This window comes from Theobroma cacao, chromosome 6 (assembly GCF_053813885.1).
Source record: "Theobroma cacao isolate CCN51 chromosome 6, ASM5381388v1, whole genome shotgun sequence".
Taxonomy (NCBI): Eukaryota; Viridiplantae; Streptophyta; class Magnoliopsida; order Malvales; family Malvaceae; genus Theobroma; species Theobroma cacao.
Window position 1 is genome coordinate 24881645 of NC_142644.1, and position 143731 is coordinate 25025375.

General features: G+C 33.0%; 12 protein-coding genes and 1 pseudogene across 21 annotated transcripts in view; 7 read left to right on the forward strand and 6 right to left on the reverse strand.

Moving 5' to 3' along the window:
* Positions 1–26749: 26749 nt before the first annotated feature.
* LOC18596141 (putative acetyltransferase At3g50280) lies at positions 26750–28254 on the reverse strand. Of its 2 annotated transcripts, XM_088807571.1 has the most exons (2): positions 27112–28254; positions 26895–27050 (listed from the first exon to the last, which is right to left on the reverse strand). In XM_088807571.1, exons 1-2 carry the CDS (start codon positions 28210–28212, stop codon positions 27027–27029), a joined length of 1125 nt encoding a protein of 374 aa, XP_088663697.1. In that variant the 5' UTR covers positions 28213–28254; the 3' UTR covers positions 26895–27026. The 2 variants fall into 2 exon arrangements, with proteins under 2 accessions (XP_007024494.2, XP_088663697.1); XM_007024432.3 differs by having other exon boundaries at positions 26750–28252.
* An 8823-nt stretch (positions 28255–37077) lies between these two features.
* Positions 37078–42075, forward strand: LOC18596142 (Metallo-hydrolase/oxidoreductase superfamily protein). Of its 4 annotated transcripts, none has more exons than XM_088807779.1 (12): positions 37078–37406; positions 37951–38108; positions 38228–38340; positions 38721–38762; positions 39843–39898; positions 40046–40122; positions 40590–40709; positions 41002–41078; positions 41196–41259; positions 41367–41417; positions 41509–41557; positions 41775–42075. In XM_088807779.1, exons 1-12 carry the CDS (start codon positions 37238–37240, stop codon positions 41891–41893), a joined length of 1095 nt encoding a protein of 364 aa, XP_088663905.1. In that variant the 5' UTR covers positions 37078–37237; the 3' UTR covers positions 41894–42075. The 4 variants fall into 4 exon arrangements, with proteins under 4 accessions (XP_088663905.1, XP_007024495.2, XP_017979503.1 ...); XM_007024433.3 differs by having other exon boundaries at positions 37079–37406; positions 37981–38108; XM_018124014.2 differs by having other exon boundaries at positions 37285–37406; positions 37967–38108.
* Positions 42076–48718: 6643 nt separating this feature from the next.
* Positions 48719–51977, forward strand: IDD11 (indeterminate(ID)-domain 11). Of its 2 annotated transcripts, XM_018123952.2 has the most exons (4): positions 48719–49688; positions 49825–50221; positions 50742–51496; positions 51607–51770. In XM_018123952.2, the coding sequence occupies exons 1-4, from the start codon at positions 49484–49486 to the stop codon at positions 51630–51632; spliced, it is 1383 nt and encodes a 460-aa protein (XP_017979441.1). In that variant the 5' UTR covers positions 48719–49483; the 3' UTR covers positions 51633–51770. The 2 variants fall into 2 exon arrangements, with proteins under 2 accessions (XP_017979441.1, XP_017979440.1); XM_018123951.2 differs by having other exon boundaries at positions 48726–49688; positions 50742–51977.
* A 5485-nt stretch (positions 51978–57462) lies between these two features.
* BGAL17 (beta-galactosidase 17) lies at positions 57463–66342 on the forward strand. Of its 2 annotated transcripts, none has more exons than XR_001928526.2 (19): positions 57463–57772; positions 58233–58337; positions 58605–58800; positions 59308–59396; positions 59594–59674; positions 60422–60516; positions 61086–61156; positions 61667–61757; positions 61829–61946; positions 62028–62123; positions 62208–62256; positions 63266–63453; positions 63561–63632; positions 63793–63942; positions 64380–64430; positions 64893–65058; positions 65245–65399; positions 65525–65590; positions 65852–65912. XR_001928526.2 is itself a non-coding variant. In XM_018123404.2 (19 exons), exons 1-19 carry the CDS (start codon positions 57545–57547, stop codon positions 65954–65956), a joined length of 2163 nt encoding a protein of 720 aa, XP_017978893.1. In that variant the 5' UTR covers positions 57467–57544; the 3' UTR covers positions 65957–66342. The 2 variants fall into 2 exon arrangements, 1 of the variants encoding a protein (XP_017978893.1); XM_018123404.2 differs by having other exon boundaries at positions 57467–57772; positions 65245–65390; positions 65852–66342.
* A 152-nt stretch (positions 66343–66494) lies between these two features.
* LOC18596144 (uncharacterized) lies at positions 66495–68551 on the reverse strand. Its single transcript, XM_007024437.3, has 2 exons — positions 68393–68551; positions 66495–66878 (listed from the first exon to the last, which is right to left on the reverse strand). The coding sequence occupies exon 2, from the start codon at positions 66864–66866 to the stop codon at positions 66666–66668; it is 201 nt and encodes a 66-aa protein (XP_007024499.1). The 5' UTR covers positions 66867–66878; positions 68393–68551; the 3' UTR covers positions 66495–66665.
* Positions 68552–68681: 130 nt separating this feature from the next.
* Positions 68682–71147, forward strand: LOC18596145 (mediator of RNA polymerase II transcription subunit 9-like). The gene is made up of 6 exons (XM_007024438.3): positions 68682–68980; positions 69079–69141; positions 69244–69324; positions 69650–69708; positions 69778–69861; positions 70833–71147. The coding sequence occupies exons 1-5, from the start codon at positions 68753–68755 to the stop codon at positions 69833–69835; spliced, it is 489 nt and encodes a 162-aa protein (XP_007024500.1). The 5' UTR covers positions 68682–68752; the 3' UTR covers positions 69836–69861; positions 70833–71147.
* An 851-nt stretch (positions 71148–71998) lies between these two features.
* On the forward strand, positions 71999–72810 carry LOC18596146 (LOB domain-containing protein 22 pseudogene; annotated as a pseudogene).
* A 5466-nt stretch (positions 72811–78276) lies between these two features.
* On the forward strand, positions 78277–79009 carry LOC18596148 (LOB domain-containing protein 22-like). Its single transcript, XM_007024441.3, is given in 3 exon segments — positions 78277–78919; positions 78922–78981; positions 78984–79009. Coding segments are annotated over 3 exon segments (729 nt in total).
* A 20059-nt stretch (positions 79010–99068) lies between these two features.
* Positions 99069–105190, reverse strand: HSP60-3A (heat shock protein 60-3A). The gene is made up of 18 exons (XM_018124016.2): positions 104934–105190; positions 104790–104811; positions 104275–104406; positions 103472–103631; positions 102727–102902; positions 102548–102643; positions 102323–102427; positions 101776–101862; positions 101599–101688; positions 101404–101484; positions 101259–101327; positions 101113–101190; positions 100389–100484; positions 100211–100310; positions 100033–100136; positions 99842–99947; positions 99505–99583; positions 99069–99421 (listed from the first exon to the last, which is right to left on the reverse strand). The coding sequence occupies exons 1-18, from the start codon at positions 104969–104971 to the stop codon at positions 99322–99324; spliced, it is 1719 nt and encodes a 572-aa protein (XP_017979505.1). The 5' UTR covers positions 104972–105190; the 3' UTR covers positions 99069–99321.
* Positions 105191–108090: 2900 nt separating this feature from the next.
* LOC18596151 (Late embryogenesis abundant (LEA) hydroxyproline-rich glycoprotein family) lies at positions 108091–109150 on the reverse strand. Its single transcript, XM_007024446.3, has one exon. The coding sequence runs from the start codon at positions 109051–109053 to the stop codon at positions 108283–108285; it is 771 nt and encodes a 256-aa protein (XP_007024508.2). The 5' UTR covers positions 109054–109150; the 3' UTR covers positions 108091–108282.
* A 7077-nt stretch (positions 109151–116227) lies between these two features.
* On the forward strand, positions 116228–123295 carry LOC18596152 (receptor-like serine/threonine-protein kinase ALE2). Of its 3 annotated transcripts, none has more exons than XM_018123669.2 (11): positions 116228–116818; positions 118698–118787; positions 119106–119231; positions 119335–119544; positions 119692–119784; positions 119887–119994; positions 120106–120477; positions 120865–121158; positions 121405–121794; positions 121931–122174; positions 122393–123295. In XM_018123669.2, exons 1-11 carry the CDS (start codon positions 116743–116745, stop codon positions 123081–123083), a joined length of 2694 nt encoding a protein of 897 aa, XP_017979158.2. In that variant the 5' UTR covers positions 116228–116742; the 3' UTR covers positions 123084–123295. The 3 variants fall into 3 exon arrangements, with proteins under 3 accessions (XP_017979158.2, XP_007024511.3, XP_007024510.3); XM_007024449.3 differs by having other exon boundaries at positions 120238–120477; XM_007024448.3 differs by having other exon boundaries at positions 116231–116818; positions 119140–119231.
* A 2420-nt stretch (positions 123296–125715) lies between these two features.
* On the reverse strand, positions 125716–130754 carry HTH (Glucose-methanol-choline (GMC) oxidoreductase family protein). The gene is made up of 6 exons (XM_007024451.3): positions 130519–130754; positions 129356–129734; positions 127444–127754; positions 126905–127290; positions 126136–126704; positions 125716–126024 (listed from the first exon to the last, which is right to left on the reverse strand). The coding sequence occupies exons 1-6, from the start codon at positions 130592–130594 to the stop codon at positions 125970–125972; spliced, it is 1776 nt and encodes a 591-aa protein (XP_007024513.2). The 5' UTR covers positions 130595–130754; the 3' UTR covers positions 125716–125969.
* A 5949-nt stretch (positions 130755–136703) lies between these two features.
* LOC18596154 (protein ROOT HAIR DEFECTIVE 3-like) overlaps positions 136704–143731 on the reverse strand; it is a 9602-nt gene continuing 2574 nt past the window's right edge. For both annotated transcript variants that reach the window (XM_088807491.1, XM_007024453.3), the window contains exons 5-23: positions 143701–143731; positions 143529–143592; positions 143382–143447; positions 143155–143202; positions 143007–143069; positions 142848–142904; positions 142316–142474; positions 142161–142229; positions 141949–142040; positions 141325–141403; positions 141073–141238; positions 140638–140762; positions 139565–139827; positions 139379–139475; positions 139131–139295; positions 138665–138769; positions 138164–138258; positions 137967–138063; positions 136704–137367 (exon numbers count right to left, since the gene is read on the reverse strand). The exon at positions 143701–143731 is cut by the window's right edge and continues 40 nt beyond it. In XM_088807491.1, the coding sequence (XP_088663617.1) occupies positions 137131–137367; positions 137967–138063; positions 138164–138258; positions 138665–138769; positions 139131–139295; positions 139379–139475; positions 139565–139827; positions 140638–140762; positions 141073–141238; positions 141325–141403; positions 141949–142040; positions 142161–142229; positions 142316–142474; positions 142848–142904; positions 143007–143069; positions 143155–143202; positions 143382–143447; positions 143529–143592; positions 143701–143731 (2078 nt within the window). In that variant the 3' untranslated portion in view covers positions 136704–137130. The remainder of the gene's footprint in view (positions 137368–137966; positions 138064–138163; positions 138259–138664; positions 138770–139130; positions 139296–139378; positions 139476–139564; positions 139828–140637; positions 140763–141072; positions 141239–141324; positions 141404–141948; positions 142041–142160; positions 142230–142315; positions 142475–142847; positions 142905–143006; positions 143070–143154; positions 143203–143381; positions 143448–143528; positions 143593–143700) is intronic.

The window sequence follows — 143731 nt, forward strand, 5'->3', positions numbered from 1 at the left end:
ATTTTTTATATATTACATATATTTTAAATGAGCCCAAAATAAATTTTTTTATTAAATTATTAATACAATATATTTTATATATTTTTTAATGGGCCCCTAAAATAATTTTTATTAAATTATTAAGATAAATAAAAAATAATAAAATAATCTTATAAATCCATTTAACTTTACCCTAAATCTTAAATTTTTTTCTTTTAAGTTTCTTCACACCTCTTTCCATTTCTTTCTTTTTCTTTCTCTTCTCTTTTGTCTTTTAATTGTGAAATTACGATGAAATAAAAGTTTTTTATCTTTCTTTTTTTATTTATATTATTATTATTAGTATTATTTATATTTGTTTATTTTTTCAATTCTATTCTATTTGATCATATGTTTTAAGTTTCTATAAGTTTTCTTCTTCAAATTTCTACAAATCATCAACTATATTTTTTTTTGTAGTTTTATCTTTTACTTGTCATATTTTTCTTTTTTTTTTGGTTATGTATTTTCAATAATTGTAGTCTTTAAAAGTTAAAAAATTATTATGTAACTCTCAAATATGTATTGTAACGTTACATTATTGATTATTGCTTAAAATTTTACCAACATGTCATTTTTTATTAATCTTGATTATATAAGATATTTTTTTATGAGCTTTATGTTTTATATTTAGTTGAAAGGAAATTATTTTTGAGTATTTAGTCTTTAAACAATATTGATTATATAAGAAGAAATTATTAATATTATATATTATATTTAATTATTTATATTTTATGCATTATTCTTCTTCATCTTTGACCCTCAAATAAAAATTAGTTAGCTCTGTCCTTACCTGTCGCTCATTTTGAGTTACTTTCACTTTTTCATATAACATGATTATTCTGTTCCCTATAGATGTATTTTTTGGTGTTCTGTAGGTCTGTTTTGTTGGTGGCTGGAGATTTACTTTCTCCAATAACTTTTTTTTTGTTCTATCATGACATGAAATGAATTCTGCTCTTAAAAAAAAATGATTGTTCCACTCTTATTTTTATTCTATAAAATAATATTTAAACAAATAATAATTAACTAAAATTAGACATCTACAGCCTGTAACCACCCTTGTCTTTAAAGCTAGAACATTGAATTTGGTAACTATGAATGAGAGGATTATCGGTTGTGTTTGTTTGTAAAAGAGGAAGACTGTTTATATTAATATTTTTAATATTGTTGTGAAGCAAAAAGTAGAACCACCAAGAAGTTATGAATCATGCTTGAAAAGTTGTGACTAAGAATGTTAGGAAACACTTTTTATTAAAGCCCACCATTGGAAACTTTGGGGAGTATGGAATAGCCCCATGCTTAATTATGTTTTATGCGGTAATTAGGACCAGCTTATTTCCACCGAAGTTTTCTTTGCACACGCAAAAAGTTTTCAAAGCAGCGCGGAAGACGAAAATCCCCGCATGGAAACTGGAAATAGAGCTGGTCCCAGTAATTAATAGGAGAAAGATCTCTGCACTTTGAGTGTTGAACATTTAATCGAGGAGTATGAAGTCCCATGCTTATGCTCCATACGCATATTAATACGTCCAAGTTTGAGTATTTGACAGTAAATTTGATCCGTATGTAGTCCCATGCTTCTTCATCTTCATGAATTTTTCCAAGGAGAGAAACCCACAACTCTAGATGAACAAGATAATGGAATAATAAAGATCTTCAATATCTGACTCAATTGCCGACCCCATCAAAAACCAGACTCTTAAAGTTGCGAAAGAAGTACATAGATATATAGCATATCATTATCAGAAAAGATATCAAGATAAATAAGACCGCAGGCTGTAGCTAAGACCTGCAGAAAAAAATTCAACGGCTCAACTGGCTTTCCTCTGACATGACTACTTTCTAGCTGTCACAGGCCAGCAGTGATCAAAGTGCATGCACACCTACTCTGCTTTGACTTTCCAGAAAAAAAAATCTTAACTGCCACTTTGCCTTTCAAAAAAAAAAAATCCTAGCATCCACCAACATAAATATTTGCTTGGTTTACTGGCCTCCGGGCTCCATGCATCTTCTTCTTAGTTTTCTTTGTCGTGTTAGCTAGGCTTGAAGTCCAAGGATCTCTATGCTTTTAATTGGCAGAAACAAAGCGAGGCACAAAATCGGGATAAAAATTTTTTATTTTAAAAGAATGAATGTACTGATATATATTCAATTTCAATCACGACATTGGTACATATTGTTTAATCTATTTTAATTACATTAAAATATCTTTTAATTTTACATACATATACAAGTTGATGTACATGATTAGTTAACCTTTATTTGCTTATTACTTTTACTAGGTTTTCACGTATTTGTTTTCAAATAAAATGGAAAAGGTAATGTCTTGCTGAAACACCATCTTTTTTCTTTTGGAAAACCAAAAATTTGAGTATGAGCAATATAATCCAGATTGGTTTTGCACACACATATATTGATCCACATACATTGATTAGTAAAATATAGTTATTAAATGTTATACCCTTTCATATATTTAATTAATTTAACAATTTTTATTCATATAGTTTCAAGTTAAATAAAAATAAATAACTGCCTTTGACATTATGTAAAATTATAACCATCGAATATATATTACTAGAGGATTGCCCATGCTCTGTTCTCGGGTTATTGAATTTATGACAAACTTTAAATAGTACAAGTAAAAATATAAAATTCATTTGAAAGTATATTTAAACATGTAAAAAATGATTTATTACATTGTAGCCATTAATCGGATTTTATTGTCTGAAACCAGTATCTGTTCAAGATAGCTATATTATCATCGATAATATGTTTATTTTTGTATTGCATCTGTTAAATTTAAAACTTCATTTGAGTCTAAGTTTTAATTTGACAAACAAGTGATCAAAATTGTTTTTTAGATGTTCAAACAAGTCTAAACAGTCTTTTAAAAAAGTTTAATAAAAGAGCTAAGCAGTTTAACTATAAAACAAGCAAAAAGTCTCTTCAAATTTGAAAAATGCTATCAATCTATCAATAGATGTTCTTCATCTATCAATTTATCAATCTATCAATAGATGTCTTGTAAAATCATAGAGATGTCATCCCTATTTGATTTTTTGTCCGTATTTACCATAGAGATTGTAATACAATGGAGCTGCAAAAAACATGTTCAAACTATAACAAAAATTACCTGCTCCCTTTTCATAAAGCTTTAATTTGGTTCCTACACTTGTGCTAGTTTCTACAAAACTATTGTTAACATAGAATGATAATATGTGTTTAGAATATTGATTGTTATTACATTAGAAGGTCAATAAAAGGTATGTTAACTAACATAATTTACATTCTTGGTTTTAATTTTCTTTGCTGGTGAGTCATTTGGGAAGCCTTTTCTTTGTCTTTGAAAGCAATAACAAACTACAATTGCAATTAATCAACTCTTATAAAATTACCACACAAAACTTAACACTCAAAGATTGTATAACCTGTTCACGTGTTAATTGTTTTTTAATAATTACATTAAATATTTATTTTTTTTGACAATTTTGTTTCACATTGTATTTATATAACACATTCTATAAATAACTTAACATGAAAAAGAATATAAGCTAATTTGATTGACAATATTTGGCTCATCATCATTAACATTGGAAGTAAGTTAAGTTTTAGTAAGCATAGCAATTGACTAATTTGATGTAAAGATACCCTAATGCTTTTGTTTCTCTCTAAGCTCAAAACCAATAACCAAAGGAATAAAAAATTACATCTCTAGTTTATTAATTCCTATATAACAACCATACAAAATTGAACATTCAAAGATAAAATAAACTATTCATGTGATGACTCTTCTTTTGGGAGTTGCATTTAACCTTCAAATATGAAACCTAAATTGAGAGTTACCAAATTATAAATTTATTGTCTTTATGTGAACATATCCTAATAGCTCTATTTGTATGGAAGACCAAAGTTGCTTACGAAACCAAAAATGAACTACAACTTTATCAAATGGTCTGGTATGGAACTAATATTGTAATATTAAAACAAAATTGATTGTTAATATCTTTGTTTAATATTATTTTTTTTTCATTTTTCAATGTTTAATGCGTAACTCTATCTTGACTGGTATCGAACTAACTATATTATCTTGTCTAATTCTTTTTTTCATTTTTATTAACCATATTATCAAAATTAAATTAACCTAGATAGAACTAACCTTGTATAGCACTAACATCGTTTAATGTTGTCTTGTGTAATTCTCTTTTTTTCTTCTTTTTTATTTAAGGTTATTTTTTTATTTAATGTTATCCAAATATCTTTGTTTGTGTGGAAAACCAAAATTACTGATAAAGTAAACAATCAACTACAATTCTACCAAAAGGATTGGTATAGATGTGACAAAACGATAATTGAATAAAAACAACAAATTAAACCATTCAAACATAACAATATGTCTAAAGTGCATAAGAAGAACAAAAAATTTTTGTAAACTTACTCCTCAAAGAATATATTCAACTGTAAATGCTTGAATAATTGACAAACACAACTCAACAACCCTGAACAGTAACTAGAACCAAATGAAAACAACAAATAATTTAAAATTAATCGTAACAAAAAATAGTAATAAAAAAAGAATTAGACCGGATACATTAAAGGAAATATCTTATTTATCATTAATGCAAAAGCAAAAGAATAAAAATATAAGTGTAATAGTATCATGCTATCTAATAATGATATTACTAACAAACTAAAGAAGGAAAAGATTTTAGTTCCTTTACTTGAACTAAGACAAATTTTCTTCTTGCAACTAAACAAACAAAATAAATACAATTAACCCAAATTTCATATCATACAAATTTGAGAGCAAAAGCCAACCCAACTAACAAAAAAAAAAACATATAGTAAATTAAAATCATAAAATGTAAAAAAATTAAACCTTCAAATCATAAAGGAAATCATTTTCAAAATTAGAGGATTATTGTAAGGAAAGGAAAATATCTGTAAAATATTAAAAAGAAATAGAGAAGAACTTGTACAATGAAAAAGAAAATCAACAAAGAAAAAAAATACTAAATTGTAGTCTGTAACCGGAACCAAACAAAAATAACAAATAATTAAAAATTAATCATGACAAAAAATAATTATAATAAAAAAAAGAATTACATAGCATAATATTAAATAAAAGAATCTTTTTTTTATCAATAATGCAAAATCAAAAGGATAAAAATCAATGTGTCATATTCAGCGGCGGAGCGTCCCTTTGTAATGGGGGGCCATGGCCCCCCCAAACTTTTTGAAATTTTTTTATATTATATATTTTTTAATATTTTTTGAAATAATTTGTTATTAAATAATCAATATAATTAAAAAATAATCAAACGACCTTACAAGCTCATTCAATTTTACTTAAATTCTTAATTTTTTTAAATTTTTTGAGTTTCTCCACTTATCTTTTTCTCTTTTCTTTTTTGTCCTTGTATTGTGAAATTATAAAAAGGTAAAGTTTTTATTTAATTTTTTATTTATATTATTATTATTTATATTTATTTATTTTTTCAATTATATTCTATTTGCTCATATATTTTAAGTTTCTATAGATTTTCTTTGTTAAATTTCTATGAATCATCAACCACATCCTTTTTTTTTTTGTTATATAGGTTATATCTCCTACTTGTCATGGTTTCTTTTTTCTGTTATGTGGATTTTATTTTTAATAATTTTAATTTTTAAAAATTAAAAAATTATTGTATATGTAATTCTCAAATATAAGTTCTAGTATTGCATTATTGGTTATTGTTCAAAATTTCACTAATATGTTATTTTTTATTAATCCTAATTATATAAGAAAAAAATTATCTTGAGTATATGTTTTTAATGTGCTTTATTTTTTATATTTAGTTGAAAGAAAATTATCTTGAGTATAAGAAGAAATTATTAATTCTGTATATTGTATTTAACTATTTATAGTTTATGCATTATAGTTTAATATTTAATATTACAAACTTAAATATAATAAAATAAGAATATTAGATGTTGACAACATTAATTTTTTAGAAGTTTTTATTGAGAAAGACAAGAGTTCAAAATAAAATGGATGATAAGTTTCTTACAAATAATTTAGTTATTTATATTAAAAAAGATATTACCATCGTCGAACAAAATTTTCCTATAACATTATTATAAGTTTTTTTTCTTTTTATTTCTTTTGATTTACATGTTATATAAAATTATTATCTATTATAAATCTTTTTATTATTAATGGTTAAGTTCAATATATTAGTTTTAAAAATGTTTAACTTTTATTCTTCTTAGCCTTTGGCCCCCTCAATAAAAATTAGCTAACTTTGCCCCTAGCCATATTATCACGTCATCCAAAAACCATATTATGATTATAACATACATTATCAAAGCCATTTCTAACAAACTAAAGAATGAAAACACTTTAGTACCTTTACTTGAACTTAAACAAATTTTGTTGCTACAACCAAACAAACAAAATAAAAACAACTTACCTAGATTTCATATCATACAAATTTAATATTTGGTTATAAGGTATTTAAATCTTATAAATTGAAATTTCAGGAAAATATTGAGTCAGAAAGAAAAAGAAGAAGGAAAGAGAAGACAACCCTATGAATAGATTAACTATTCTAAGTTGGAGAATAGGTATAGCCCACAAGAAGCTACTTAGTCAGTCTTTAAAATGTATTTCTAGGATGAAATTACATTTGGGAATAAGAAAAAGAATGTATGCTCAAAAACTATTTGTTCACCATGCCTAATTTGATTTAGATTAAAATTTAAAGAAACATAAACTTTTCTTCACGAACTCTAAGTAAACGGCAACTTTAGCTAATCCAAGTTCTTAGTTTGATATGAAAAAAGACATTTGATTTCAAATTAATTAAACCTTCACCATGAATCTACTTAAAGATATCCCTCAAAAATGTCCAAATATTCATTTCACTATCTTTTTCGATTTTTTTAATCAATTTCAATTTACTGGAGAATTGATACTAATAATTATCTTATACGCAAGTAAACAAAGGAATTGGAAATAAAAAGCAGGTATAATCATATACCAATCTTCACTGGCACCAAACATGGCAACCACCACCCTCACTTTGGAATAAGGAAACAACCTACAAAATAAAACTCATTTATCTCAAAACTAAAAATAATTATGGGAAATTAAATTCTAAAAATAAAATGGATTTTGAAATATAAACCTGAAAGCTTGAATTGGGGTTGAGACGTTGTAAATTAGTCCATACTCTTGCTTGCGTCAAACTAAGAATATATATACAAAGTTTATTATGACCTTAGATGAGCTTGAAACTGTTAGGACGAGCCTTGTAGCCAATTAGGATTGGTTAAAGATTGATTCCAATCATGCAACAGTATCATTCATATTGAATGATTAGAGGTTTTCTTTCATCAACAAGACATAAATTATAATGAGTTATAAGTCTAATTGGATGAAGTCCATGAGATTAATATGCTTTACAAAGGAACTGTAATGGGTTGCAGTTATGAAATCCTTATACATCAAAGCATAATCTCAAAATGTTCCTGGTTAATGTATCATTGAGATTGAACATGTCACGACCCGGAACATGCCTCAGGCCCATGACAATCGCCGCGACGTCTCAATTGACACTCATTATTCGGAGTGCCAACTGGAACCCCGCAAGGCTTACATATCAGTTTCTTTCCTTTTCTGTGAGCAATCATTGTTAAATATCGAGTTTTTAGAGAATATATACTATTTTAGATAAAAAACAATCAAAATAAAATTTTTACCACACAGGAGTATTTTGGTCATTTTTTTCTCAAAAATTTCGAAACTGGCTAAAACGTAATATACAAGTACAAAACACATAATTCATATTCAAAATGAGTTTAAAAGTCTAAAATCTTCATTTAAAACGAAATTACGGTTATTTGAATATAATAAGAAAATAAAAGAAATATTAAGAAAAATATTCTATTTTCTTATAAAACAATATTTATAGTGTTATACGTGAATAATTTTTATAGCGTAAAAGCTAAATAAATTTATACATACTGAAATACAGTAAGCCAAAATATTTAATTTAATTTACAATAACAAGAGGGCCCCCGAATAAATAAAAGTAAAGAGGACTGTGAACCTACGGTTTGGAAAATGCAGATCCAATGGTAGTCCTCGATGAAATCAGCTATCTACAGTCTATACTGAACCTGAAATGGGTAGAAAGGAGGGTGGTGAGATTATAAAATCCCAATGAGTAAACAGACATTATCATAAATATCTAAAGGCGAGTAAAATGGAGGTAAGTTTAAACAACAAATTTCAACCCATTTCATAATGTTTTCAATTTGTTTCTTAAACCATAAAATATTTGTAATTTACCAAAACTGTTGTTAAGGCTTATGTCTTTTATTAAAACAAGGCTCAAGCCAAAACTAATCCTCGGGGATACCTTGATCGAGGCATCTAACCGAGTCCGTCAAGGGTGTTAAAATATTCACACGTGAAACACATTTTTATTTTTAAAACCAGCCGTTCCTTGGCGTTGGCCGAGTTACACATTCACGTGGGGGTTCGACGTGAAGTGAGCTCTAATACTACCCCGGGAGTTACCCTCCTTGCCTCTACACCCGGAGTAACTATATAACTGGGTTTACCGTGCCCCTCTAATAGACAGTCCACGAAAACCCGTCACTGCAGTGACGAACCCACCAATTTTAATAAAATTTCGACAGTATAACGTAGTTTTTATTTATTTATCAAGCCTGCATAGTAAAACAACTTACATAAATTTCCCAATGTATTCACAAAATATAGCCACACATACTCATTTCTCATAAGCCATTCCTAGGAAAATATATATTTTTCAAGTCAATTTGTAGCCTCCAATTACTCAATTTCATAATCAATACAATATATTTTTATTTGTCACATTTATTCCTAAAACATCAAAAATCCCGTTTTAATCTCGTTCTCATTTCATAAAGTACATAAAGGGCATTTAAAATAAACTCTAGATAATTTACAATAATAATAAGTTTACTCACCGTTTGTACAAACTAAAAGCTTTCTAAGCGCCCCGATCACTACTCGTCGGGTACGACTTCTTTGCCTTTTCCGGAAGGCTCTCCTCCTAGACACATTACAAAAATTTACACAATTCATCACATTGATGCTAAATCACTATATAATTAACTTAAATCCTATACTAATGCATGGTATGAAATGCAATAGCCTAAAACGGCTTAAACGCGGTATTAACCTATTTTTGGCGCTTTGCCCGATAAATTGCTAACGCGCTCCATTTTAGCTCTAAATGATCCCATTCTCTCTCCAACATTTCTAACCATTAAATATCAGCCAATAACCTTCTAAAAACAACAAAATCAGCTCACTCCCTTCCTTGAAAAATTCGGCCAAAAATGGGACATTAACTCGGTTAATTTTCTACTTTGTTTTTCTATCACGTTTAATCGTTTTTCATCATTTTCTCTTCATTTCCCTTAGAATAAAATCAATTCATCATCATTGTACAGCATTGAGCATCCAGCCAAGAGTGGGTATTGTGAAAATTTAATGATTTCTTGCCCAATTTAATTTCTAAACACATTTAACTAACTAAAACTATCAATTTAACTAAAAATCAAAACCTAAAAATTTCAATTTCTCTCCCCTAGAATTTTGTCCAGACCTTGATATCACTTTTTGATCTCTCTCCTCAAGCATGCTAAATGGAAATAAAGGCATAGGAAAGGTAGAAATCAAGCTAAAATCGAAAAATCTTATCGTTAGACGAGTAAACGGTCGAAAACCGTGAATTTCCCTTTGAATTTTCTTGTTTCTCTTTGGTTTTTCTTTTTTTCTTCCTTTCCTCTCTATTTCCTCTCTTGTTCTTCCTTATGGCCGGTCAGTACTTAAAATTTGGGTTTAAATGGGCTGATTATTCATTAAAATAATATTATATCATTAAAAAAATGCCACATGTCACTTTCCCATTGGCCCATTTTTAAAATTTCATCCTTTTGTTTTCAAATTTTCACCATACACTTGTCTCATATATGCATAGCTTAGATAAAATTCTCAGACTCATCCAAAGTCTCGGTGGAGTAATTTTTGAAATTTACACTTTTACCCCCGTAATAGTCAAAAATTACATTTTTGCTCCAAAAATTGAAAAATTGCCCATAGACATATTTTTCATCCCTTATACTCATACCATTCTCCAATTTGTCAAATTTGATCTAAATTCTCTCAAAATCTCAAATTTTGTCCGTGGGTGGTAAAATTACGATTTTACCCCTACACTCCAAAAATCACCAAAATTAAACTTTTTCACTTCCTATCATTAAATTATACTCCAAATAGTTAATCTTGGTCAAAAATTTCACTCCATGATCAAATTATTATCTTAGGTGGCAAAATGACGATTTTGCCCTTGAATATCAAAATTTCTAATATTACCCCAAATGAACCCTCGAACTCCGAACAATCATTTTTAGTCATTCCTGGACTATAAAATATTAAATTTCATCCTACAATTCCTATTTGAACTAGTTCGAGGTTAAATCAATTTAAGTGTACCGTTAGGTACAATATCAGGTTTCGTCTATTCTTAGGTGTTTTTCTAGCGTAATAACATGCTACTCAATGCATGTATGTCATGACATGTATTTATAGGGTCGGGTTTTACAATTCTACCCCCCTTAAAATAAAATTTTGACCTCAAAATTTCACTTACCAGATTCGACAAATAGATGCGGGTATTAGTTCCTCATCTGATGCTCTACTTCCCATGTCATTTCCTCCATTCGAGCACTTTTCTACAACACTTTGACCATTGAAATACTCTTGTTTCTCAGTACTCGATCCTTTCGATCCAAGATACTCACAAGTTGTACCTCGAACTTCAAATCGTCATGCAACTCGATCGGAGGTGCTTCGAGGACGTGAGAGGGATCTGGTACATATTTCTTAAGCATGGAGACATGGAAAACGTTGTGGATCCGATCTAACTCCGGAGGTAATTCTAACCGATAAGCCACTGGTCCAATCCTTTCAATGATTCGGAATGGTCCAATATATCTCGGGTTGAGCTTTCCCCTCTTCGCAAATCGAATCACACCTTTCATTATCCAATAAAACACCATAATTTATCATGATAGTATAATCAATAAGATTTAATACTTCAAAGTATTCAAATTATTACCTTTCCAAGGAGAAACCTTAAGAAAAACTTTATCATCGATCTCAAACTCCAAGTCTTTTCTCCGTTTATCTGCATAGCTCTTCTGCCTATCCTGGGCTACCTTTAGCCTTTCTCGTATAACCTTGATCTTGTCATTAGTTAGCTCGATCAATTCCACACTCACTAACTTTCTTTCACCCACTTCATCCCAACAAAGTGGAGTACGACATTTCCTTCCATATAAAGCTTCGTATGGTGCCATACCAATGCTAGACTGAAAGCTATTGTTGTAAGCAAATTCCACCAATGGCAAATGTCTGTCCCAACTCCCAATAAAGTCAATGACACAAGCCCGTAACATATCCTCCAAGGTCTGGATAGTCCTCTCTGACTGACCATCCGTCTGTGGGTGAAAAGCAGTTCTAAATTTCAATTTGGTTCCGAGAGCTTCTTGAAATTTTAGCCAGAATCGAGAAGTGAATCGAGGATCTCGGTCTGACACTATAGAAACGGGAACTCCATGTAGCCTTACAATCTCATCTATATAGAGCTGAGCCAGCTTCTCAATAGAGTATGTACTATGGACAGCTAAAAAGTGAGCGGACTTAGTCAACCGATCTACGATCACCCAGATCGCATCCTTTCCCCTTTGTGTCCGCGACAATCCCAAAACAAAATCCATAGTTACATGCTCCCATTTCCACTCGGGAACAGGTAAAGACTAAAGTGTACCTGCTGACCTCTGATGCTCCGCCTTAACTTGCTGACATACGAGACACTTTGCTACGAATTCTGCTACGTCTCGCTTCATACCCGGCCACCAATAATTCTCCCTGATAGTCCTATACATCTTGGTGCTTCCGGGATGTAATGCATAAGCAGATGAATGGGCTTATTCCATGATCGCCTGTCTCAACTGGTTTCCCTCAGGAACACAAACTCGATCTTTAAACATCAAGACGTTATCCTCTCCAAATCTGAACTCACTAACTCCCCCATCGATCAGTTTTTGAATTTCTTTTCTTAACTCATCATCAGACCTCTAAATGTCCTTGATCTGATTAAGTAACGAAGGTCGCACAATGAAGTTTGCCAATAAGGATCCATCCTCACCATTTCTCAACTGGACCCCAAGAGATTTCATCTCTATTAATGCTGGAAAATAACAACTTTGAAGTGCTGCTAAAGACGATGAAGACTTACGACTTAAGGCATCAGCTACAACGTTCGCCTTTCCCGGATGATAGTCTATCACCAAGTCATAATCTTTTATCAACTCCAACCATCGCCTCTGCCTTAAATTAAGCTGCTTTTGGGTGAGCAAATATTTTAAACTCTTGTGATCCGTAAATATCCAACAATGCTCACCATACAAGTAATGCCTCCAGATTTTTAAAGCAAACACCACTGCTGCTAACTCTAAATCATGGGTAGGGTAATTTGCTTCATGCCTCTTTAGCTGTCTAGAAGCATAAGCCACAACTTTTTCATCCTGCATCAATACGCACCCCAACCCCAACTTTGAGGCATCACTATATACTACAAATCCCTTACCATTAACAGGAAGTGTTAAAACGGGAGCGGAGGTTAACCGGTTCTTTAGCTCCTGAAATCGATTCTCACAAACATCATCCCACACAAACTTAACTCCCTTACGAGTTAGACGGGTCAAAGGAGCTGCTATTAAGGAAAACCCCTGAACAAACCTCTGATAATAACCGGCTAATCCGAGGAAACTACGAATCTCCGTCACTGTCTTAGGTTGCTCCCATTGTAAAATTGCCTCTATCTTCTTGGGGTCAACATATATTCCAGTTCTCGATACTACGTGTCCCAAGAATACCACTTCCTGTAACCAAAACTCACACTTTGAAAACTTTGCATACAACTGTCTTTCCCGCAAAGTTTGTAATACTATACGCAAGTGGGCAGCGTGCTCATCCTTATCTCTCGAGTAAATCAGTATGTCATCAATGAACACAATAACAAACTTGTCCAGGTAAGGGTGGAACACTCTATTCATGAGATCCATAAAAGCTGCCGGTGCGTTAGTTAACCCGAAAGGCATGACCAAGAACTCATAATGACCGTACCGAGTCCTGAACGCTGTCTTGGGTACATCCTGTTCTTTAATCCTCAACTGATGATACCCAGACCTTAGATCAACCTTGGAAAATACTGTAGCTCCCTGTAATTGATCGAAAAGATCATCAATCCTCGGTAACGGATACTTGTTCTTAATGGTCATTCTGTTAAGCTGTCGGTAATCGATACATAACCGAAGTGTACCGTCTTTCTTTTTCACAAATAAAATCGGTGCTCCCCACGGAGATATACTAGGGCGTATAAAACTCTTGTCCACCAACTCTTGCAATTGTACTTTCAACTCCTTCAACTCTGTCGGAGCCATTCTATATGGAGGGATAGAAATAGGTGCAGTACCCTGAAGTAAATCAATAGGGAACTCAAGCTCTCGATCAGGAGGCAATCCCGGTAAATCATCAGGAAATACATCAGGAAACTCACTTACTATCGGGACATCCTCTAACTTAGGTTCCCCCTTTGAAGTATCAATTACGTATGCCAAATAAGTCGGATACCCTTTCTGCACTAATTTCGAAGCTTTGATGGCCGAGATTACACAGGACGGTAATACTCGGCGTTTCCCTACAAATACAATCTCTGCTCCCTCCGAATTTCGGAGAATAACTTCCTTTCGAAAACAATCCACGTTCGTCCGATGTACAGTTAACCAGTCCATACCCAATATTAGATCAAAATCCAGGATCTCTAGAGGAATTAAGTCACCTCTAAATTCTTCATCGCCTACCCTTACCCCACAGTCTCTATAACAACTATTTCTAACTAGCTTTTCTCCTAAAGGGGTGTGAATTACAATTTCTTCCTCTAATGGTGACAGGTTTCTATCAGCAATTGATGCAAATGTGGTGCTCACATAAGACCTATCTGAGCCAGAATCTATCAAAACATAAGCATCTTTCTCAAATAAAGACATAATACATGTCACTGCTCCAGGTCGGACCCGTGTCTCATTTTCCATCACAGCGAAAACTCTTGTTGAGGTACGAGTCTGTGGTCTCGAAGGTGGATGTGTCGGGGTATTACTCTCCACACCGGACCGTATGGCCACTCCTTGTCTCGGTGGCAACCCAGAAGAATCTTTCCTCTGTATATTAGTGCGAGCTGGTGAAGATGATGCAACTACCGTGGCTCGTCCTAACCATGGGCAATTACTCCTAATATGACCCGTCTGTCCACATTGGAAACATCTTGTTGGCCCTCTACATAGCCCACTATGATAATTCTCACAATTTTTGCATCTGTCAGAACCTCTGAAACTCTTCCCAGAACCAGTCATAGCAGATCTGCTAAACCTCGAAGGTCTCTGTTGTGATGGTGGAAATGGAGGTCGAGGAGATGTCACGGAAACAGAAGTAGTACTCCCTGAAATCGCTGTGTCCTTACCTCTTTTTACTGGCTGACTAGAAGACATACCAGGATTCTTCCTTTTTGCAAACTCAGTCTGAATCCTCCTATTCTCAGTCGCGAGCTTCTCAGCTCGTAAAGCCATCTGTACCACCTCCTTATGTGGCTCCCTACCAGTCACTGTCATCCGCTCTCTAATCTCATTACGGAGCCCTTCCTCGAAATAACTGGCCTGATCCTGCTCAGATTTCACCAGATCCGGCACATATAACATCAACTCGTTAAAACGAGTCTCGTACTCCTCTACAGTTAGATTCCCCTGTTTCAAACTCAAAAATTCTCTCTTCTTTTCTTTCTGATGAAAATAATTGAAATACTGACCATCGAATTCCCTGAGAAAATCGAACCACGTTTGAGGAGTAGTGGAACGGGACTTCACTGAATTCCACCAAGTACGAGCCCTCTTCTCTAATAATCTCGTAGCCACCATCAGCTTCATGTCGTCGTCTAATCTCATATCAGAGAAAGTCTCTGAAACTTGATTAATCCAGTCCTTTGCCACAGTGACATCCAACTCACCCGTGAAAGACACACAACCGAGCTGTCTAGCCTCCTTTAGCTTCTTGGAAATGGATACATCTTGTACCGGTGGTGGAACTAAAGGAGTAACTGGTGGTACTATAGGTGAAACTTGACCAGTCGGAGCTCCACCAGCCATTGCGGTAAAGAAAGCTGCCAATACTTGTGCTGCCTCAGTAGGCATGGTGGGAATACCCGTAGGTGGCGGAGGAGGTGGAGGATGTGGAGGACTATCAGCCTGCTCAGCGGTAGGTGCTGCCCGAATGGTAGACACAGCCGATTCTTCCCCTACTGCATCTAGCTGACGACGTTGGGAACGACCTTTTCCCCTCCCAATCGATCTAGTGAGAGGTGGGCGTCCGCGTCGAGGAGGCATAATAATCTATAAGAGAAAATGAGCAAGCTTAGGGAACTTTAGGCTCTATATGAAAATGCATGCATTCTATTCAACCTAACTTAACTTAATCCGGGGCCACACTGATATTGTAATTTTTTAAAACCATTTTAAAACCAAAAACTCTTATCTTTAAAACCAAAAGCTCTTATCTTTAAAACCAAAAGCTCTGATACCAATAGAATTGTCACGACCCGGAACATGCCTCAGGCCTATGACAATCGCCGCGACGTCCCAATTGACACTCATTATTCGGAGTGCCAACCGGAACCCCGCAAGGCTTACATGTCAGTTTCTTTCCTTTTCTGTGAGCAATCATTGTTAAATATCGAGTTTTTAGAGAATATATACTATTTTAGATAAAAAACAATCAAAATAAAATTTTCGCCACACAGGGGTATTTTGATCATTTTTTTCTCAAAAATTTTGAAACTGGCTAAAACGTAATATACAAGTACAAAACACATAATTCATATTCAAAATGAGTTTAAAAGTCTAAAATCTTCATTTAAAACGAAATTACGGTTATTTGAATATAATAAGAAAATAAAAGAAATATTAAGGAAAATATTCTATTTTCTTATAAAACAATATTTATAGTGTTAAACGTGAATAATTTTTATAGCGTAAAAGCTAAATAAATTTATACATATTGAAATACAGTAAGCCAAAATATTTAATTTAATTTACAATAACAAGAGGGCCCCCGAATAAACAAAAGTAAAGAGGACTGTGAACCTACGGTTTGGAAAATGCAGATCCAATGGTAGTCCTCGATGAAATCAGCTATCTACAGTCTATACTGAACCTGAAATGGGTGGAAAGGAGGGTGGTGAGATTATAAAATCCCAATGAGTAAACAGACATTATCATAAATATCTAAAGGCGAGTAAAATGGAGGTAAGTTTAAACAACAAATTTCAACCCATTTCATAATGTTTTCAATTTGTTTCTTAAACCATAAAATATTTGTAATTTACCAAAACAGTTGTTAAGGCTTATGTCTTTTATTAAAATAAGGCTCAAGCTAAAACTAATCCTTGGGGATACCTTGGCCGAGGCATCTAACCGAGTCCGCCAAGGGTGTTAAAATATTCACACGTGAAACACATTTTTATTTTTAAAACCAGCCGTTCCTTGGCGTTGGCCGAGTTACATATTCACGTGGGGGTTCGACGTGAAGTGAGCTCTAATACTACCCCAGGAGTTACCCTCCTCGCCTCTACAACCGGAGTAACTATATAACTGGGTTTACCGTGCCCTTCTAATAGGCAGTCCACGGAAACCCGTCACTGCAGTGACTAACCCACCAATTTTAATAAAATTTTGACAGTAGAACGTGGCTTTTATTTATTTATCCAGCCTGCATAGTAAAACAACTTACATAAATTTTTCAATGCATTCACAAAATATAGCCACACATACTCATTTCTCATAAGCCATTCCTAGGAAAATATATATTTTTCAAGTCAATTTGTAGCCTCCAATTACTCAATTTCATAATCAATACAATATATTTTTATTTGTCACATTTATTCCTAAAACATCAAAAATCCCGTTTTAATCTCGTTCTCATTTCATAAAATACATAAAGGGCATTTAAAATAAACTCTAGATAATTTACAATAATAATAAGTTTACTCACCGTTTGTACAAACTAAAAGCTTTCTAAGCGCCCCGATCACTACTCGTCGGGTACGACTTCTTTGCCTTTTCCGGAAGGCTCTCCTCCTAGACACATTACAAAAATTTACACAATTCATCACATTGATGCTAAATCACTATATAATTAACTTAAATCCTATACTAATGCATGGTATGAAATGCAATAGTCTAAAACGGCTTAAACGCGGTATTAACCTATTTTTGGCACTTTGCCCGATAAATTGCTAACGCGCTCCATTTTAGCTCTAAATGATCCCATTCTCTCTCCAACATTTCTAACCATTAAATATCAGCCAATAACCTTCTAAAAACAACAAAATCAGCTCACTCCCTTCCTTGGAAAATTCGGCCAAAAATGGGACATTAACTCGGTTAATTTTCTACTTTCTTTTTCTATCACGTTTAATCGTTTTTCATCATTTTCTCTTCATTTCCCTTAGAATAAAATCAATTCATCATCATTGTACAGCATTGAGCATCCAGCCAAGAGTGGGTATTGTGAAAATTTAATGATTTCTTGCCCAATTTAATTTCTAAACACATTTAACTAACTAAAAATCAAAACCTAAAAATTTCAATTTCTCTCCCCTAGAATTTCGTCCAGACCTTGATATCACTTTTTGATCTCTCTCCTCAAGCATGCTAAATGGAAATAAAGGCATAGGAAAGGTAGAAATCAAGCTAAAATCGAAAAATCTTACCGTTAGACGCGTAAACGGTCGAAAACCGTGAATTTCCCTTTGAATTTTCTTGTTTCTCATTGGTTTTTCTTTTTTTCTTCCTTTCCTCTCTATTTCCTCTCTTGTTCTTCCTTATGGCCGGCCAGCACTTAAAATTTGGGTTTAAATGGGCTGATTTTTCATTAAAATAATATTATATCATTAAAAAAATACCACATGTCACTTTCCCATTGGCCCATTTTTAAAATTTCATCCATTTGTTTCCAAATTTTCACCATACACTTGTCTCATATATTCATAGCTTAGATAAAATTCTCAGACTCATCCAAAGTCTCGGTGGAGTAATTTTTAAAATTTACACTTTTACCCCCGTAAAAGTCAAAAATTACATTTTTGCCCCAAAAATTGAAAAATTGCCCATAGACATATTTTTCATCCCTTATACTCATACCATTCTCCAATTTGTCAAATTTGATCTAAATTCTCACAAAATCTCAAATTTTGTCCGTGGATGGCAAAATTACGATTTTACCCCTACACTCCAAAAATCACCAAAATTAAACTTTTTCACTTTCTATCATTAAATTATACTCCAAATAGTTAATCTTGGTCAAAAATTTCACTCCATGATCAAATTATTATCTTAGGTGGCAAAATGACGATTTTACCCTTGAATATCAAAATTTCTAATTTTACCTCAAATGAACCCTCGAACTCCGAACAATCATTTTTAGTCATTCCTGGACTATAAAATATTAAATTTCATCCTACAATTCCTATTTGAACTAGTTCGAGGTTAAATCAATTTAAGTGTACCGTTAGGTACAATATCAGGTTTCGTCTATTCTTAGGTGCTTTTCTAGCGTAATAACATGCTACTCAATGCATGTATGTCATGACATGTATTTATAGGGTCGGGTTTTACAGAACATCAATGATACTTAGAGATTGGTATATTCTATGTTCCTTACTTTGAAAGTAAGCAATCGATCTCATAGATTGAAGTATAGAGATACTTGAAACTAGAAGATAGGTGCTTGCCTTGGAGAGTAAGTTCACTGAATATGACCTGCCATGAGAAGTGCATTTGGTAATACACTCCAGTGTTTATGCAATACTTCTCATGTGTCAATACTGTAAATACTCCTTAAACTTGAGACACTAGGTTATTTTATATGTGGAGTGCTATGCTTTGATTTCATCCCTACGGGTGTTTAACCAAAGATGCGAAAACAAGATGCTTTTGAGTATAGTATGAAGCATGTGAAGGCAAATGAGTGGTCAAGATAGGAATCATCACCTCAAGTGTTTTAAAAGACATATCCTATCAGTTTTTGGTTAACATTAGCTTATTGAAGTTCTTGGCCAAGACGACATGGAGATTATGAAAAAGGGTTCATAACTCTCTATAAAGCTAATGCTATAACTGCAGGAACAAATATAGAGGTCAATAAGAGTAGACATTGTATCAAGCTCTTATCATCTCTGAGATATATGACGAGGGAATGAATTTTACTGATGACTGTACACTGAAAGGTTGTCAAAGAACCCTTTGACTCTCTTAACAATTGGGTGGCCATGATGCATTGCTAGATGCCAATCTTGGTCTATGGAATTGACTATAAATTAATTGATTGAAATTTATATTAATCAATTAAGTCATTAATCAATTCCATTGCCAACATGTTGAAAACCTAATGGGTCACACATAATGATTGCATTTGAATTAAATTGGGAGAGTGATGATTTAAGTTAGACTTAAATCACATGCTAGGTAATTAACTTTTATAAACTTAATTAAAAGAGTTTAATTAAGTTTTAGACATAATTATAAATAGTTATAATTATAAGGCCTTGATTGCAAAATATAAAGAAAATTAATTTTGATTTTAATTTTCAAGAACTTAATTAAAAAAGTTTAATCAAGTAACATGCCTAACATTATAATATGTTATAATATTGAGGGCTTAATTGTAAGATTGAATTATTTTAACCTAACTATGTAAGTCACCTTTTAACTATTTTTTATATGAGTGTTTTTCACAATTGAAGAAATCCTAGTTTTTGTCAAAAAAAGAAAAACGTTTTCTCTCTTTGCCACCACTCTCTTCGTGTGAAAGAGAAAATTGCTTATGAAGCAATTTTTAAGAAAGGTTCGGCTAAGATTGTGAAAAAAAAGAAAAGGACAATTGTTGTCTTCTTTGCTAGCACAAAGTATAGTTAAAAACTCTCTCTTTTGTTGAATGTTCAAGTGCAATTGTGTGTATTACCGTTGGAGGCCAAACACTTGATTGGCTAGGGTTTTTGCTCCTTATGGTGTTTGCGGGATTGCTTTAAGAAGTGTCATTGAGATTACGAAATTACTTTGTAAGGTAACTTTCTGAATAATAATTTATTTTGTGCTTTTATGTGTTAAATATCAGCAAGGTAATTCATGGGTGGAGGCATGTTTTTGTTGTTTAGTTATAAAATTTTAATTTTCTTTCCGCTGCGTATTTTGGGCATGTCGTCCATAGCTAAACCCATCAGAAACATGAAGTAAATACTTAGTATGGTACTCAATTTTTAATTTTTCAGTTATAGCTGTTTGGTTTTAGATAGTATATTATATTACTGGCCCAAATAAAAATACACAAAAAAAATCAAAGACCATAGGGGTTTCTTTTATTATGTATTAATTCCTTTGATGAATCTGAATATTCTTTTAATGAATTTGAAAAGATACTTATTTCATCAAGGCATTTAATCAACCACACTCTCTTTAAGATTCGTGATGAAGCATGAGGTATTGCAACATGGATTGAACGAATAGTTCTATGCTCAGCAAAAAGTGAAGAGGCTCTTCAAAACCTGAAGACATGGCTAGTGCCTAAGCAGAGTGTCTCAGCTCCTTTCCAAAATTTCTCACTCTACTAAAAGCAAAGCTATATCACAATCAACACCTTTGGAAAAACTTGCTGCATAGGAAGAAATGAAGATAGTTCCTGAACTCACCCAAACAACATAGTAAAGCAACCAAATACGTTAAACCTCAACAGATTAAATATCAAACAAAAAAAAAGGAAAAATAAAAAAGAGAATCTAATAGATAATTTCTATGACATTAATAGTAAAAAAAAAGAGGAAGAATACAACTCCGTTTGACCATTTCTGAAGTAAAATACAACTCTATAAGAAAAGGTACACACCTGCAAATTACAAAGAAGAAGCAACTAAACAAATAAAAATGCATGTAAAATTATCCAATTCTACCATGGAAAGTCCCACTCTTTGCACCACCAACCTTCCTTAATTCATTAATTTGCTAGAATAAGATAATTATTGCAAAGGCTTAGTTTATATACATATCTTCAAGATGTTTTGCACATAAAATGTTTTATTAAGTTTTCGATTGTTTGCCAAGTAAAAATATTAATGAATTGAATAAAGTAAATATATAATTATTTCAAGATTTAAATTTGCTGAAAATACAAAAGAAAAAGAAAGAAAGTGATAATTCTATTTTATAGAATTATTTTAGTCTAATTTTGTTATTAAATATTAGCTAAATCCTTAATTTTCAATTATAATTTAGTTATTTTTGGTTGTTTTTATAATTAGTTTATTTTTAAGTAAGTTATGTTAATTTTATATTTATTTCTTTTAATTTGGTTATTATTTATTAGTTTTTATATTTTTGTAAGAACTAAGGGAATTTGGCTTAATTTTGGAAAGTAAGGTATTGAAAGATCTGAAAGTCTGCTTATATATACTTCAGTATTTTGACCATAACTCGCATTACAAAACTCCAAATGCTATGATTCTTAGACCATTGGAAAGTTAAGAGACAGAGCTAAAACTTTGATTAAACATCACTTTGCCCAGTTCTGTTTTTAAGATAGAGAAAAACACATCGGAAAATGGCTAGGCGTACTGTTGCGGGAATGATAATTTGAAGATTGACAATTGATATTTGGGCCTCATAACACTATTAAGCCCAATCGTTGGAATTAGTTGGTTAATTTAGGGACTTATAGGTTAAGTTTGTTAGTATAAATAAGATATTTTCAAGAGACATTAGGTAAACAACTTTTGGAGATTCAATAAGCTAGAAGTTAAGGCTGAAACTTGGAGAGTAAGGTTACAAATATTTGTTTGTTTTCTTCCTTAGCTTTTATTTTTCTTATTACTCTCAATGGTTGAAATTTATATAATGTTATTTGTCTTTACAATTATGAGTAGCTAATTTTCTTTTTCTAGGATTGCAATTGATTTTTAATGTCTTTCTTTCTTATCTTTAATGGAATTTGAATTGTTTATTTTAATTTATTCTTAATGCTTTTAATTACCTGATCACCAATTAAATTGATTTAAGAACCTAAACAAACTTGAGAAAATGAGTTTAGTGTAGACTAAATTAGGATAGCATATGATCATAATAATTAATTTGACTATAGAATAAGGATATACCTATAGACCATATGTACCCAGATTAGAACCTGAACTTAATGAGACTATTTTTAATTTCAATTCATATAAGGATCTAGTGTTTCGATTAAAATAGATATTTTTATAAGATGAGTCGGGATACCCTTATAAATAATTGAGAGCTCTAGGTTAGCAATTCAAACCATTGAAATAAGTTTAAGAAGAGAATTAAGATTTAAATGAAGTGTGAAGGATATTGTAATCCTAGGCTTGTTTAATTCGATTTTTACCCAAGTTATTATTACTTTGATAGTTTAAATTTTGGTTAACTAGTCTTTGTTAATTAATTTAGTTATTTGAATTTGATTGTTTGGATAAGATTAAATTGTTCTAATTTTAGTACTTAGTAAAATTTTAAATCAATTCTCTGTGGGATCGATACTCTGTTTATTTATATATTATATTTTCGATACGTATACTAACGTAAGTAAAAATTTAACTGACAGAAAGAAAGAAAGAAATGATATTTGAAGGGCTTGAACCTGCAGGTAGTGAGAGTTTTCTGATAAACCAAACACGGTAAAAGCATCCGTACACCATAAGCCCTAAAAAAAACAAAACCAGAAGGAAAAAAAATAGTTGAGAAATAATGGCTAAATTTTAAGAAAAAATCAAAGAGAAAAATAAAGATAATTCTATCAAGGCCTTCGTGACTTTTCGTGTACCCATCAGACGACAACCTTTTTGGGTTCCTTAGGGACTGATTCACTCTGCATAGATTGATTGAATGTAGAAAGCCTTTAATTGACACTTGAAAAAGCAACTTTCAAGATCCCGTCGATTTTGTGAGTCACTTGAGCCCCTACACATTTTCGGTACCATGGAGGTAGACTAGTGAGCTTTTACGCTTTTTTCAAAGGATGAAAAGATGACGGCTTGCAAAGGAGACTGAAGGTCAAGAAGAAAGTAGGAAAAAATAGAGTAAAAAATCCAATTAAGAAGCTTCTAGAGTTTCAAGAAAAACCTGAAAAAGCCCTTTTTTTAAACATGAAAATCCAAAAATAACCCCAACATTTAAAGAAATCATAGAATGACAGGCCAAAAAAAGGTCAAGCTCTTTGAGGTAACTAGTCAAAATGATGTTGTTTAACCAAATTAGGCAAAAAAACGACGTCGTTTTGATTAATTGAAGCAAAAAAAAAGATGGGCAAACTCTTCCACAACCCACCATGTGTCACCCAAAGGATGCCATAACGTGGTTAATTTTGAGAGCCCTATTGGGGCTTTCTTTTATATAGGGTTAAGTGAAGAAAAAAAAAAGATGGACAGACTCTACCACAACCCACCCCATGTCACCTAAAGGGGCCATGAAAAGAAAATATGGGTAAACCCTTCCACAGCCTACCATGTGTCACCCTTTGGGAGCCACCACATAGCCAATTCAAAAATCCCCATTGGAGCTTTCTTTTATATAGAGTTATAAATATTAAATTCTTGATTGATGCCATACAAATATTAACTTCATTTAATATATATATATATATATATAGTGCCGACTGGTGGATAAAGCCACCTAATCAAGGACTTTCAATCCCAAATTTGGGGAGGTCACATAATTTTATAATAATAATAATAATAATATAATTAATTATATTAAAAATATATAAAAATTAATATAATTATTAAAATATCTACCTATTCTCTCATGTCTGGTAAATATCTATTTTCTCTCACTTTCACATCTTATTAATTCTCAATTATTTATTTCATTTCTTATTAAAAATATATAAAAGTTAAAGATGATTAATAAAATAACATATTCTCTCACTTTCCTAATTATGAGCCTAGTAAATCTCAATTTTTGATAACTCCTCAATTCCTACAATGCTATTAATTTTCAACTATTTTTTATTTTTAATTAACTACTAGTAATATGTATTTATATTTAATGATCTCCTACAACTATTTTTTTCATATATAAAACAAATTATCTTTTTTTCTTAATTTTCAAAGCTAAAATTTTTTAAAAAAATTATACAAACGAAAGATAATAGTTCAATTAATATACTTAATCATATAAGAAGATTCGATTTTTTTAAAATGCATATATATATATATATATATTATTTTTAAAATAATGATAACAATTCTAATAAGTGTTGCTTCTGTAAAAATAAATTGTTCAAAAATAAAATTAAAAAAAATTATTTAAGATTTAAACTGTCTTAAAACAGATTAAATGGATTAATTATATTATTAATTAAAAAAATATTAAAAAACTTGATTATAATAATTTAATTAGAAATTTTGTATCTAGAAAAATTAAAAGAATAAAATTTTAATAAAATTTTTTTTAATTTCAATAAAAAATATTTCATTTTAAAATTTAACTTTAGATCTTTAAAATTATTAAATCGCCTTTATATATATATATATATATATATTTCATTACCTTAGAGTACGAGCCTGGCAACTTGGGTATCATAAATCTAATGAAAAAATAATTGTTGGTGATATTAAATTGCATTATTAATTCAAGAATAACCCAGTGAAATATCACATCATTAGCTGGCCAGGAGAACTGCAAGTAGAGTTTTTATGCCTTTAAAAATTGAAGAAAAGTGGTTGGCGACATGACAGCTGAATTAAATTTCATAAGGCGTAATAACTACGGTTTTCTAATAAAATCATATAAGTTTTTCAAAAAAAATTTCATATATAGTAACAAAGTAGCATGTAAACGATAGGATATTCATTAATTTTGAAGTATCCAAACTTAATTAGTAAATGCAATATTTAAGTTTTATAATTAATTAAATATTTTTAAAATTTATTATTTCAATTCGAATCTTAATTTATATTTACTATCCGATAATTACCTGAATCTATTTAAAAATTTAATTATGTAAAAAAATTATTAAAATGTTCTTCGTAAGTACTAATTACTCAAACTCGAATTCGTACTCATATTTATATATAATAATATTTTCATTCATATTCCATATAATTCACCAATAATTAAATTTATAAAAACAAACAAACAATAAAATTAAAATTTAAATAATCAAAAATAAATATCTCAAATATCAACTTAAATATTTAAAAACAAATATCCAAATAATAACTTAAACAACATTACAAGTTTAATTAACTATATGAGTTTGTTATTAATTACATGAAATTAAAAAAATAGTTAGATTCCAAAACTATTCTAATCTTACAATTTCTTTCTAAATATATATTTTATAAATTTATATAAACAAAAGTATATATATTATAATTAATAATTTTATAAATTATAACTTTTATAATGTTAATACAAAATAGAAAATAAATATGTTTATATATTTAAAATATATATACTAAAGGTATATATATAATAGTAATTATATTCTTTATATATTAACACAATATATAGAGTATATGTATTAAAAGATATTACAAGTTAATTAATAATTATAATTTTATAAATTAATTTAATTAACAATATAAATTTATCTTTAATTACATAAAATTAAAAAAAATAATCAAGTTCGAGTATCGGGTACCCAAGGGGTGGTATCTAAACCCTATTTGAACCTAATACAAGTAGTGAAATTACTACCCAAATCCAATACTAAGATACCCTAATCCTATATAATCGAGTTTGATACCCGCAAGTACCTTGTAACAAGATACCCATTACCATCCCTATAACTAAGTGAAGCATATTAACTAATGATCTTCTTCATATTGCTTATCCCTAAAATATGCATTTGTTAATACTGTGCTTTTTTAAAATAAAATTCTTTTTTTTTTAAGAAAAGAGTCAAGCATTTTGATACGTGTAAATAAGTTTTGAGGGAAATTTAAGGCAAGATTGGTAAGATAGATAATAGTGCAGTGAGACTGAAAGTTACAAGGCTAAGATAATATATGTTAAAAAAATGACAGTGGTAATATACTATGTAATTTTCTAATATATTTCACATATACGAAGTCAATACAATTAGTAATAATATATTTATAAATACTCCATATTGGTTTCATGATTATTTTAATCAATTATTTATTTTTTATATTTATATATAGCTTTATCTTCAATATTGAATCTATTATTATTTATAAAATCAATTATATATTTATTTATTTTTATTATATTAAAGAAAATATAAATAAAATAAAGAAGAACTTTTATGGGAAGAGGGAAAACAAAAGAAATAGCATTTTATGTCATTGAGTGTAAAAAGAAAAAATAACAAAAAAGAGTAGGACAAAATTGGAAACAAGGAAAAGAGGTCTAGCGTGAATTGCCTACTAGGAAAAATTTGGAAACAGCAGCATTCGGCAGCTTTAAAAATATATCATAGTATATCCCACTCATATAGATAACAATAAGAAATTAGAGAAATCCAAGCACACACAAGTACACCTACACATATTCAAGGAGATTCAAAGTCCAATTGACAGAGTACAGGCTTAATTAAACATGTTGTCATTCGGAAAGAGAAGATCAGAAAGGATAGAGACGTGACGTGAGACAATTAAGGCAGCCTTTGGATTGAGGTCAGAGGGTGACAGCATCCATGAACTCGTTATCATTCTCCATGGCCCCAAATGTCGGAGGTGCAAGGCATATTTCGATGTCAATGCTCCCTTCTTCCACCCCACAGTGCACCGTTACTCTCCCATCGAACTTGTTCGCTGGCCCGCTCCTTATTGCAATCGGGGTTCCCAACCCTGTTTCACCACCATAAATATTGAACCGAGGTGAATCACTGGTTACCAAAGAGTTACTTACCATGTTGCCCATCGTCCTTAGCTTTGGGGTTTCCATCCATGTTTTCAAGAAATTCTTAAACATTTCCTCGTTATGAGCAGCAACTACCTTGTTCATTTGCCGTGCTGCGTTACCAAGTCCAAGGTCTAGCAGCTCCTTCACTTTCATAGTTATGGCCCCAACCTGTAACACATTTCCAAAATATCGTTCTGGCAGCTGCTGCAGTTTCGGTCTACCGCTAATCATTAAGCAGTAATTAGTCTCTTCATCGGGGTCAGCTTTCCTGTTTCGAATAACAGCTCGCCAAAGGTGAGACAAGAGTGCTTGAAGAGATGAGATGTCTTTGGTGCCAACCTCCGAGTTAGCTTTTGCTTTGAGTTTCGCAACATTTTCCCTCGAGAAATGAAAAACCCTAACTCTCAAAGGTGGTGGAATGAACTTATCATGAGTTTGATGGAAGTACGAACGAGGAAGGCGAATGGGGAAATCAATATCCTTAAAAAAATCACGTTGGAAAACGGGTGGTTTGGATAACTGAGTAGGATCACAAGCGATTGCTAACCAAGAGTTGAAAAAATGGAAGAATGAGGCACCGTCGACGATGGAATGATTGACAGAGACACTGATGAAGAAACCATCTACGAGTTCAGTAACTTGTACTGCAAGTAAAGGATTGGAAGTGCCCTGGTAGTTCTTAATCCCATTCAAAGGGAAAAAAGAGTCGACGACGGCAGGAATATAAGCAGGTTGAATGATATTGGAAGTGGTTACCCCGTCAGCTACTGCATGGACAAATAAAGCCCCAGCGTTATTGCAATCAATAGAAAAGGAAACAGTATTACCATCATGTTCCGTAGTGGAAAGTCGTCCAGCAAGAGGAGCGAAGTAGCTTAGAGTCGATGAAAGGAACATTTTCATGTAGAAAACTACAATGTTCCCTATCTCCTCTTCTTGATCATAAACGTCGGGCACTTCCGGGATCTGGTAGAGAAGTCCTCTTTGGATGTACTCCGCAAGAAGGAACTGAAGATCCCATGGAGTTAAATCCATCTTTTGAGCTTGTTGCTCATCGTGATTCTCAGCTTGAACCATGCTCGTTGAGATTACACGAATGCTGGCCATGATTAATTGCTTTTTCAGTTCTTGTGCACGACATTCCTAGCGTTAAAGAGTTTCCATATTTATAAAGGAAACTTGTACTCGGGGTTCAAGGGGAGAGAACGAATTATGCTTTAATTAGCTGGAAAACTAGAATATACATGTGATTGTCATTAATAGTTTTGTTTCCCCCATTAATTGTAGCATTGAGAAAAGTAAGAAAAAAACATTTCAGACATTTATGAATCATATATTTGGATTTGATAAAGTAGTGTTTCTTAGAGAATACAAGTTGTGTTTGGTCAGTGAAGAGATTGGACAGGTTGGTGGTAAGCTGATGATAAAATTGATGATGGTAGTTGTGGTCGGTTGTAGAGTGGCCAAAGTCAAAGCAGCAGATTTATGGCAAGTTAATGTTGCCTTGGGACCCGAGAATATAATCAAGATTTAACTCTTGCCTAATTTAGGCATGGTTAAGGAAAGAACTAATGATTAATCCTTTAAGTGCAAGCTATATATCTAAAGTAAATGGTGATTGATGGGAGCGGATCCTAAAGAAATAATTAGACAAATAATTAGTTCTATAATCAAGCTTTTTGTTATCAATATAAGTGTAAATGTCCATTGCACTAAGCAACCTTTTAAATTTTTTTATATTCCATATGCCTCTTTACATAGGAACATCCCATCTTCTAAATTCATTAAATGTAAGTGCATTTTCATTTACGAAATTCATTCTCCCTCCATCTATTTAAGCTTATAAATAAAGATATATTGTAGTTGATGGTAAATAGATTTAGAATAAAAGAAATAAAATTTTTATTTACATTTTTAATACTCTTCTCTCATAATTATTCTTTTGAATTATATTTCACAACACTTTTCAAGTTCTATTTTCTCAATACTTTTATGTTTTTGTCTTAGTTTCAACTGAACTCTTTAATTTTATATCAATTTTGATCTTCAATTATTTGGATGGAAACAGTGTACTCCTATAGTTCCTTCACCCTAGTAATGGTCGTTTGATTTGAAAAATAAGGGTTTAGGTCTAACTATTTGAACAGATGGATACATGTGTCGTAGATCTCACCTCAGTAAGAAATAGGGTGAGTATTGAGTTTATAAGTAAAAGTCTTCATTTATTTAATAAGTACAATATGTCTTTCACTTCCGTTGGTAATAGTTCAGATTTCGTCGGTATGTGACAATATTGACGAAATTTTTGACAAAATTTTTTGTTAGAAATAACGTAGTCGGTAATGGAAAATTTGTTGACAATTCAGTAGTAATGAGTTCAATCCATCAGCCGATTTGTAGTTGGTAATGGGATAATTTTGTTGATAAATTATTTTTTTCTCAAATTAAAACTTAGATTAATAATACAAGCTTTGACTTTAATATTGGATAAGTGGTTTGCAAAAGCTGAAACTATAGCTTTCTATAGTGGTAAGAGAGATCATGGCAGCCTCAACTATACATTTAGAAAACCAATTTTTTCAAGATAATTATAAGGAATGCTATTGATTATATAAAATGGGTGAGTGATTTTTTCTCATTATAAACCATAATTTTGAATGTGATTTTAAAGTCTGTTGTATGCTAGGAATATCTTTCATATTTATACTTTAAAATCACATTTAAAATTATAATTTATAATTGAGAAAAGATTACTCAATAGATTTCCATAATTAATAGCATTACTTGAAATTACCTTTAAAAAATGGAGTTTTTTGGACGTAAAGTTAATGAGGCTACGATAATGACCAATTCTTTGGTTATTGTAGGAAGCTATAGCTTTAGTTTTTTCAAAACACTACTTCTCCAATATTAAAGCCAAAACTTAGATTATTAATCTATATTCTAATTTGACACAAAAAAAATTTAACTCATACATATCACAAAACTTTTAGTTGCAAACCAATTCACGTGACCACCCCTTTGTCCTATGAAACTTTAATCTATCAAAGGTTGGACGAATATATACATCAAATAAATATAATATTATATAATATTACTTATTTAATTAATTGCTTAATTACTTAATTATAACACTAAACCCTACTCTCTAAACATCTTAAATAAATTATTTAATTAATTCATTAACACCTTACTTTAATTACCCTAAATATTTTTAAAATTAAATAATGTTTCTAATTTAATTAACTAATTTATATAAATAACCCTAAATTTTATTATATAATTAAATTATATGTAATTAATAGATGTTAACACAAACATCAATCAAAAACAAAATCCAACTTAAATACTAGAATTATTAAAATTTTATATGTTACCAACATATTAATTTTTAAAATCTTACTTAATTTAGATGATTTTAAAATATTTAGTAATATTTAATTAATGTAACCTAAACCTTAATTAATTTAAATATTTTTTAACTAATATTAATAATTTAATTCATTGCTAGATAAGTAATTAAAACAATTTTTCATTTGAATAGTTAAATTCCTTAATTACCCCAATGCAATCTTAATTAATTTAAAAATCCTAAATTAATCTAAATTTAATAATCTAATTAATTGCTTAATTACTTATTACAACACACAACATTACTTACTTAACTATATTATTTAATTAACCCATTAACATCTTAATTAATTTAAATAATTTTAAATTAATCTAAATTCGTTACTTTAATTAATTGCTTAATTAATTACTTACAACACATTACATTACTTAATGAACTATGTACATTATTTATTTAAGTCATTAACACCTTAAATTAAATAATATTACCCTAAACCTTAATTAATTTAAATAATTTTAAAATTTTCTAAATTTGCCAATTTAATTTATTAATTAATTGCCAATACATGATTATTTTTATTTTTTAAAATTATTTAATATATATATATATATAACACATACTGATAAGAAATGCCAAAATATTATAATCCAAAACACAAATATCTTGCTTCTCCTAGCACACCAAATCTTATATCTCTTGAAAACTACAATTTTACCAGACGCTGGGGCATTGTGAAGACACTTGGGCGTTGTGAAAGACATCAATAGTAGCGAGGTTGAAAACCTCACTAAAGTGAATCACCAATCTTAGCAAAGTTGAAATCCTCACTAAGGTGGAAAAATAACCAAAATTTCACTTTAGTTAGTTAGGCCAAAGATAAGCAAAGTTGAAATCCTCACTAAAACCTCTTACTCTTTAAAAAGAGTTTAAAGAAATAAGCACTCATACTGAAGAAAATATTAGTTATTAACTCTCAACTTAAATTTGTATAATAACTAAGCCTAAGGGTCCTATTTATAATATTATAGACTAACATTATCATAAAACTCTATTTCTAGTTGTCTAATATAATTAGAATAGTTAACCAGAGACTTAAATAAAATACAACATAACTAGCCTAATCAAATAATAATCCTTAAAAGTATTAAAATCCTAATAAAAATAGGAAAAGAATTTCAATGTAAATAGAATAAAGAAAATAAATCCTAAATAAACTAAATTTCAATGTAAATAGAATAAATAAAATAGAATCCTTAACGCTCCTCCTTCATTCTCCTCGAGTCAGAAGAAAACTCGACTCGACAAGTAAGCCTTGACATACTTCTCATAGATGTTTCGATTCATATACTATCATGGTCTACACTAACCATTCAAATAATCCATCTAGTGTTTTGAAGGTTGTTTTCCATTCATCTCTAAGTCGTATTCGAATTAGGTGATAACCACTATGTAGATCAATCTTGGAGAAGATAATAGCACAATGCAATTGATCCAATAAATCATCAAGTCTAGGAATGGGAAAACGATACTTGATGGTGATTTTGTTCACGGCACGACTATTAATGCACATTTGCCATGTTCTATCTTTTTTTGGAATTAACAAAGCAGGAACACCATAGGGGCTAACGCTTTATCTTATCAGGCTTTTCTCCAAAAGTTGTGTGACTTGATGTTGTAACTCCTTATACTCTTGTAGACTCATGCGATAAACAGACTTGTTTAGAATTACAGAACCAATAATGAAATCAATGGCAAGCTGAATATCTCGCATTGGTAGCTGTCCATGGGGTATCTCATTAGGTACAACATCACAAAACTCCTCAATTATGAGTTTGGCATCTTTAGATAAAGGTGAAGATACTTCATTCTCCTCACAAACTAATAAGAGGTATAAGAAGCTTGACTCGTGATAAGCTTTATTTAAACCAAACACAACGATGAGTGCTTTATCTTCCTCTTGTTTCTTTAGTCGATCTTATAACTTTAATGGAGTCAACATAATTTTTACTCTATCCTTGATGAAAAAATAAGTATTTTTGTATCCATGATGGTGAGCTCAACAATCATATTGCCATAGGCAACCTAACAACAGGTGGCATGTGTCCATTGTGATAACATCACACTAGATTTCATCTTGATACTTATTTTCAATAGAGAATTGAACACAACAACGCTTCGTTAACTTAACTTCGTTTCCTTTTCTTAGCCATTGTAGCTTGTAAAGATGAGGATGTACTTCAGTTGAAAGTTTTAACTTTTCCACCATGTAGTTGGCAACAATATTCTCACAACTTCCACTATCAATAATGACATTGCAAACCTTCCCTTGGGATGTGCACCTTGTATAGAATATGTTGTGACAAAACCAACTTTCATCTTCAATCATCATGGTAGTGTTGAGATTATGACGAACAATAAAAGCTTCTCCATGGTCAACAAAAACTTGTTTTATCTCTTCGTTGTTGAATATTTCTAGCTCATCATCTACTTCTTCCATGCTAGGTTCTTCCATAACTTCTTATTCTACTAAGGAGATAATTCTTCGATTCAGATAATTAGAAGCAATATGCCAAAATCCTTGGCATTTGAAGCAATTCTTGTTGACATTAGAAGCACGAGTAAAGTAGTCTCTTTATTGTTTGAAGTTTTGAAAGAGTTTACTTTTGGAAGTGGAATGGTTGCCAAACTCTGTCTCCCACGATTTAAGGTGGAATCCTTTTGTCTAGATGAAGTCATTGAGCTTTTTCGTATTATTGTTTCTCAACCTTTAATGCTAATCTGATGACATCATTTAAATTCCAATATGGCTGTAAATGAACAACATCTGCAATTTCAACATTGAGACCTCTAAGATAATGAGCTACAATTTGTTCTTCAGGTTTATGGACATCACGCTTCACGTGAAGTTGTTTGAACTCCATTGTATATTCTTCCACCAACATTGTTTTCTGCCTCAAGTTATGAAATTTGATAGAAATTTCTTGTCGATAATGCTCAGGAAGGAACTTACGATTAAGTTCTTGACGCATCTTGTCTTATGTTCTGATCTTGTTGCAGCCTTCTCTTTTTTGTTGTCTTTTGAGATTTTCCCACCAAATAGAAGCGTGCTTTTTCAATTTAATTGCCATAAACTTTACACGTTTTTCATCAAGAATATCTTTGAGCTTAAAAACTCTTTCCACTGTGTAGAGCCAGTCAATGAAGTTATCGGGTGAAGTTTTCATTCAAACTTAGGAATGTCGACCTTGATTCACATATCTCTAGTAGCAGTAGTTCTCAAGCGATGAATAGGTACTTCTTCATCAAATGATGAATTTTGATGAAATAGGTTGGTATCATTCTTTTCATCATTAGAGCTGCTATTATTGATTTGAACATCACGTATTGCGAGTTGCTTTTATAATTCTTGAATTTGCTGACGTAGTTCTACAATTTCGATCTCGTAATCATCTCTTTGATGATTTTGACGTCTTGGCGGTATTTTATTGTATGGTGATGATGATGGGGTGATGTAGAAAAAAGATGATGATATAACTATAAAACAATAAAAGAAATAGAATTACCGGAACAAGGAGTATCGAAACCTGATAACGAACCTGAACTACGCAGCAAACAATGATCCTCCTACTTTGATACCAAACTAACGCTGGGTGTTGTGAAGATAACTGGGCGTTGTGAAAGACACCAATCGTGGCGAGGTTAAAAACTTCACTAAGGTGAAAAATAGCCAAAATCTCACTTTGGTTGGCTAGGCCTAAAATGCTAAAAACCTCTTACTCTTTGGAAAAAGCCTAGAGAAATAAGCACTCCTATTTAAAAAAATATTATTTGTTAACTCTCAACTTGAATGTGTATAATAACTAAGCTTACATTCTAATAAAACTCTACTTCTAGTTGTCTAATACAATTAGAATAGTTAACAAGAGACTTAAATAAAATACAACATGACTAGCCTAATCAAATAATAATCCTTAAAAGTATTAAAATCCTAATAAAAATAGGAAAAGAATTTCAATCTAAATAAAATAAAGAAAATTAATCCAAAATCAACTAAAATTATAAAAAACTAAATAAAATAAAATAGAATCCTAGACGCTTCTGCGTCATTACCACCCTAAAGTAAAAAAAATCCAGCCAATCCACTCCTAACTTTTCCAAATACCAAAACCAAGTCTTAAAATCATATCCCCTAATCTCAAGACACCAAATTTACAATTTAGAAGAAAAAATAATTCCCCACAACATTAATTCAACATCTAAGAAAGTAAAGCTAAAACTCTTCATACTTGATGGGTTGATAAACTATATAAATTCCTAGACACTACTATCCTAAGTAATTTACATAAAAATAAAAGTACCAAAATTTTGCAATTTAGAAAACAAATACCCTACTTTCTCATAAAGACTAAAAATCAAATCCTTCAAAAACTAGACCTTTACCGACCCTCCCTCAAAAAAAAAAAAAAAAAGCTAAAGCTTCCAGTTTTCCAAACACCAAGAAGAATTGCCACATCTAACTCTCAATAAATCTCCACTATTTCATAATCACCAAATTCACAACTAAACAAAGAAAATAAAATATAACAAAAATTCTCAACAAATTAAGTAAAAAACCAAGATTAAGACTTTAAATACTACTTATATTAGCAATTAGAAGGTAACGGTCATGTTCTCTCACATTTGAGGAGGACTGTTTTGCTCTCCTTTATCAAATTCACATTTGTTTATTCTGCTGGACTCGTTGACTTCGCTATAGTACCATTCGCCATATCCCAAAAAACTAGATCACTAATTAAAAGAAACCCATTAGTACCCATTAATCATTTATCAATATTTTAATAACAAACAAAGAAAAACCCAAATGTCTTTTTGCCTAAATAAACATACCCAAATGCATACATCCATCCATACAAACACAAACCTCAAATCGGGAAAAAAAAACTCGTTAATCATTTAACAAACAAAGAGAACTGAGAGGCCCCCAAACGAAGAGAGAAAAAGGAATCAACCATCGCAGGGGTTGGGTTGATTATTGGTGTGGGTTCAATGTGAAGGGGGTCATTGAGGTGGGGCGAGAGGCAAGGAAGGTCGAGAGATAAAGAATTGAGGGAGAAGATAGTTTAGGGAGAAATGGGAGATATAAAAGGCCTCGGGAAATTAAATTAATATTATTGACTGAATTTTTGTCGGTATAGTTATTAATCGTTCTAATCGTCTTTGTTCGTTGATTTCATTGGTGATTTTGTCGACGACATAACCACATCACCGACCAAACAAATCGTCGGTAATTTGGTCGTAGCGCCCGTTGTAATACCATTACCGACGACATTAATCCATCGGTAAACTTGATGCCATCTTAAAATATTGTGTGCCATTGTAATGCCAACTGAATATCAATGAAATCTATACCATCAGTAATGCTTAGCACATAACTCCATCGAATTTTACTGACAGAAATAATTTCGTTGGCAAAGCCTTGTTTTTTTTTTTTTGTGTTTTAGGTAGAAAACGTGAGATCGTGACAAGTGGTATCAAAACATACGTAAGTTTTCACTTATGTAAAACTCCTCATGAAAGATACCAAGGTAAAGGTAAATCTAGACTTATCCTTTATAAATCCCTCATGAGAGATACCAAGGTCAAAGTAAACCCTTTTAGGTAAAAGAGCCCGTGCAACAAGTCAAGTAAGAGCATTCCTCCACTTAATATAGCCAGTGCAACGAGTGTGGGTCTTGAACTTATAAGTAAAGGCATTCTTCCACTGAATAGGCATGTTTTTGGGGTTAAAAACCTAGATTCGTTTTTCTCATAAAAAGAGATTTTTTAAATTATTTTACTCAATTTTCACTCTCCTATTATTGATTACCTAAGTTAAGGTGACACCATTTTTTCTTAAAAAGAGTTTTTTATAATTGTTTTATTCAATTTTCAATCTCCTACTTCTAATTTCCTAAGTTAAGGTGACACCTTTTTTTCATAAAAGGAGTTGTTTTATAACTATTTTACTCAATTTTGAATCTCCTATACTTGATTACTTAAGTTAAGGTGACACCTTAATGCAAAATATTAATACTTCAATTTTACTTATAGAGAAATGAAGGCAATTAAAATCATACATAATCATCATTGTAAATTAAAATCTAATTTTAGGAGAGAAATTGGAATATTTATTTGATTTGGCTAACCATGGTTTTGACTGATCATTTCATTTTCTTCCCTTTCATTGTTCTTTCTTTTATATTTGTATTTATCATTTAGAAAATGGAAACTTATAACAACTTAGAGACAAAAATTACAATCTACAAAAAATAAATCTTCTTCTTTTTTATTAATTCCCTTTGTTTTTAATTTTTAGATATATTTTAATTTAAAAAATAACTATATTTTTAATCATCCTTTTCCTAGAGATTTCAAATACTAGTGTACATGATTTTGGGCTTATCACCCAAGTTTAAGTAAATCAAGCCCATTTTCACGTCGTTAAAGCCCAAAGTTACCAACACCCAGCCCAAATTCATATCACTCGGACTTAAGAAAATGTTCTAAAACGACGACGTTTACAAGTGAATACTAAACGGTCAAAAGTGCATACTGAAAAATGTGGCACTGGTAGGCCTTATGCTTCGTCGTCTTCAGTCCACCAACTTTCTCTTAACCAAAACTCCTACCAGAAAAGGGGCTTTTTTCACTTGTAGAAGCACATTTTCTATTAATATTTCATCTTCAAGCTCTAAAAGCAAAGAGTAAAAAGAAGCTTGAAATAAAAAGTAGAGAAAAATAATGGTAGCTTTATCAATGGTCCCTTTTCTGGGCACAGTTCGATACACCCCTTCTTTAACGAGTTTGACACCTTACAAGCGCAAAATATCAATACAAAACACTCCAATTTCATTTCCAAGAAATGGGTTCTTCCCAATCAGGAGGTTTCTTCAAGCTTGCCTTCAATCTAGTATGTACTTTTCTAACTATTCTTTACTCTCTTTCTTTGTTTTCTCCTTTAAGTTGTTCTTGGTTCTTGTTATAATCTGTTTGCATTTTTGGAGTAGTATGCAAAGAAATGGCTGGTTATCTTTTCTGGGTATTAGCTATTTTTATCGAATCTTTTTTTGCTTTCGTTTTAGTGAGAGGGGAATTGTTCTTTTTGTGAGATTAATGTGTCTTTTTTTCGTTTTGTACTCAAAAGTTAGGCTCCTTTGGGTTGCTTTTGTATTTAAATACAGAACTAGGCTCTTTTGGATAATTGATCACACCTAACTATCTCTTGAACATGATATTATCTCGTTAAGATAGTATCGGAGTGACACAGGGGAACCTTGTTGGCTCAATTACTCAACTTTATCTTCAATAAAAGAAGTAGCTTATTGTTTAGTACATTTCTTTATAAATAAGGGGACATATTGAATATTAAACTGTTCTTTATGCACCTAGTTGAAAGATAATGTTGATGTGGTCTATAATGGTTCTACAATGCTGTTGTTTGCACGTTAGATTAGTTATTGTTAGTTACAGTGCCTCGAATAAAGGTTTTGCTAGTGAGGATGCTGGAGCAAAGTTACCCGCAGAACAATCGGAGATCATTTTTATGGGGACAGGAACTAGTGAAGGCATTCCTCGTGTCAGCTGCCTAACTGATCCTGTAAAGAAGTGCCCGGTACTGGCTGTCAGAACTGATCTGTTTATCATTAGTAGTTTTTCCTCGCTTTCTTTGCATTTGTTTGAAATTTCTGCTTTGATTTTTTGAAGATATCAAATGATTTCTGGTTTTCTCAGGTTTGCACCAAAGCTGCAGAGCTGGGTAACAAAAACAGGAGACTTAATACAAGCATTCTTATTCGTTACTCTAAGCCTTCTGGAAGTTGCAACATTCTAATAGATGCTGGCAAGTAAGTGAAGGTTATTTTAATGAAATCAAGTTTTCCTGTTACAGTTAACATATAAAAGGAAAATAAATGAAAATAAAGTGTTCTAAACATACTCAATAAGCCAGTTGAAACTTTGAACATGAAAGGTTTGTCACAACTCAAAAGCGTTATTGATTCACTAATGCCTATACTGGGATAACCTTTCAAAAGTTTGATGCATGTATCATGTTGTTGCCTTAAACAAGGGAGAAAACCAATGAAAGATTCTTGCTCCTTATTGCTAAACTTGTTCTTGGAAACCGCTATAAAACTACCTAATGGCTGCTCAATTATTTCTAGCTTTTTCAATCCCCAGATTATTATACAGTATGATTTCTCAACACTATGATTCTATTTTGTAGGTTCTTCTACCACAGTGCTCTTCGATGGTTTCCGGCATTTGGGTTAGTTTTTACCCTGATCCCTTTCTTAAAATTTTGTATGACTATATCTAAGGCCTATAGATCAATGGTCCATGGTGTTCAATCTAAGTCACTTTAGAGTATGGTCATTGTTGGGAGAAGTTAAAGCCTTTGTGGTATTATGAGATATTGTTACATGTGAAAAAGTTAGTTGTGGAAGTTGTTTGTTTTAATTCTATGATGGAATATAATCTATATCTGTTATGCCTTATTATTTTTCTGCTTCACCTGGCTTGGCTATAGCATGGGATAGTCCTTACCTGTCTCTTAAGCCTCTTGTTGCCAGCCTGATGGAGGTAGCATTTGATTTTAGGTTATCATTATGATCATCAAAGGGCTTTAGTGGCCAATTTAATGTCAATCTTATAGCACTCATGCGTATGACTCTTGATGTTTTGTATTTTTTTTAATCCCATTGAATTTATAAGGTTGAAATACAACTTTTATATTCTTTCATTTGTAGCTTATGAGCAATAGTATTTTGAATGACTGTTTTTATAAAGTTCTGTGATTTTATAATGCTATCTCCATATATGCTAGGCACCATCAACCAGCTAACTTTTTCTTGTGGTAGGCTGGTTTTTCCTACCATTATTGGCAATCATTTGTACACAAGAAATTCTTTTTCATGTTTTCACATTCAAATTTCATTTAGTTTTATTCTTTATACTGAAAAGAATGAAGTATTTTTCACTGTTTCATCAAATTATGTTTGCATATTACAGTTCAGGAATGCAGTTATAAAACTGTCTTATCTTTGGTCCTAGATATGAATGGATGTAAACATTTTCTCAATGCCTAAACTAGCATTAGAGTTATAATGAAGTGTACTATAACAAATGATTATGTGGGTAATGATGCATGCACCAAATTTGAAGCCCATTCTGATGCTTCCTTAAGTGTATTGCTCTTGTAGCAATGTTAATTTTTTCAGTTTATTATCATTTCTTCAAGGTCATTAAGCATCAAAGACCAGCAGAGGAATGTTTTTCTGATTATGTTATGGTATATATGTCGACTTGCATGTATTTTACCCATTGTAACTAGTTGCATTTCTGTCAGGATAAGAACAATTGATGCGGTTATAATTACTCATTCTCATGCTGATGCAATTGGAGGTCTCTGACATGAACACTTTCTAATATTACTTTCTAATAGATAAACCTAGCTATGATGATTGATTAAGTTTTTGCTCCTTTCTTTTCCATTTGTCATAGAAACTCACATCATCTAACATAAAAAATTTGTCTTTATGTTTCCCCCAGGTCTTGATGATCTACGTGATTGGACAAACAATGTGCAGCCACACATCCCAATTTATGTTGCAAATCGTGATTTTGAGGTCCAGAATCCAGTTCTACCTTTATTTACTATATTTTGAACATATGAATACGTAATATATTCATATGTGATTTTTATACATTTTTACTTGTGTCTGGTAATACACTATGTTATTGGATATATCTTGCAATTTTGACAACTTCTAGTAATAAATGGGAAATAAAAACTGGTTCCAAAGTAGATCACATGACATTATACAAAGGGATAGTGTATTGAAGCTAGTAGTTTTCATCAATAAACTTTATACTGGTGCATGTAATAGGGTGGGTCAGAATAATTGCTATGTCAACATCTTTTTGATTTTGATCATAAGGAAATTTGATTTGTTATCAACTCTCAAGATTTTGACAAAAGTGATTTGTAAGCTAGTATAGAACTAAACCATTGAAATGGTTTGTTATGCGTGAATTATTTCCCGCTTCTTTGATATTGGGACCAATTGTATAATAGATGTCCTAACAATTTCAGGTGATGAAGAAGACTCATTATTATTTGGTAGACACAAGTGTGATTGTACCTGGTGCTGCTGTCTCAGAGCTGCAATTTAATATCATACATGAAGAACCTTTCATTGTGCATGATTTACAGGTGATTAGTTGTGCACTTCACTTAGTGTGAACTGGAATTTCTTTAGTGGCATTCCTGAAACTGGAATGAAAGGTTTAATTATGAGTTTGACTGTAAAAAAGCGAATCATGCCCTAGAGAAAGGTTCTCTCTATTCTTGGCTGCTATTAGTATTATGTAGTCAAAAGGGCGTTTAAAATTTTTATGATTAAATTGATTATTTTACTGATAATTTGGCAATGGTAGGCACACCTTCCCCTTGAAAATTGCCTCTGGTCCTAACATGCATTATCTGTCAAAATATTGTGCTTCAGGTTACCCCTTTACCAGTGTGGCATGGTCGTGGTTATCGTTCTCTTGGTTTTCGATTTGGTAATATTTGTTACATTAGGTAATGCATCTATGTGTTAAAGATGTGATCATGTAAGAAGGGTTTTTTTTTTTTTTTTCACTACTTCATTCAGTTTTCATCAGGGTGGTGTTGTTTATTTGGTATTGACATTTGCAGTGATGTCAGTGAGATACCTGAAGAAACTTATCCTCTTCTGGAGAATTGTGAAATCCTCATTCTGGTCTCTCCCATACTTTGTATATACATACAGGCACACACACAACAATGCTCTGTTCTACGAGTATTATCACAGTTCTTATTCAGCTTATATGTCAAATAATCTCTCAGGATGCTTTGAGGCCTGATCGTTCTTCTTCAACGCATTTTGGACTTCCAAGGGTATTTGCTTGTACATCTTTCTGAAAAAAAAAAATCATGACGAACATTAGAATTTTAAATTTATAATTTTATCTCTTAATTTTTGTTACAGGCTTTAGAGGAAGTGCGGAAGATAAAGCCTAAGAGAACACTCTTTACTGGTATGATTAATTTAGGCTCATTTTTCTTAAGGTCTTGACTACCCTCTAGTTTCATGCCTCTGTCACTGCATATTCCATCCATTTAAAGGGTTTTGGTTTTTAACCCTTGGTTGTTTTTGCCTGTTATCATTCTCATTTGCAGCATCAGGGTATACGTATGAAAATTAAAAATTGCATGCTTACTATTTTCCTAATTTTGCACTTTCGATTTGTGAAGGCATGATGCATCTGATGGATCATGAAATAGTGAACGACTACCTCATAAAATTGATGGAATCCGAGGGTCTTGATGTACAATTGAGCTATGATGGATTGCGTGTACCGATAACACTCTAGCGTCATGTTAACTTTCAAATGAGCATTCTTTTCTCTGTGAAAACTTCCTATACCATGATTTGGAGCAATGAATTCAATTGTATTCAATGAGATAACATGATCTAAATTGGGCATTGTACATTACCCCCATATAGTTCTTTTTGAATACCTTCACCATTGAAAGAATCAAGATATGCTAATCATTTTGATCTTGATCTTGACGCTTGCTTTTATCATATTTTCTTCTTTCTGAAATTCCTTAATTGAGCCAGGAATTAAGTCAGTCGAAAAGCAAATTGCCAATTTTTGAACTGAACTTTTCCTGTGAACTAAAACTCTGCCATGCAGCTCGGTATTTGCTACATACCCATAGCAAAATGTGCTTCTACTAGAAGTGGAAAAACCTAGTATTTGCTTGGAAAATGTTTGTGTTTGTGCTGACATTGTTCTACCACAAAGACATTGTAATTTGCACGGCATCAGTTTGTATAGAGGAGCTTTTTAGAAGTTGCAGATAGGTTACCCAACAAAATGGGTGTCTCAATTATTAGGCCCCTCAATCTCAAAGCAATATCCAACAAAATTTTGGGAAGATCCCATTGTCGGTGGTGAGTTTGAATTTCAGACACTGAAATGATCAGTGTTCAATCTAAATTTTATGATAATGACAGCTTATGTTTATTATTTGTTAATGCGACGGCCAACCATCAAAAGGAGATATACCCCCTTTTCTGTTCTTCTTAAAGTTTGCTGTATAATTACTATTAGAAAGAAGATTACACCCAAAGTTACATCAATATTGAATTAAAAATACTTTGGTTTAATTATTTTTAAGTTAGGAGCGTTATTGATGACTTGTATTTATTGTGGTGTGAAAACTTATTCTTCAAAGTCATGTGAAAATATAATGTCTGACACGACGGGCGGTCCAAATCTATGGCTACTAACAGTGAAGTTGAACATGACTGTTGAGAAATGAATGAAATATTTATCATATGCTTGAAAAATTGAAAATGAAAAGATTGTATTTTTGTAGGGTGATTTTGGCACTTAGGGAAGGGTGGCTAGCAGTAGATTGTCATTGTCTGGGTGGGGCCCAAACGGTAACATTTGGAGATTCTTTACAACTTAAAAGTAGCCAAGTTAGGGATGACAGATGTCAAAAGGAATTTTGCCGCCTGTTCTGACAACGAACTCGGAGCGAATGAGAGGGCGTCAAGTCATACACGTTGCATGGGTCTGTCAAATCCCCACCAATCATCGTAGCCCACGTGTACTGGTGGGGTCAATAGTACGAGTCCCTCCATTACCATCCGTCCTTTTCACGGGTGCGCTTGCAAAGCATTGCCGTTTGTGATGGTAATATTATTTCCCCGTTTGAAAGTTCTCTCCTGCTCCGTAGCTCACCGTCTCTCCTCATGGACCCTCACATCAGGGGCTGTCGGAACTCCGAAGGGAAGCTCTTGTCTATCATTCCATCTTATTATCCACGTGTAAGGTGGTGATTTGCGGTGTGGGTCATACTGCATGGGTGATGATGGGAAGGGATACCGTAGGGGGGGTTTGACAAAGGAGCGGGGGGCCAGGGATTTGTCAATCATTTAGTGTGGGGCCCACAGCTTTTGGAATATGCCCACTCGTGAACTCTCAGTCCACTTGACCCAGGTAGAGAATGGAGTGACAAATTTGCGTTTGGTTCTTACTTTGGAGACTAGAGTTTCTTCACCATGTTCACGGTCGAATGAACTTCATTGCCTCGCAATTAGGATAGAAAAGAAGAATAATTCTACCACACGTGTGATTTCACCTAACAAACACATCCCAATCATTTTGTTTTACTAGCATTTACCCTTTTTTTAAGAAAAAATAGTTAAAAGTCAGAAATTGATTAAAGTTCTTTGATTCATGAACTCTTTGTTTATGGTTATTCTGTTCTCAGTATCAATCCTGTTACTTAATATCAGAGCTGTATTCATCCTACAAATAACGATAAACATGTTTTGTAGTAATTAAACAATGTTTTACCTTCAAAACTCATTATCCATAATGCATCCAAATGCATTATGCAATATGAGCTGGAATTAACAAAAGGTGAAAAACTTGAGGGGAACTCGTCATCTTGTCTTGGTTTGGCAAAATTTTTGCTGCTCAAATCGAATTTGCTTCACTTTTAGGCTGGCAATGTATCCTTGGGTTGTTGCCAAATCAAATCAAAATATAAGCAATTAAAGAAACTAGCTAGATTTATGCTAATACTAAATACCACCCATGCTTTTAATATCTTTTTAAAATTCAACAAACATTTTCATTAAACTGCCCATATTATTGATCAATTCATTTACATAAAAGCAATCCAATTTTGCTTGACTAGAGATATCAAATTTGTATCTTTAAATTAGTGTGTGTATATATATATATTGTTTGTACACAAATGTTATTCTCTCATGAAAAGGACGGTTATAACCCAACAATTTTGGAGGCTGTGTGGTTTGCCTCGGTGTAGGAGTAAAATGATCAATCAACATAACTATCTGCTGTTAAGAGCCAGTGGGATTGACCTTTCCCACTACAATTATACAAACTAACAGAGTACCGGGAAACATCTGATTTACTCTGTGGGTCTCATTTTTCCTTGTTTTTACTTTATGTCTTAGTTTTAGTTTTAGTTTATTTAATATTAAAATTTTAATTTTTTAAAAAAAATCATGTATCATAATTTTTAATATACAAAAATAAAAAAATTAATGAAAAATAATTTTAAAATATATAGCAATAAGTAAGATAAAAAAAAAAGAAAATAAAAGGAAAGAATATTATCTCTTACCTTTTTTAAGTCGGAAAAAAGTCCATTGGATACAAATTTTATTGGACAACAGCAAATGTTCCCAAGGATGAGGTAGTCAACTTCAACATAGCCTTTTTTCACTATTACTACTTTAGGCTTTATATTTCTGTCTTGGACAGCATAATCTCGAGCTGTCCAGTGTCCACTGTTATCATCGACCTTTTCTTGCCCCTTAATTGCATCGATTTGTTGGTATCTTTTTTGTTTTATAGTGCAGATTTCTTTCATTTCTTTTTTATTAGTTTAATTTCTCCCTTTCTATATACACACATATATATATATTAATAAAATAAAATTTTAAATATTCCTTATTGTTGTGCTTGGGGGAATGCATTACCTACTCGAACTCCAATTATTCTTAAGAGTACTATTCTTAATGTTTCCAAAGTAAAATAAATTTAATTAATATGTGTTTTCCTTCTTTTTTTTTTTCTCAAATTTGTGGTTATGACCAAAAAGGAATTTGTTACTAGTTTCCAGAAGAAGAAAATATTGCCACGTAAATATTACTTGCATTATGGACTAATTATTTTTCATGTGTAAATGCAAAGTACTAGAGAAGGCGTAAGGAAGACGTATTAACTTCCCTCAATTAAATAAACAAGAAAAACTAGTTTAATATACGAGTAGGTAGCTAGGTGTGCGTTTAAAACGCACCATGTTTTTCTTCCTGCGCTCTTCTTACCGCTATACTATTCAGTCTAACCTTATGCTAATGAAAGAAAACGAAGCTTAATTTGAAAGTAAACAACAAGACCTCTTCTTTTAATAAATATTGGCCCACCTACCACCTAAGCAAAAAATATTAGCATAGTTTTATATGGACCGACTTTTTTTTGACATATCATAATATTAAGTTTTTATTATAGGTAGCCGCCTCATCTAATGTAGTATATTATGTTCGTATGATCATATTTGTGCTATTATATAACTTTTTTTTTATTTACAGAAGGGAGGATTTTCGCTCTTTGAACAGGAAATCATCTATACCAATGGCTGAGTTAAATTTTCGGGATGCATGATGTTAAATAAATATTAAATACTATTTAAATATCTTCCTCTCTCACGCACATAGATATGTTATATATCATGGGTGTCTACAAATTTTACTCAGTCATGTTGGTCTTTTTTTTTTCCGGGTCTTATTCATCTTGATAAACAGAGTGTCAATGGTCACATGCATTAATATATCACAGTATTAACAATATTTTTATTATATATGTATATGTGTGGTATGATATTTATTCTTATGGCATAAAAAAAGATTATGAAGTTAATTAATCAGCTATATATATAGTATTTGGTGTCGTATTTATATGCCATCATTAATGTAAAAGTTTGCAGGCATCTTTTAAAAATATAAAAATAGGTGAAGAAGCCTATCTAGAACTTTTTGAGACTTGAACTTTAAGTCTCAAAAAGTTCAAAGATTCAATTTGATATGAATATGTGTATAAATAGAATTCTTAATTAAAAAAATTAAATATAAGCTGATGCTAACTGTATATGCAGACGTGTCTAAATACACGAATACAACGTTTCCTTTCTAATAATACAATGTTATGATAACTCATAGCTGATTGCCCATTGTTTTCCCCAAAGGAAATCATGCTTAGCTGAATATTTGGATTTGTATTTTCTTGTTGCAAGCTTGGAGCCAAGCTAACTACTTAGGCCCCTTGCCTCTTGTTTTTTCCTTTTTCTTAATCATCAAGAATTTCATTAAAAGAAAGGGAACCCTTTGCCCCTTGTTGTTAGACACATCCCACATGTGGAACTGGTTTTTTGTATAGAAAAAACTGGTGAAGATAAGAGCAATACTTGACGTACATATAGTAAAATAAAAGAAATTGGATATGTGTCTCATACTTTCTGTGTTTATTTATATATAAAAAAAAAAAAACTTTCTTTCTCCTTTTGATTTCTCTTTTGAAGCATTACAGTTATTTTAATGGCAGGGATGAGCTGGGAGAGCATAGTTGACACTTGGGTCGAGCAAGATCCCATTTCAAAATCCAAATCATTGAAGAATAAAACAAGGTAAATGACAAAGGGAAAATATATTTTTTATGTTTACCCCCATCTTTTTTAAAAACTCCTTTTTGTATATATATTTTTTATTATTTGGCGTTAGGGAACACAGGCTCATCGAAAACATGAACAAACAGAAAGACAATGTAGCTCCATAACTATAATTTATTAGCATTAAACAAAGTGTACATATGGCAATGCATTTCTCATTAGTTTAAATTTCTTATGACCTTTTCTTATATCTTTTGTCTCACTGTCGACTGTTGATGACCTTTTTCGTATAGTTTTACATGACTTCCTTGACATGAACTTCTTCAATTTCAGTCTACAATAAGCTATCGACAAACCATTTTCGGGTTCACGAAGGTTTATTTTGGGTCTATATAACATATATTTTTTTAAAAAAAATTAGAGACATAATTAAGCTCGTAAAATCGATTCAAAAGGTTTCATTTTCTTACAAAAACAATTTGAAAACATTTTTTACTCAAGACAAAGGATTATTAGTTTTTTTATATTTTAAAATCCAAAATAGATAAATTATTCAATTTCATATTAAAATAAGATATATCACGTTCTATAAAAATTATGCAATTAAAATTAATATGGATGAATGACATTTGAACTTAAAATCACTAACTATTGAGACATAAAGATTATGCATTTGAACTTAAGACCAACAAAATGACATTAAAACCTAAAATCATTAACTATCAAGCCAAATAACTTAGTAATGAGCAACTCGTTATTGATGGGGGATTCATTGAATCATGTAGGAGTGTGCAAATTATGGGTGGTGTGGTCCAAAAAAGAAAGAAGAAAAATGTTATATGTAATTCACTAATTAGGTAAGTCAATAAAGCCCTTTATCTAAAGATAAGGGGTCAAGTACAATTAACCTTTAAAATGTGAAGGTGTAGACCGGGTATTATTATTAAGCGGTCAAATTCCGTTAAAGGCCCAAATGGTTCCATTCTGATATTGACATTGAAGTCAACTGATCTAGTGTGTTGTTTGGTGTTTATCTACTAGTGCAGCTCATATATATAATATAATTCTCCCACGTTCATGGTTGAATTATAAGCTATGGTTCTATAATTACCTTGATGCATGTAACAACTTTAACAATGATGACAGTTTATTAGCATGGCTTGAATTATGTGGTTTACTAACTCATTATGTTCATATTAATCATGATCATCATGATAAGCAAGAGCTGATCAAGTTTGGTAGGCTTGGAGAGATAGATCTTTGTTACCTGTATTATATGATAAGACTTAGATGAAGTTGTTTCGATGAATCTTGTGAGAATATTAATCAAAAATTAATGACAAAACAATTTTTTTTTTTTTAAATAAACATATTCTAATTTTTATTATGACTAAGCTTTTACCTTTAATCATTGTGGATTGAATTTTGCGAACATAAAGTACTCATTTTAATCAATTCTTTTACTATTCAAGAAATTTTAGCAACTTTAATTACTATTGATGTTTAATTTTACTTTTCATAATATTTGCAATGGAAAGTTCAAGACATCATCCAAGAAACTTCACCTAATTAAGTTCCATTGGGAAAATTAAAATTGATTAAAGTTTAGAACTTAGGGATAGGGCCTGGTCCACTGGTATAAAAAACCTAAGAGGGAAGGTTATCATACTTAATATAATTCATGTACAAGCACAATTGTCAGAGATTTCAACTAATTAGTCTTCGTATATATATATATATATAAAGAAAGAAAGACATAAACAATAGTTAAGTGATAATGAAATGAAACATAAAAAGTAGCAAAGAAATGTAAGAGGAAATAGCTTTTAGCCATGCCTGTTAGAAATTTAATCAATGGTTCAATCATGTCACTGTAAATGTAGAAAGCTGGGAGAAAGGTCTACTACCCCATGATGTGAGATAAAAATATATACAAATCAAGACATCTCTTTCTTTTCTGCTATCTCTCTCTCTTTCTCTTGGATGTACAAATCAGACTATACTATAGCTTTATTTATCTCTTCTTTTGCGTCTTAGAGTCCTTACTTTGTGAGAGAGAAGGGAAAGGTGGGTGATTAAACAAAAGTATATGTTTTCAGTAGTAGAAATTTGCTAGACAATAAAGAAAGAAGGGATTTTTCTGGGGCTGCGAAGAGAACAGAGGAAAAGACAGAAAGTGCAACGTCAGAGTTAGCCCCGTAGGGTTCCCCTCTTTGGTTTGTGATTTTGGGTTCTTGTTTTGGACTGCTTGAGGATTACAGAGGGATCTCTTCTCATCCACATCTCTCTGTCTCTGAGTTTTATGAGCTGAGTCTTTTTCTTTATCTTTTTTATTTGTTCATATTTGTGTGGTTCTTGTTGGATTTTTTTGGTATTAGCAAGTAAGTTTCAAGCATGAAGCACAAAAGTGGATAGAGGATCTGCTTAAGCTCTATCTGGCTAGTTACTTATTACTCTCTCTCTCTCTCTCTCTTCTTGTTTCTTTTGAGTTTTCTTAAAAACAAAAAATTGTCTCTTGGGTTGAGGCCAAACAAAGAAGAAAAAATCATAGGCCTATGATGAGGATTATGGTATTCATACATGTTAAGACGACTTGAGTATGTCAAGTATCAATTTCTTTCTCCTTTATTGGGTTAGTTTGGTTTTGTCTTTGGATCTTTTGTACCCTAGTTATGTATGTAAAACCAAGATCCATGGTCGATGATGCAACCTTCAGAGTCCTAGAATTGGTTATGTAAGAGAAGATGATGAAAGGTTTGTTATTCCACGATCAACAGCAACAAGTTCTGGAAGAGAATATGTCAAATTTGACTTCTGCATCTGGTGAAGCAAGTGTTTCTTCAGGCAATAGAGCCGAAGCTGCCACCAACTATCCTCAACAATACTTTAGTACTCCACCACCTGAAACTCAGCCAGCTAAGAAAAAGAGAAACCTGCCAGGCAACCCAGGTTTGAGTTTAAACCCTTACCTTAACACCATAGCTTTTATTGCTTGTTTTTTTGTTTCCTTAACTACTTTTACTTTCCTCATCTGGGGCTCATTTTCTTCAAAATTATTTACGCATTTTTGGATGTTTTGAATCAGACCCAGATGCAGAAGTGATAGCTTTGTCTCCTAAAACACTCATGGCAACAAATAGATTTGTGTGTGAGATCTGCAACAAAGGGTTTCAAAGAGACCAGAACCTCCAGCTCCACAGAAGAGGGCATAACTTGCCGTGGAAGTTAAAGCAAAGAACAAGTAAAGAGGTGAGGAAGAAGGTGTATGTCTGTCCAGAACCCAGCTGTGTGCATCATGACCCATCAAGGGCCCTTGGGGACTTGACAGGAATCAAGAAGCATTTTTGCAGAAAGCATGGTGAGAAGAAATGGAAATGTGATAAGTGTTCAAAAAGGTACGCAGTTCAATCGGATTGGAAGGCTCACTCCAAGACTTGTGGCACTAGAGAATACAGATGTGACTGTGGAACCCTCTTCTCAAGGTAATAATAACTAACCCAAATCATTTTGGGAATTAATGTAAAACATGAACACAGTTCCATTTAAGCACAACAGTCAAATCCTTCACTTATTGAGGCGTCACTTGAGTATATAATTTGAAAAACGAGTTTTCTTTTTCAGTATTTTTTTTTTCAAAATCCCATATATATATATATATATATATTTTCAGATGATAAACTTTTCATTTTTTGTCTGATGCATTGAAGAATTCATTGCAATACATGCAGCAGTTTTCTACTTTTCATACCCTAGAGAGAGAGATGCCTGCTAGTATTAATAAATATGGAAATTTTATTTGCATCACCGTATGTGGACAATCTGTCCTATGCTCTCTGAGTGAAGAAATGATGGGAAGCAGAAAGAGAGAGAGGGGCAAAAGAGAAAGAGAAAGAGAGAGAGACACTGAGGGAAAAAGTCAAATATTTCTGGCATTGTCATAGCACTTTATGACTGGTTTTGTTTTTTTTTTTTCTCGTTTTTTTAAATTTATTTTTTTCACAGGAGAGATAGCTTCATCACTCACAGAGCCTTCTGTGATGCTTTAGCAGAGGAGAGCGCAAGAGCAATCACGGGAGCTAACCCACTTCTCTCCTCGCATCAACCAGGAGCATCAGCATCTCACATTAATTTACAAGTTCCCCAATTCAATGCCCAAGACATACAAGCATTTTCACTTAAGAAAGAGCAACAAAGTTTCAGTCTAAGGCCAGAGATTCCTCCATGGCTCGCTAGCCAACCAATGCTAGGGGCTGGTCCGGGCCCACCACCACAGCCTATAGATCTTTCCTCATCATCATCATCATTCTTCTCCGCAAGATTAGATCATCATCATCAAGAATTCACACAAACAACACACCATCAGGACTTAACACATCATGAAAACCCCAACCCTAACCCTACTAGTCTTGGCCCCACTCTTCCTGCCTACCATCCAACAACAGTACCATCCCCACACATGTCAGCAACTGCATTACTTCAGAAAGCAGCCCAGATGGGTGCAACCATGAGCAGCAAAACTGGCTCATCATCAGCACCAGCTACTGCTGCAGCTGCTTCCTTGATCAGACCCCACCAACAAGCTCACGTGTCTGCTGATTCTGCTGGCAGTAACAATAACACAACAACAGCTGTTTTTGGCCTCAACTTGTCTTCACGTGAAGAACTGGCTGTAGGTAGTGGGTTTATCCACGGCGTGGCTTCTTTCGAGAACCATAAACCTGCTGCTGCTGCCAATGCAGGTGATCATGCTGGCTCAGGTGCTCCCCCTCCTTCTCTCCTTCAAGACATGATGAATTCTTTGTCTTCTGGCACTGGATTTGACGGCACTTCATTTGATGATGCATTTGGTGGAATTTTGAACGCAAAGACGAAGGATGGGAGGTTCATAAATGAAACATTCTCATCAACAACAACTACACCAACAACAACGACAAATGCTGCTGCCGCCGCTAGGAATGATCACGAAACTGGCGGTATTCAAGGTGAAGGCTTGACGAGAGATTTCTTGGGTCTTAGAGCTTTCTCTCATAGCGATATTCTCAATCTTGCTGGTCTTAGTAACTGCATGAACACTTCGCATGAACAACGCAATCAGTCGCAAAAACCATGGCAAGGTTAGGTAATATAGAAACCTTTTATTTTTTTTTTCTTTTCCTTCTCTCTTTCTAAACTACTTTTCAAATACTATATGTTAAATTTTATATTCTCCTTTTGTTTTATTCTGTTACTTTCTTTTTATACCCTTCGATCTTTGCTACAATCTTTCCGAAGGGAAGGACCTCTCAAAAATACTGGTATATATATATATATCAGTTCCTTATATGTTGCCCATGCTACAAATTTTTGCCCTTTTGTTTAATTCAATGGTAGTATATTCTTCAATCTTCATATTATATATATATATATATATATATATATATATATATATATATATATATATATATAAAACTTAACCTACAAAGGAAAACCCTAAGGTTCTTTTTTTTTGTGTTTTGCCACTTAACATAGTTATATAGTAGTATTAACAGTGGCTGATGTATGTGAAAGCAGTTCCCAAAAGAAAGCAACTTCATGATGAATGTCATCCAATTAATGGGTTTAGTCTTCTAATGTAATCATATTCATTAGGTGTTTTTTCAATTCTTAAGCCCCTTACGCGTTAGTAGAAAACCAATGTAATTAATGATCTAAAGTTAGCTAATATATGTAGTCATGATATTAAAATAAGTCTTTTAATAACTTAGAAAGCTTAGCTACCTAAACCTTCACCTCCTTGCAAGTTATTATTATTATTATTATTTTGTTTTAAATTTTTATTCATAATTGATTGGGTTACTGTTTATCCTTTTTTTGTTTAATCCACGATTATATACATTTAAAATCAAAATACAAGGTTCAAGGAGACTATCAAATTGCACAATCATTGGTGGCAAGTTATATTAAGATTCATGCGCAAGAAATCTTAGAATATAAACATTTTTAATAATCAAATCATGCAATGTCATAATGATTTAGAAAGATTGTATTTATTTCCTATATGTAATGATGAAGTTGAAGACAATCAGGAATGGTATTATTCCCTATGCCATTATGATATTCAACGTGTAATAATGAGATGTTTACATTAATTTCCAAGCGGTTGAGTATGGGAAGAGAATCCTAAATGTTCCTTTTACATTGCAAAGGAAATAACTGTATATGGGCTTACCTTTGCCCCTCGATTTTTTAAGAAAAGGAAAAACATTGTTGGTCACCATCTCATTGTCTCAATAACAATGGGTATGTCCGTTTTGAATTGACACTATACATGATTGTGCATAAAAAGGAAATACATAAACTTTTGATCAAATTTTCGCCACAATTATTTGCCTTCTTTACTACAAAACAAGACAAGTTTTCACCGTCTTATTATGTAAAGGCAAAACTTCCCATTATAGGTAAACTCATGTTGCTCCCACTAGCTATATGTCCATACTCATGGTGGCCCCTCTCCCCCAACTCCTCCATCTCACTCTTCATTATAGTGAAAAATCCAACAATTTTCCATCTTTGCAGATGAATCTAGTCATGTGAATTTCAATATGTTCATATCAATTTTGAAAAGCGGACCAAAAAATTTTAATTTTTTAACCAACAATATTTCTAGGTCAAAATTTTTAGGAAACAAAGAAAAAGTAATGAATATACGAGTTGATGAGAGTACAAAAGCATTGGATTCTTAGGAGGAAAAGATTCGTGAAAATGTGCAGAGATGGGCAAGTTAAGTTAGCTTGGGTTAGATTATATGTTTGTTTTTTCTCTCTCTCTTATTCTTTTTTTTTTCTGAAAAACCAAAAAAAAAAAAAAGAGAAAGAAAGAAAGAGATGCTTTTTGACACCTGGTGTGGGTGCAAGTGGGTTTCAATCCCGAGGAAGGATCCATTCTGCTTATTGGCCTCTACACATTAAAATAGAAAAGGTGATATTTCCTTTTTGACATCCTTTTTTTTATTTCATGTAGTACTACTATTTATACTAGAAATATATTATTCTCACCTATGGGTTCATATGTGTTTTTATTTTACCATGTGTGAGTCAATATGCAAATCAAGTATGTGCACTAATGTTCTAAAATATACATATATACATATACTCTTCTTTGGTATCAAAAAAGAATGATGCCAAAGATAGACATAAAGGTGAACTTTCTTAGATGAAGAGAAAGCTAGTTTTAATGGGTTTCTGAGAATGTTTTCCAAAGAATGTTGTTGATGGAATGAAGTTTTGTAAAGGTCAGATTATAATGAATCTTCCAACAGATATTCCTCCTTTTAGCTTTACCTTTGAGTACAAATAAGAAATGGCTATTCTAACAAGGCCTCTTTTGGTTTTAATATATAACATTATTCCATTGTAGTTGCCCTATATTCTTTTTCTGTCTCTCCCTCCCTCTCTTTCTCTTTGATTTGCAAAATTCAAACTCAAAGGTCTCCACTATACCAGTAGGACTCAAAAAGGTTCCATAATAATTACTCAAAAGTTGTATAGTGGTGCTAAAGAAAGGAAAATCATGGTTGTTCATAAATTATTATTCTAAGAAATCTTTCTTTTTTTTCCCCTTCCTTTTTGTCCTTGAAGCTGTTACCAGCATGGTGTTTCTATTGCATTGTTTTTGTATTTGTGTGGATGAAAGAGGAGAGAGAGACTAGTGTTTGAGTAATCAAATGGGAATGTTATCAAGTAAGGTATGATTAGCCTATCATAAGAAAAAGTAGTTTTCTCTGAGAACCTTTACAAATACCATCAGATCTAGAGAGAGAGAAACGTCGAGAAAGATGCTCATCCCTAAGAAATATTGCTATGTTAGGTCAATTTAAATAGATGTATGAGCTAACTTTGAAAGTGGCATTGTCACATGTCATTTCATTTGGTTTAGCAAAAAAGGAAAAGAAAAGTTAAGAAAATTAAAAAAAAAAAGAAGAAAACTAAAAGAGATTCCTCTCCAAATCTGAATTCCCCACTACCCCTTTTGATCTCATGCTTATATCGTAAGGCATGCTCATCCTTGTAAAAGCAGACACACTCTCGATCCCCTTCTCTCTCTCTCTCTCATGTGTACAGTAAAAGAATGCATGTTGGAGTGTGACATGTTTGCCATAATATATTGGATTTCTCTTTAACACCCATATAAAGAGAACGGCATGCTTGTCATTTACGCACCTAGAATTCTCTTAAGACAAGATGGCAGGAAAGGTAATAGTACTGGGAGTGGTGGGCTAAAGCACAATCCCCTAAATCCCATATGTAATGTCTCAGATTTTGGGGGCTTTTTGTCTGCTGGGGGGGTAGACTTCTCACTTCTTTAAGAGCAAAAGGAAAAAAGAAAAAGAAAACATTATATGGTGGTAGTATCTCCAAAAGCTGCTAATTATCAAAGCTGTGATTGTCTAGCTAGAAAAATGATGGTGGCTTTCTTTGTTGTTTTTGAGTATTTTCATGGTGGGATCGAGGCATGACTATAAACCCAGTTGACTTGTCATTGTAGAGATGCTCCCTTAGTCTCCCTCTCCCTCTCCAACTTTGTGTTTTTTGATTATTATATGGTACTATTTGCCTTTATCTTTGACTTACCTTAACCCCACCATTTTCATTCCTTCATTCTTCTTTCTTTTTCTTTTCTCTGCACACTTTGTTTCTTTACACAGCCTTTGAGGTTTTCACAAAGTTGATTTCTGTTTTCACTATCCCCATAACTAATAAATTTGCTGGGTTTTCCAAGAGAATTTACTGGTTTCACAAGTTTACTTAATTCTTTTTGGTTTTCTATAGTTTCTTTATATATATATATATATAATTTTATAAAAGATAAAATCACCTTGAAAAATTTGACTAAAAAGGTGTCATTTGAAAGAGACGTACCATGTGGCCATGGGGCATTGTTCCAGGCCTACTAAAACTGTGGTGGACCATGGGGCCCAATTACATAACTTCAGGCCCACTATTCACGAAGATTGAAAAGTCCCATTTTTTAAAAAAAAAGTATTATAGAAAAGTCATACCCATTTTTTTGGATGATTATTGTATAAATTGTCACCTGAAAAGCCAAAATCCACCAAAAGTTTGTTAAGGGAATTTTCTGAAGAAAAATCATGTGCTAGGACTTGTTCATGCTTTATTCTATTGTTCAAGAGAAGCAAGTCAGCGGGAAAAGCCCAATTTCAAATTTTAAGGCCCAATCGTTTACCACTCACTTCCCATTATTCATGTTTAAGGAATAATTTCTACTTAAAGCCTTATAAGTGGGTCATTCTTATTTCTTTTTCAAGGTAAATGTGCTAGAAATAATTAATCGCATGAATATTTGATTTGGTGAAAGGTGCATGTATTTTCTATTAAAAGAATTAGATTCTTAAAATAAATTAAATAATTATCTTTATAATTTTTTTTATATGTAATATAAAGTTACATATATAATGAGAGATATCCTTCTCTTCTCTTATAAAATTTATCTCAAATCATTTTGGAATTTAAATTTGAGAACTTCGAAATGGAACTTTAAGCTTGCGTGTTGAAACACCTCCTCAGGATCGAGACTTCTGCTTATGCTTTTTGGAATTCCTTTGTCTCCAAATATAATAAAGAGTAGCAGTCCATGCAAACCTGACTACAATCGTTTGAAGAGGTTTTCCCTTTGAGAGTGGATATTGTCCAATTCATATCATCAGACCAGTTTGTAGAGATTATGCTAACGGAAGAAACATGGAATACTTTGAGCCAAACTTGCTGAGAAGAACAAATGATGTCTGCTCTCTTCTTCTTCTTCATTACACAGTAAACAAAATGTAGATTGTAAAGTAGTTCCCCAAGACTTTATCCTGGACCTGTCAAATATTGCCAACCAAGTGATCATTGAAAATTTAGGCACATGAACCGGAAACCACACCAATTTATGCCAAGGCACTCTGCTTTGCTTATGTCTGAGGTAATTCCATGTATAAGCAGTTGTTGATTCACCAAAATTTGAAGCAGTCCATATAGCTCTACTTGCTGCAACATCTGCGGGGACAGGGTCTGGGTACTTTTACTTGCCAGGAACTAGTATGTCTGAACGGGTAAGCTTGGATCCAGCTACCCGAATAGAGCCTGGATTGCAAAATTAGTGTGTCCAGATGTGCTTTAAGATACATGCAACATTTCAGGCTATCAAGTTCTCTAGTCCCAAGCCCCCTTCATTCTTTGGATAATCAATGATGAAGTCCCAGTTCAGTTTGGCCCGTTTTAGGCTATCTTTCTTTACATTTCCAAACAAAAGCTGAGCAGAGTTGGTTCACTTTTTGGATCACTCTCCCTGGTCCCTGCCAAAATAAAAACCTAAGTACGGAATACCGGAAATTAATATGTATGAATGATGTATGCCTACACTCTTTGAGATGGTAAAATTCAATCACATGATATAACATGCCTTCTATTTAGTAATTTCCCATACTTTCAAGAAACCAAAAAATAATGTTTTTTTTAAATATTTTTTAATACATTCAACCAAATGAAATAAATTTATAGTTAATAAATAAAATTAACTATAACTATTAATTTTTTGACAAGGAAGGGAAACCGCTATAATAACTGTTTCTGACCATCCCAAACGCCAAACGACAATTCGTTTTGGCGCAATCCATTTGATTGACTCAAAGAATATTTAATTTTAAAAAATTATTTAAGTCATCATACTTTGAAGTAAAGCGACACTGTAGCTGTGAGGGTTTTTTTTTTTTTTTTTTTTTAAATTTCTGGCTAAATGCTATAGCTGATAGCTTAAAAGCAGAAGAAATGAATCACAGTAAAAAGCTAGCTGCAACGGAGTCAACCTCCAAATCAACTGCGGCGATGGCGAGAAAGCGAAGCAGCAAAACGACGTTGATCTTCTTCGTTTTGCTTTCCATTGTAGCTTTCGTTGCTTTCGTTCCCGTCTTCGCTTCTCTCCCTTCTCTTTCCTCTCACTCTCACGATCTTCACCTCCATCTTCGTCTTCATCAGCGTCAGCATCGTCTCGAAAAAGTAAAGTATCTTGTAAAAAACTCAAAGTTAAATTTCTTCGTACGCTTCATTTCTGGAAATTCATGCGTAAAACTAAACTTTAGAGTAGCTTTCAAATGTGTGTGTGTCTATATATATATATATATATTCTTATATGTAGATATGTATATTGATTTTCTATTTCGAATTGAGAGGGGAAACGTGGAGTTTTAGAGGAAACGAAATAAGGAATTTGGATAGTTCTTTTTTTCCCCATCAACTGAATTAATTATGATGATGTGAAATTGTGAATTTTGAGTAAATGTTGTTTATTTTCTTCTTAATTTTGAGAACCTGTAGGAAGTTACAAAGAAACTGAAAAAAAATTGAAATTCTTAAATTTTCATGGTAGTTGTTTCTTTGTTGTTGCTTAAACTCTCTGGCTTTTTATTTTTTACTTTTTAAATGTTGACTGGTATTCTTTTGTGTGATTGTTATTCAGAGTGATGCTAGAAAGTTTGAAATTGCGGAGGATATGTTTTGGAAAGATGGAAAGCCTTTTCAGATAATTGGTGGTGACTTGCATTATTTCCGCATTCTTCCTGAGGTATTCTTGTAGTTAGCAATTAGCATATTGTAAATTTATTAATATCTTGCAGTTGTTGTTTTTCTGAGATAAGTGGGAATCAAAAATATTGTAGAAAAGATTTTAAGAATTTTAGTATATGGGAGGATATAAATGCCAAAAAAAAAAAAGAAAATAGAGATTTGTTACTTCTTGGTGGACATTACAAATTTAACTTCTCATTTGTTAGAAGTGGGGAGCCGGTTGCTCTTTTTAGCCATTTGATGACTGACTATCTTATGGATGCAGTACTGGGAAGATAGGCTTTTAAGAGCAAAAGCACTGGGACTGAATACCATTCAAACTTATATTCCTTGGAATTTGCATGAACCGGAGCCTGGCAAACTGGTTTTTGAAGGCATTGCAGATCTAGTATCATTTCTCAAACTTTGCCAGAAGTTAGGTCTCCTTGTTATGCTTCGAGCTGGGCCTTATATTTGTGCAGGTAGTCATTGTTGTGTGTGTGTGTGTGTGTGCATAATATTTACTTTATCTGTTACAGATGCACCAAACCACTTCCTACTAAATTGCTTCTTATATTCATTGAAATGAGGGATGGATATGTATGCACTTTTTAATCTTATAAGATAAAGTTTCCCTGCTCTTGTGAACTGATTATAGCTTTTTTTTCTTCTTAGGTTTCTTTCAGTCTCTTATACTCATGGTTGACTTGAAAGTTATTTATAAACTAATTTAAAGGGTTTCCTGTTCATTCTGTTAATCTTGAGCACTTGTTGTTTTCTTGTATTCTTATCTGAGACATATTTTCCCTCTTTTTACAAGTGTTACCAAAGGAGTATACGGGAAAAAATATTTTAGTACACTGTGCTAACTAACATAATTGCATGTACAGCAGAATTTCTGGCTCTCCTGTGTTTTTATGACAAATAGATGTCTTAAGTTGGTGTTGACCAATTCATGGTTTCCTTTTGGGAACATATGTCACTTGCAGAGTGGGATCTTGGAGGATTCCCAGCTTGGTTACTTGCCATAGAACCAGATATCAGACTAAGGTCATCAGATCCTGCTTACCTCCAATTGGTATGTTCTCATATAGTCCTTTATTTGTTAGTAAGGAATATTAAGAGATATGATGTTGGATAAAACATTGGAGTTTTCATGCTTAGCATGCATGCCTTAGTTGAGTTGTATAGTTTCTGTTTACTTAATATGTTCTCAGAGGATGGACCAACTGGCATTTGTATTTTGCTGGATTATGTTTTAATGTGATGTTACAGGTTGAAGGATGGTGGGGAGTCCTACTTCCAAAAGTAGCTCCTCTTCTTTATGGTAATGGAGGTCCTATTATAATGGTTCAGGTATGTATAGAATATCTACTGCTCCATATGTAACTATGTTCCATGATATATTTTATTAGCTAGTCAAAATTTCTTTAACAAAACGAAGGTGCCACTCTGTTTTATCTCTACGGATTTTTAAGCAATCATAGAACCACTCATGTCTATTTTCTAAAACAAATTTCTCCATCCGGTAACTGTGCCAGATTCTTCATGTGGCTGAGTTAACTATCTGGGATTAAGGCTAACTGGGTGGTTGAGCTGAGTTCAATGTTTATGAACTATGGCACTTGTGGAAACAACCCTCTTTTCTCATGATGAGAACAAAAACGTGTGATATCTAGGAAGATACTTGGACAAAAAACAGAGAGACTAAGATAAAATAAAACTAGACTTTGCTTAAACCGCCTCATTTTCTTCTAGGTTTTTTGGTTAAGAGTGACAAATTATTTAAGGGAACAAATAAATGAGCCCAATCAAGGTCAAGATAGATAACCCTCCAGCTAAGTTAGTTTTGTCGCCCACCTTTTGATAGATTATACATGGTGTACCTGAAAGAAATGCATCTTTCACAGGTTTCTTGTCCTTTCATTTATTTTCTCCATATCACACAGGAAAAAAAGGGTGATACTCCCTTTATTTACATCCCACATTTCGTTCCTTCCAATGAACTATATGTTCATTTGTACTGTGATGTCATTCTCTGAAAGTTTTAACATTTTATGTTAGTAAAATTACACTAAAATGATATATTATTTTTTGGCACAGATAGAAAATGAATTTGGGTCATATGGAGATGATAAAGCTTATCTTCGTCACCTGGTGAAGTTGGCTAGAGGACATCTTGGGGAAGACATTATTTTGTAAGAAGTTTTTTCCTGTAATCTATAGCCAATGGATAATCTTCTGGTTTATCATGTAAAATCTAATTCTGCAGCAAAAACAGGTTTGCATCACTGTGGTACTGACATTCTATTAGAGTGCTTAAGGAGATACCTGGCAGATGAGGCAGGCATTTAGGCCAATGCATTGCATAGCCTGGATTTCTCCAAGCATTGCATAGCCAATGCCTATTTACCTCTGTTCATCTAGGATATTTGACTATGATACGATTTCTAGGAATTTTCTTAAGACTCTTTGAGAGGTGATAACTATAAAAAACTATGTTTATTGCTAACAAGATGAAAAAGGACTTTACTTGAGCCTGCAAATATTGACTGGTTCAGTTTCTTATCTTCTCTTTCTGTGCACACAGAATGGCAGAGTAGTAGTTTATATATCCAGTCTTATATTTTACTTTACTTCGTTGATATTATTATGAATTAGAAGTATTGTCAAGAAACTTACTTTGATCAAATGACGTCAAGCACAGTATTGCATTCTTATTTTTGATTATTTATATATTTATTCGGATGGATTATAATGGTTTCAGGTATACTACAGATGGAGGTTCTCGAGAAACTCTTGAAAAAGGAACCCTTGTAGGAGATGATGTCTTTTCCGGTACTTCTCAAGATCAGCATGTTCTTATTTGATAAGTTGTGAAACTATAGCAACAGAGCATCTCATAACCTAAGAAATGGATAATAATCTACCTATTCTTTACCACTCTTTTCTGGGTCAAGTCATCAGCACTTTGAAAATTTAACTCTTATTATCATAAAATATTTCCTCCCCTCCCAACTCTAAAAGAGAAAAAGAAAAAAGGGGTATAATGTAATGACTTTATCTTAATACCTTCTTTGGATTTACTATATTGTTTTATAGTCTCATATTCATCTATGCTTTTTGAAAGTTTCATCACTAACAATTGCATCTGGTTTATCCATGAACTTTCCCCAAAGATGAATTTGATCGTTAATTTGATGGTAGGTTTCTAGGTTTAGGTGCAGTGCAGAGGTCAGAGAATTGCATGCTTTAAACAAAATGTTTACATTTAAACAAAGATACATGCATATGTCTGCGTGTGCATACCTGCAATTTCTTAAGTTAATACTTGTTTCTGATATGTAGCTGTTGACTTCACTACTGGGGATGATCCTTGGCCCATATTTGAGTTACAAAAGGAGTTCAATTCCCCTGGGAAATCACCACCACTTTCTTCGTAGGTGTCTTTATTTTTTATTTATTGTAATTGATAAATATGTTAATGTTCACAATGCTTTTTTGTTTCAGGGAGTTTTATACAGGTTGGCTTACACATTGGGGTGAGAAGATTGCAAGGACAGATGCAGATTTTACCGCAGCTGCCTTGGAAAAGATTTTGTCACGAAATGGTTCTGTCGTGCTTTATGTATGTTCTTCCTATCCTACTTTTGCTGCTGTGAGCTTATGATCTGTATGGACATGCTATGATTAGGCTTTCAAATTCCAGATGGCACATGGTGGAACAAACTTTGGATTTTATAATGGGGCAAATACAGGTGCTGATGAGTCAGATTACAAGCCTGATCTAACTTCCTATGATTATGTGAGGATGGTTATTCCTTGTTGTAGTTAGTACATTAACTTATGCAAAATCTTTCAAGCTTCAAATTGGTTTTACTTTACCCAGGATGCGCCAATTACGGAGTCTGGTGATGTGGACAATGCAAAATTCAAAGGTATGATCCTATGTTTTCTGGCTGAATATTTCAAGACTAGAGGGATAATATGCTGAAAATTTGCATGGCGTTGTTGAAAGTAAAACTACGTGGTCCATGGTCTCTCAGCAAACTTTACATGTAAATCTTGAATTTATTGGCCTGATTTTTTGCATCTTAATCAATGTGAAAAATGCATTTTGATGAGCTGATAGACACCTTCAGTGACCAAGAATGATACTTATAACTTTGAATGAGTCAGTGGATACAGAGTGATGTGCTGGACAGGAGATAGAGGGATTTAAGCGGATGAATTACACCAATGGCAGAAGAAGCTCACCTATTCAACTTCCCTTAATTTAGACGGGCATCATCCTGTCATTTGGTGTTAGAGGAAAACAGCTTTCTCTATAGGTGTGGCTTTTATGTGAATGTAACCACTAATTACAGTTTTAAGCAATCGACAATTTCTGAAATTGATGCACATGTTGATGGAAATTAATGGACTGAGTGTTACCATCTTTTGAAAATGTCAGAAGTCACAAACAATAGCATTTGAATGCCTCTTGTTTATAGTGGAGAATATGAGTAAATTTGCACCAAGGAGAAATCTGCAGTGTATTACATCTCATACATTGAAAGGCCATTCCACAGGCCTTGCCGTCAAATGACTTGTCTTGTGTTTGCTAAGAACATGATTCATGATTAGAAGTTAAATTCATGGGGAATGGGTTATGTGTTCAAAACCTGAGTCTGGTATCAACTGCTCACACACTTCAAATGCAGGAAGCTTCTATCTTTAAAGAGTATTGCATTTTTGTTAGTTTTGCTGTTTATTTTTACACTCAGCATTCTCATTGAGAGTCGTTTTTGTGTGATGATCGTTTTCTCCAAGTTTGTTGTGGAGTCAGGCTTTTCTGTTACTTGTATACAATTTAATAGTTGAGATAAACAAACTCCTACTATCTTATTTTGCAAGTGATTTTCTAACAGTAGTATATTCTTTTCATTGAATCTTTTCTGCCTTTAGCCATAAGGAGAGTGGTGGGGAAATATAGTTCAGTATCTCTTCCTTCATTTCCTTCCAGTAATAAAAAGACAGGATATGGTTTTATCCAGTTACAAAAAACAAGAAGTTTATTTGATTTACTTGATGGGTTTGATTCTGCACACATTGTTGAAGCTGAAAATCCAACTGCAATGGAGTATTTCTACCAGGTGCGTGCAAATTAGTGGCTCTGTTGCTCATTAGCTTCTATGTTTATCATGTCAATAAAATCCAAAATTGCTGAATATTGTCTCTTGTTATTATTCCTAATGTCCAGATGTTTGGATTTCTATTATATGTATCTGAATATGCATCGAAAGCTGGTGGAAATAAGCTATTTATACCAAAGGTATGCCTTCTTCCTCATTTTATAGTTAAGCTTACTAATTCATTCTAGCCTTATCGCTATATATTGAATTTTCTTTCCTTAATTGTTCAATATTGACAAATAATTCATAGAAATTTAATATTCTAAAAGATTATTACTTCTCTAAATATAATTCTTGCAGGTGCATGACAGAGCTCAAGTGTTCATATCATGCCCTTCTAGAGCTGATGGTGGACGAGTATCATATGTTGGTACAATTGAAAGATGGTCAAATCAAGCAATTTACCTTCCTAATGCTAAATGTGTTTCTAACACCAGCTTATTTATTTTGGTAACTAACTGTCCTCTGGCTTTGAACACCCTCATGTCTTATGACATTTTGGCAATTAGTTCTTTGGTTTTTTTTTTTTTTTTAGTTCTTTGTAATTGTTAAATGGCAGCATAGTGAAAATATTTTGTCTTCTGGAATCATTAAGTTTATACATCCTGTAAATAGACGGTTTATAATCAGTGTTTTGTAACCGGGAATAATGGATGAAATCAATTCAACAAAATTTTATTCACTGTTCAGTTACATACCTAACAAATGTCGCATGTGAACAAAGCTTCTGCACGGCTAACCAGCAATGTCTTCTCAGTTCAGTCTTTATTTTTTTTTATCCTTTTGTCTTTTATTGAGAAACAAAAATTATATAATCAATTTTTAATGTAAAACTTGAATCCATACACGTATTTCATATCTAAGTTTCTACAACTTGATGTATGCAGGTTGAAAACATGGGCCGTGTAAATTATGGACCATACTTGTTTGACAGGAAGGTAAACTTGCCTGTAGAGCAGAAAATTGTTCTTTTCTTTCTAAAATGATGTCAGGTCGATGCCCGTGTTTATTTATTGGCATCAGTCAAATCATCATTCATTGCTATTAATTGGAATTGTGCACTTTCGATAGTAGATATAGAAAGTCTATTGTTGTAGTTGTTGTTTTGATGGGAACTGAACTTATTTTCTTTGGAAATGAAAGTGTGCAGTAGAAGGTGAGAGAAATTCCTTGAATCAGTCAATACATTGCTTACTACCACGGTAGCATATTTAAAATGGTTATTTGATAGCTTTATGCTCCTTTTTCAGGGAAACTTCATTTTAATGAGCTTGTTTGTCAATGAAAACTGGTTCTTTAAAACCACCACTGCACCATATGCATCAATGCCTATAGTCTGCTGCTGCATTTTTCCTAGTTTAACAGAGAATTTGACCATTTTCCTGACTTTGATTTTGTAGGGAATTTTGTCTTCTGTTTATGTAGATGGGAGAGTTTTGAACAGATGGAAAATGATCCCAATTCCTTTCCAAAACCTGAATGAGGTGCCAAAGTTCAATCCTGTCATTCAAGTTGCATCTGAATTCCCTAAAGTATCCATCCGCAAAAAGTTAGAGCACAAGTCAGGTGTGTCTCTAGAACATAAAAGGCATGCTGTATCAATGGTTGTATTATTTCCTCCTGTGTAGTTTTTTTGTTCACTTTACATGTTCTTATAAATATACCTCATTGCTAACAAGTATGCACTAATGAAGAAACAAAATATGATGTAATAAAATGATAATCTTGTAACTATTTGCTTTCCCTATGCAGAGGATGTTTTAGAAGGACCATCATTCTACACTGGTCATTTCTCTATTGATAAAACTAGTGAAGTTACAGATACATTCATTTCGTTTAGAGCCTGGGGTAAAGGGATTGCTTTTGTTAATGAATTCAACATCGGAAGATATTGGCCAGTAAGCTAGGTTTTTTTCCTTGGTCTTGTGTGCTGTTCTTAATTTTAATTGTCATTTAACATTATGTTGCTCATATTTCTCTTTTTGAATAATTTGTTTTACTCTGCAAATCAATAACTGATTTTTCTTTGCAGACTTCAGGACCACAATGCAACCTTTATATCCCTGCTCCAATCCTTCGGCATGGGGAAAATGTTTTGGTATGGGATGCCTATGTCTATATTGTTCAACTTTATAGTGAGGAATCCAAATCCCCCCACCCCCTCCTACTCCCCCTCCCTCTTGTCAAAAATGCTATATAGGTTTTGTGTTTTTTGTCTGGTTGTTAACATGCTAAATAGTTTTCGATTCCTATACATATGTAGATTGCTGCATTCATTTGGTAATTTAGAAAAAGGCTTGTATTTTACGATTTTCAATGAAATTTTCTTCCATAACTGGATTGGTTCACCACTGTGTAGGTGATATTCGAGTTAGAATCACCAAACCCTGAGCTTGTGGTTGATTCAGTTGATCAGCAAGATTTCAATTGTGGATCAAGTAAAGCAAGTGTGCGTCAACTTTAAAGCCACCTGAATGCCAAGTTTGGAGATGGTAGAGCATCACAGTTAAACCTCCAATCCACCATGGCTGGACCATCAGAGAATGTTTCCCTTGCAGCCTTGCAGGATTGTCTTATAACATAAAAGCATCATATCACATTTGTTGTCCTTGCCCTCAGGGAATGTGCCTTTGGGTGGATGGAGGTGGGCGAAAGTTGTAAAAAAAAAAAAAAAACATAGCACTGGATTGTTTATGTAGGACTCGAGAGACACACTTCTATTGTTACCAAAATTATGCCTTTTGGTTAAAATTGTATGAAAATCAATCACAGTTGAATTTGAATGGCAATGTACCATCTTCAGCTGGCCTGGGAAGGCCATCAGTTCTCTGGTGGCGTCGCTAGTTAAGTGAGCCCCGATGATCTGAAAGATGCAAAATCTCCTTCCCATATCTGATTTTGATCTCAGACTACTGGTACAGTTCCTCATTACACTGCCTAACTTTGCAACAAAATAATTTGCAAGTATTTTTTTCTTCAGCATCAAATGGCAATAAGCTTAATTCATTTCAACGGTGTAGGTTTCTCTTATTTCAAGTGATTTAAAAGCTGTGTGATAACCAAAATTACATTCACACATAGCCATTTGCTCCCAACAAGCTCACGGGAGCAGCCAACTATGCTACATACATTACAAATGTCTAGAAGCTGATAAAAGAAGGAAAAAGGGATGATCATTTTGACGTTTGCTTTGATTCATCTTTTGAGTCCTGTTTTGATCCTGACAAAGCAGCAGATGCTGCCACTGTCATGGCAGCTGCTGCTGCACCCAGCTTGGCACCACCAGCAGCCTTCATTGCACCAGCTACTTTTGCAAATACAGCTATTCCTCCTACAAGTACAGCCCTCAAAGCTACTGTAGGTTTCACTGCCATATTTTATTGAATCTGCAATTTTCCAATGTCACATCAAATTCAGATCTCTTTGCTCATTAGAATAACCAATATAGGTCAAAACTGTGAATAAACTCAGTAAACCTAAACTATAAAACTGTGATGCTACCTTTCTCATGCATGTATTGATTAATAATGCAAAAGAATAGAAGCATGCCCCATAAACAGCTATATGCCCATCCTGTAGCTCATACTCATCACTAAAATTTCGGGTTGCCTTCAACATTGAATTTGGATCAGATTTGAGCCTTTGGATTCATGTAATTTCAGAAGTATGAAATCGCTGTCTTTTTTTTTTTTTTTCCCTTTTGGCCAATAAGATTTGAAGTTTTGAACCAAGATTTAGACATTCCCACTCCAAACGTCAACTAAAGCTAAAACTCAACACTAGTTAAAACTGGTAAGTGAGACTACAGATTTAAAACTTGAAACTTGAGACCAAATACTCCAATTGACTGAAATAATCAGCCACACCATTGAGCTTGATCAATAGGAACAATATGTAGATACCGACATTCATTGTAGTACAATTTCTATTTCTATTCACATAAAAATGCACCTTGACTCTTGAAAATCGGTAACATCATCCTTGTTGACAGCTTGAAATACAAGACAACAGGATGACTACTTAATGATGCATAACATTGGGAAGCCTCTTTTGTCTTATACCATGAGAAGCCAGAATTGTTATTCTTGCTAAGTATCGGAAACACTAGTATTCTGTTCACTAATAAACACAGAACAACTATTTATCCAAAGATAATAGTAAGAAATATATAAGAACAGCTCCTCCTTAGACTAAGCTTTCAACATACAAAGCATTAGTTAACAATCATCTCGTACTTCCCTAGGCAGCTTTTTCCTTTCAATCCCTTCAATTGAACTTAACCCCAACATTGTTCTAGAGACTTAAAAACATCTCCATGGCACTGATAACAACACCACCAACCACCCGCAGAAAGCAAAAGCTAGTTGCAATACAAAATGATGAACATTTCTTTCCCTACTGTTTCCTAAGAAGAGTGAAGAAAAGAGTTTTCGGAATGCTAGAAAACAATGCATAAAATTTCCAACTCTCACCGGCATGTTCAACAATTTGAGAAAAGAAGTCAAACAATCAAAAACATATACTAAAAACTTATTCCTTTAAACAATGTAGGGTCAATTCGACAAGTCACCTTAATTTAGAAACTCAAAACTAACATTTTGCCGCATAATTTCTACAAGAAACGGAAGCGGTTAACTTCAGCTATCATAATGACCAAAATCCTGAAAAGACCTAAATGTTTAACCTCTAACGCAGTTCTGGGCACGTACCCATTTCCTCGAATCAATGATCCAAGGCCCCTCTATCCCCATCCCCGGGAAAAAAAAAAAAAAACCTTTTTTCTGCCAGTTCCTTCTTAATTGGCTAACTTTACATTAAAAAGAGAAATGGAATTAAAAAAAAAAAACAACAGAAACAGGCCCCAGATCATATAAGAGATAAGAGATAGAAGGAACTGAACCTTAGAAGTTGAAGAGAAAATCTTTTTGATTGAGTCCTTTTGCCAATAACTCGGAGAGCGTAAGAGAAATGAAGGGTAAGTAATTTCGTTATGGAAACATAAGTGTTAACCCTGCATTTCAATTCCCTCTTCTCTCGGGGGCTGCAAATGAAGCCCACTATTTGTTTTTATGTTGAAAAGAAAAAAAATAAAAGTCTCATTCTTACGACATCGTTTCCAATATTTGTTTCCACGCGTGGCAGAATATTACTGGATAACGTGGTTAAAAAGGCGTACATTAGCAAAAATTCCCATATCTCTGCCTAACTGTGCGCTGGTAGAGAAAAAGAAGCCAGGGAGCAAGCGAGGGAAAGAAAGCCGATGGATCCGTACTCAGGAGGAGGGAGCTGGACTATGATCCCCAGCGTTCCGACCCACAGTAACGTATCTACTCCCACCAATCAAGACCATCTATACCTCTCTCCACCACCACCACAACAACAATTCCATCCACAACAATTCCAACAACAGCGTATTTTACACCAGCAGCAGCAGCAGCAGCAGAATCAGCACCATCAGTCACTAGCTTCTCACTTTCACCTCTTACAGGTACTCCTTTGAACCACAACCTTAACAAAGTTGTACCACAACTTCTCATTTTTAAAAGTGCTTGATGTTTCTTTATGTGTTTGTTTTCGGGGTGGCAGTTGGTGGAGAATTTGGGTGATGCAATTGATAATGGAAGTCGGGATCAACATTCTGATGCTTTGGTTTGTTGGGTTTTTTTTTTTTTATTCTTTTTCAATTATAAATTGGCGTAGAGTTTATTTTGAAGATTATTGATTTTATTTTTGTTGTGGGGTTTTCGGAAGATTAATGAACTGAACAATCACTTTGAGAAGTGCCAGCAGCTTTTGAACTCGATTGCGGCATCAATTAACACCAAAGCTATGGTAATGAGCAACTCTTCTTTTTCGTTTTTTTAATTTGTAATTTCTGTTTTAATGTTATAGAGATGTTGACAAAGATGCATCTGGGGGTTTAATGAACTTTACCCATGATTCCATCAATTGCGATTAGACATGTTCTTTGATGCCTGATAGTTGGTTAGAAACATAAAAATAGGTAAAACATAGGGCAGGCTTCTGTAGAATGTTTGAATTTTCGGAATTTTTTTTCCATCATTTTTAGAGAATATATATTGTTTTCTGATATTTGTGGTCCTTTCTAATTGAGGGGTTGTGATATAATTAATATAAATTTGTTTTTGGGATGTAGACTGTTGAAGGACAGAAGCAAAAGCTGGAGGAAAGTGAACAACTACTAAATCAAAGGAGGTGAGAAGTTGACCCTGGTTTTTGTTTCCGCATTTGAAGTTTTCTACTTATTGAATGTGGTTATTTCAGGGATTTGATTGCCAACTATGGAATCTCTGTTGAAGACCTTGTGAAGACTGAGCCCTAGTTGCTTCTCACTCTAACTGAGCACAGGTGAGAAAATGCATGCAAAACAATTTTACTTAAGTCAAGTCGATAAATATGTTGCAGTTTGCACCGTTTACTGTAACATATCAATTTAATTTCCAATTTGAGTGAGAATTGCTCATAAAGAATTTCGATTCAAACAAGCAATTTTACATGAGCTAGTTTGAAAGGTGTAGATTGTTTTTTGTATACTCATGTTGCATTTTTTTATAAATAAGTAAAAGAGCGTATAGTCTTAATGGTATATTGTTTTAGAATTTCGGTGAGGGCAGATCCAGATTAGGGCAAGGGTAAGTTAACATATGAATGTTACGATCAAGCAAGTTTTTGGGACTTTAATGAAAAACAAAACTGGAACCATAGCAAGCAGTGTTTTCTATTTGAGAGTCTTACCAATTAAAGAACGTTGCTACCAAGAGTGAGTCTGTTCTTCTGGAGGTTTGCGTTCCATTATGTTTCATTGATAAAACTGACTTTGGCCTCTTGGGAAATATATTCTTGGAGGTTACACAGATTATGGTTCAAACTTTGCTTTGTGGTTGTCTACCATTCATCTGCAGACCTGCTACCTGTCTCCCTTAGAGTTCAATTTAAACCAAAGAGAAAGGATTTAAATTCTTCTCCTTGATTTTGAAATTATTAGCCAACATTTGTTAACACATTTGGGGATCAAATCTTATTCCATTGTCGTTGAAAACTTTCTAGCAGATAATTTCCAAGAAATTGCAAAATTGTTCAGCTCTGTTCTAGACCATCTGTTAGATGTCTACATTTTTGCACTTAACCATTGCTTGCACTTGCTGACTGCTGTTCTTTTATTTAGTTGATACTGGTTTCAAACTGCGTATTTGTTGCCATAAAACATAAAACTGTATATATCTTGTTTTTCTTCTTTGATTCTTTACTGTTGATGTTTGTTTTTGTCAACAAATTTGAACTACTGCTTGCAACCATTATTTTGGCTTTGCTGTATTCAGGTTGAGAGCATTCTGTTTAACTCTGAAAGCTCAGAAGGAAAGCCAGAGAACATGTAATCATAGAATTAGATCACATACATCTTTTTGTTCAGCAAGTAGAAAATTCTTAGTTTGTTGTCTAGCTTGTTCTTCTATTACGATTTCCTTTGGAATGAGATGATGTTCAAATGCAATCTTGACTTCATTTTTTTGGTTCCTTTTAATGTTATTGAGCTCTGAGTCCCATTAGTGCTGGAGGCTGGATGTTCATAAGGTTTTCAGTGAAAGTTCAATGAGATTGATAAATTCTGTCCACTAAGTGGATTATTTCGATCATGTAGTTCTGCATTCAAATTGATTCTCTCACACTGTGGGAATTTACATTAAGAATTGTTAAGATTCATACCTGCAATGCACATGTGGTTCTGGTATACCCTGCAAAAGAGTCATCCTTTTGCTTCACCATTTGATTCACCAATGTTAAGACTGCAATTCAATACTCCAGCCAAGCGCTGTTTGGTATTCTGTTATTGAAGGATGCCATGGTTAAAACGAGACCCGCTTCTGCAGGGGACCTGTCCAGCTGAAGAGTACCAAGCTTTCAGAGTTGAGTTTGATCTGATGCTTCAAGAGTGCCTCCTGAAACACTACGTTTTATTGTTCATTAGCCTAGAAATTAAGGTGGCGGTAGAAATTCCCTGGAAATAAACATTCAGAAACGAATGGGAGAGAGTATTGTGAATTACTGAAACTTATTGGTAAACTGAAGTTCCGGATTCAAAATTAGGCACCAAGGTGGGGGAGATGAGGTGGATAGAGAGATAAAGGTGACTTACTACTTTAGACATCAATGTATCTTCAAAATCCAGAATAAAAAATTTCAAAAACGCAACAAAATAGGTAAGAGGATGAATCCATTTGGATTTTGAAGTTCCGTCAAAAGGGATACCTCAAAGTCTGCCAACTTGCCAAACCTCCAGAGAATGACGTAACGGCCCCAAAATATCTAGCATAACAGAATTTGTTGACTCTCTCTTTCATATACTAACCTGTGTGTCTCTGTCTGTCTGTCTGTCTTTCCTTTCAATTATCTGCATCTCCCATTTATCCCTCCGTTATGCCCGTCTCACCAGGAGAAAACAAAGGAAGAACCCAAAAAAGGCTCAGAAATAAACATTTCTGAAAAGAAAAATAACCTGCGCCATCTCAGGCGGCAACGCCGATATTTCATCCCTCTAAACAATTAAGTAATAAAAGTAACACCACCACCAAAATATGAGCATTCTAAAAACTCGTAGTAACGGCACAACACAAGCTTGCGCTGCGTGTAAATACCGACGCAGGAAGTGCGCTCCTGACTGTATTCTCGCCCCTTATTTTCCTCATGATCGCCAAAGGCAATTCCTCATTGCGCATAAATTGTTTGGAGTCTGCAATATCACCAAGGTCATCAAGGACCTCAATTCTCCTGAGAAAGACATTGCCATGCATACCATCATATTCCAATCCGATGTGCGAGCCAATGACCCTGTTGGAGGTTGTTACAGGATCATACAAGAGCTTCAGCATCAGATAGAGTACAGTCAGGCTGAGCTTGACCTGGTCTTTCATCAGCTAGCCATATGCAGAGCACAGGCTCATCAGCAGCAACAGCAGTCACATTTGCAGGTGCAAGAACCTGGCGATTCAACCCTAGGTTGTGAAATGGTGAATGCAGACCCATTGAACTCGTATAATTCGAATAATTATTATGTTGAAGAGCCTCAGGAGCAGCAGTTTGCTGTGGACAACCATCATCACCACTTAATGATTTTTGGAGCATTCAAGAATCCACAACCTGTCAATCTTTGAACGTCAAGCAGAGTTTTATGAGAGTATGTGATGATGAAGTGAAGCCAGATCTTGAGATTATTGTGAAAGCCATGAGATCAGGTTTGAGACCGAAGAACTAGTAGAAAGGAAGTTTGTTCTATCGACACAGTTAGTTATGTCATCTTAGCCTTGACATTTTTCTTCATCTTATTTATGATATGATGATACATAAGTGAAAAATAAATGTAGATTGACATCCAAAATTGATGTATTATTACGAGTGTACATTTACTTCTGGGGCATGTACTTGTATAAGTTTGTATTATTATTATGATTCTGATTATCTCTTTCTGGGTTATACAAGACATGCCCCTTATTGGTGCAATGGTTGATTCGGATGATAAAGGGACTCCCGTTATCCTTCTTATTCATCTCCGTAAGTTATTCTATCTGCATCCGAAAGCATAACAGCATCTACCCTATGATGGGATGCCTGTCTGTCCTTATATTTTTATTTTATAGAAGGAGAAGAAGGTCCCATTCAAGTGCCATTTGTCCTCTAATGGTCCAAGAAAACCTTTAGGCTGAAACAAACCCATGTGAAATTTTGAGAAGCGTATAATAGTTCAACTGGACTATTGAGTTATCATATTGTTTCACATTTTAATGAAGCGTCTCAAACCCCAAGTAGTCAGCCAACGCCAAACTTGCAAGACCCCTTCTCAAAATTATCCCCTATCTTGGAATATGAATTGGGTCAAATGGACCCGAACTATCTAGTAAATCTACCTAGACATTTATCTAACTTATAATTAGAGTTTAGAATCATATTCCTCATAGGATTATGATATGTTTATTATATACACAGACACATCTGTTTGTGGACAGAATTTCAGTTTCACGAGTAGAGATTTTCTACCAAACTCTTTAGTATGGGATCAACAAGTAGTTCAACCAAAAGAAGATCCTTGGAAACGAGTATGAGTAAATCCATCTTGAGAATTCAGATTCACATTGGGATAGATAATCCTAAACCTATTCATATTTCTTCACTCTATAGCAACAAATACTCTTGTCTCTCTTCCTCTCTCCGTCTCTTCTGTTCCTCTACATAGCCAATCTTTCTTTCCTCTACCATTGATATCTTTCCCAAGTGAAGGTAAAAAACACATGATTTCTTGATACATAACCTTAAGACTAAGATCAAAAGAGTAAAAAAAAAACCCAAAAATGTCGTGAAATATAAAAATTAATTTGCACTCCTTGTAAGCACAAGGATTGGACGAGCGGCCCTAACTACTTTTTTGCCTTTTATTTTCCTTTTATTGCGAGACGTAATATCTCAATGTGCACAACTTTTTTGGTTAGAGGAGTTTCATCAATCATCCAAAGTAGACTGCGTTATATTTTTTTAAATGTGATTCATCATTTAATTAAATTTATTACTTCTAATGAAATCATAAACTTGCCTTTCACTAGTACAAGAACTAAAGACTATGTTAGCTACTCATTTATGATATTTGAATCTTTCTAAAAATCCTCCATCAAACTATTTATTTGATTCCTTCTTAATTTTCAAGGACATTTCAAGTTTCATTTGCGTTAATTTTTGCTTGACTAGGTTATATTCTGGCCTCAAATGTAACTTATGGACCGCAATATTAGTGCTAAGCCTTAACATATAATGGTATGACATTCGAACATATACACTTACTCACAAAGCAACTCCATTAATTCTTACTTCAAAGGTGAAACTTTTGTACCAATTTTAACTTCTTTTTTATTTTTTTCACTTTCCAAATTAATTATTTCTATAGGTTCTTTAGGAGGTACAGTATGTTTTTCTTCTTACTTAATTAGCCTTAACAAGTCAAAAAACAAGACATAATCATCCACGTTCTCTTCATTGACAAGTTCACCAATATAAATACTTTTTTCAAAATAAAATCTTGAATTATTATCATTCCATCTTCACATTCATTACTCGAAAACTTGAAAATAAGTAAAATTAAATAGATATAAGAATATGGACATTATTAAAATAAAAAATAATAATTTAAGGGAATGGAAACAAGAGAAAAATATGAAAGTACATCACTCACGCATGTCATCTGTATTAGCATAACACTGAATAAACAAAAAGCTCATCATACAGTAAAGACTTTTCCTAAGCTTTTGGACATAAGCTTTAAGGGATTTAGTTAGCTGCGTTACTTCGTAAAAGATTTAAGCATGCTCGACTGTTCCATGGTCTTTCAATTATTGAACTCCGGACCAAGAGGTCTTGGTTGTACCACCATATCCTCTTGTCATCTTCCAACTGTTCTTCACCCACTACTTGCACGGAGAGTTCCGCATAAGCATCCTCCAGGATCTCCACTGATTTGTGCTCATGCATTATCCTTTCCGGTCGCCTTGGATCATGTAGACACTTAAACACAAATTTGTCAATTTGTGTTTTTGTATTTTAATTTTACTGTGTAAACATAAGATATTAACAGTAATATATTTAAATATGAACATAACAAGATTAATTAATCATGTTAAAATCTTAAACACATATACAAATACGTTTAATAAACATATAACATGACATGATAAATATGCTAAATTAAATTTTATACGACATGACACGATTTTGTTTATATGATTAACATGATTAAAATTTATACGATGTACAACTTATTTATAAGATAAACATGATTGAAATATGATTAAAATATTTAAATTAAAATATAAATCTAATATTCAAATTTCTAATAAAAATTATATATTATAATATATATCAAATATAATAAAATTCAACATCAATAAATTTTAATTATTATAAAAATATTAATATTTATATAAGTCAATTAATAAACGAGTCTTAATCATATATCAAATATGTCTACTCGACACATAAAAATGACTAGATAAATAAATAATAAACGAGTCACGGATTGTACGGGTACACGATAACATAATTAATTAATCAAATCTTAAATAAGTTTTAAACTAGTTAAGTGAGTTTAACACGGTTTATACACGATTTAATCATGTCTTAACCGAGTCAACATGATTAATACACGAAACACAATTATTTCAAATCAAAACTCACTAGAATCCGTGTCATGCCTGAATAATATTATTGTGTTATATACAAAATTGTAGCTCTATCTGAAACGGAAGATTTTAACGGAGATGTGGGAAACTAATTCTTTTAGTTTCCGATTCTATTCCTCGGGAATGAGCCAATCTCTTCTCTCGTCTTTCGGTCATCATTTCAATCTTTTCCTTCTTTGTGGGCTTGTATCTCAACCCAAATCTCTCTTCATTTTTCAACAACACGAGAGGCTTCCTGATCCCTTGTAACTTCTTTTTCAGACCAGCCCGAACACGACAGTATGATTGATTACCATCTCGAAAGGTTCAGACAGGAGTGGAGTGAGACTACAGATTTAGAACTTGAAACTTGAGACCAAATACTCCATACGACTGAAATAATCAGCCACACCATTGAGCTTGATGAATAGGAACAATTCATAGATACTGGCATTCATTGTACTACAGTTTCTATTTCTATTCACATCAAATGCACCTTGATTCTTGAGGATCAGTAAGATCATATCTTTGTTGACAGCTTGAAATGCAAGACAACAGGACCACTACTTAATGATGCATAGCATTGGGAAGCCTCTATCGTCTTATACCATGAGAAACCAAAATTGTTATTCTTGCTACGAATCGGAAACACTAGTATTTTGTTCACTAGTAAACACAGAACAGCTATTTATCCAAAGATAATAGTAAGAAATATATAAGAAAAGCTCCTCCTTCTCCAACTTCCAATCCTTGAACTAGGCTTTAAACATACAAAGCATAAGTTAACAACTATCTCATACTTCCCTAGGGAGCTTTTTCCCTTCAAACCCTTCAATTGAACTTATCCCTCACCTTGTTTTAGAGACTTAAAAACATCTCCATGCCACTGATAACAACACAACTTACCAACGGCAGAAAGCAAAAGCTAGTTGCAATACAAAAATGATGAACATTTGTTCCCTACTGTTTCCTAAGAAGAAAGAAGGAAAAGTTTTTGGAATGCTAGTAGAACAATGTCTAAAATTTCCAACTCTGACCGGCATGTTCAACAATTTGAGAAAAGAAGCCAATCAATCTAAAACATATACTAAAAAGTTATCCTTTTAAGCAATGTAAGATCAATTCTACAATTAACTTTAGCTATCATAATGACCAAAATGCCTTTCAAAAAAAATCATGATGATCAAAATGTTTTCTCCATTTAAAAAATTATTCACCACTGTTGTAGAATTGTTAGATGTCTACGTTTTTGCAGTTAATCATCGCATGCTTCTGCTGTTCTTTGATTTGGTTGATGCTGGTTTCAAGGTGCATATTTGTTGCCATAAAACATAAAACTGTATGTGTCTCGTTTTTCTTCTTTAATTCTTTACTATTGATGATTGGTTCCGTCAACAAATTTTGAACTACAGCTTGCAACCATCATTTTGGCTTTGCTGTATTCAGGTTGAGAGCATTCTGTTTAACTCTGAAAGATCAGAAGGAAAGCCAGAGAACATGTAACCATAGAACTAGATCACATTCATCTTTTTGTCCAGCAAGTACACAATTCTTTAGTTTGTTCAGCAAGTACATCTTTTCAATGAGATTGATGAATCTTGTCCGCTCTGTGGATTATTTAGATTATGTAGTTTTGAATTCAAATTGATTATGTGTATGGGTAATTTAGATTCAGAATTGTTAAGCTTCATACAAGCAATGTATATATGGCTCCTGTATACCCTGCCAAAAAGTCATCTTTTGGCTTCACCATTTTGATTCACCAAAGTTAAGAATGAAATTCAATACTCCAGCCAACAGCTGGTTGGCATTCCGTTATCGAAGGATGCCATGGTTGAAACAAGACCCATTTCTTCAGGGAACCTGTCCAGTCGAAGAGTACCAAGCTTTAAGAGTTGAGTTTGATCTGAAGCTTCAAGAGAGCCTTCTGAAACACTATATTTTCTCACTTCATTAGCCTACAAAACAAGATGGTCGGTTGAAATTCCCTGGAAATAAACGTTCAGAAATGAATGGGAGAGAGGAATGTCAATGACTTTAAAACTTAATGGTAAACTCAAGTTCTGGATTCAAAATTAGGCACCAAGGGTGGGGAGATGAGGTGGGTAAAGAGATAAGGGTGATTTACTCCCTATTTTTGCAATCAATGTATCGTCAAAAAGCCAATATAAAAGAAATTCAAAAACGCAACAAAATAGGTAATTGGGATGAATCTATTTCAAGTTCCCTCAAAAAGATATCTCGAAGTCGTAGTCTGCCAACTTGCCAAACCTGTATAGACTAACAACAGCCCAAAAATATGTATCATAACAGAATTCGTTAACTCTCCCTCTCTGACCCTTTCTCTTTCATATATTAACCTGTCTGTCTTTCCTTTTATTTCTCTGCATCTCCCATTTTCCCCTCCGTATTTCCCATCCCACCAGGAGAAAACAAAGGAAGAACCAAAAATCACCAGAAATAAACATTTCCTCAAAAGAAAAATAAACTGCACCATCCCCGGCGGCAACGCATCCGATATCTCATCCCTCCAAACAATAAGAAATAAGAGAAACACCACCACCAAAATATGAGCATTCCAAGAACTGGTAGTAACGGCACAACACAAGCTTGCGCTGCGTGTAAATACCAACGCAGGAAGTGCGCTCCTGACTGCATTCTCGCCCCTTATTTTCCTCATGATCGCCAAAGACAATTCCTCAATGCTCATAAATTATTTGGAGTCAGCAACATCACCAAGATCATCAAGAACCTTACTCCTCCTGAGAAAGACATTGCCATGCGTACCATCGTATTTCAATCCGATGCGCGAGCCAATGACCCTGTTGGAGGTTGTTACAGGATTATCCAAGAGCTTCAGCGTCAGATAGAGTACAGCCAGGCTGAGCTTGACCTGGTTTTTCATCAGCTAGCCATATGCCGAGCGCAGGCTCATCAGCAGCAGCAGCAATCTCACTTGCAAATGCACGAACCTGGTGATTCATCGCTAGGTTGTGAAATGGTGAATGCAGACCCTTTGAACTCGTACAATTCGAATTATTACTATGTTGAAGAGCCTCATGAGCAGCAGTTTTCTGTGAACAACAATCATCACCACTTGCAAGAAAATTATGATTCTTGGGGCATACAAGAATCGACAACCTTGGATTCTTTGAACGTCAAGCAGAGTTTTATCAGAGTATCTGATAATGAAGTGAAGCCAGATCTTGACATTCTTGTGAAAGACATAAGATCAGGTTTGAGACTGAAGAACTAGTTGAAAGGAGGTTTATTCCAGGACACAGTTAGTTATGTCATCCTAGAATCAGTTCAACCAAAAGAAGATTCTTGGAAATCATTATCAGTAAAGCCATCTTGAAAATTCGGATTGACATTGGAATCGATAATCCTAAACCCATTCATTTTCCTTCACTCTATAACTACATTTTTTTTTTCTCTTCCTCTCTGTCTCTTATTCCTCTCTCTGTCTCTTCTGTTTCTCTATTTCTTTCCTCTTCCAACGATATCTTTTCCAATTAAAAAAAAAAAAACAAGATTTCTTGATACACAGCCTTAAAACTAGAAGATCAAAAGAAAGAAAAAAAAATAAAAAACACCAAAAAAATGCCCCGAAATATAAAAACCTGCACTGCTAGCATCTGAGCACAACTATTGGAGGTGCAGCCCTATAAACTTTTTGCGAGACGCAATATCTCAATGTGCACAACCCTTTTGGTTGGAGGAGTCTTGTGCATCATCGAGGCGTCAATCCTCATGAAGTAGATTTCCCGACGTGCAGGTTTACAAACCCGATCACTCGACCTGAATGGGAAGTCGTTAAGTGATTAACCATTTAATTAAATCTATAATTTCCGATGAAGTACTAGATATAGATTTAAATTTATTAAAAAAAAGATATGTTTCGATCTATGATTTCAATTAGAGTTCAAGAGTTCACTTACTGTGAAGAATTTATTAGCATTCCTCCTTGAAAGAACAATACCTATTAGCCTTGTGTAATCTTATTTTAGAGTAATTTATAATGCTTAATATCATATTTAGCAATATTTTTCTTAATTTCTATTTATTACTTTGCATTTCTTTTTTAATTTGTTTAAATTTTCTTCTTTACCTATTATTAAATATCTGAAATTTTTCTTGGAGAGCTCCCTGGCCGGTTTCTTTCAAAATTTACAGAAGAGGGTCAAGATTTTAAACTTTATATTTTGTCATTTTTTAATTATTATTTATTATTATTTTACCTTCTTTGTTTTTATTATTTTCCAAATAATTATCGATTTTATTGAATAAATGAATTCAATATTATATATATTAAGAATTCTTCTAAATCCTCCCAATGTTGTCTCTACAATTTTCTTGAAAAGTCATATTATCGAGATTTTCATTTATGAGTTGAATAAAAAGTTTCTATGCATATGATTCAAACATGTAATAATGATTGAAATTTATAATTTTGTTAAATAGTAAATGCAAATCTTTGTATCAGAAACTTTTCATCACTTAGAGAATTTCTCGAGAAATTTATCTCTATAACTTCAAAAATCTTATCATCGGACACTATCATTCACTTTCAAGAATCAAGATCTCAAATGAATGCAATACAACAAGGAATGGATAAAGATGATGCAAAAACAAAGAAAAAAAATGACATAATATCCAAAAAAGCTCTTGAACTGTACAAGAATATTTAATTTAATTTGTACATTTTTATTATATTCAATTAAGTCATTATATTTTTATTTTGAATTAAATCTTTATTACTAACTGTTGATTAATTGTCGTTTGTTAAAGTTACAACTTTGTTGAGCCTAGCTCTAGATCTTGGGTCCTTTTTATACCAAAAACGGTGTCTGATCTTGTGTTTTGGTTTATGATGCTAGTTGGTAGATCTAGAGGCATTGATCCTCGATTTAACTTCTAATAGATTATCTTGACGGTAAATGGTTAAAAAGGTTTATTTAATCTTCTTGATGTTTTAAAAATATGAATAAATGATTTTAAGACATGTGATTGGCAAGAAAAAAGCAAGTCAGCAACCAAAAATTCAATAAGTAACATCTTTATCGACATCATGTACCACATGACAGTATCATCCTCCCATATGACATGGCATTAAATTGATAATTGTAATTTTAACTAACGGCAATTAGTTAATGATTAGCAATAAAGGTTTATTTTCAAAATAACAAAATAAGTACTTGATTAAATGTAATAAAAACATAGGGGTTAAATTAAATTTTTCTTGTATAATTTAAAAGCTTTTTCGAATATTAAACAAAAAATTTATTTATTTATTATTTTTTATCATTTTTATTTAGATGTATGCATTTCATTATTCTTTATTTGTTCTTATTTTCTTATGTATTTTTAAATAATAGCTCAACTCATAATTTCTCACTTCCTCTTTGGAGTTCTTTGAGCTTGTCAGTCAATGAAGAGAACATACCCTTTAATCCATCATACTTTTCTCTCCATGCCTCTCATTCTTGATGCAATCTATGAATTTCCTTTTCTGCTACTCTAATTATTCTTCAATTTTCATTTTGACCTTCAACTCCACTTTCTCAACCTCAAGCTTTTGCTTTGCCAGTTTTATTTCTAACAGAACATTTTGAGGTTTTGGACCAATTGATTAATTAAAACCCTTTTCTGAAGAAAATACTATGTTTTTAACCTACCTTGGGTGCCATGCCAAGTATCTAGAAGTAACTTTATCAGTGAATCACCCTTGACTTACTCTGCATGTTTTCTTCTAGGTGGTAGCTATATCTTCTATTCTCTTTAATGTTATGGGCTCTTCATAGAAAAACTTTAATTAATTAAGTCGATGAGTCATTGGAACAAATTGCTCAGATCTGAATTACTATTATACTATGATTGAGGCAGCACTTGTCAAACCCTGTTCTATAAAATAATTACGACGTCATTTACATGCTTAATAGAATGTTTGCATGTTTAGGAAGTTCGAGGAATCGTTAAAAGACGATATTGCCCCTAATGGTACCATTAAGTCGATTAAGCCTCGAACTAGTTCAAATAGAAATTTTGAGGTGATTTTTGGAGTGTAGGGGCAAAATCGTAATTTTCCATCCACGGACAAAATTTGAGATTTTGAGAGAATTTAGATCAAATTTGACAAATTGGAGAATGGTATGAGTATAAGGGATGAAAAATATGTCTATGGGCAATTTTTCAATTTTTGGGGCAAAAATGTAATTTTTGACTTTTACGGAGCTAAAATGTAAATTTCAAAAATTACTCCACCAAGACTTTGGATAAGTCTGAGAATTTTATCTAAGATATGGATATGTGGGACAAGTGTATGGTGAAAATTTGGAAATAAATGGATGGCTAGAATTTAAGGAATTAATAAAAAAAATGAATAAAATAATATTATATTATTTTAGCCTTTAAAAATGTCAAAATTCCAGAATTCTCATCTTCTTCAGCTGTCCAAACCAGGAGAGAAAAAATGGAAAAAGAAATAAGAACCCTAGCTGAAAAAATTTGGGGAAAATCAAGAGAAATGAAGAAATCAAGCATTAAAAAGGTAAATTTCATTGATTTTCCTTGTGATTTTCACTACCCATGCATTTTTTTTCTCATTTCCATGCTAAATTAGAAAGTGAGTATGGACACCCATGCTGGCCAAACCTCCATGGATGAGTTTTGAGCATGAGTTTTGGTTGATTTTAATTGAATTAAGTGATTTTAGTTAGGTTATATTGAAATATAGCAAAAATAAGCTAAAGAAATAATTTTCTCCCATTGAAACCCATTATGCCGAATTTTCTAGGGGAATATTGGCTGCTGATCTTGATGTTTATTTGAGGAATTATGATGAATAATGATGAATTATGAACCTAGAAAAATAATAGAAATTTTCGGAGCAAAAATACGAATTTTTACCCACAAGGGGTATTTTCGTAATTTGCTATCAAGACTGATAATTTGCACCACACTGAGGGACATTAAGTCAATTTGGGTGCAATTGAGGTATAGAAACTGAAAAAAAAAATTAATTTGGAGTTTAAACGGACGCGTATATCGATTTATTGGGGAAAAGACCGAAATAAGCTAACACCGCGTTTAGGTAAAATTTAGACATTTTGCACTTCATATCATGCATTAGTAGTATAAATTAGTTTATTTTGATTTAGTACCAAAGTAGTAAATCTCTTAATTGTGCAATTTGTCACGGTGGCGAATCCTCTGGCAAGGGCAAAGAAATCGCACCCGATGAGTAATAGTTGGAGTACCCGAATTTAGTTTTCGGAAACTGTGAGTAAACTTTTTATCATCTTAATTATCTATAGTAGTTTTATACAATTGTGTGATTTTATGAAAAATGAGTTTAAATGGTAAATTGCTATGTTTTAAGAGAAATTGTGTCACGACCCGGTACTCCCCTCGAGCTCGTGACAACCGCCGCGGTGTCCCGGTAGACACTTATTGCCCGGAATGTCAACCCGAAACCCCGCAAGGCTTTACTATCAGTTTCTCTGTTCCCTTGTGAGCAACCATTGTCAAATATCGTGTTCTAAAATATTTTAAGCTGTTTCCAACTTTAAACAAATAAAATATTAATCTTTCATCTCACAAGGGTATTTTGATCATTTTTCTCAAAAATTTTAAAACTGGCTAAAACGTAATATACAAGTACAAAACACACAATTCATATTCAAAATGAGTTTAAAAGTCTAAAATCTTCATTTAAAACGAAATTATGGTTATTTGAATATAATAAGAAAATAAAAGAAATATTAAGTAAAATATTCTATTTTCTTATAAAATAATATTTATAGAGTTATACGTGAATAATTTTTATAACGTAAAAGTTAAATAAATTTATACATACTTAAATACAGTAAGTCAAAATATTTAATTTAATTTACAATAACAAGAGTGCTCCCGAATAAACAAAAGTAAAGAGGACTGTGAACCTACGGTTTGGAAAATGCAGATCCCACTGTAGTCCTCGATGAGATCAGCTATCTACAGTCTATACTGAATCTGAAATGGGTGGAAAGGACGGTGGTGAGATTATAAAATCCCAATGAGTAAACAAACATCATCATAAACATCTAGAGTTGAGTACATGGAGACAATAAAGTAAATCATCATAAACTGGGTTATAGCATTAGAACACATTTTGTTCAAAACACGTAAAGAGGCTTATGAATCTCATAAAAATCTAGGCTTGTGCCATAAATCCATTCTCGGGGACACCTTGACCGAGGCATCCTACCGAGACCGCCAAGGCTATTAAAATTCACATTTCACATAAATCATGTTTTTGTTTTGAAAACATAGCTGTTCCTTGGCGTTGGTTGAGTTCCCCCTCACGTGGTGGTTTAGCGTGAAGTGAACCCTAAACTTTACCCCAGGAGATACCCTACGCGCCTCTCCGTTCGAGGTAAGAATATAATGGGGTTTACCGTGCCCCTCTAAAAGGCTGGTCCACAGAAACCCCCTACTGCAGTGATTAATTAATATATAATCCACCATATAATAAAACTCAATAACATGATATGGCAATTTCGTAATTCGTAGTTTTTCAAGGTAACCAAACAATTCGCATTTCAATACAATTGCCAACTATCCAATCATGCTCGATTTATCATAAGCCAGTTAATTTAAACAATCAAATTGCCACAATTAACAGTCTCCGTGTACTCTATTTTTCAAAATCACTATTAATTTCAAAACAATTTATAATTTAATTTCATTGAAACTCATTTATTCATAAAACATGAAAATTTATCTTTTTAAATTCCTTTTTCCATAGAATTCATGAAAGCATCTAAAAACCACCCTAGATAATTAAAATGACAGTAAGTTTACTCATTATGTCTAGAATGCAGACTTTCGAAGCACTCTGTCTACTGGTCCTCGGATGCAATTTCCTTGCCTTTATCGGAGGACTCACCACCTTGACACAATACAAAATCGAGAGTTTCACCAAGTTGGTACTAAATCAAAATTAAACTAATTTAGATTACCAATGCATGATATGGAATGCAAAAATGCACTGGTAACTATTTAAACCCAGTATTGGCCTAATTCGTCTTATCACCCGATTAAATTCCTAACGGGTCCGTTTAAACTCCAATTTAATTCTTTTCAGTTTCTATACCTCAATTGCACCCAAATTAACTTAATGTCCCTCAGTGCGGTGCAAATTATCAGTCCCAACAGCAAATTACGAAAATACCCCTAGTGGGTAAAAATTCATATTTTTGCTCCGAAATTTCCCATTATTTTTCTAGGCTCATAATTCATCATTCCTTAACCAATTCTCCTAGAATAAAATCAAACTCATCCTCACTCACTACATGGTAAATTCAGCCATTAATGGTTGGGGGAGAAAATAAATTCTTTTCTTGTTGTTTTGTTTCTAAATATGCTAAACTAACTAAAAACACTAACATAAATTAAAATCAAATAAATCCAACAACTTTCTCTCTCCTAACCCATTTTTTCAGAATTGAATTCATCATGAAAATATGTAATTTAATCATGGAAAATAAAGAGAAATGCTTGGGAATAAGAAAACTCAAGCTTAATAGAAAAAAACTCACCTTTTTCACTTAATTTCCTTGAAAATTCACACTTTTTCTTTGATTTTCTCTCTCTAGGGTTTTGTTTTTGTTTTCTCTCTCTTCTTGCTGGTTTGGCCGGCCATGGGGTGGAAGATGGGCTGATTTTGTGCCTTTTAAAAAGGAAAATAATAAATTAATAAAGGCATGACACATGGCATCATGTCATTGGCCCATTTTTAAAATTTTAAAAATTTAAACATTTTATCTCCACCACATGTTTAGTCAAGGGTCAAAGATGAAGACAAAGGAAGACCATGTGCTGGAAAAAATATCCTAGTGGTGGAAAATTACAATTTTGCCCCTGAGGTGGCAAAATTACCATTTTACCCCTATACTCCAAATTATACCGGAATTAAAATTTTTCACTTATAAACCTCAAATCATACTTCAATAAGTCAAATTATACTCCAATAAGTCAAATGGGGTCAAAAAAAATCTTTTTTAAAATTCTCATTTTGTCCCCAGGTGGCAAATGACCATTTTGCCCCTAGTTAGTGAAAATTCCGATTTGACTCCAAATTGATCCTCAAACTCCAAATTACCATTTTAAGTCATCCATGAACTGTGAAACTCTTAATCTCACCTTAAAATTCCTATTTGATCTAGTTTGAGGATTAAATAAACTTTGTTGTACCTCTAGGTACAATACCGACTTTTGTAAATTTTTCGGGACTCTCCTAGCATGCAATCATGCTATCATCACATGTATGTCATGAATAGTATTTTATAAGGTCGGGCTTTACAAATTGTGATTTTATAAAATGATTTTATAAATTTTCTGGGAAATCGAATACTGGTTTTGAAAATAGAGTAATTAGAGACTACCTACTTGTGTTGCAAATTTATGGTTTTGAATTGAATGGCTTATGACAATAAATGAGCATGAATGGCTAAACTAATTTTGGTGTTAGAATTATTAATACTGTGTATTCAGCCTTGAGAGGTTAGGTTGCGATAAATTGTCATGTCATGCTAGAATAAATTTTATTGATTGGTGGATTATATATTAATTATTCACTGCAGAGGGGGTTCCGTGGACCAGCCTATTAGAGGGGCACGGTAAACTCCAATATATTCTTACCCCAAACGGAGAGGCACGTAAGGTATCTCTTGGGGTAAAGCTTAGGGTTCACTTCACGCTAAACCACCACGTGAAGGGGAACTCAACCAACGTCAAGGAACGGCTGTATTTTTCTCAAACTAAAAATATATTTTAAGTGTATACAAAAATTTTAACAGCCTTGGCGGACTCGGTTGGATGCCTTGCGCAAGGTATCACCGAGTATGAGTTTTGGCACGAGCCAAAGTTTTAAGAAATTCATAAGTCAAGTTGATTACTCGATTTATATGAATTGATTTTATTTGGTTGAAATGAGTTGAAAGGTAATGAAATTACAGTATGATGACTTATTTTAATTGTCTCCATTTACTCGCCTTTAGATAGTTTAGATGGTGTTTGTTTACTCACTGAGATTTTATAATCTCACCACCCTCAATTCCCCACATTTCAGGTTCGGGATAACCGGTAGATAGCCGATTGCATCAAGGACTTCAGTTAGCCTTGCATTGTCAAAATTATAGGTTCACAAACTCGCATCTTATTGGTTAGTTGGGGGCCCACGTGTCATTGTAAAAGTAATTTTATACTTTAGTTATTTGATTTAAAATATGTATGAACATATTTAGCTTTTACACCATGTTTTTGACGGGTTTCGGTATTTTCGAAGAAAAATGACGAAAATGCCCCTATGAGCCAGAAAATAGTATTTTATTGTTTTGATTTGGAAAAGACTTATGATTTCTTGAAATGCAAGATTTAATAACTGTCGCTCACCGGGGAGATGCGGAAGCTAATGCTAAGCCTTGCGGGGTTCCGATCGACATTCGGGATAATGAGTGCCTATCGGGACGTCGCGATGGTTGTCACGGGCTCGATGGGAGTTTCGGGTCGTGACAGCACTAATTGTTGCCAAAAGCCCTAACAATAGGACCCATGGTTCACTTTCACAATTGTACAACACCGATTCATGAGGCATCCATGGAGTTCTCCATACTACTTCTAGATTGATAAGCCTTTGGAGTCTTGAAACGCGTTTCTTCCTTGGTTTTCCCTTCAAGCCACACTCTTACAATATTCTCAAATGGGGACACAAGTTGAGAAATATGACTTACGAAACATACTAATTTTGCATCCAAATTGATTTTTGATCCAAAAATTCAAGAGTTATGCACAACCGATAAAAAATCCTTCACCTTTCTAACGTTAGAAACTCAATGATTTTAAATTTTCGGCCACAATTAATGGATGATGAATAGTTGACTTTGTTCATGATTTGTCCAAGTAAGTCAACGACTAATATTTCAACATGCCCCAAAATCTTCAAGAAAATAACCAGCCCATATATTGTCAATGCCATCACAAGTAGGTCTTGTTCATCATTAAGATGTTTCATAATGAAGTCATGCATGAAACTCCATGGGATGCATTCACTTTCCCCCCTCTTCTTCACATAATGATCAACCTTTTAAGCAATGATCCCATGTCATCTTGGCAAGTTTCCTATGATACCCCATTTTTTCCCCCTCCAATAAATCTTATCCATGTTTGTGAGATTTAGGCAAAGTAAAGTTATGTACTCTCTAAGCTTCGACACCATATCTACTTCATTAAATATAAAGCACTAGTATGACAGGTCCTAGAATTGAATCATAGTCCTAATTAATTGGTCATGGTCACCCACTTGAAAAAGTGCTAAGTGTTCATATTCTCATAGAAATCTTGCCTCAATGCTCCCTATTGATCTTATATACCAATCAAATCGGTAAGGTCATTTTGCTTAAGATCAAGGTGAACTTTCTCGAGCAAGGTTGGAATATAGCTTTCTGCTAAATACTCTCCTTGATAATGTTAAATTTCCTACATATGCCATTTCATAGAGACTTTTATAAGAAATGATTAGAGAAACTGGCCTCTATTCTTGATCAAATTTCTAAAATCGTGCACAAGCGAGTATTGAATCTCAAGCAGAAGGCAATAATGTTTTGAGATATTTGACTAGCTTTCACACCAAAATCAATAACCTCAAGTCGAGCCTAACTCAACACTTGATTAATTAGCATGCAAAGGGTAATATTGGAGGCACATGACAATTGTAATAACTTTTTAATTCTTGTTTCTGTACATTAACAGTATTGTGTAAACCTAGGGTATTAACAATTATATAATTAAATATAAACATGAAACGATTAACTAATTATGTTAGAATCTAAAATATGTACATAGATATATTTAATAATAGTGTAGCACGTTCATAAAAAAAATAGTATAACACGACACACTAATACAATTTCTAAATGTGTTGGGTTATGTTTTATATGACATGATTAAAAAACGTAATTAAACTTTTAACACATTTAATTCACAATTAAATTAAAATACCTATAAATATAAATTTATTATTCAAATTTAAAATTTATAATCATAAAAACAATTATAAAAAGATGATAATATAACCAAATATAGTAATATCTACAATAAACCATAATTAAATACATATCATCAACAACATCATCAACCATGAAAAATTTTAAACACCCAAACCAAAATTGAGGACTCCCTCACTAGTGTCACATCATTCCGGTGTAATAAAATCTATTTATGAAATTAAAACAATAAGTTACAAATTAGATAAAAATAAAAAAATAAAATAAAATTTAAGATTTAATTGAAGGCATTACTTTTAATCATATTAATCAACCTCAACAGTATTAGAGTATTCTTGCAATTCTTCCCCAATAATATTTAAATTCCTTGTTACCAGGCTTCTGGCAAATCGTTTAGCAAAAATCTTGCCTAAACTAATTTTAGAAAATCAAAATGGCTTTGTTGGTGGCAGGTTTATTAGCGATAATATTCTTTTAGCTCAAGAATTAATCCATGGGATTGACAAAAAAACTAGAGGAGGAAAGATTGCTTTGAAGATTGATATGATGAAAGCATATGATTATGATCGATTGAGCTAGAATTTTTTATTTATTATGATGCAGCAATTTGGATTTAATGAGCAGTGGATTAGTATGATTCAACAATGTATATCTAACTGCTGGTTCTCATTATTGATCAATGATGTTTTGGTGGGTTACTTTAAATCTGAGAGAGATTTGAGGCAGGATAACTTCATATTTCCATGTTTTTATCTTGGCGACTGAATACTTATTTAGGGGACTGAATGCGCTTTAATGAAAATATTCTTCATTGCACTATTCGACATGCAGTTCAATGTTGGTAAATCATCTATCTTTTGCTAATGATGTAATTATTTTCACTAATAGGAATCACTCATCCATGGGAAAAATTCAGAATTTCTTGGAACAATATGAGATGGTTTATGGGAAGAAACTAATCTCCAAAAAAACTGCTTTATTACTAGCAATAAAATTGCTAACTCTATAGTGCAGTTTATTCATTCAGCCACAGGATTTGCTCATAAAAAGCTACCGATAATTTATTTAGGGGCACCATTATACAATGGACCAAAAAATCATGTCTCTTTGATTTTTTCCTATCTAAAATTAGAGATAGAAATTCTAGATGGGAAAACAAAGTCCTATATCGAAAGGGCCGAATCACTTTGGTAAGGAGTGTCATATATTCGATGTCTCTATATCTACTTCAAGTGTTAAAGCCTCCACTTTGTGTAGTTGAGAAGATTAAAAGAATATTTAACAGCTTTCTATAGGGAGATTCTACAACTTCTAAACATATAAATTGGGCTACTTGGAAAAAAAATCTAGCTTTCTTGGTACTAAAGGTCGCATTGATATTAAAAGTTTAATGGATGTTTTTGAAGTATTCAATATGAAACTTTGGTGGCAATTTCAGACTTAAAATAATATATGGGCACAATTCATGAAGAATAAATATTGTGGTGGTCAAATTCTAACGCAATTCCAAGTTAAAATTCATGATTTTCCCATATAGAAACGATTGAAGAATGGTTGCAGAATCGTTGAAGAGGAAATTTGATGGAAGATAAGAAAAGGTGAACTTTTCTTTTGGTACGATTGTTGGATAAGAGAACAACCACAAGTAAACTATTTCCCTTCTCATTTACAGTTTATGACTAAAGTATGTCATTTTTACAATAATGATAAATAAGATGTGGACTAATTAAAAGCAGTTTTACCTAAGTCTATGATTGAGGATATAATTGATATTCCCATTGAAAAATCCTGTAATGATGTAGAATATTAGGCTTTTTTTCTAATGGTGAATTTTCTACTAAAAGTGCTTGGGAGATAGTTTGGCAAAAACAAACTATAAGTAATGCTTTTAACTTAGTCTGGCATAGAAGCATTCCACTTCTGATTTCATTCTTTTTTGGGAAAGTTATTCATGGATGGGTACTTGTTGAAATGCGCTTAAAGTTTAAAGGTTTTCAATTGACATCAAAAATGCCAATGCTGTTATTCAAAGGAGACTTTGCTCCATGTTCTTTGGTAAGGCCTAACAGCATGGTAGGCTTGGGATTTCTTTAATCCAAATTTTCAAGTTTTTGTTATTCAATCGCAAAACATTATGCAAGTTGTTTTGGCATAGTATTATTCTGGTGATTATACAAAGTAGAGACACATTAAAGTCATGCTACTTATCTTTATGTGTTGGTTCTTGTGGGTTGAAAGAAATGATGTTAAGCGTAGGCAATTAGGAGTCTACCCTCAACAAATTATCTAGCGCATGGAGAGGTGATTTAGAGATTGCAAAATTGTGGAATATTCACTTTCCAAATCAGCAACCAAAACCGCCCCAAATAATTAGATGATTGAACCCATGCTTGGATGAAATCAAGTTAAATGTTGATGCAAGTTCCAAGAATCAATTCCAACATGCCGCAGGTGGAGGAGTTGTGCAAGATCAAACATGTAAGCTCATTTTCTATTTTTCAGAGAATTTTGGTCCTAATAACTCTTTGAAACCTGAGCTTTTTACTCTTCAAAGAGGATTATCTTTATGTCGAGAGTACAACTTCTCCAAAATTTGGATTGGAATGGATGTCATGGTGGTAATGAATATAATACAGGAAAGCAGTTTAGGTTCTTATGATACTAGATATATTTTAGCTTCTATCTGAAATTGTTTGAAAAACTTTTCCTATAGAATCTCTCACATTCACCGTGAAGGGAACCAAGCTACAGATTTCTTTTCCAACCGAGGATATTCACATGAAGGAGTCAAAGTATTTCAGAATGTTAATGACAAACTAAAAGGTATTCTAAAGCTAGATAAGATTAATCTACTTTATATTATATTTAAATAAATGTAAAGAAGTAGTACTTTTTATATATTTTTTGTCTTTAGCTTTTCGTAAAAAGGTAGTATTACTTATCTCATGCACTCGTAAAGTATATGCACGGAAAGTAGTAACTCCATTAGGACTTTTTCTTATCTTTCACATGTAATTCTGGAGTTAAGATTCATGTCTCCCTCCCCAATATATTTTTCTTTCTTATCTTTAGTAAAACTTTTACAAGGTAACTGGCCTTGAGAGATTTTTTCAATTTAAAAAAAATCCAAATTTATAATATCCTCAATAACATTATTTAAATACAGTTCTACAAATTCTACAATATAAAAAATATTTATTAAGAACAAAACATAAAAGATTTCAAGTATAGGTGAAGAATGAGAGTATATCATAGCAACCATGAAATTAAACCTAATCATGCATATACGAACAACTAACCATGAAATCATAATATAAAACATACTTTAAACATCTATAACCATAAAATCCTAAACTGAGATGAAAATGAAAAGCCAAATCTAAAATTTTTGAAACATGAAAGTACATCAAAAGCATAATACAAACTTAACCATGTATATCTAAACTCTAATAAAATCAAATAAACTATGACTTTAAAATAAGAGGATAAACATGAACATATTAAAAGCCTATAACATACAATTAAAGAATAAAGAAAATATAAATTGAATTTTAATTAACCTCTTTGAATTTTAACAGAAAACATAACACAGTGAAAGAAAACACTATAGAAAGAAAGCCAAGACAGTGCCTCTTGAAGATGAAAGAGATCAATCAACCAATGGCAGCTCAACATCAACAAAACATCAGCGCAGCAGAGAAAAAAAAACCAAGACAGCAGCAACAAAGCCAAGAAGCAACAAAAACAAGAAGCAAAACAACCAAAAGTCCTCCAAATCAACATCTTAAAAAACAAAGCACCAAAGTAGAAAACATAGCACAAAAGCCATTAAAAAAGAGAAAGCAATTGGAACAACAAAAACTCAACAGGAACAAGGGCGGAGCTAGCCAATTTTTATCGGGGGGGCCAAAAGCTAAGAAGAATAAAAGTTAAAAATTTTAAAGTTAATATATTAAACTTAACCATTAATAATCAAAAGATTTATAATAGATAATAATTTTATATAACATGTTAATCAAAAGAAACAAAAAGAAAAAAACTTATAATAGTACTTTAGGAAAGTTTTATTCGACGATAGCAATATCTTTCTTAATATAAACAATTAAATTATTTGTAAGAAACTTATCACCTATTTTATTTTAGAGTCTTGTCTTTTTTAATATAAATGACTAAAACATTACTGTAGTTAACATCAAATATTCTTATTTTATTATATTTAAGTTTATAATACTAAATATTAAACTATAATGCATAAAATATAAATAGTTAAATACGATATATAGAATTAATAATTTCTTCTTATACTCTAGATAATTTCCTTTCAATTAAATATAAAGTGTGAAGCACATTAAAAACATATACTCAAGATATTTTTTTTATATAATTAGGATTAATAAAAAATAATATATTGGTGAAATTTTAAACAGTAACCAATAATGCAACGCTAGAACTTATATTTGAGAATTACATATACAATAATTTTTTAATTTCTAAAAATTTAAATCATTATAAATAAAATTCACATAACAGAAAAAAAAAAAAACCATAACAAGTAGAAGATATAACCTATATAACAAAAACAAAAGAATATGATTGATGATTCATATAAATTTAAAAAAGAAAATCTATAGAAACTTAAAACATATAAGCAAATAGAATAAAATTAAAAAAATAAATAAATATAAATAATAATAATAATAATATAAATAAAAAATTAAATAAAAATTTTACTTCTTTATAATTTCACAATACAAGAACAGAAAAGAAAAAAGGAAAAGATGGGTGAAGAAACTTAAAAAATTAAAAAAAATTAAGAACTTAAGTAAAATTAAATGGGACTTGTAAAATCATTTTATTATTTTTTAATTTTATTAATTACTCAATAAAAAATTATTTTGAAAAATTATTAAAAAATATATAATATATAAAAAATTTCAAAAATCTTGGCCCCCCCAATTATAAAGGGACGCTCATGGCAGCAAGGAGAGAAGATAAAACATGGAAAGGCTCAAGCAAACAGAACCAGAAAAAGACCTTAAGCTTTAGACCTTAAGATTGAAATTGCAGAGAAAATGGAGAGTTTGGAGAGAAGCTTTAGTCGACACAACAGTAGAGTAAAGCAAGCTTCAGTTGGCAAAGGAGCTTTAACTGTCATTCGGCATGGAAAAGGGGCCACGGGTCAAGGGCTTCTTATGGGTTTCAAATGATAGGGGAATCTAGCTAAAAATTAGAGATTAGGGATTTGGGGATCTATTTGGCTTCAACTATATATAGTCTTACTGCACGTTTGGTATGGGGAATAGCTATGTTATTCCCTCTCTATTCTCAATCCTTTCCCGTACCTTTGTTTGGTTTAAAATTGAGACACGGAATAACAATTCTGCAGGAATAGAAATTTCATAAAATGGGTTAAAAGTCAGCTTTAGTTATTCCTTTCTCTCCCCCTCCAGTAATATCTATTCCATGAGACATGGAATAGTTGTCAAATATGTAATGACTAAAATGCCCCTTATAACTTAAAAATATTACAACCCTAGACCTATAAATACTTTTTTTCTTCTCATTTTCCCTTCTTCTTTCTCTCTCTTCTCACGTTCTTTCATCTCTCATTCTCTCTCTAATTGGCACTCAACACCGGAGATGATGTTGGTGGTGACGACAATCGAATATGGTCGAAAAGCGTCAATCTAGTCCTTTCCGATAAGATTCAACCGAGATCCAACCAGATCTGGCACTCAACGGCCAAATCTGGCCGCGGGGAAGCACCGAATCTGATGCTTTTCGACCAAATCCCACGGTTGGATCTGGCACTCCATGGCCAGATCCAACCGCAGGGAAGCATCGATCTGGCGCCATAGTGGCCAGATCCGGCCACATGGTGTGCCAGATCGATGTTTTATTACACCAATCGCCTTTCCGACGACCGACCCATGAAGAAGAAAAAAGGAAAAAGGAAAAATATAGAATAAAAAAGAAAAAATTATTTGTAAAATTTAAAATATTATATTTTATATATAATTTAAACATTATTAATATTAATATGACTAAAATATTAAAATATTAATATTTTAAACTATTAATGTTTTATTTATTAAATTATTAAATTTTTAATGAGTATATAAAAAAATAAAAAATTATTAATATTTTAATAACAATAATATTAAATTATTAATAAAATATTATTAATTAAATTATACTAAAATATTGATATTTAAATTATTAATTATTAATATTTTAATTAATTATAAATTTTTAATATTTAAAAAACAAAATAAAAATAAATAATTATACAATAATAAAGGGTATTTTTATCTTTTTATTTTCTATTCCTTTCTTATTCCAAAGTTATTGTTACTAACCAAACACTGTAATAAGTTATAATAATTATTCCTACTCTATTTCATTCATCATACCAAACTACGTAATACTTATTCTATTCTATTCGCACCTCATTCTATTCTCACGTAATAATTATTCTATTTTATTTTGCGAACCAAACATGTCATTAGAGTATTAAGGAATGTTTAAGTTTGCTCAAGTGAATTAGTTATCCGGCTAAGTATAGTCTTAAAGTATAAGCAAACTCTTAGAAAATGTTGAATAGGTGGTAGAGTTAGCAAAGGCATACTTAATTTTTCATTACACACAACAAAATTTAAACATTTTATATTTTATTAAGAATAATAAACTTTTATTATATTTATATTAAACTATACTATATAAACTATAAAGATTACAAGTCCTTATATCAACAAAATTTAAACATTTTATATTTTATTAATGATAATAAAGTTTTATTATATTCATATTAAACTTTACTATAAAAACTATAAAGATTACAAAAACAATATATTTAGATAATCATAATGTATTAGACATTAATATATTATATAATATATTTAATATTATTAAGTTGTAAACAAACCCACTACTATTTTATTGTATATATATGAGATAACACAAATTATATGTAACATAAAATGTTATATATTACATAGTTTGTATAAATAATAACTAATTATAACTAATATGTTATAAAAATTAAGATGATAATTAATAAAATTAATTATTAACTGTACTTATATAACTTGAAGTTTATTATAAGTTAAGTAATACTTATGTATAAATTAAATATATGTATATTATAAGTTCAACCCTAAACATTACTATATATAACTATAACAGTTATAATATATTAATACGTAGGATATTTAGTATCATATATTATTATTAACATTAAGTTATATCAATTAAAATATAAATGACCTGTAATTTCATATTAATATAGGTTTATATATATAGTTAAATTTAAATTGCTATGATTATGATTTGTATATGTACATATAACAAACTAATTAATATATTTTAAGTATATTAGTAATTAATTAGTTTACTATCATTCTTCTTAATAATTTATATTAACTAATATTAGTATATTAAGTATTATTATTTTTGTATAACTTATAGATATAGTCATATATTTATAAATACCCATGATTTCAATTATTAAAATTATAATATGAAACTAATCGCAAAGGATGACATAGTCAAAATAGTATTAAAATTACCCAATATGAATATATAATCAATGCAAAGCATAATGTTATAATGTTATATATAATTACAAAATTTGTATAATTAATAACTAATCGTAAACAATATATATGTTATAAAAACTAAGGTAATAACTTTATTGTAAAATTATTAAGAGTAATCATATAAATAAAATTTATTATAAGTTACATTAATGCTTATATATAAATTAAATATATGTATATTATATTTAACTATACGTATATAATTATACAGTGATATATATTTACATACTATTATCTATAACGAAATATTATTATTATATATATATGTCTAATAATTATAACATATTAATATGTATATATATAAAATGTTAATATATTATATTACTATGATTCTAATTTATATACATATAATAAACTAATATATTTTAAATATATTATATATTAATAAGTTTACTATATATAATAATCTTCTTAATTTATATTAACTCTAGTGTTAGACCATTAAGTATTATTAGTTTCTGTTTAATTATATATCAGATTTTATAATCACTTTTTATAAAATTAAAATGTTTATTATGTTAACATTTTATAAATAACTTTACTGAATTTGGAACTGTTATATTATATTTATGATTCTATTATAAGTTTTCAAAATATAAAAAAAATAATAACCAAAGGAAAACATATTAAAATATTTAAAGCCACCAAACTCACTATATATATATATTTAATTTTCTTAATGTAAAGGATTAATAAATTTTAAAATAATTATTAATATATTTAGAATTAACAATTAAAAAAATAGTTATTTCATTGGAAAGCTCGGCTCTCAAAACTTTTCGACAGATTTTCATCGGAAATTTCATTGGAAAATTTGGCAGGATTAATTTTTTTTTGCACCAAAACTATTTTTGACAGATTTCCAACAAAAATTATTCCCTTGGAAAATTCTATCAGAAATCCGTCAGTACAAGTAAAATAAATTTCCATCGAAATTTCATCAGAATTTTTCAACGAAAAGTTTTCTATCAGAAACAGTCAATTTTTTTTAGTGATTTGTCAAAAATATAAGGACAAATAATATAAGTTGGAACAAAGATCTTAAATCTAAAGAAAAAAAATACAGTATGTTACTTTTATACAAAAACAACAAAAACAAATTAAAGGAAATTTGTAGTTTAATCTAGTTCACACCACATGAATAACATGTTTTAAATAAGTCCTTTCTTTAAAACTTTGTTATAAGTAAACTACTAATAATAATCAAATGTGAACATTTGATTAATCACGAACGGACTCCGTCGGAGACCAATAAATTTATATGACAACATTCCACCTCATTTTCTTTTCCAACTGTTTGTTAAGGTTGAAAGAAAATTGAGAATTGATGAAGCACTTGTCCGATTTATTCATTACTTATTAATACTTCATTGTAATTAACCGGGTCATGCCAACCTTTTTAAGATTGATTGGTTTTTTAATAGAGGATTGCTGCTTCTTATTCTATTTACTATGTTTCTATTTTTTATTTAAATACAAGAAAAGTTTTAATCTTAACCTGCAAAAAAAAATTTTCTATTAATTCCTAAACTCACTAAACAAATTCTTTAAAAAATTATCATATTTTTTTCACAATTAAATAAAATCAAGAAGATATTGCCAAAAATCATCATGCAAGTGTGTTGCGAGTTTAAGTTTGAGCTAAACCATGTGGCCTTACACTATTTTATTCAATTGTGCTTAAGTCTCTCTTTATTCACCTCAATGGAGTGAACCATCAAGCGTGCAGGAGTATATTTAACACAAAAGAACTTGGCGAAAATGTTTGTATCATGTATTGCTTGTAAACTTTATGTTGTACAGAGGAGAGTGACTCATTTATATAGGAAGAAGTTACTTACAACGTGTGGTCATGGCTACCCAAGTGGTTTCCTATTACAAAGGTTTTAAAATATTTCAACACTAAGTCCTTCCTAAGGACTCCCTAGAGCCTTCTGGAGTCCTCAGAGTCCCTCTAGAGAGTCTAGAACAGTGTGTACAGTCAAAGTAGCTCTTCTAAATCTTTTTATTTACCTTCTCGAACAGTGCTGCTACAATGTCTACACCTAAAGCCTTCTACTGACTGGTCTGTTAGTAAACTGTCCAGATGATTTTGGAAAGTTTTGTTGGCTCATCAACTCAATTCATGGACCGTGTTTAAGGGTGTGCTGCACTGACTTGTGATACAAGCATAATGTTGAATCCCTGATTCAACCCTAAATTCGACCATAGAAACAAGCAGTTGCATGGATAAAAGCAGAAAAGAAAAGCAATGAAGGTAGTATCAGGCTGGAATCCAGCTTTACCATCAGTATTCTCAGATCCCATAACCGGTGCTGTGATCATCCATCCAAATGTTACCATCCATCAAGGGTCGAATCAATTAGATGATTTACCTCCCCAGCTTTGATGCCACTAACTCGCACAAGCTGACAGAACACTAGAAATTGTGTTGGCAATAGCCGTTATTCGGGCAAGCTGCATTTTCCTGGAAAGATCCAAAAGAAGACCGACTCGCTGCCGTTGGACGCAAAGGCACCAATTGATGGATCATGTTTTTCTTCATTTTTTTTCTTTTTGACCCTATAATTTGCTTTTGAAAAGAATTGACCTAAACATTCCACCATTTTGGATATCATAATTTACAGATGGCCAGGAACCTTACGTGGATCATTGAATGAAATTATATAAACTATCGATCCAAAGGGAAAAAAGCAAAAACAGAGAAAGAATAAGAGTTGCAGTAAAAGAGAGTCCTCAACTAATTTTCTTTGCACCACAAAATCCCAGATCACTGGTTTTACAATGACTTCGAAAAGCTTGATCCCATTATCTTTTGTTTATAACTGGTTGCCATCATCATGTATTTTTCTTAAGAATTCATCAAATTTCAACCATGGCTCCCAAGTTAAGTTCTGTGGTATTTTAAATACAATGACAAATTGTTGAGTAATCATACAGGGGTTTAGTGTGCTTCCAGAGCCACTTTAACTAGTAGTCATTATCTATATCTGGCATGCGGCTTGGTGGTTTTTTCTCATCTGGATTTTCCAAGACGGATGCCTCAGTTGTTGTCAATAGCAATGAGATGCTGCAATCAAAAAGTATATGGTTCATTTTAACATATAGAAGTATTGCATATAAGCACAAGGTTATCACTAACAGGCTCTTCACCTGGCAGCATCAACTAAGGCTGTTCTAACAACTTTAAGAGGGTCTATGATTCCAGCCTTCACCATGTCAACATATGTACCTATTTCAACAGATCAAACATGCTAGTGGTCAGGACAGAGGAGATGTGAATTCCCATTGAAATAGCAAAGAACATCAGCAGGACATTTTGATAAAAATAATGATGGCATGACATTAGTGTATGTCTGTGACACAGAAAGAGAGAGAGAGAGAGGGGACTTGCAACATAACTTGCTTTATTTAAGAATGAGATCATTTTGAAAGGAGAGATATATAGCCGGCTTGAGATGATCATTTCATAAGATCTAAAGGAACAAACCTTTTGAAGCATCAAAACCCAAATTATCGTCATCTTGTTCCAGTAATCTTCCAAGAACCAGAGAGCCATCATAACCAGCATTTGAAGTTATAGTTAATGTAGGTGCCTAAAACAAAGTAATGTATACTGTCAGGTACTATAGATTATAATCAGATCAAGGGAGGTATGCCGAGAGGTTCCATAAACAAAACCTTAAGAGCATCTTGAATTATCTGAATGCCTCTTTTCTGATCTTCATTTTGAGTTTGAAGGTTCTGCAAAACCTTTATACCACACAAAAGAGCAACACCACCACCTGAAATAAAATCCATTATGTTATGACCTAAAGAAATATAAACATTTTAAAAGAACAAAGGAGAAATCTTTTACCTGGCACAATACCCTCTTCCACGGCTGCTCTGGTGGCGTTCAAAGCATCTGTGACCCTATCTTTCCTTTCTCCAACTTCTGCCTCGCTAGCTCCACCAACCTGAGAGAAAATAAGTACTTGCCTATGAGGGCATAATATGCATATGCCATTAGGAACTCAGAAAGATTAATATCATACCTTGAATACAGCTACACCCCCAGACAGTTTTGATAATCGTTCCTGTGCTTTCTCCCTGTCAAACATGGCAGTGCTCTTCTCCATGGCCGTCCGCAGCTGTAAAAGTTTTCAAGAATCAGTAGACTTAAAAAAGAAATTCTCTTTTTAATTTTTCCAAAGAATTTGCTTTAGACTGCCGACTAGATAACGTGGTCTCTCCTTGAATTTTAATACATTGGAAATCCTTTCACCCTCAGAACATAAACTAACAGCTGTTAAACCATAAATACCAATAAGTGCTCCCAGTTCAAAATGGCTTTGCCATTTCAGGATTAGTAACATGCTATTCCTTCAGTCTTCACAGAACATAATTAAGTAGATATTCTAGGAAAAAAAAATTTTTCCTTAATCTAAATTGATACAACAGAAGCCCTGTCTAGAGACAAATAAGCTCTCATACTACCAGTTCAAACTGCAACTTCCTCCAGGAAAAAGAAAAGCGGCACAACCTTCTGTATAAAATTAACAACATTGCAAGTAGTTCACAAGAGCAATAAACATGTAAAAAAATTCCATGCATTCGTATCACCCCCCACCCCCAGTCTAATATACTGATCCCAAGGATTTATAAAGGACAACTACCACATGTATAACAATTTATAAATAGAATGGTAAACAATGATAAAATGAGTTGAAAATACAGAAAAATAAATCAGAAGACACAACCAGATAGGCATCAGAACACCTGCTCACATCTTTCTTCAATAAGCTTCTTATCCCCTCCCCCATGTAGAATGATTGTGTCATCAAGTGACACAGTGACCTGTCAAAAATTAGATCAATTGCATTGGAAAGAAGAAAATCAAGCATGTTGCAGAGATACATGCATACCCTTTTTGCAGTACCAAGCATTTCAACTTTGATTTTGTCAAGAGTTAAGCCACGTTCGTCACTAATAACCTGTACTCTGGATAGTTAATAATGACTTCATAAGCATATAACGGACATAAAATCTAAGCAATGAGATTGTTATTACCTCTCCACCAGTAAGAATGGCAAGTTCATCTAAATTTGCTCGTCGGTTATCCCCAAAACCAGGAGCTTTGATGGCACACACCTAAAGACACAAGATTCCGCCATTAACAAGGTGCTGCTAGAGCTGTCATTTACACTAAAACATCTTGTAGTATTTGATGCATGGAAAAGTGTCAAAGCAAAGCCAGACAATTACCTTCAAACCAGCATGATGCTTGTTGAGAATAAGTAAAGCAAGTGCATCACTCTCCACATCCTCAGCCACAACAAGAAGTGGTCTGTTTTTCTGTTCAAATTGAAGAATAAGAATGAGCAAGTTCACTGGATGCCTCACTTACAATCATACATGTAAAAGGGTAGTCAGAAGAATTACATTTATAGCCAGCTCCAATATTCTCACAAGAGAGTTCATATCTGATATTTTCTTGTCATGAATGATAATCAGGGGATTCTCAAGTTCCTGCCAAAATTAAAATGAAGCCTCTTTACATCAAAAGTTTTTCTTTTTCTTATACTTATGAAATAATTGCATTCAACAGAGAATTCCATGTCTATCCTGTGTCTAACAGCGCAAGAAGAGTGAAAAATTAAGGACACGAGGCTGGTAAAATTTCTAAGTTTCCATAAGTGACTGGCCTCTAAACTGTGGTATATGAAACCATCAACTGAAAAGCTAAACTTCTGAGATGGCAATAATATGATCTTCAAATCAAATTAAGCAAAATAAGGGAAATGACTTATTATTTACAGCACAGCCCCTTCTCCAAACTGATAACATTTAAACCAGAGAAGAAAAAGATAAGTTCTGAAAGAATTTTGATCATGGGGTTTACATCGGAAACCTCATTTTGGTTCAATGAGTGAGTACTCCACTATTTAAAGTAAAAATTACTGGGAAAGGGATACAGATCTGAACTTACACATTTTTGGGTCTTCTGATCAGTAATAAAATAAGAAGAGATATAACCTCTGGATAGCTTCATTCCTTCCACCACTTCTAACTCATTGTCTAAAGTATTCCCTTCCTAAAAAATTTGAGCAAAACACAAGACACCTCTGTTTAAATGTGGTTTAGGTAATGATCATTATTAGTGAAATTTTATAATCATAAAATTATGTATAAAAATAAAAAAAAATGGGCTTACCGTGACAGTAATGACCCCTTCCTTTCCAACCTTCTCCATTGCTCTTGCTATCAATTCTCCAATTTCACGTTCACCATTTGCAGAAATAGTAGCAACCTATTTAAAACATACAAAAAAAAAACACAGAATAAATCAAGGAGTATGGTAGGCATAGAATAGCAAAGCCCATATCAACAAACCTGTGTAATTTCTTCTGGTGTGCTTATCATTATTGCCCTGCTTTTCAAGTCAGATATGACAGCATCAACTGCCATATTAATTCCGCTTCTCAAGTCCATCACATTTACACCAGCAGCCACTGACTTGCAGCCTTCCAAAAGAATTGCCTGAGTCAGGACAGTTGCACAAGTTGTACCTGTGAACAGAGACATAATAGTCAATGGATCTCCGGCATTAAGAATGTCTAACAGGATGGGAGAAAAATCAAAGAAATGGTGTTTCCGTAATCAGAAACTAAAAGTTTCTTCATGTAGAATATAACAAATACAACTGAATCCATGCTTTGAACATGAACATGACAGAGATTTGCAAAATGCTCCTTTTTATTCTATCCAAGATGCCCTGCATACCTAGGATTCTATAATGATTTCAAGATAAAAAGTAACATATTTCCAAGTCAATAATGCCATGATTTCTTTTTTTTGAAAGTCCAATTATGCCATGATTTCCAGGAGGATTTTCTAACAGCAAGATGTTATACCAGACTGTCCAATCCAGATTAGCTTGGAATGAGGGCTTGGTTGAGTTGTCTTAAGCACTAAGAACATCCACTGTTTTGCTGACAAGAGAGTTACTTTTGGGGTACAAGTCCAAATAAACAACTTTCTAACAAGAAATCCTTGATCTTAAACATTGGTACATCAATAAATCCATGTTCAATTATAGCATCTTTATCGCATAAGGTTGAAAAATAATAAAAATTACCATCTCCAGCAACTTTATTTGTGGCATTTGCAACCTGCTTTACAAGATCTGCACCAACATTTTTAGCCTTATTCTTGAATTTGATGCTTTTGGCAACAGTAACACCATCCTTTGTGACTTTAGGATAGCCTGGACGTTTCTCAATAATTACATTGCGACCCTGTATCAATAAATCAGAATGAAATCTATGACAAGAGCATGCATAAATTTTGAGCTTCTAACTTTATATTGTAAGAAAATTCATGCATATAACAATATCATAATATTTTTTGGTTTTAACATATAAAATGGACAGCTAATCATTAATGATAGATTCTCAAGTATACCTTCATCCTTCAAATGTTTTATATAACTAGGAAAATAGAGAACAGATATGCCTCTTACAACAGCCAAGCCAACTACAAGATACTACAAGACTATGTTCTAATTTCGCTTACCAATTAGATGAATACTTGAAATATTAACATACAATTCATTTACCATCATGGACAATTTGATCTAAACAGGTAACGTGCATATGATCTACTGTTAAGCACCATAGGAATATGTTGGGTAGTGAATATGCTAATAAAGTACAAATTTTACATAAGCATTACACCTACCAAATACAAATCAACCAATTTTTTTTTTTTTTCTGATCACACGGTACAAATTACTAGCTGCCGTAAGAAATTCATCATTCACAAAGTCCCATGGTTAGAAGTTTTTGTTAATAACAATTCCCATTATAATATCTAATATTTTTAATTATTCCACTAGTACGGAAAAGAATGATAAAAGAAGTCAATGTTAGTGTCCATTACCTTTGGTCCCATCGTGACTTTTACAGCTTCTGCAACCTCGGAAACACCCTGCAGCATAGCTGCACGTGCCCCAACCCCAAAATTGATAACCTTAGCCACATAATTCCTATTGCAAATTACCCTACTATAGACCTGTCCAATTCAAATCATCAAGCAACCAAAGCAAAGAAATGTTTAGTTTCACTGATATCCATCAAAACCATTCCCCAATAAAATATATATTTTTTACTTTAAAAAGGAACACAGAAAACTTTGTTCAACTATTTCGTAAACCATCTCTAAATGTTCATTATTGCAAAAGTATCTAAAAAAGCATATATATATATATAATTGAACCTAATGCAGCTTTCGGGTCGTAGAAATTTTTGGACTTTACATTTCATTTCTTCTATTTCCCACATTTCCTCAATCATACAAACAGAAGGTAAAACGAGAAAACTTTTAAATTCGACAAGAAAAAGAAAACAAAAATGAAAATCGAAGACAAATCAACATAATGTGTCAGAATTTCTTACCAGTTTTTTTGAAGTCGAAGAACTGCAAAAAAACGAAGAAGAAGAAGAAAGAAAAAAGAAATGAGTTCTCAGATATAAAGCAACCCAAAAAAAATACGAAACGCAAATGAACATGAATCATATGTGATCTTAAAGAAGCATTACCAGATAAATGAAGCTAATTTTGAAGCTCTTCGATGCATGACTGAGACGGAATTTTTATTTTATATAGCAAAAAGAAATTGAATGAATAACCAATTCAAATACTTGAAAGGCAGCTTCCGATGGAGTTAAAGAGTAGGGTTTTAGCCTGGGGTTTAACGGTTGGGATTTCTCAAACATGGACCGTTTACTGTATCCAAATTTGATTCCGATTCACTGCAAAATGAACTATATAAATGGGCATCTTTCTACCCAAAAACAATGGGCCGCTTTTCTCTCTCTTTTTTTTCTTGCAAAAATGGGTTTGTTTGGCTCTGGGCCTATTGTTTGTTTAAGAGTGCAGATATTCTCATACTTGTCATGTCATGAAATGACATTGAAAATTACAAGACAGTCTCTTTCACGAGCCCCTTTTCGGGTAAAGCACTTCTATCTTTTAAATTTTAAATAAATTAATTTCCAAATAAAATATTTCTGTATCAAAATATAAACACTATTAAGAAATATTAAAAATTAAATTTTTTTTATTAATTTTTAAAATCATTATTATATTTTTTATAAAAAATTTAAAAAAATACATCGATGGATACTCTCCAACTCCCCAAGAAAGGAGAGCACCAATCGAAAGAGAGGAGCCTCTATGCTCCTTTGGAGAGGTTTTCTTAATTAATAAAAAATTAATAAAATTATATAATAATAATTTTAAAAATTAATTAAAAATAAAATTATTTTTTTATTTTTATAACGTATTAAATTAATAAAAAACACTAACAATTTATTAATAAAAAATATTTTTTTAAAACGAAGTGTTTATTTCAAAATCTTATATACTTTGATGTAATTTTGATAAAAATAAAAATATTTTGCTTTATTTTTATTCATGTATTATATTTGTCCCGTGATTATTGGTTATACATTCCACTGGCCTGCTGCTTGCCATCTCATCTGGCATAGAATCTGGATGCTACATATTACCGCAATAAGCCGGCGTCTGAAGACCAACCAGTCTTTGACATATGACATACAATTGGTTTCGTATCATTGTCAGGCCCACTAACTCTCCCATTGTTTTTTTGTTTCCAGCAATATTCACCACTACTTCTCCTAATAAATAGTACAACACTTCATTGATTTAAACGTTTTAAACAACATATCAACATCAATTAATTACAACTATTCTTAGAACGTAATTATTGATTATATATGTATAAAAATTAATTAGTATTATCTATGATTAGCAATCTTAGTTAACGTGTTAAAACCCCAAAATTAGTTATTAATCTTCTTGATTCTCCAAAGGGCTTTATACCCTTTTATGCTTTAAAGTTAGATTTTTCTTTTTTGTGAAAAGCAATATGTTGTGTGTTAATTCCAACGAAGATACTGATCATGCAGGTCTTTAGTGTACAACACATTGACAATGCAACTCACAGGTTATTATTGTTATTATTATTATTAAGGATTAAGGGAGAGAATTTTTTTAAAGAAAGAAGAGTGATTCTTTTTGTTTTTTTTTCAAATATATGTTTTCGAGAAAAATCATTAATTTACTGCATATATTTATTTGATCCAATCACTGCTAAATTAAATATAGCATAATTCGCATGCCATCCACATGCTAGTGTATCTTTTTTCTTTCGAAAAGAAAAATGAAAAGAAGGCTTTCCAGTGTTTTCCAAGAAGTGCTAGCTAGCTTTGAGAATTGAGAAGCCTCCCAACAGCTAGAAACCACCCAGCCTGCGGCCCTACTTTAATAACACGCACAACTATAATTGTACTGCCTCCCTTCACGTTCAGAGTCTCCCACCGACACAAATATTTTATGTTATGCACGAATTTTATTTATTTTTTATTTTTATTTTTTAAGTCTTCCAATTGATTAATTAGGATGGAGAGGTAAGACTTTTCCATACTCGGGATTGACGTGACAACCACTAAAAATACCTACTAATATTTTGGGATAAAATATATACGTGTTTATTCTGAGTCATACAATTCAAACAAAAATTGCCATCGGGGGGCCACCAGCGCTTGCAATTTAAGCAAAGCCAGCGAATTGCTTAAACCTTTTTTTTAGTCATCAGAAAGGAATTTTCAAAGATTATAGATAAATGTTTTGGTAATTTTTCTTCATCAAGCATTTTTCCATGTTCTTCTTTTCCTTTTCTTAACAAAAGATCCTGTTCGAGACAAAAATACAGCAGACTTTCCTTACAAAACAATCTCTTGAAAATCCTGCAAAACAATCTCTTGAAAACCCTGCACGTCTAAGGCAAAAGAGGACAATGTCTGTCCATCTAATTAATTTCTTTCCTTCGACTTTTTGCATTTGAAAAAGTAGAAAAAGGGGAAGTTCGTCTAAACAATAATAATAATAATAATAATAATAATAATAATATGAAAAAGTTTGATTAATCTTTAAGTGGAATAAAATGTGATTTTAGAAAGTAATATATACACTGAACAATATGTAGTGGGATTTGTCTCGGAATTTAGGTGGTAATACACTGTCGGTGGAGTTTTGGAATTTGGCAGCCTAAGTTTCAATGTATCTTAATCTACCGGCAAGCACAAGGTAAAACGCAGCCTCACGAAGAAAAAGAAACTAACGTTTAGCCTAGTCAAGTTGAACGCCCAAAACCAAACTTCGGATATTATCTCTTTGTGGTCAACACAAGTAAGTCAAACGATGACTCTTTAGTTAAATTGAAGTGATAAATCAATGGCTTTCAGTCAAAAATTATTGGCCAATGGCAATGCCAATCCATGGGGTGACCTTTACAGCCAATGGCCATGGCAAAGCAAAGGGGGCACAACAACTCAATAATTTTAGATGACTTTTGTTGAAGTGAAGTTTACAAAATTTGGGACCTCCACTTTTCACTTTAAAATAAGATTAGATTTAAATCTCCTTTCGAAAAATAACTATCGGGAAATTAAATGTACAGGATTTAATGCAAAATATTGTAGGTTAATGTAAGCTAGTCCCAATCAAAAAGTGCCAAACAATCTCTATTATAGATACGTCATAAGTCAAAAAAATAATTTTATTTAAAGAAAATACTTTTTTTACTGTAAATTTGCCCAATGGAAAAGAGAAATTGTACACTAATGAACAAAGGACTAACAACAAAAACAAAAACAAAAAAAAATGGAAAAAAAAACAAAAATCAAAAGTATACATTACAAATTTCTAGTATATCCTATTATTACAGTGAATCACCAAATTTACAAAACATATCATCACTCAAGAAAAAAAATAGAATAACGCAAAATTTAAGAAAAAAAATACGAAGACAAAAAATAAAATAAACATCAAACCTTTTTCTTCTTCATTCCTTCTCTCCTCTCATCAGAAAGTCCATTTCCAGATCTTAATCCTCAAATCAACCTTACACTTTGCATCAGAAGTGGAAGCTGTGGTTGCTGATTTCCCCTTCGGAGCAGTAGCTTTAATCCCTTCACAAATAACCCTAATACCAAGCTTCGGTGTCTTCAATGCTCCCATCTTCGCTTTCACTTTAGTGACCAGCTTTATCTTTAATGGCAGCCCGTTCTTGCTATTCAAAGCAGTCTTTAACTTGCCCGCTGACGTGTCATCGAGTTCTTGGTTGCTAGTTATGGCAGCTTTCAAAAGCGTCGTGTTCTTGGTGCCATGCACGAAGGAACCGAACGAACCATCCCCAATATCGATATCGTCGTTTGTAATAAGAGATATGGTGATGGGGTCGTAGGTGTAGACGAGTTTTTTGTTAGGGTTTTTGGCTGTGACGTTGAGGTTGATGTTGGTGATGAGCTTGGAACCGGAAGTTATGTTAAGAGTTGAGATTTTGAGAGAGGAGACTGTGAAAGTCGGGCGGTGAGGGCGGTAAAGAACGTACAGAATAGCACCGGCTATGGCGGCTAGGAGGATAAGTAGGAGGATGGCTACGCTGGTCCAAAGGCAACAAGAGCAGCAGCAGGAGCGGCGGTAGCGATGGCGGTTGGCTTGTGGGCGGTAGAGAGGGCGGGAGGCTCCGTAGAGTTGGGCTTTAGTGGCTGGAAAGGAAGGGTTAGCGGTGGTGGCTGGGGCTGCGCCGCCATTTGCCGCTGGTTTGGATGATGGGTAAACCCTGTCTGTCATGGTGGGGAGAAAAAGAGAAAAGAAATGAGAAATGAGAGACGGAAAAAGAAAAAGGGCTTGTTTTTGGTGTTCAAAGAGAAAATAGTTGTCTGTCCGTTCTTTATACTAAAACTTTTTTCATTTATGTAAATGGGTGCGCGTGTTCGAGGGAGAGTGAGAAAGGGGGAGAGATTGGGCTTGTTTTGAACTGAAGCAAACAAAGGGTAAATTGTTTGTTCGGGTGTCTTTGAGAGGTGACACTTGATAAGGTTAATTGACCACGTACAAGGCGAGTGAGGGGAGAAAAGGTGGGATTTGAAGGGAAAGGGAAGGAAGGTGGAATGGCGAAGAGAGAGACAGCAATGCTGCAACCAAAAACCAAAGCAAAAGGCTACGCGCTTGTTTACGGAGCGTGTGTCACACGTACTAGTAGTGGTTTAATTTTGTTTAACCTTTCAACCTGAGTTGAATTAGAGATTCCAATAATTAATAGCTTAGGTACATTAATACGCATATTCGAGAAAGCTTGCGCTTGCATCATTTCCCCATCAATCTAATTTTTCTTCCTATTTAATTGCGTATGCTCACATCATGCTTTTTCTATGACTTAAACATAATAAATTGCTTTTAAGCAATTATTTCTGGTTTTTTTTCCTCTTCAAAAGCTGCTTTGTCATGCATTGAGTATAACCCTCATATCTCAACATGTGAATTCCATGTAGCTATTATATGTGAAATATGTGTTGCAATTAATTAATTTGAACATAATAATACATTTATAATATTTGAATATTTAACTCAATAATAAAAATGTGTTTTTTTAATTTTTGTAAATATTCCTCTTGATTTAGGGTAACCATCCAATGAAAAAGGTCATCCCTTAACAGAAATGTCATTCATTTTTGTTGAGGATTGGGGTGCATCATTTCTTTTCTTTTCTTTTGTTTTCTTTTTTTGTACAATGAGAAAAATCCTGAATCCATAAAAGTAACGTGTGACATGCATGATAGCAGCAAATCAGACGTTTTCGCACTAAATGAAGTTAGAATCCTAAGGTGGGAGAGTGTGATTGCAGCAATTGAGTTTGACAAAGTACCAAAGATGACACCTAAAATTACGAAATAAATTAATCAAAGTCTTTGTTTTGAGAAGGAAATCAACACACATTTGAGGAAGTGAATTAAACGCGTCTAATTAATGAGAATCAATGGACTTTAATTAAACTTATAGCTAGCTAGCCATATCATTTCTCAACAAACATATAGATGTTTCCATGTTACCTAATCTCAAATTTCAGACTTCTCTCTCTCAAGGGAGGATATTAGTTGATAATCAAAGGCTTAAGAATGGTTGCAAATTAATTATCATAGTCTATATATATATATATATATAATCAGATGCCAAACCTCCCTACCCAATTTGAAGCTTGTCTCTTTCATTGGCTTTCCATTTTCTCAATCATTGACAGCAAATTGATTCCTCTTCCTCACCTAATGAGAGATGACCAAAAATAAAATTACAATAATTGCCCTTGCCTTTGGTTTGATTATTGTTAACACAGCCATGTGATTGTGATTTTTTAAATTTGTACAAAAATAATATGAGTCGATCATTCTTGAATGTTTGAGCATATATATATATATATATATGGTAAATTTGATAAGGACTTCCTAATTGCCATCAATGTTTTTCTTCAAACCCCTCCCCACCAAAACATATCTCCAACAAATTTTTCACTCTTCCTTATATTTTTCTCCTATAATTATAGTGATATTAAGGAAAATGTCCAACAAATCCATGAAAAGTTTTTTTTTTTTGAGGAATTTTTTATTAGTATAAGCACCACAAAGTTGTCAAAATATAATCTCAATCAGGTCAGCATGCATAGTTTTAGTTAATGAAAGAATTAATACGAAGCAAAGTGTAAAGTTCTATATTATAGGGTCTCATTCTATAATAGAGATTACTTTTATCATAAGAAAGAAGAGTGATATTATTGAAATAGAAAGGATCCTTTTATCATAGAAAAGAAGAATGATTATTGGGTTTGTCTGAATATGTCTGGTATATATCATACTTTTTTTGGGAATATTCTTTGTTAGATTGTTATGATAACACTGCATTTTCTATGTAATTCTCTTGCAAGTTTACAAGAACTAAAGTACAATTGCAATTGCATGCGACGAACTCTTTAGTCAAAAAGCAGAATTCGAAATTTCTTTTTTTTATATATGTTTATAGTAATTTATTATATAATTGCTATAGAAATTGCATGTTTCATGCGATGTGGTAAGGTGTACTTTAATTCCTATAGAAGTTCACTGATTCCCTGTGCCTGTACTTTGAAATAATGCCATGATATCATAGCTATACAAACTTTCAACTTCTTTATAGAGTTTTCTTTTTGTCAGGATGTACTATCAAACAAAATGATGACAGTATAAAAAACCTTTTACCTAGAAAGAAAACATTATGGTAGTAAGACAGTATTATTAATATACAAGTACTTTATCAGTGCCTGAGGCATTTAGCACTTAGCAAAGACTCAGTTATGATTCTAAATGTAGATATGAATACGTAAGGTAAGAATTGAAAAGAATTCTTTTTTGCCTGACATAATATTTTAAATAATTTAAATTTTTTAAATATATTTTTATTTTTTATTGTATTCAATAAATTTTTTATATTTTTTTAATCAAATAAGTTTTTATATTTTTATTTTAAATCAAATTAACTCTTATAATTAATATTTAACTCAGTCAAAATATCATTTATCATTTTATACCACATGACATGCTAAAATGTAATATGACATATGATGACGTAACATATGAATGTAATATGATGATATAATCATATGGTATTTTTCATCATTCATATCAATGTTATGTTAGTGTCATATGGACATAAAATGATAAGTTATATTTTGACTAATGAAAATTAGTCAATCATTAATTATAAAATTTTATTTAATTCAAAATAAAAATATAGGACCTTGATTGAATATAATAAAAGAATAAAGACTTGTTTGAATTTACTTGACTAGTTCAAAGATTTTTTTCGAACATTATGTCTTTTTTTCTTTAAAAATCAAATGGTCAAAATACCCCAACAATTTCTATACCTATGCATTTTCTTCAATTTAGTCATTCTATTCAAAATTGTATCAAGTTAATCTTTAAATTTTAAAAATTACTTCAAATTAGGTTATCTCCTAACGGTATCTAATTTAACCATTAAAAATGATGACATCAGCATTGATATGGCGCTGACATGGTAAATTTAAATGATGTTGCAACATATGTGTGGTTGACATGCTAACGCGGCACTGCCATGTCACCCAAATAGTCTGAAAATGTTAGTGCCATATGGCATTAACATGCTTAGTGTCAAAGAGATTAAATTAAAAAAAATATATGATACAAAGATTAAATTAAATAAATATTTAGTGTACGAGAACTAAATTGAACAAAAAAATATAAATTTTTTATATTTAGCTTACTTTTCAGATTATTAAGTATCTTTTCTTATTAGTATCATTTCAATAATACATATATTGAACTAATATAAAAGAAAAATACAAATAAAGCCATATATTAACTTTATGCTAATTGCTTTCAAAGGTACTTTGATAGTTATAATATATACTTGATTAAACAATACACTTGAAATGGAGCCATAAAACTATCAAAGTACCTTTGAAAGCAATTAGCATAAAGCTAATGTATGGCTTCATTTTAAATGTATTATTTATAATATAAAAGTATATATTATATGTATACTTTGATAGCTATATGGCTCCATTTCAAATGTATTATTTAATCAAGTATATATTATAACTATCAAAGTACCTTTGAAAGCAATTAGAATAAAGTTAATATATGGCTTATTTGTACTTTTCTTTTATATTAGTTTAATATATGTATTATTGAAATGATAGTAACAAGAAAAGATACTTAATAATTTGAAAAGTGAGCTAAATATATATATTTCTTATATTTTAAGAAAATTATATTTTTGAGTTCAATTTAATCCTTGTATATTACATATTCATTCAATTTTGTCTTTGTACCATTTTTTTTCTTTAATTTAATATCTCTGACATGTCAGTGTTGATGTTATGACCTTTAATAGTCAAATTGGATGCCGTTAGGAGGAAGGATTAAATTAAAACAATTTTCAAATTGAGGAATTAAATTGTTACAATTTTAAATAAAAAGACTAAATTAAAAAAAAAATACATGGGTACAGAAATTGCAAGGTATTTTGACCAATATCAAATTGGAATTAATACTAAAACATTGGATCAAAACGCATGCATGGATGGTGGGTTCGGCTTGCTTAATTTATATATATTGTTTGTTTATTCTTCAAGGTTTTTCTGTAATTTCCTTCTATTGCTTTCTAATCTTTTTAATATCAGCTTAATTTTTTCTCTTTTTTGTTCTTATTTCAATGAGGTGTTTCGTTTTGTAGAAACATTATAATTATTGAGGCAAAATTTTCATGACAATTATAATTGTAACACTTATAAACTCTATACCCAAAATGCTCCTGTTAGCATTTCAAACTTAATCTAATGTTTATTATCCTCAAATGAAGTACTAATATATATTTTGTGGGACTCAATTGAAGTGTTGTAATTAATTTAGAAGTCAACTCCTAACTATTTGAACTTATTCAATGCTTCTTTGAAATCACTCCAATATTTCGGAAAATCTAAAGCCACTCATGTATTGGATGAGAAATTTAATAAAAAAAAACTGCTGAAAATATTAAATATTTTGACCATGTACTATTATGTTCCGGACCATACATTTTCTTTGGCCCTTTTTAAAATTTTGGTCTGAACAATCTGACCATGATGAGGGGTAAAAGGGCCCACCCATTCAGGAAGATGAATGGGCCCTTTCTCAGATTTCATTGCCAGAGGCCCTAACATTGCTTACTAGGCCGGGCCTACTCCATATATTGCCCATGCAATGACCATAGATTCAGATCTTCCATTTTGGCTATTTTTTGCCATAAAATAATCTTTATTCATTTTTTTTGGGGATAACCATATTTTATCAGGATAAGAGAAATCTTAGAAGACAATTTGTTGCTTGGAGATCAAGATTGTGCAAATCTTGTTTAGTATAGTATTATTTTTTTGTTGGAAAAAGAGATCATGCACGCTATGGATAGTTACTGGCTAAAATTAGTATGAAAAATTTGATAAGGATCATCTTCTAAAGTCAGTTGAAATTGACCATTACCATCACTGGTTAACAACACAACACAGTGAACACTGTATAAAGATCATTGTTCAAGACGCCATAAAAAGTCGAGTATCTGAGTTATGTAAGTCCCAAATAAAGGTCATTTAAAACCTTCTTTCTGAAGCAAACTTTGAGAAAAAAGAGGGACTGGGGTGTGGAAACAAGGTCTTGGTGTCTGCAACGAAACATGGTGGAGATGGATAAGCCTGGATTGTTAGTACAATGAGAAATCTGTGAAGTTATTATTATTATTATTACTAGTTTCCATTTCAAAGAAAGCTGGAATCCACCACAATTCTTTAAAGGTAAATATATACATTAATCATTGAATCAAATATTGAGTGCATGTATGAAGTCATGTGATTAAACTCGTGTCTTAATTCAATAGTTTTTTTTAATTTTTTTATGAATGTATTTTTTCTTGCTTTCTTATTTCCCTACTTGTCTACCTCATTTCTCATAGGCTTTAATCATCTTTTGAAGTAATTAATCTAGACCTCTATTAAGAACTAGAGTTTATAGTTAAGAAAGGGTAAATAGTTAGTACCTAGAAAAGAATGGACAGAAATTAGCTCATGGCATTTGCTTGTTGCCTAATTAAAGACTAAAGGTAATGTTGACATCTCAGCAAATCCTAGAAGAGATTGGCTAATAAGAGAGGAGAGTGTAGATGCTTTATATTAGCAAAGATAACGAGGAGGAAGCATGGTGATTAGAGAGAGTTTTGGTCTTAGAGATTTTTGATGGTTGTGAAATATTTTGTTGACGTTTGATGCCTTATATTTGGGTTGTTTGTTTTTAGTTATATCTAATCAAAGACTAATCAAAGAGCAATGTACCTAAACAAAGACTTAATAAGAGTAGATCAACACATAAATGACCCAAAAAACATAGTTAGGACAATTTAAAAGGAGTTGGTAACTTTACTACTGCACCTACATTCTTAAATCAAGCCTTCAATAGTGTACCATGACTCCATCAAAGAGTAGATTTAATCATAAAGATGGGCAAAGGGAGCAAAACGATTGAGCTGGCTTATAAATAGTGAGAGTACTGCTAAACTAACCAATTCACCGACACATTTATGCTCTCAGTTTCGGATTTGGGTGTTCCATTATTGTCTGAGGTATACAAGAAAAAAAGAAAATGAAAAACAGTGGTAGTGGTGGTGGTGGTGGTGTCCAACATTGCCTTCCAAAATAACTACCTAACTCTGCCTAGATTGTCCCTTGTGGGGACAAATATCTCTAAATTTGATTTGCTCTGAATCTATCGAAATACTTGTCATTATCACTACTTAGCTATTTTATTTTCACACTCAGCATGAATTCAGCCTAGCCTTCATTTTATGACTTTTCCACATTTTTACCTAGAGAATCAAGAGAGAGGCAGTGTATGAAAAAGTTATTAGCTACATAAGATTCATCCAAGTTAATGGGTAGTTTTGTTTTCAAGTCAGCTTGTGGGATTTGTGTTCTAATGCATGTAAATCCGAAGGATGCAGTTTCATTTCTCAAAAGATATAAGTAAATAGGAAACTTTTAAGTCAGAATAAAAATGCTGATGTAGTCGATGAAAGGAGAAATGACAGTTTCAACTAAGGTCACACCAAATTTATATCTTAAAGCAGATGTGTGAAAACAGAAAAGCAAGTTGATGTAGCCTTGTAGGGAGTGATATTATATATCAGTTTTAATTAAACATTAAATGGTTAAATCATTGGAAGTTAGTCCAACCTCTAATCACAAAAGTCATAATGCTATAGTGGACTTGTGTCAATATAAACAAAGAAATAATAATTTCTGGATGTTTCAAAATAAGACATAACAATCATGATACTTGGGATGAATTATTAATTTCCAACTTTCTAATATAAGCTGAAAAGAAGTCAAGCAATGCATGTTAAACAATTTAAAGTATTATCAGAAGAATTCAAGCAATATACCCCAACAACAATTCTTTTAGGACAATTCTCTCTCTCTCAACCCCACCAACCCTCTCACTCAAAAGTGTCTTACCCCAAGCTCCTTTAAGTTCACTGTTCTGCTTTTTTTCTTTTGCTTTGATGAGCTCCAGTAAAACTTTGATCTTTTTCCTTTTTCTGTTTTGGATAATTAGTTATCTTTTGTCACTAATGACTAAAAGCTGCTATTCTATTAGAATAATCAAACTTCTTCATATCTCAATGTTTATTAGTCTCAATAAAAGATCACCTGGATTTTTGCCTACCTAACCCAGACACCTTACTTTGGTGGTACCATTTGTGGGTCTCCTTTTGTTCTCTAAAAAATTAGTACAGTTTGTTCCTTTAAGTTATATCCATGTTTTGCTTCAGGGTGTTGTTTCAGTTTTCACTGCTTTGTTTCTGTTGTCTTTTTCTTGCTTTGATGGTTGGCTGAGAGAGATGGAATATTTTGGAGATTGAATTCCAGTTTCTTTGGAAGTAAAAATGGGGTTGCAATTGACTGTCCTGGTGATGAAAGTATGTATAACTCTCAGCGCTATGTCAGTTGATGGATCATCAGGTAATGTTGCTTATATCTGTGTTCTGCTAAGCTGGTTTCTACAGTCAATTATTTTTTATCCATGCATTTGTTTGACTATCTTAATTTAGATTTTCATGAATTTGAACTGAAAACGAATCCTGAAGATCTGGGCTGTTTAAACTAGTTTCTCTGATCAATAAGTAGGATAGCGTTATATGAAAATAATTTTAAAAATTTTTACATGAGTATGATATTCTTTGAGCTTGTTCAGAAATTGGCACAGTAGAGAATTTAAAATTAAGTATCTGTGAGAATCTGCATTTCATGATTACCTAGAATGCCTATGTGAGTAAGTAGAAGTTGGTGTTTTAACATTCCAGGCAAGAGTTAGTCAGTTGTGTGATGATTTCAGATCCGTAGATAGTTCTTCAGAAGCTGATTTCCTGGTGATGTACTTTTCCAAGGGAGAATTTCTTGGTCTTGTATCAAAGTCATACGCGAATGGTTTTATCAACTGATCATTTGTTCGAATGTTCCATGGTCTTGGTCATGTTACATGGTTGTGTTACATTTAACCCCATCTTTTTCTTTCAAGAAAATGTTGAAAACCCAACAATTTATCATTTAAAGACTTGACAGCAATTATGATACAAGTTGGAACTTTTTGTAAAGAGACCCAGTTTGTGAAATTGAGTTTGTTTTGATCAACAGATACATCAAAGCATCCGATACACAAGCACTTAGTTGTAGACTTGTCTGTGGTGCTCTTTCGTTTTTCACTAACATTCAACAACTTTTTGAGTGTACTGCATAATCTTTAATGTACCGCCATAAATTGCTTCGACAAGTAGTGTGCATCTTGGTTTTTGCAGTTATTCTATTAGGAGCCTGTTATGTGCTCTGCCTTGCTGACAAGCTTCTTTATTTCCTCCTTTCCTCTTTCCTTATTGAGCATGTTTGATCTCCAGGCTTCTTTTTCAATTAAAATAATTTTTTATGGTTGCCTGAGCCTGATCTGAACACTATAGATTTTATAACTAAAGGAAGCCCTGGCATATTCATCAACACTGTTATGTCCTATTTATGGAAATCCTCTAGCTTGCTAGTTCTTTTAATTTGATAAGCTTATTTTCTGAGATCCATTCAGCTAATTATCTGTAAAATGAGTAATAGTGTCATCAACGAGCTATCTGATAAAAGCCATAAAACTTTTATAAGCTTCAGAGTGATGTTTGAGTATTAACTTTTTGACTTTTGGCTTGTGAATTGTAATTCAAATTTCAACCATAAAGCTTCCTTCCTTTTCTATTAAGGATCATGTGAAATCAATGAACATTTTCAATTAAATTGTGGTCTGTCATGCATTCGACTTGTTCTCTCTCACCCCGTAATGTGGCCAGATAACTGCTGTAACTTCTCTGCTTCTGCAATCTTAACAGAGGAACCTTGTGTAAGCTTGTCACATATTGAACGAATTCCTAAACACAATTCCAAATGGTAAATTGTGCTGACTGCTGCCCTACTGAGCTATTTGTATCTCGTGGAATTACTAGTTAGGACTGGAGTTATTATGGAGTTTTGTACTATAACCATTTAAATTTACATTTGAGTATGATTCTTGAACTCAAATGATGAAGCAATGAACTACATAAGTTATTGATGATGTAATAGATGGAGACAAAATTGAATTACAGTGCAAAGCGTTGAAGTTGTAATGCATCCCTTCAAGACAAAGTGTTTGTTATAACCCTGCAAAGAAAATTGCCCCAAAAAATATTGGCCTAAAAGGAAAATCATGCAAGTGTTGCCTCTATATTCATCATGAGATTCACATTGATGTTACTAACTTCAAGCATTTGCTAATGGACATTGCTGCTTAATTTGTCCCTTTCTGTGGTCCATTGCTTTTTTGATGCAGTAAGAGTTTCATGGCCACCAAGAGGACTGCCAACAGAAACACCAACTGTTCATCCTATAGGGCCAGGTCAACCACCATTGATACAACCAGGTGAACCTCGCAATGAGATTTTTCTTGACTAAGAATGCATATATCCAAGTGTTTGATTTCTTCTTGAATCGTAAGTTCAATATTAACTTTTCTTTCATAGACCTGTAATCCAGCAATTCCTATTTTATATGAGCTGACACCTACTGCCCCAAACCGTGGTGCTATGTATGATCTTCTTATAAAAAGTTTTGCAAAATAGAGAGTAAAACTTCCCAGTTAATTGTTTTTCCTTACCGTCACAGTTGTTGCTGAGCAAGTCTAATAATTTGATGTTCATTATTAATTGTTGGTTGGATCTATTTCAAAATGATGCTACAGACCCAGCCCCCTCTCTGACACGAACTCCTCCCAGCTCTGGCAGGACAAGAAATGGAGAGCTGGCTGCTGCCCCTTCTAGCAAAGTATCCCATCATTCATCTTCCATCAATCACTCTCCAACTAAAGGTAAGTGGATAATCTAGAATGGCTCTAGTCTTTCCAAAAAGAAACTGGCATAGTATTGACTTCTCTACTTGAAACTATCAATGAAGGTTCTTCTCTTTTGTAGCCCTCCATCCACAACCTGTCTTGAAGCCTCCAAGTATTGCAGTTGCACCTTCTGCATCATCTTTTGGATCCCCTGCAAGGGATTGGATGCACGGTCCTGCATCCTCCCCTTCACTCTCGTTTTATAAGCATGATTATGCAATGAATGGATTCGGCGACTCTGCTCCTGAACCCTCTTATTTGATTCATCAACCTGCTGACAGCCAACAAGGTTTAGTTCTCTTCCTTGAATATCCCCTATCAGTTCTTTACATAGCCCTACTCTTGAATGTTTGTTTGTTTTGAACTGGTTTATTATTGAAGATTAAAACTAATGAATATATATTTACTTACTCTTAAAACACTTCTATATGTACAGTTCCCGCAGTCTCCCCTTCTCAATATTCCATTCCCAGCTGGGTTTCACCTGCACCTGCTCTATCACCTACTGATCCATCAAGGCACTTTAATAGTAAGGGACAGCTTACTTATTTCATTTGCTTAAAATTGCATTTCTTTTTGAACTTTACAAGGGTTATTAATTAGCATCTTAATCTGATAATGTTTGTATAAGTGCCCACTCTTCAACCTGCAATTTCTCCTGTTGGTTCTTCCCTGGAGAACACAAAGGGTTCACCAGCACCGGTGGTTATGGCACTACCACCTCCACCTCCTAATAAAGGTGCCTGTACACTTTCAGTTCTTTAACCTGAGTTTCTGTTAGATTTGAATTTGAAGATCGATGATGCTCCCATCATGAAAAAATAAAATTTACATTTGATACCGTTTGTAGATTGTACATCAATGGCATGCACCGAGCCCCTAACATATACACCTTCTGGGTCCCCTTGTGGTTGTGTCTGGCCAATTCAAGTTAAGCTCCGCCTTGGTGTTGCCATATACACATTTTTTCCTTTGGTTTCAGAACTGGCTCAGGAGATTGCTGCTAGTGTAAGACTAAACCACAGCCAAGTTCGGATTATGGGAGCAAATGCAGCTAGTCAGGAGCTAGAGAAAAGTACCGTCCTCATTAACCTGGTACCATGGGAAGTAAAATTTGACTCTTCAACTTCATTATTAGTCTATAAGAAATTTTGGAACAGACATGTCTTCATAAAGCCTTCCCTTTTTGGTTCCTATGAAGTGGTATATGTTCACTATCCAGGTACATATCAATTGTCCATTCTTTTGGGATCTTTTCTGGATAATTTCAATTGTTGGACAGCTTGATGTTCAAGCTGATAATTGTATAACTGAAGCACCTGCTAGAAGATGCATAAGCTGCCTGGTTTTTAGGCTAGTTAATAGGATAATTCTGAATTTAGAAGAAAGGAGTATTTTCCAATTTACTTGCCTAAAGATGTTTTAACACTTTCCTTAAATCTTTCGTCTTTTTGTTGTTTTACAATGTATAGAATACTAAACCGGCAATGCAGCTACTTTGTTGGCGTTTTGAAGTTGTCTTTTGGCTCCTTGAGAGAATAATTTCTCTGATTTTTAAAGACTTTTGGAGACTAATATCTTGCGTCACTTCTGTCTTTCAACTGTACAGGTCTTCCAGCCTCCCCACCTGCAGCAAGTTCCAGTGCTTCTGCTATAGATGATGGGCCATACTCTGGCCATGACAATCATGGAGAAGCAATAAAACCTTTAGGAGTTGATGTGCCTAGGAAGAAGACAGATGGCATAAGACAAAGCCTGATAGCTGTGATTATTTTGTCATGTTTTTCAGCCTTTGTTGTATGCCTGGGGATCATTTGGCTGATTCTCTTGAAATATGGAGCTTGTGTTAAAGAACGAGAACATTTACCTCAAGCTATAAAATCATCTCCAGAAAAACCATCAGGTACTACCATTATGACTAAATTCTCAGAGGGCAGTTCAAAATTGATGCAGTACTTACTCAACTTTTGGTATGAAATCAGGCTTTTTTTTCTCTTTTGGTATGAAATCAGGCTTTTTTTTCTTACTTATTCAGCTTCAAAATATCTGTTTTCCGTTCTTTTGTTAATCAGTCATAATTAGTCAAAGGTGCTGTTTGGCCTTAGTCAGACCTCATTTTGTGGCAAATCATGACATTTGAATTCAACAGGGGCTGGGGCTATGATGCAAGGAAGCACGTCCAGTGCTGCATCAATGTCCATTGGTTCTAAAGGGTTGACATATACAGGATTGGCAAAGAACTTCACTTTAAATGATATAGAAAGAGCTACCAATAGCTTTGATGCTTCACGGGTGATTGGGGAAGGAGGTTTTGGCGTTGTCTACAGAGGTATATTAGATGATGGAGCTCCAGTGGCTGTGAAAGCTCTGAAGAGGGAGGATAAACGTGGAGGACAAGAATTCTTGGCAGAAGTGGAGATGCTTAGCCGCCTGCACCACAGAAATCTTGTTAAACTGATTGGTATTTGCACGGAGGACAATATACGCTGTCTTGTGTATGAACTTGTTCCAAATGGAAGTCTTGAATCCCATTTACATGGTGAATATCTTCAAAATAAGTAAATCTGTTTTCATAATTTGCATTGTGTATGATTGGACTGCTATATATTACACCTTAGAGATTGTTTAATTCTTTGAGAAATGCTTTTGAGTAAGTAGTATCCATATGCTCTCAGGAGTTGACAAGGAAACTGGTCCACTTGACTGGGGTGCTCGAATGAAGATTGCTCTTGGTGCAGCTCGAGGCTTAGCTTATTTACATGAAGACTCCAGCCCCCGGGTTATACATCGGGACTTCAAGTCCAGCAACATCTTGCTAGAACATGATTTTACACCTAAGGTTTCAGATTTTGGATTGGCGAGAACAGCATTGGATGAAGGGAACAAATACATCTCAACACATGTAATGGGAACATTTGGGTATGAACTTCTGTATCATCATTCCTGAAACAATCCTTTTCAATTTTCATGACCAGTTATCATTTTTCAACAAAGCTAATATGATATTTCCATTCTCTACTGAGAGTCAGCTGTCTGGTTTGCTTAAAATGTGGTTTAGTGCTGTATTGTTCTTTGTTTGTTTTTTTTTTTTTTTAACATCCAGTAAACTTATTACTGATAAACTTCTCATTTTCCAGTTACTTGGCTCCAGAGTACGCAATGACTGGTCACCTTCTTGTCAAAAGTGATGTCTATAGCTATGGTGTGGTCCTACTTGAGCTCTTAACAGGGAGGAAGCCTGTGGACTTGTCGCAGCCTCCAGGTCAAGAGAATCTTGTTGCATGGGCTCGTCCACTCCTCACAGCCACGGAAGGTTTAGAAACGGTCATTGATCCAGCCATAAAATCTGATGTCTCATTTGATAGCATTGCCAAGGTAGCAGCAATTGCATCAATGTGCGTGCAACCTGAAGTATCTCATCGTCCTTTTATGGGTGAAGTTGTCCAAGCATTAAAACTTGTGTGTAATGAATTTGATGAGAAAAAGGAGGTAGAATCGAAAGTTTGCGTTCAGGAGGACTTTCCTACCACTGTAGATAGTTTGGTTAGTAGACTTTCGAGTGAGCTTGTGGAAGCTTCAGACACCTATCACCAAGTACCTGGCTGTGATTTTAGTCGTGGGAGCAACATAGCGCTGTCAGCATCAGATTTTTTAAGTATCCCAATGGGACTTGAGGAGCAGGAACCCGGGTCCTTTAGGAGGCACTCATGTTCTGGCCCTGTAGGAACAGGAAGGAGAAGCCATTTCTGGCAGAGAATAAGAAGTTTATCAAGAGGCAGCCGAAGTGAGCACGGATTTTCTGTCAAATTTTGGCCAGGGTCTCGTTAAAATTTTGCTAAAACCCTTGTCATTAAAGTTCTAGTACCTTCGATCAGAAATTGGAGTTGGTTTTCTAAAACAAGAACTGGGAAATTTACTGAATGTGGACTGATGCTTAATGCTATCACATGCACCACATGGAAAGTTCAAAAAAATTTTCTTGCTATGAAATATGTCAATTATGTTTTTTATCAATGCTAGGAATACCAATGATATTGGCATACGATGAACCAAATATGACATCAATTCAGAGGCTTAAGGCGTGACTTTGTTGAATGCCTTGGATATTTTGAGGCATTTTGGATTGAAAGGAGCAAGGCTCAGCTTACTCCTTTTGATTCATTAGCATTTTATCTTGGCTTTAGAATCAACTAACTGTTATATATTGTATATGTAAATGCAGACAAGTTAATCTAAGAATTAGTGGAGCAAGGGACTTTCCTTATAAGCTCAGTTTATCCCATCCAGATTCTTCCTGTCTATCTCCACCAACTACTCTCTTTAAGTAATTTTCCAAAGACCTCTTTTGAGAAAGAGCAAGAGAAAATAGGGGATCCATTATCCCTCCATGATTGTTGCAGAATAGACAGAGAGTTGGAGAATTTTGCAGCCCTCAACATCTCAATCTTTGCGTAGGGGGGAAGGCCATTGAGGATTTTCATTCACGCTATGATCAAGTGTCTTGGAATCTGATGCTGAAACCATATGTATCAGCTTGCGCCATTCACCTTTCCCATGTTAATTTGCACAACCCAACTGCATTTCTAAAACACAAATTCACCGCCATAGCCCATAGGAAATTACGACTACGTGCTTTTCAGCTGACACAGAACCTGCATTAAAATGCCGCGTGAGCTTACTTATCTTGTTATGCCACCTATACTTACCTCTGTGAACCGTTTCCTTGGTTTAGGCAAGGATATAATCAGGGACGGCTATTGGGTAAAGCCATTCAAGGAAGGACTTTAGGCCTCTAATTTGAGGAGGTTTTATAATTTTATAATATAATTTGTTATATTAAAAATATATAAAAATAAAAAATAATTAATAAAATTATTATTTTTTATTTTTTTAATTATGTATCTAATAAATTTTAATTTTTTTATCACTTTTTAATTTTTAAAATGTTATATTATTTTCAATCAATTAACGGTTATATGCATTTAATCATCTCCAACAAATCTTTTTCTCATTTATTTCTCCTATTTCCAATCAACAAATTTAATTATTTCTAACAACTATTTTGTTTCCTATATACAAAACTAATTATTTCTTTTTTAATGTATAATATTTACTTTTGAATTCTTCTTTTCTCATTTGCTTTTTCTTCATTTTTCCTTTAATTTTAATTTTCCTCCAAATAATACACAAGAAGTCTGTTATGTTATTATCTTCATAAAGCCGTGAGCTTTATTTGCGGTTTGTAATAAGCATTCAACAATTAGGTATTATTTTTTTAATATTTATAGACTTTTTTACTTTAATTTAGAATTTATATTATATTATTATATTACTTTTATTTTATGTGGTAGTTGATTTATTTAAATTAAAAATTTTGATTGTTAATTTTGTATTAACCATTTAAAAAATATAAAAATTTTACATCTCAAAAAGTTAAAAGAATAAAAATTTAATAATTTTTTTAATTTCAATAAAAAAAGATCTCATTGAATATTTCATTTTAAGTCTTTAAATTTATTAAGCCGCCCTTGGATGTAATAAATGTTGGTACTTTATATAAGCAACTAAAGGGGTAGAAAGTATTTTTTTGAGGACAATAAATCACGTTTCAGTTTAATTTTAATTATTATATGCTTTTTTAATGTATACAGTTATGCTAAAAGATAAAATACTCTAATATTTTTGAATTTTAATTAACTATAATTTTACACGAATTTATTAGTTCTTGAAATGAATAATTCGCGACGTTAATGATCAAATTTAAAATGTCTAAAATACCATTTTTCTTTCTCCACTTTTTTTTTTTTTTTTAAAATCCCTTTACCCTACCTCTTGCCCGTCGACTACCTTGTGGCTGGCCATTCTGCAATCAAATCTGGCTGGAGAGGACCAGATTCGGCCAGATCACAGGAGAAAGCATTGATCTAATGCACCCTAGGAAGCGTCGACGCTCCCTTTCAAGGCTTCCAATCCCTAAGGGAAGGGAGCATCAGATCGGGCTCCTTTGTAGAGTGTCGTAGGTCGCAGGGTGAGAGCATCGCCAATTGTAAGGTGGTCAAGTTGAGGGATTTTTTTTTTTTATAAAAGAGAAAAAATTTTAAAAATGAAAAATTATAATTTATATAGTAGTAATTTTTAAAATTAATGAATAGTAAAATTATTTTAAAAATATTATCATATCATCAAATTAATAAAAATATTAACGATTAACTAACGATTGAATTTATGTGTCTAACAAAAATATCTTTTTAAGATAAATTGTACATTTCAAAAATTAATAGATCTGTATAAAATTGTGACTAAAACTTACAAATGTTAGGATATTTTACCCTATGGTAAATTTTAATTAGATTATTATCTCAATTTGATTGCTTAAAAAATTAAGGAAAAATTGATTTTGGAACCTTAAATCTTTGATTATATGGTAAGAAAACCATCAAAACCCATGCACAACTAAGCCTGATATCCAAAACGCATTTTTTTTTTTTGGGTTTTCATCAATCTTGGCACCAACCATTAGGAGCACAGTCAAGACGAGTTCATGACATAAAATATAAATTAACCGCACAAATCTATTGGAAATTTGGTAATTTCCAAGGCAAGCCTAATTTCTACATACTTACGCGCTTGCTAAGAAAAGCAAAATCACATTCCGTTCCTACTGCTGCAAACAAACGTTGCTCTTTCAAATGCTACCAGTTGGTCTTCATGTCGTTACACACCAGCAGCTCTTCCTAGTCTTCTTCTCAAAATCTTGACTCCCATGTACCTGCACACATCAAAATAATAAACCAGGTTTCTTCCAAAAATGGTTGTGCCCCACCTCTTTTTTAAATAGTTAATGCTGGTATAGCTAGTCAAATGTGTATTCAAAGCTTACCTGCCCATCATCAAGACAGTGCCCTGAGGATTAGTTCCTGGAGATTCACTGAAAGTGGAGCCATCAACAATTCGGAGTCTGTTGGTGCCAAGAACTCTGTGGTCAGGATTCACCACCTTGCCAACGTGGCACCCTCCATGGTAATGCCAAATTGTGATCACAGTGTCCTTGCAGAACTGCTGTAGGAACTTAGTGTCATTAGTATGCTTCGGAATAAGGTTAATGTTTGCCTTCACACTCATGTTAAGAAGCTTCTCTACAGTTGGTTTGTCACACTTTGTGAAGTTTGTGAAACGGTCTGATTGTATAACCTTCGCAGCCATGCGGATCCCATCAACACAGCGCTGCAGATCATGTGGGTGGCCGAAGTAGTTGAAGGTAACCGAAGGATTGTCATCTATGTTGGTGTTGACCAGGTTGAGATGGCCCGTGGAAATGGGACTGGCAATCTTCTCTAAAATGAAACCTCCCTTGAATGCCTCATGTGGTAGGTCTCGCTTTCTTTTCAGGAAAGCTTGAATGGCTTCTGGTGTTCTTTGCTTTGGAGGAATCGTAGACAGCTGCCCAATCTGGTTTATATCACAAGAGGCAGAGATCATCAGAATGAAAACCTCCTACCTTTATATTCAAAAAAGAGAAGATTTTTAAATTAAATTATTCAATGATATACCATCCTACAGAAAACAATTCCTAATTAATTCCGGCAAAAAGCATTGTGGGCAAGCATTAACTTTCCCACCTTAGTAAATTAATCAGTAGTTGCACTTACCTCCGCAGACAATATTCCATGATGGCAGCGAATGCTATCTGGGGACTGTCCAAATCCGCTGCTAGCTTCAATGTACACTCCCATCTTCGTAATGCCTACAGTTTGTATAAGGGATTGTTCCACGGGTCGATTAGTGGGGACAAAAACTGAGTTCATGGGATTATCGGCCATGCCTTTGCCAACAAACTCGTTGTGCAAAACCATGGAAATGTTCAACTTCTCGAGTTCTGCTTTCGGTCCAATTCCACTGAGCATTAGCATTTGAGGAGTTCCAATTGCTCCACATGACAAAATTACTTCACTCCTTCGGCTGTTTGTGAGAAATGCCTGATGCTGGTTCCCATTTTCATCTTTGAAAATCACTCCCATTGCTCTCGGTCTCTTCCCTGTATCAGACATTATTTGTAAGTCCAAGACTTGGGCTCTTTGAATATGTCATACCCATAAAGGGAAGGTTCAAGAATTACATTTTCATCAATTTAATGTCTAATACAAAAGAAAACTACACTCAAGTTCAATTAAGCCATTAACATGTATACCTGTTTTATCAAACAAGACTTTTTGGACCGTGGCATATACCAAGACAGTAAGCATTTTGGGATTTGCAGTAGCAAGTAGTTCAGCTGCAGTGTGACGACGCCCAAACCGGTCGAAAATGGTACCTCCAACTTTAGTGCCATAGATATGATCGTAGGTGAATCCATTATAAGGTGCAACCCCAACATCTAGAAGACCGTCCTTGAAGGCATCCTGCCATCCTGCTAGTTTAGGCTGGTGAACAATTTGCTTCTCTACCCATGGATACGACTCATTCACTAGCCTTGCATCCCAACCTACTCTCCTGATGAAACTGCAGTCCAACAAGCTTAGATATCAATGAAATTGCAGCTACTCATCAACAACCTTTTTGTTTCATGTGATCAAACATTTGATTTACCATATTTTTGGTACCTAGCTATTATTATTGTTGTTGAAAAATAAATGATATCAGTTAAAGTTTGAAGGACTAAGAAAAAAAAACATAAGAATATGGTTCCAACAAATTGTAAGAAAAAAGAATTTGATGGTACCTGTCACATTTATTGTTAAATATATGGATCAACTTTTTTCATGCTTCATTGTTAAAAGGAAAAAAAAAAAAGGAAATTGAAGCAGCTGAAAAGCAGTTGGGTTAGGATAGAAGAATGGGTAACTATGCATAACCACAAAATTCATCAAAAATATATTAGAGGAAAAAAATGCAGAACCACTAAAGAAAAAAAATAAATTTAAAAAATGGTGCCCCAAGTCCTAATTTCAGGTGGCCCAAATGTGTAGGGCACAAAAAAAATAATGAGTCTCAGACCCTAATAAGTGTCATTAACATTCTCATTTTGGATCTGTAATAGTCCCTACCTAATCACACTCATGCAAGCAAAATAAAAGGACCACTTTAAAGTTCACATCCAAACATTTAATAGCACAAAAAAAAGAAAAGAAAAGAAAAGAATTATATTTAAGAAGGAAAGAAGACTTCATTAAAACGGACGATGGGAATCATAAATGCTTTTTCTGTTATACAGTGCAATGCCCTTTTGTGACTCAGAAAAACCTAATAAATTGTCCTTGATAACGGAAGCATCTTGGCCCTTGACTCTTTGTTGAGTACGTTTGGACATGATCATCTCTTTGCCTTCAGAAAGAAAGAATCACCACCCACAAAGTTTAGTAGTTAAATGCTTGTGGACAGCTAGCTTTTCTGGTTTCATTCATGACCACCATTTTATATATAACCTGTGAACTAATTTGCCAAGTTTAATAATTGTTCGACCGAATTCTCTAATAATTAATTAGTTTTCTTTCTTCAGCATCTGGATGATTTACAGGTTACTTTCAAAAGGAATTTGGTTTTTTTTTTCCTTTAATTCTTGTCTTCTAATTCTTGTGTTGAACTTCTTTCTAGCTAGGCCTAGTTGGACTTTGGTTTCACGTGCACTCATAGTAATTTTTTTAAACATGTACAGTTTTTATGGGGAAATTTAACTGCTCTCTGAGTATGAGATAACTAATGAACCCTTGAAATGCAGTGCTTTATGACTTTTTTATTAACTTAGGCTCAAATTTATATTATGATGATACTAAACAAACAAGAGGGAAATCAACCAAGAAATTGGTTCGTTTTTTAGTTTGTGTGTCACCATCAACCTAATTGTTTTATCATTGCCATTTTAGTATGAAATTTTTGGTTCCTTTATTTCCAAAAACCAGAAAATTCCAATAACAGGAGCAACAATGACAATGAGGATGATGGGACAATGAGCCATTTGTAATTGACACTCTGAAAAAATTCTTAGCCTCAATTAATATATATTCTCAAGCCTATGTAATATGTTGTTTGTGAGAAATATTTGTACTATTTTTTAAAAAACAGAAGAAAGAAAGAGAGATAATGAAGAGTAGAAATTAACATACTCAGAGTTCGCTCTGGTGTAAAAGCCAGCATTGATGCAAGTGCCACCACCCAAAACCCTAGCCCTAGCATTGAGGACACCATCAGTGGAAACGAAAGGTTGGGAAGCAGAACTTGGGGAAGTGTCTGCCAAGGCAATGTGGAAGTTGCTGAGGAACGAGACATTGGCATTAGAAAAGGGAACTCCACCTCTCTCCAAGAGTAATACACTGAAGTTTCGAGAGAGTGTGGCAGCTAAGGGACACCCAGCTGTGCCTCCCCCAACAATTATGTAGTCATAGGAAACTTCATCAGTGTTTGATGATGAGAACGATGATGATGATGAAAATGAACTTGCCCTTTTGATGAAAGGGTACCGGAATTCGTAGAAATCCTTGGCACCTGCATTTGCAAATTTCCGTTGCTATAGTCAAGTAGAATGCTCAAAGTAATCAAATTTACAAGGGAAAGTTTGTTTAGCAGTTAATTCTCCTCCTGAACACGGGTGCACTTACCATTTTTACTGGTGAACTGTTAGTAGTTAATTGAAACTAATGTATGGTAATTAATTTCCTAACTCAAAGTAGAAAACAGACCTTAGGGACATAAGTTTAAAATGAAAAAACATCTACCTATCCCATCCAACTAAAGGAAAGTAAAATATAGAGAGAAAAAATTAACGGAATTAAGTAGACCATAATTGACATTAATTTCTTCCCCAATTTTCCAAATCCAATATGTATATTGAAGATGCTCTTATATGGTAAATTTTGATTCATTTTTTTAATCCACTTACCAGCACATATACAAGTGCAAGGCAAGGTAATGGATCAAACGGGATAAAAGAACAAGTCATCATCTTACAATGTCTATGGCAACTTCCCCTATAGTAAAGAAAATATGATAAACAAAAAAAGTAAAGAAAAATGAGATGCAAAGATCAATCAAAGCCAAGTTTTCTCAAACAGAAACAGATGTAAATAAATAAGAACATTTTCAGATTCCTTGGTCACCTATTGGGAAAAAAAAAGAGAAATACTATCGACCCCAGAAGGGAAAAAAACTACCAGAAAAAAACAAAATGAGGAGGATATACATACACATATATAATATCAAAGACAAGAAAGCATCAAATTAGCAAAGAGATGGGAAAAGAAAGAAGAGAGAAGAAGAGGAAGGCAAAAACCTTGAAGTGAAGAGAGAGTGTTAAGCCAAAGAGCCAAACACAAAAAGAGCTTCACTGCCCCAACAAAAGCAGCCATTGAAAGGCCACTGCAGAAAACAAACTCACAAAACTGCTAAACTGTCTTGCTTCCGAATAAACAAAATCCTCTATGTGGCTGTCTCTGGTTGGCCTTGTTTTGTGTGTTAAGACTCGCTATATATATAATATATATATAAACTGATCTACACCTTAGCTTCAGGACCCTGAATGATGAATATAAAAACACCAAGATACAGCAGCTAAGCTGTAACACCGCAGATTATAATGAGATAAAAGAAAAAAAAGAAAATAAAAACTATTGCACTTAACGAGGAATGCAGCTATCAACAGTATATAAGAACACTGAAACGAGGGCTGGTGTCAGTCATTAATGGAGAAATGAATGCCACGGTTGGAGTAGGAGACCGTAGCCGTTGGATTAACTCTACTGTGCTTTGATAATATCCATCCAAAGTTTGCATGTAGCCAGCTCATGAATACCAGCTTGGGGTTTTTCTTCTGTTTTTTTTCCTGAAAAGCTCCTTTTCTAACATCTGTTCAAAGACCAAGAGACGCATCTTTTCAATGTAAAATGCATTCAAAGATTTGTTTTTCCTTTGACATGAGATTGCAACTGATCTAATTCTTTTTGCTGCGTTAATTTATTTTGTAATCAAAATCTTAATTTCTTGTAATTAACTTGTAGTTTACATGATAATTCATCAATCACCATGTATATGTGGGTGGAATTAATTTTTATCATAAAAATTTAGAATGGTTATTAATATAATTAATTATGATCTGTTGACTGTTTGATGGGTGTGGAATTTGGTGAGATGATCTGATTAGGGGTTAAAAAATCTTCTAAAGTCATGAGCTTTCACTAGTACTAACTAAATATTTTTGTTTAATTAGCTTTCAAAACTATATATATATATACATACATATATTTCATGAATTAGAAATTAATATAAGGCCGAAAACGATTGTTAGTTCAGTGCTGCGAGCCATTTCCATATCCCGTTGAAAGTGTTGTCTTTGCTACACAAGCTGGGACAACATTTATGTACAAGGTGTGATCAAAGTCATGGATTTTAACATAACCAATGTTGGTCTATTCTTATTAAAGATAATATGTAGGGTACTAGTATTTTTTTCTTAAAATTATATTATCAATTATTTAGTCGTGGTCGACGATAGTCTTGTCCCTTTCTCAGCGAAACCCACAAAATTCATGACTCCTCCAATTCTTGTTTTAGGGAATAGAATGATCATGACTAAGAAAAAAAAAATGAATGATTGCAATCCAAGAATGGAACCCTTCATTTATTTGACCAATCACGAAGTGACACACTAGCATACAATACTCTGCCATCAAAATTAAGGATCGTAGCAAGCAAAATGTTATTACAAATGAATGTTGTAGGGACAACTATTGTTACTTGTATTGTGCCCCACTTTTCTACCTTTCTTTCATGCATGGTTCTAGCTAAACAGATTATATGTAGGGCTTACTACTAGTGTTACCAAAGAATAGTGCATAAGGATTAAGATTTTTACAAAAAAAAAAAAAAAAGGAAAGAAAAAGAATCATTGTCCTTATATATGTTTCTCTTGGCTGGGAAAAAAAATTAATGCTGACAACTAGGTCATATAACCCACATCATTAAATCAACATACCAAGTTTTTTTTATTTAAATTTTCATCTAGATTACATATATGTATGTGGGGGGTGACAGCATTGACCAGCTTATTAATTTCTAACACAAAAATGAAGGAAGATTGATTCTATATGCAACTAATTTTGGGTATTAGTATAGCTAGTTCTACCTTTCAAAAAAAAAAAAAAGTATAGCTCGTTCTAAAAATATTTTGTGTGCCCAGTACAGGTTTACTTCATTGAGCTTACATTTAATTCCCAACAAACAATTGAATTATTGATCATAGTCAACTCATATCATCATTTGCTTTATAATAAAGGAACATAAAAAAATCTTAGTCCAATAATTATAAATTGGTGATGGCTTTAGATGCAATTTAACCCAGATTTCAAGCCAGGCTGTTTAGTTTAAAACTCTAACTATTTCTTTCCTTTCCCCCTCCTAACATTGATTCGGTTAGTTAATACTTTTTGGGAAAGGTTTTATATCTTGAGAGAGGTTTAGATTCCCAGTGTTAAACCAAAGAAATGATGAATGAATGTTGTATGTGTTATTAATTGGATGCACATTTGTATGTAACGGAAATTTGGGACCTCCCTGCATTTTCTTTTCATATTGCTTTGGTCGTGCAATATATATATATATATATATGTCAATTTCTTCTAGCATGTTTCTGCTTCTGATTCTAAAATGAAGATAATTAAGCCGAAGCTATTGAATGCACCGAAGGAAAGAGAAAAAGACAACTTACATTCGTTGAATCATAAGTCAATCAAGAAAGAGCGAGTTCAATTATCCGAGCAACCATTTATTTCACGCCTAGAACCGAAATCTACCGTTGGCTTACATTGAAGCCTGTTGACAGCTTTCACTCAGCCACTCTGACATGTCTCATTTCCACACCCAAACAAATCAACGGCAAATGCACATGAATAGAGCTACTCATCCAGCTGTAAAAAGGACTGTATATCGTGTGGTAATTTAAGAATAAATCACACAACATCACCTAACTGATCTTTTCTTTTTCTTTGTCTTTTTTTTCTTTTTTTCTAAGCGATAATTTATAAATTGTTTTATATATAGGAACCAACTAACAACAAAGAAAAGCATTGTTCTCATCTTCGAATTTGATATACCGATTTCGAAATTTTTGAGATGGTAAGGGTGAGATCATTCTCTTTCGCCAACTACCCCAGTTGGGAACAGGTACCAAACACCATAATGTTTTCACTTATTATGTGCTACCCATTTATGGGGGTAGGAAGGACCCAATCCTGCAAACAAAATTGTGAACATTTAAGCTGGCCGTACGATGAGTGTAGTAAATATATGTATTGACGTACGTAACAATGTCACGATCAGGGCCTAAATTGAAGTAGCTATGGATCTCCCATCTCCCCTCCTGAGCCTAAAGCGGCAGGAGAGCTCCATTATACATCCCCGCATAATGTAGTGTCATAGTTTAATTTCTAGGCCTTACAGCTTCAACAGCATTCGCTGCCGCCCACTCCATCAAATGCAAGAAATTAACAAACCGAATCAGTTGTTGATGCACATGCAATACCTATCTAAACTTGCTGTGAAAGATCTTGTAAGGATTCTACAGATTTTAAAAAAGTTCAAGGCTGAGACCCCTGAATCTTTTTACTTCTACTGGGAAGCTCAGGAGTTTCTGAAAATGTATAGTACTATCCTAAAAGTAGAGCTGGTTCTGGCTGGAGATTCTTTTGACTTGTTTTCCATGTTTTCCAACAAACCTGATAAAAATTGGACCGTAATAATATATCATTCTTCTAATATTAATATATGCAATTTTTTTTAATAAAAAAAGAGTGACGCTATCCAATCAATCAGTTGCAGATGTAACTGATTAATAGTTTTAGGTAACTATCAAATGTTATCAAGGTAGGATAAAAAAAATTGGAAAATAGGAAGTTTATGGGGCGAAAGTTTGAAAGAAATAGTTCCTGAAATATAATGGAGAAGAAAGCAAAGTTTTGTTATTAACGGATAGATGAAGTATGGAAAAAGTTGCATGATAATTGAATCATGTAAGTTTACTAGATGATGTAATTTGCCCCACATTTTGTCTCAATTATTTGATTAACTCTATGTTGCAATAAGTAATGGTCCAACTCCAATAGATGGAGTAATTATGAATTTGAAGGCTCACCCACGAATTTGTAGACCATGGCCATTGTGTTTATCCAATAATTATATGTTAGGTCTAAGAGTATTATTAAATAGTTGAGTAAATTAACATTATCTTTTTTTAAAGAAAATTGTGAAAAATAGTCAACGTCATAAGGCTATTTCAAAAATAACTCTTAATATAAAGTTAATTATTTTTATTCAATATTTATCATGATTTGACAAAAATACTCTTAAACCATTTCTTTGTATTCTTAATTAAACCATTTATTATATTTTTTCCTCCTAATTTCTCTCTTCGACATCCATCTGTTGTATTCTTGATTTCTCCGTTGCCATCCAATTCTCTCTAATTTTATCGATTTCTCTCTCGCATCCATTTACTTTGCTCTTGATTTCTCTCTCTCGCCATCCAGCTCTTTTTAATATTATCACCATCGTCATATCTTTGTCTATTTCTATAGATCGAAAAGCAAAGATGACATCAATAAATATTTTTCAATTTATTGGTTTACATTCACAGTACCTCAAAGTTCTTAAGTTAGAGTTATATAAGTGAAATTTGTAAATTATATCACTATTCAAAATTGTTACACTTGTTACACGCCATACTTGCATGTAACAACTCTAATGCACTTGACATATAATAAATCTATTGAATATGGCATGGTTTAAACATGGCATGTAAGTTAATTTCGATATTTGTATTTCACTAGGATATAAACCTTTAGATTTAAACACCTTAAACATGATGAGTAACAATTTTTTTCAACATATGGCATATAACTGGGTCTTTATTTTTGTTTTTCATTTGGACATAAATTTTTAAAGGTAAATACATGTAATCACTTTTTTTTTCAACATAGTGTGTAATAATTTTTTTTTTCAACAGGGCGTGTAAGTTAGTCTTTGTCTTTGTATTTCACTATGACATCAATTCTTAGAGTTAAACACCTGTAATAATTTTTTTTTCAACATAACCTGTAATAATATTTTTTTAATATGGTATGTAACTTGGTTTCTATTTTTGTATTTACCAAGATATAAACTCTTTTTTTTTAATATAGCATGTAACAACATTTTTTGAACATGATATGTAACAATATTATTTTTTAAATAACTTAATTTTTATCTTTGTATTTCATTAGACCATAAGCTCTTAGAGTTAAACATCTTAAATATAGTGTGCAATAATTTTTTTTTAACATAACATGTAACAATATTTTTGCAACATGTGCACTTAAATATAAAAAGGTTTTATTAAAGACAATTTTATCTAAACATATTTTTTCTTGGCTAAAAATAGTTAAAATTAAAAAGAGAGTTATTTTCAAAAACACCTTATAAGGGTTAAAAAAAAATGATCTTTCTATATATATATATTTTTTGCTTATCCAAATAAATGAACAATAATAGGAAAGGAAATGTGTTGAATAACTTTATAGCTACCAACGATTTTTCTACTGATAAAGGATTTGTTATTTTTGACAATGCACCGACAAGAGTTTGAGACTTGATGCTGAACAATACGATAAAGATTTGTTTCTCTCGAATACTTAGATTGTAAAATTTTATTTTCGGTAAAAAAAATCTTGGGAAAGCTAGAGTGGTAGTAATAAATTAGTTTTAAAAGTATTAAAATATGATTTTTAGTATTATTTTAAAAATGTTTATTAACTTGACATTGCGACTTTACTTGGAACTTCAACTTCAGCCTCAAAAAGGCTAATTTGTAGCTGTTGATCAAGGCCACCGTTTCATCCAAATTTAGTTTTCAAGAGTGGAGATACAATAGTCGAAGCTGGACCAAATTGGTTTAGATGCAATTAAGATTAATCTTCTTTATTGGTATCCATAGCTAATGCGATTGGTGTAGATAATGAAACACCCAGCTAACTCTCTTTGATCAGAAATTGATCAATATATAGATAGAATCAAAGCCTAATATCAATTTATTGCTCTCAAGCATGAAACCGCTCTATTCTCGGGTCTCAAACGGCCCCCGCACTGACAGCTTTGATGCAACGAAAATACACATCATGTTGATTTCTGCCAACGCTTTTAAGGTCCGTACCATTGGCATTCACAAGAAAAGAAGGAAACCCATAAAAAACAGGTCAGCTGCTGAAAGTAACCAAACAAGTGTTTTTATCTTTTTTTGATTTCTTGAGGGACAAGGGGTGGAAAAAGTCGAAGATCATTAATGATTTTAGCAAATAGGCATTGCCTTGCCTCTACTCCTCAAAGCTCAGAGCACTTTGCTTGGCGGAGGAAAGTGTGTGAGAAAACTCATTACCCACCCACGGGCCACAACCATCAATGAAGGTAAGGAATAAATGTACGACAGCTGAAAGAGGCCGTGAACAATTTTTTCAGTTGCATACAAACGAAAATGACATTACAAATACTCATAAGACAAAATTGGGTGAAAACAAGCATAACCAAAAGCCATCGAAGTATAATTTAAAATAATAAAAAAAAAAAGGCCTTACAGCTTAGCCAACAAACAATAAATATAAGATTAAAGCCTAGCGTGAAGAATAAAGGGCAAAAAGAAAAAAACCTATTTAATGGGCCTCTATCGCAAGCAAGCGTGGCCCCTTTGTATGCGGCACTTGCACAAAAATAAATGCCTTTTCCAGATACGTAACTCTCACTTTCTTGGAAGAGTTATATATTTTTCATGGACCATAATAAAACATAAAAATCACCCCATCGTGAAAGCGAGCACAACACAGGCATCTCCAAAACACAATGAACGTATTCTATTCTAATGAGTTCCTCAGTCTTCTTTTGTGGGGCTGGAGTACTCGGTCCCATTCCCTGATGAAGTTACTTCAGATGAAGCACTCGATGACAAATCACTGCTGGTGCTTCCGTTTTGGAAGCCCTTAGATGCTACAGCTGGGTTTCTCTGAGGATTGTTATTTGCAGGTATTTGCCCCTCCTCTGCTAACTTTCTGAGAAGGTTCATAACAGTGGGAAGGAACTTGGTAGATAAGGAGAGAAGCCCGGGAAGCTGCAAGCATAAAAAGTCATAAATAAGTCTTTCAATCGAAACAGACTAATCAGAATGAAAATAAAAATAATCTGAAGGATTAAAGGCTAAGGTACTTAATAGTTCTCAATGGCGTCATTAAGTTCAAGAAGTTTACTAAATAATCGTGCTTGGTCAGTAAACTATGGAATGCCATGCATGATACTGAAAATTGCATTTTGAAGTTCCATCCAGACAGCAATTGAACACACTCTAAGAATTAATTTCCCATGATGGATACATCAATTATAATTTTTATGAGCTGCAAAGTGGAGATCAATGACATAAAAAATAGTAAAATAAAAAGTATCCAACAACCATGTTTAAATTTTAAAGTGAAGCAAATCTTCTCCAGCAATCTATTTTGCGATGTCAATTTACAACACCCAAAAGTTTAAATGTTAAAGTAAATTGTTTCGATGCATTGTAGTGTAAAACACAACCACAGAGCAGTGCATGGAAGAAAAAAAAAAAGGAGATAAAGAAGTTAAACATGAATTCTTGAGCCATTGGCTAATCAAATATTCTAAGCATGCTCACAACTAAACAGGGGACAGACAAAAGTTTAGTTGAACACTCACAGCGCCATTGCGGAATTCACCCGAAATGTCAAGCTGCACCCATAGGGCCTTCATAATTAGAAAACCCACAAAGATGACACCCAGATATAAAGGATTTCTGCAATGAAGATATCTAGAAGTAAGCACCAGCGGCAGACAAGGATAATATCATTGAATACTGAGCAAAATCAATTCACAGCTACAAGTGCAACATGCACCTTAGAAGAGTCATAAATTCATTAAATCCCAAGACAATCAATGCAACAATTGCCCATGGAGGTGGCAACCAGTTGTTGTTACGCTTGTTGGCTTCCTGGAAGTAGAAGAAAACTAATCAGGCACCAGAAAACTCAGAAAAAAAAGAGACGCATTGACAATAAAATGTCTACCTAAACCAAAATACTTGACAGGAATAATGTATTTGCTACCAAAGGGCAATACATGTGCAAAATTAGGGTAACTCAACGGAGTTTCTGGAGCCACTTTTAAATTAAGGAGCAATAGATAATACAATCAACTAAAGTCAGCTAAGGTAATTGCAATAGAATTATTTTCCTCACACTTCTTAAGACACTCTGGCTATTATTAATGCAGCATTAGAATTTAATGAGATTTCTTATATTTTAGTTAACATAATGCCATGAGAATTCATATCAATATTGGATAGGGAAGGGAAGAAAACGAAATCTTCAAGATTATTAGAATTTTTAAAATCATGCCTGAGCAGAAATGGCCTGAGTGACACTGTACTCTGTCTCTGCCCTGAATTGCCGCCACAAAGACTTGCACTGGACAGGTGTGATCAAAGTCTTGGCAGGTGGAACCTGTACCAAACAAAATCAGACATAAAAATAATTATGCATGATCCATTGAGGAAAAGACACTGTCCAACAATGTAGGTACAATGTAAGAGAGAAAGAGAGAGGCATTTGTCATAAAATGTATCAAGACCCTAGGGTTGCTTCACTTCTGCACATGTAGTTGGCGAATGCCACACAAATTTGTACAGGAATATTTTTGCAACATTTATTGTCAGACAAATCCAGGTAATTGTGATTTTCCATATTTAATCCAAGTGAGGCATAGACAAGTCAATAAAACATACAAGTAGAGTATGCAATAATCAAGCAGTTTGTATAGACCAACTAAATCTCATAAAGATCCTCAGCAAGAACAAGACTTCACCTGCTCCCAAGTGCTTGAGGCTAGTGGATCAAATGCTGTAATGCTCCTATCAGTAACAGCAGCATTATTTTTGGTGTCCACCAACGCAGAAGATAATGTATTCTCAATATTATCAGCATTATCATCCAACCGAATTGCAGCCATAACAGATAGCAATTTCAAGGACTGGCAAAGGATAATAAACAAATTTAGCAGAGAATACGTAGCATAATTCTTAAGATCCAACAAATGATAATACATAAACATACTGCAGAGCGAGCAGTTTTAGTGATGGCTCGAATATCTTCCTTCCCCGTCCAAACCCGTGGCATTGAATCAGAATCATGACTAAACAATGTTGAAAACCTGTAATGCAAATTTGCAGTCAATTATGATAATGTATGACATCAAGCAAATCAAAAACTTTTAACTCAAATGTCAAAATGTGTTATTACCTGTCCTTCATACGGATCAGTACCCTTCCAGCTTCTTCTCTTGCTTTTGCTTCAACCACACCTCTTGCATAATCTTCTAAACTTGTTAGCATCTTGTCCTTGGTTTGTTCATCCATGTCAAAACCAGAGAGGGCACCGGACAGTCCAGAGATAGCTGATTCAGTTTCACGCTGGAGAAGTTTCCTTATTGCTGGCCAGGTCTCATTACTTGCTCCATCTAAAAGTGCTTCAACGGGTCCTGATAATGCCTCATTCAGCTTTGCCTGCAAATGCATCATAATTAACAGTATGATTCCAAATGATGATTTCAAATTCCAGTTATAAACATGTGCTGTGGATAAGTCAACATTATGGAAGTCCTCAACTACATACAACACAGAAATCCAACGCACAAGATAACAGTAATAACATCACATGCCAACATTGATATGAAGTAATTCATTGTTTATCCTACATAGCATATCCTCAGAAAAAAAAAAAAAAAAAACACCTAAGGGTTCAAATCCATGCTCCTCAAAAGAATTCAACTAGAAAATTCCAGGCCTTTCTTATTCAGACCTAGATAGTAGATTGGATGCCCATATAGTAAAGGTTTAATAACCCAATTGTTTAATGTGACATCTTATTTAATTGGGCTTCAAGTATTTCTAAAGTAAAGCACATTGTATCAATGTCAAAATTTCTACAACTAGCAACACAGTGAAGTATTAACAAACCAACTGTTAATATGGCATCTTAGTTAATTGGGCTAAAATTACTTTTAAAGTACTGCACACTGTATGCAACAACTTGAAATTTTCAACAACTAGCAAGACAGTGAAAACAAACATCATAACACCATAGTATCAACTTCAGTTCACCTTGCTCCTTGCAACCCACAACTTAAAATGATACACAAATCCCACTTAAAAATTTTGTCAGATTACTCTATCCCCAACTTGTCATAATATTGCTTCATTGGTGAGGATTTCTAAAATGCAAGTGATTTGGAAATAGTAAAATTGTCAATAATCATGAGGATAGTCACTCAAATAAAGTAAATGGTTACAAAGGACAGAGTCAAGTTGTCATACCTCGTATGATGAAGTAAGCTCTGAAAGCTTGGCAGCTCGGACAGAAGCAACATGTGCATCAATATCACGATGTAGCTTATCTCTCACTTTAGAGGAATCCCAGTTTGCTAATTCAACAACAGCATCTGCAAAATTGATGTCAAACTCTATATGTACTCAAGTCTGCCTTATCAAGCAAAAAAAGAAAAAAAACCCTCACTGACTCACAACTATGGTACCAAACCTATTAAATGCAACCAATATAACCAAGTCTCATCATTTGAAGTTCTAATTCTGAGTAATGGTTTAGCAAAGCACTTTTTCTTAAAGGAATTATTTATTGCCCAACAAACCTTTTTAATGAACTATTTCCCATATGGCTCTTGAACTTGTGTTTTGTAGCTTTTGTTTCTCTGTCAGTTTATAGCTAAAAGGAGTCATGAAGTTCAACAATACCTGCACATCCTTCATCAAACAAAGCCATATAGGATTCAGTGCAGTTGCGAGCAGCCATAGAAAACCCCTCCCCTCCATTCAAAGCCTTCTCAAATGCTTCCTTGAATTTTTCAAGAGTTCCAGACCTCAAATGTCCTAGCATGGATTGGTATGCTGGTTGGACAAGCTAAATCAGAAGACCAAAGGCAAATGAGTTGAGAAATCCTACAAAACCAACAAAAATTGGTCAAGAATACAGTAGAGTGCTAATACTTGGAGCAGTTTTTCTTCAAGCTGCTTCCGCTTTGCAGATCTGACACCTTCATCAAAATATGTGGCTTCTGCCTCATACCTAAAATCAGAATAAAAGAAACAAAGAACTTGATGTCACTGATATGGTAATAAACCATGGAAAATAAGTACAGAAAAAAGCAACAATTTTAAAGTTTATCCTTAGAATGGCTCTTATTTGGCCAAGGTATGCCTCAAGATATATTTTCATCCACCCATTTAATCAAGCAATATACCATTATCACCATCATGACGCACAAGTTATCGGGTTACCAATGAGTTGTCACCAGATTCCTAATCATCCTGTAGTACCAGAGTTGTGTCCAATCACTTTGATAAAATGAATCAAACCTATATTCTTTAATGCTCAAATGGTCATTACTTATATAAGATACTAGCCATAAACAAGTCATATTTGTAATTTTGACACTGAAACAATTATCTCTGTCCAGTCACTTTGATAAAATGAATCAAATCCATATTCTTTAATGCTCAAATGGTCATTGCTTATACAAGATACTAGCCATAAACAAGTCATATTTGTAACTTAAGACACTGAAACGATTATCTGAAACAATTATCTTAATTTCAGTAAAGTAGTCTTACTCTGATAGAAAAGTGTAGAGAATTGAATTCAACTTCTTCCCAAAGCCAGCAATTGGACCAGACTGTACAGCTTCTTCTAACAGACACCAATTCTGTCATATGAAATAATAGGTTAGTTTCAGTTTCAAGAAAAATAGCCAGCTCCCAAAAAATACGTGCATCTATGGATGAAAATATGTTTACGAATAACACATATTTGCACGTGCAAGTACCTCATTTGCCATGAAACTAACATACTTTTCGTTGGCTATTTCTTCACAGCGTACTGTAGCCACCATGACCTACAGGCAAACATGTATAATAGAAACTTTAACAAGATTTACAGATTTCATCCAAGTTAAAGTCAAAATAATGTCCAAAAGGTTACCTTATGGGCTGGAAGGTCAAGGTCCTTATTCTCCTTAATGACTTTCCAGATCTGTTGTGCACTAAAAGAAAACCCTGAAGCAGGTACCGCTCCCCTCCGATCTCCAGCAAGCCCACCCGGTGCAATAGAGTGGAAGAATCGTTGTCTCAAATTAGCAACCTTCAGCAATAATAATAGAATCAGACAAACTGCCTATTTACATGTCATTAAGTCAAAAACTTCAACATCATTATCCAACATACAGGAAAAGTATAAACGGTGAAAAAGATCCTTTATTAAAGCCATCTCAAGAAAAAGTAAACTACACAGCACAACCAGGACAACTGGAAAAAAAAAGAAAAGCAACTACTTGAATGAGAAAAATGAGGAAGTCATCAAACAATCAATATGGGGACATCACAAATTTACAAGTAGATTATCCAACTTCCTATCATGTAAACAATTTTCCAAAGAGCTAATAGTGTGAAACTTTCATTTGCATGCTATGTATACTGAATGTCCTTATGATATGACATAAACACAGATAGGGTACCTGCTCTTTAAATTGCTCTTCCTTTTCTTCATAACTAGAAAGTGCAACAACCTCAACCTGGCCATTATCAGCAATAGCATTAAATTTTCAAAAGCAAAACTCAAGGCAAAAGTATAGAGAGACATTAAACTTATGTTGCATAAAACCCCAACGTCATACATTGAAAAATTCACTTAATGGAGTTTCCTTATGCGCTTGTGGCTTAGGTACTGAGTCCCATATCTGCAGTTCAAGAAAAATGGGTCAGAAGAAACATTACTGAAGTTAATCGGAAAAGTAAAGAAGCATAGGCACCACATATCTGTACCTTCTGAATATCTTCTCTTAGAACAGGCTCTAAATTTTCCAGTGGTGTCTGCAAACAAGGAATATTTCAAGTCACCTTAAACTCAATTGAAATTAGAAAATCCTTCAGTTAGACTCAATAATAACAACAACAACAACAATAACAATAATAATAAGTTAAGGAATGTAGTGAAATAAAAAAAAGCTCTCCAAGCACAACATGTTCCATAATAGAAGAAAGGTACCCACCCTTGTTTTATCACGTATGACAAACATCAAAGTCGTTTTGCGGGGACTAAACAATCGCATCATGACCTGCAATAATACAACCAATTTAATAACAAAACCAATAGAAATTCAGGCAATGCTTAGGAAGGGCAGGGAGATCATGAATACCTGGAACACAGTCTTCAGAAGAGGCTTATTTGCAGCTTGCTCACGACCAATATCATGGCACCACCTAATTGAAAGTTGCTCAAGAATATTACTTACACATACTAATGATACCACTTAACTTAAAAGGAATGTCCAAAACTATATCAAGCACCATGTGGGTGCCAAACCTTACATGTTTATGAGTACTATATCTGAAACCGCCA

What these genes read in the sequence shown, in the direction of transcription:
- LOC18596141 (XM_007024432.3), bottom strand. Translation starts at nt 28,212, where the DNA reads ATGGCCAGCATTCGTGTAATCTCAACGAGCATGGTTCAAGCTGAGAAT.
- LOC18596142 (XM_088807779.1), top strand. Translation starts at nt 37,238, where the DNA reads ATGGTAGCTTTATCAATGGTCCCTTTTCTGGGCACAGTTCGATACACC. An exon ending in TCAAGCTTGCCTTCAATCTA is followed by an intron (nt 37,407 to 37,950) that starts GTATGTACTTTT and finishes ACGTTAGATTAG; the next exon opens with TTATTGTTAGTTACAGTGCC. An exon ending in CGATGGTTTCCGGCATTTGG is followed by an intron (nt 38,763 to 39,842) that starts GTTAGTTTTTAC and finishes CATTTCTGTCAG; the next exon opens with GATAAGAACAATTGATGCGG.
- IDD11 (XM_018123951.2), top strand. Translation starts at nt 49,484, where the DNA reads ATGATGAAAGGTTTGTTATTCCACGATCAACAGCAACAAGTTCTGGAA. An exon ending in AAACCTGCCAGGCAACCCAG is followed by an intron (nt 49,689 to 49,824) that starts GTTTGAGTTTAA and finishes GTTTTGAATCAG; the next exon opens with ACCCAGATGCAGAAGTGATA. An exon ending in TGTGGAACCCTCTTCTCAAG is followed by an intron (nt 50,222 to 50,741) that starts GTAATAATAACT and finishes TTTTTTTCACAG; the next exon opens with GAGAGATAGCTTCATCACTC.
- BGAL17 (XM_018123404.2), top strand. Translation starts at nt 57,545, where the DNA reads ATGAATCACAGTAAAAAGCTAGCTGCAACGGAGTCAACCTCCAAATCA. An exon ending in GTCAGCATCGTCTCGAAAAA is followed by an intron (nt 57,773 to 58,232) that starts GTAAAGTATCTT and finishes ATTGTTATTCAG; the next exon opens with AGTGATGCTAGAAAGTTTGA. An exon ending in AGGAGATGATGTCTTTTCCG is followed by an intron (nt 61,157 to 61,666) that starts GTACTTCTCAAG and finishes TCTGATATGTAG; the next exon opens with CTGTTGACTTCACTACTGGG.
- LOC18596144 (XM_007024437.3), bottom strand. Translation starts at nt 66,866, where the DNA reads ATGGCAGTGAAACCTACAGTAGCTTTGAGGGCTGTACTTGTAGGAGGA.
- LOC18596145 (XM_007024438.3), top strand. Translation starts at nt 68,753, where the DNA reads ATGGATCCGTACTCAGGAGGAGGGAGCTGGACTATGATCCCCAGCGTT. An exon ending in CAATTAACACCAAAGCTATG is followed by an intron (nt 69,325 to 69,649) that starts GTAATGAGCAAC and finishes TTTGGGATGTAG; the next exon opens with ACTGTTGAAGGACAGAAGCA. An exon ending in CAACTACTAAATCAAAGGAG is followed by an intron (nt 69,709 to 69,777) that starts GTGAGAAGTTGA and finishes TGGTTATTTCAG; the next exon opens with GGATTTGATTGCCAACTATG.
- HSP60-3A (XM_018124016.2), bottom strand. Translation starts at nt 104,971, where the DNA reads ATGCATCGAAGAGCTTCAAAATTAGCTTCATTTATCTG. An exon ending in CACCAGAAGAAATTACACAG is followed by an intron (nt 102,644 to 102,726) that starts GTTTGTTGATAT and finishes TGTTTTAAATAG; the next exon opens with GTTGCTACTATTTCTGCAAA. An exon ending in TATTGGAGCTGGCTATAAAT is followed by an intron (nt 101,689 to 101,775) that starts GTAATTCTTCTG and finishes CAATTTGAACAG; the next exon opens with AAAAACAGACCACTTCTTGT.
- LOC18596151 (XM_007024446.3), bottom strand. Translation starts at nt 109,053, where the DNA reads ATGACAGACAGGGTTTACCCATCATCCAAACCAGCGGCAAATGGCGGC.
- LOC18596152 (XM_018123669.2), top strand. Translation starts at nt 116,743, where the DNA reads ATGGGGTTGCAATTGACTGTCCTGGTGATGAAAGTATGTATAACTCTC. An exon ending in ACCACCATTGATACAACCAG is followed by an intron (nt 118,788 to 119,105) that starts GTGAACCTCGCA and finishes ATGATGCTACAG; the next exon opens with ACCCAGCCCCCTCTCTGACA. An exon ending in TCTTGAATCCCATTTACATG is followed by an intron (nt 121,795 to 121,930) that starts GTGAATATCTTC and finishes ATATGCTCTCAG; the next exon opens with GAGTTGACAAGGAAACTGGT.
- HTH (XM_007024451.3), bottom strand. Translation starts at nt 130,594, where the DNA reads ATGGCTGCTTTTGTTGGGGCAGTGAAGCTCTTTTTGTGTTTGGCTCTT. An exon ending in TACACCAGAGCGAACTCTGA is followed by an intron (nt 127,755 to 129,355) that starts GTATGTTAATTT and finishes GTTGGACTGCAG; the next exon opens with TTTCATCAGGAGAGTAGGTT. An exon ending in AGTCTTGTTTGATAAAACAG is followed by an intron (nt 127,291 to 127,443) that starts GTATACATGTTA and finishes TGTCTGATACAG; the next exon opens with GGAAGAGACCGAGAGCAATG.